This window comes from Chaetodon auriga, chromosome 18 (assembly GCF_051107435.1).
Source record: "Chaetodon auriga isolate fChaAug3 chromosome 18, fChaAug3.hap1, whole genome shotgun sequence".
Classification (NCBI taxonomy): domain Eukaryota; kingdom Metazoa; phylum Chordata; class Actinopteri; order Chaetodontiformes; family Chaetodontidae; genus Chaetodon; species Chaetodon auriga.
The window spans coordinates 20,781,919-20,926,097 of record NC_135091.1 but is presented as its reverse complement, the minus strand read 5'-3'; the positions used below and the strand labels follow the sequence as shown (position 1 = coordinate 20,926,097).

General features: G+C 40.8%; 1 protein-coding gene across 4 annotated transcripts; it reads right to left on the bottom strand.

The window, feature by feature from the left end:
* Positions 1-38,862: 38,862 nt before the first annotated feature.
* Positions 38,863-123,963, bottom strand: epha7 (eph receptor A7). Of its 4 annotated transcripts, none has more exons than XM_076755622.1 (17): positions 123,781-123,963; positions 122,190-122,254; positions 120,904-121,573; positions 102,957-103,112; positions 92,841-93,176; positions 60,819-60,943; positions 59,362-59,530; positions 55,892-56,036; positions 54,599-54,654; positions 52,030-52,155; positions 51,381-51,566; positions 50,969-51,030; positions 50,534-50,743; positions 49,610-49,759; positions 45,826-46,019; positions 45,033-45,188; positions 38,863-42,766 (listed from the first exon to the last, which is right to left on the bottom strand). In XM_076755622.1, the coding sequence occupies exons 1-17, from the start codon at positions 123,872-123,874 to the stop codon at positions 42,652-42,654; spliced, it is 3,015 nt and encodes a 1,004-aa protein (XP_076611737.1). In that variant the 5' UTR covers positions 123,875-123,963; the 3' UTR covers positions 38,863-42,651. The 4 variants fall into 4 exon arrangements, with proteins under 4 accessions (XP_076611737.1, XP_076611738.1, XP_076611739.1 ...); XM_076755623.1 differs by having other exon boundaries at positions 52,030-52,143; XM_076755624.1 differs by having other exon boundaries at positions 55,928-56,036.
* Between the last annotated feature and the right edge of the window lie 20,216 nt (positions 123,964-144,179).

Here is a 144,179-nt window from a genome sequence, read left to right as displayed (position 1 = left end):
AGCTCCCCATGCACTGCCACTCGCTGTACTTCTAGGCAGTGTAGGCAGCAGTCCAAGAGATGTCAGCGGAGCGGAGCCCGTCAAACATACTGTAAATGTAGGTGTAAACAATGGCAAGGCCAGATACAGTGGTCCACCGCTGCTGTGATTTTTTACTTGTATTTACACAAGCTAGGTCTGCTGAGCACAAAGTCCTGCTTTTTTCCACCTTTTACTCACTTTGTAGTACACAATTACACCAGGGAGCTGCCTGCTATAGCCACTGCTTTATAGTTTCCCTACTTTGCAGTTTTCACCGGAGCAGTTGGAGGCTTATTGCCTTGTCATAAGGGAGAGCTCTCTCACTTCCCAGATTGTGATCCTGGGGAACCAAACCAGCGATCGTTTGATCAGACAATACCTAAGCTCCGAGCTTCTGTTGTTTAAGGAAATTAAAATTGATGCATTATACAAGAATTTTCCTATAAGCTCTTTCTGGCTGACAAATATTACTCTAGCGCATGCAAATAACACTTGGGGAACACAGTCTGCCATTAGAGACTGTTCTAAGGTAAACTTTTCCAATCAGAGGCAGACAGGTGAAACAATGAGCTCTGCCAGCTGACAGAAACGTGGCACTGAGATGTTAGTGTGGCTGTCATAAACATTTTTGTGTATTAATTGCGTTTTTGTGATACACAAGTTAATTAAAACCATGCCGGATGAGGCTGTGGGGTCCACTCCCCTTTCCTCTCATTGTGTCACATTTAATTTCATTTCACCAAACATTTAAATAGGTGCTGCGCTTGTTGTCTTTGCAGCTTTGGATCACTGTCATTCTGCCAAACGAGCACAACAAATGTACTCTCCTCCCAGTCCCGTCCAGCCCAAGCTGTGTTTCACATCGACACAAACTCAATTATTGTCAGTAATTACAAGTATCTTGGGGTGTTTGAGTGGAGGCTGAATTACAAAAGCTGCAAAACATGGATTAAATTGCTTGAGCTCTTGATGGGAGGAGAGAGGGCCGTTAAACTGTCTCTCAGATTCAATTGGCCTAATTTCTCTAAAGCTAGTGATGTGGCCAGTAGTTTCAAGTTTATTGGAAGTGTCTTTGTGGTCAGTTTGAACAAATATGTCTTGGCCTCTTCACCCATGGGACAAAAGAAAAGCAAGTGTGGGTGAGATCAGCTGCCTGCTGAAGGCACATGTACATATAGGAATCCAAATGTCCACCCTTCGGTCTTACAGACTGAGCCTTCACAAACTAAAGTGCTGGGCGGTAGGCCAAGAGGCGATGAAATATGTTATATGACACAAGACTTCAAACGCCTCTCATTTCCATGGACATGAATGCGAGCTCTTGATCCTGTAGCCAATTTCAAATCATTTTTCTGAGCAGCTCTTTCTGTTATTGACAGTGACAATGAATGCAATACATGTGCAAGGTTTGTACTTGAAAGAGCCATGGCTCTGGTGAAGGCTATCTGGAAGTCAATTAAGTCATCAGCCATCTGAAGGCAGCAGCACTCATGTTGATACATCTGCAGCCTCCCATTTAAGAAATGCCGTGTCAGGGCGCAGTGCCATTTACACATGGCCACCCACTTTGCTTACCCTCATTAAATCACATACAAATGACACTACGCAGCTATGAAATAACCACACACACCTCTACACACATCCGACTGGTCGGCTATAACTCTGTTGTTTATATGGGAGATGATCAGTCCTGTGAGTTACTGCCCCCTCTCCCACTTTCTTTTCAGCAAAAGTGGTTTTGTGTTTTACTCTTGGAATGCATTACAGAGCGGACACTGCTGTTACATCAATTAAGACAGGATGGTAACGTCTCTGACATGACATCCAAACAACAACATCATTTCCAGGAGAAACATCTTTCCACTTGTTGTCATGCGTCACTGTGATTGACTGAGATGGAAGTATAATTATTAATCACCACAACATCTGATCTATATTCCATTTCACCCTGCCCTTTTGCACTTTAGACTGCTGCACATAGTACATAAACCAAAATATCTGCCGACCTTGGAGTCTTCAGGGTTGATATTCATTTTTTCAGTGACTCTGCAGAGAGGGAACTTTGTGCCTCTGGATCTTCTTTCTTTCTTTGAATGAACAGGACAAGACTATTTATTACTGATCTCATCACACTGTATCAGCTATCTTGGAGCTCACAGATGCTCAACAATGTGCCTTATGTTTGTCATTCATTCATATGAAGTTAACTCCTACGTGATCTACAGGACATCTTATCACAATTACCTTTCCACCTAACACAATCCATATAATAATATTATTAATAATAATAATAGTAATATATCATACATATCACATGACGACGTTAACAGTAAAATAAACAGTGTTGTGCGTGAGGGCTGGAGAGTCTTGATGAAGCCAAATTAACGGATTCATGATAATGTTTATATCCTCTCCTGTGTGAAGGCTGGACTTCACACCTGGAGATTTTAAAATCTTCAAACACACTGAAAGACTATGTAAATGAAGATAAAAGTGTTAGAATATACCTGTAGGTACAAACCAGGCTTTAAAGTGTAAGACTTTCATTGCATATTGGAATTTCACTTTCTGCAGAAATATTTGCTTATCTGAATATATCAGCTTAACAGCTTTTTATTGCTACGACTTCAAAAGACGATGGTGGAAATGTTTAAAAAGCTCTGTGTGGAAAACAGGTTACAATTAGGTCAGTGTGCTGAATTGCACAGATGTGAAATAAAAAACCCTGAGGGTGTGTTTTCTTTTGAGACTGCAGCACTGTACCACTTCTAAAACAGAGCCTGCTCTGTTCGGAAATTGGAATAGTTAATACAATAAAACAGGATAATAATGGTTTATAGTCTAACTCAAAGGGAAGATTTAACTCTTCTAATGGCCCCTTTTAGTTTGTGAACAAAGTTAATTTGATGGGAAAGAAAAAAAAAAAAGAACATGCTTCAAAAGATTTACTATAATGCACTTTCAGTCAAATATGAAATCAAGCAGAACAAAGAAGTGCTGCAATAAGTGTGCCCTTGAGTGTATCGTACTAGCATTACAAACCATTCATTCTGAGGTGGTCAGGGCGTGTCTGCCACATACTGTCAGCCGCCCCTGGCCTGTGAGGCTTATCATCACATCTGCCTGTCAAACCAAAACTTGCATAAATCACTTCCTCAGAGGCTAAAAGACCTCTGCCTCTTTTACAAGCTCCTGCTTCACTACTTCACAGCAGCTCCCCTTCTGCAGCAGGAAGCAACTTCTAGAAGAAGAGCCTTTTAATGTGAAAGACATGCAGGCTGTCCCAAGAGAGCACAGCTATCTGATTTAAATTCACCCCGCAGGGTTATTATTACATGTTAAGCAGCCCAGGAACTCTATACACACAGTATGCAGATATACAGTATGCCAGCACACATATTCATGTAGATACATATTGTACATATAATACATTGTTCTTCCTCGAAATCAAACTCAGACCGACTTTACTGGTAGAATCTTGTTAAGTTCAGCATCACCAAAGCAGTTTGTATATATGAAGTACTCTATATTAACTCAAAAAATCTGACTGACCTGACACTTATGATGGTCAGCTTTTTTTACTGAAACTATTTTAAAGAAATGTGAGAGTTGTTGAGTTCAACAAAATAATCTCAATGGTTAATCCAGCATGGGACTCAACTGCATGGTCTTTTTGAAGGATGTAGTTTGTTTTGCTGTTGAACGGTATTGTGTCATACTGAGAAGTGATATTTATTCTTCTCTCGTTAGCGACAATTAAAGAAAAATTGTATTTTGATGTAGCAGTCATTAATTCTGTAGATTGACTTACAGCAATGCACAGCTGTGTCCATCGCATCCTAAACTGGTGCCAATTCTTTGACCATTTTCCATGTATGTGGCTAGGTAGCTTGCTATCTATGAAGGAGGATGACGTCCAGATTGTCATTTCAGTCCACAAAGCTCTGATTGGTCGACTTTATCTCCAAATGGCAGAAATAGCTGTTCATAGTAGTTAGTGTCCTTAAATCCGTTTCAATTCATTTAATTCTATATTCTCAAATTTCACCTTTCTCAAACTGGCCCTGCTGCTGTGTCTGCCTGCAGTATCTCATGACTATCTTGCTTGCTGCAGAAGCACGTCCTACTGTACACAGATTCCAGAGGCAACAGCAATGCTGTGGACAAACCGCAGCAGTGGCAAGAGCTACACAGAGGCCTGACCCACTTTTAGAGCTGACTAGGAGTAAAATGTTTGCTCCTCAGCTGGGTAGGAAGGAGGGGTGCTGGACAAAGGAACAAACATCTTCTGTAGCTCACCAGTATCACCTCAGGTCAGAACCACATACACACACACACACACACACACACACACACACACACACACACACACATCTCAGCACAGCATGGAAAACGTCAGGATGTCAGGTAGTCTGACAGACACACCACCAGGCGAGACAGGGCGTTCTTTGAAAGGCCATCACTGTCATAGCCCTTCTCACCATTACTGAGCTAATCACTTAGCTTGTCCAGTGCCCAGCAGTCCCCTGTGCTGTTCATCACATTTACATGTTTTTCTTCTCTCCATCTTTTTTCTTCCCCTTTCTTTTCTTTACTCTTCTTTTCAGCTGGGCGTTAAAGAGCTTTGTCCACAAAATAAGAATTGTGATAATTAATGGCACAACATGTTTCTCATTTAAAATCTAATCTAAAAGAGGTGGACACAAATTATCCAGTCTAATTGAAAAGCTAAAAGCAATAAAACAGCTCTCCGCAACCTTAATGTGATTCTTGAATGGGTGGGGAATGAAGTAAGGGGCTTAGAGTTGGGTAATATCAATGGTGGTAATGTGGCTTCAGTAACCTTCCTCTTAGTGCTGCTTGCCTACACAGAGCTCCTAAATCACCATCTGTGGACGCATTGTCGGAGAGCAAAATTACAAGTAAGTATCGTGCTGTAGTGTACTGCAGTGTAGAATAATTATCAGTGTTTCTATAGTGATTTATAAAATGAGAAAACGTTACAGTTTTTGAAGAAAATTGATGTGCACTCACTGCTGAAAATTTGCATCTGAAATGTTTGAAATAACTGAAATGCTGAAAGTTGAAGTGGCAGTTGAAATACTAATACTGAAAAACAGCTGAACTAATTAAAGTTTCTGAATAACTGAATGAAGTTGTGAAGCCAAGAATGGAGCTGAAATTGTTGAAGTGTGGTTGACTTAGTGAGAAGTGTCACTTGAGAATGAGAGATGAAAGCAATGGTCAGTTTACTTGTAAGCGCTGAAAGCAGTTGAACTGTAAATTGAAGAGTAAGAGATAATTGCAGTTGAAGAGTAATAGTTGATAATGGAACTATCAGTTGACATACAAGCTCTGAAAGCAGTTGAATTATCTCTTCACAGTAAGTGATGAAAGCAGTTGAAATGTCTGTCCAAGAATAAGAAATTGAAGCAGCTGAATTGGCAGTTGAAAATTTGTTGAGAGTTGAAAATTAGTTGAGAGATTAAATCAGTTGAACTGTTAGTTAAAGAGTAAGAGATAAAAGCAGTTGAATTGTCAGTAAAACCGTGAAAGAAAAGCAGTTAGTTGAACAGTACGTACTGAAATCAGCTGAATTGTCAGTTTAAGGGTAATAGATAAAAGTAGTGGAACTGTAAATTGATGTGTAACCACCGAAAGAAGTTGAATTATCTGAAATAAAACCAATTTAAGTGGCAGCTTTGAGGAGTGAGAGATAGATAAAGAGATAAAAGCAGTTGAAATGTCAGGTTAAGAGTAAATGAGGAAAGCAGGTGAAATGTCAGTTTCTGTGGAACAGCTGAAAGCAGTTGTATTTACAGTTGAGGACTGAGACATAAAAGCAGTTGAAATGTCAGGTTAAGAATAATTGTGAGGAAAGCAGCTGAATTGTCAGTTGTGTACGTTTAAAAACTGGTTTGAACTTGCTGAATTGGAGGTTGAAAGCTAGCATGTGGACCTAGAGTTGGGATTACTTTGTCAAAAGACTATTTATGACAACTGAGCAAACTTTTGTGGCTGTTTTGTTAAACTAGTTTTATTGGCATTGCATTTTGTTTTGTAGATTTCTTTCTGTTCCTAAGGCTGTTGAGGCAAAGATGAGAGAAAAAAAACTCCTTAGTGATGATTGCCTTTGATTCTGGAGTGTCACCCAAAGCTAAATTAACACGAAAAAAGTTGTACTTGCTGGCTCTCAGGCTAAAGATTTTTGAAATCAGCTTTTCCAAAACAATGACTGGCGAAACAACATGTTAACAGAACATAACTGAGCATGGATTGTGGTTAAACTGATTTTTAATAGAATGTGGCTTTGTTTGAACAGAGCTTCAGGGTTTTTAATCATTGCCAAATCTCCAGGCATTCAAACAAGATTCTCATGAAAAAAAAAAAGAGAGAGAAGAAGGGGGCACATTTTGATCTCTTGGAGAGGCCTGGAAGCTGGGACACAAGAAGCTGACCCTCACCATTCTGCACCTCCATAATTCCATTGAGACCCAGTAAATGTGTCTCTCTCAGCCAGCCTGTTCTCAGACATGTTCAGAGAGTGGATAGAAAGAGAAATCTACAGGCTAATTATCCCTGACCTGGGAGGATTTGGAGGACCTGCCAGGCATCATCTGATTGGTCCTCTCACCGGTTGTCAAGACCAGGATTAGTGAGGATGGCGAGGGAGGTGGACAAACCCCTGCGGTGAGCCAGTCAGACCTCCACCCCATCCGACAAGAGCACCAATAGGCCTCTTTATCAGGGTGCAGATGGAAATGCCTGCAGAGAGGGCCGAGTGTGGTATGTGGCTACCTATTATGCTTGTCTTTTGTTGAGAGATGGCACTGGTGGGGAGAGTGAAGGGGGATTTCATCTTTTTCTAAGGCAGCCTTGCAAGCCTCAGAGTAAAGTGTGATCTAACTCCAGCTGAGTGTTTGATACAAGAGGCGTTCAAAGGTTCAAAATACTACCTGTGACTTATCTAGGCCACATCCAGTTTTGGGTCTGAATGGACCTGATAGCAACTGGGGCTGAGCCTGAGTAGACACAAAGAAGAAGGGATTCCGTTTTGAAAGGACTCATGTTGCATTTCAGAGCCCCAACTTGAATGTCTTTTCTTTTTTCTTTTTCTTTTTTTTTTAAAGATGGGAATCTAAAGCTCTCCACACCAATATGTAGATGAAGATGTCTTTAGAGTGCCTCAAAATTTTTAATTCTGAGAGGTTAAAGGTCATGATGTACTCCAAAACTGATACAGAAGCAGACAGTAGATGTGCACACAGCTCTGTTTATACTGCATTGGATGCCTGAAATGGTGGATGTTCGTATACGCATGTGCAAGTGGTAACTGCAGTCCATGTGGCCTGAAATTGTTGGCTGCACATGAAATTTATGTTAAACGGACTGTCACAGCCATCCAGACATGGATGGATATATACTTGTTAAGTACTCCTTTTGTTGATGTACATAACTGCTAAGTTTAAGTTTGTACTCGTGATACATCGTTGGAAAGTGAAGATTCTTGTGATTCAGTTAATGTAAACCACTTGAAGATACCATCATAACAGCAAGTACAAACAGTACGATAACAACAAACAAATGATTATAAAATTGAGGTAACTTGATTTTTGATCCATACATGTAGACCTATATGTGTTTACAAACTTTGAGGTTTACACGGACATTTGTGCTTACCCTTGAGGACAGATGACAAAATTTATGTTGCACAGAAGATTTCTACTATGAGGACATAGAAAGTATTATTTGTGCTTAAGGAGGCTGAGTCCTGGATAATAACTCTGGTACATTTGAGGGGCTAGACTAGAAATGTACTGTTTCTGGGACTACAAATTGATTTTGAGATTCATTCAAACTACACATGCTATTAAGGATAATTGCAGTCTATTACAACTTGTCTTGTTTTCAGTGGATTTGGGTGTCATTCCAAGTTACATCATTGCTAAAAAAAAATGTCCACAACTGTACATTTAAGTTTGTACTCACGCCATACATTGCCGCAAAGTAACATTCTTGTGAGTCAGTGGACGCAAACCGTTTCAAGATACGATCGCAACAGCAGGTACAATCAATGCCAACAACAAACAAAACTGCGGCAACTCACTGATGAAGTCTCATAGTAACTGATGAGTAAAAATGGTTTTGTTAAATTGGCAAAAGTCCAGACTACCCAATCCAGTAACATCTTATGTCCAAAACATTTTAATATCCATGAAAAGCTGTATTATCCTTATCAAATTAGCCGGAAGACATGTTAATCTTCCACATTTTCTCCACTATAACTCAAATAAGCATGCACACAGGGGATATGTTGGTCTCAAAATTCCCACTGCAGACAGACCTTTCTACTGACACCTCACTGAGTAGGATCTTCTGTGATGTTCACAGCCTACATTAGCAACTGTCACTGAGCCACTGAGTCCACATTGAAAACAAGCGCATGTCCCTCTTCTTACATGTAAATATCAAGCCAATTCTACCTGTTGGGCAGATGACTGGTCTTTGTATAGCCAGTGAAATTCAGACAACAAATAATAAAGTAGATGTCTTAAATATAAAGATATAAAGCGAAATTATGAGTATAGATTCCCTAAATATAAACATAGATGGCCGAAATATAAAAATAGGGATTTATTAAATGGCACACATATCATTAGAAAAACATAGCATATTCATTTTCTGTGGTATTGGTATCAATTTTGATTGAACTTGGATTCAGGAAAGGCCTCATGGTGTGGTCCCATTGTGTTCTCCAGCTAAAGACCCAGATATAGCTATCTGCATACATCTCTTAGCAAAAGATATTGAGGCGGAAATAAAAAAAAACCTTTCAATTTCAATGTGTTCAAATGTCTAGTGCTCAATGCCAGCACTTACAGTGATTCTGAGCATCACTTTTCAAAAGATATAAAGAACATGCATGTACTGCACATGGTGCAAGCACAGCTTTCAATTTGCTTTGGATAGGGGATAGGGATAGTGTAGCCTAAGTATGTATTATGCAGCAATTATAGATACAATTTAAAAATAATTATTGAAAATTACTATCAGATCAGCAGATATGTACTTGTAGTTGAAAGACTACAATATTAAAAAAAAAAAAAAAAAAAAGGGAAGAAAAAGAAAAAATAATCTAATTTGGCCTTCCCCACCCTGTGACCTTCCAAGCTTTTAACAGTCACTTATCAGAAGCTCTTGCTTTGGGGCCGAATGACACTTTGGTCATCTGGGTCTGTGCCTGGCAGGCCCATATTGTAATCCAACCATGATCTGAATGGGCAAGTTTCTTTGTTGTCGCCATATTCCTAGAGCTCAGAAATAATGGATCAAACTACAAAAATGCAGGCCAAATTTTGAAAAACTGGAATCTTGGTATAACATCTATTGTTGTCATCATGCTTCAAGTCTGTAGCTTTGAATTTAACATTTGTAATTTGAATTGAACAGTTGTTTACTTGCTGATTAAAGCTGGAGTTGAGAGTTTCCAGGTCCCTTTAGGTGAAATGAAAACATGCATTGTATTTATGCAAACCTGAGAAAATTATAAATAGACCTTTAGGGCTGTTTGGATCAGGTCAGCTGCTTAGCTTTTTTGAGAGCTTTGCCATGACCCTGCATAAGCATATACACATTGATATTGGCCAGTCTCCATTAATAGACGTCCCAGTCTACAGAGCTCCTCAGAGCCCCAGCAGGGTAATGAGCGAGGTCCTCAGAGTAGCAGGTTAATGTGTTTTTATTGCCGTGGTGAAGCTAATAGAGTTGTGATGACTACACACCTGCCACAGGCAGACATGGGGGAAAGGAAAAAACGCCACAGTGAAGTCTCCCACAAGGCTCAGGGCTGTCTATGGGCAAGAGTGCAGCTGACAGATAAAGCATTTGACAGTGACACATTGCTATGGGATGACAACAAAAATGACTAGAATTTTAAAACACACATTGTCTCTTCCCACTCCTCCCTCTCTCACCCTTCCATACTAAATTCTTTAAGTCGTTTCTGCTCTTGCTTGAATTTTATATAAATAAGTGGAGGAGAGGAAATTACATAGAGACACAGACGTTAAGGGTCTGTCTGCGTGAATTATTCCATCCTTATTTCCTCTCACAGACATAATATGGCTGATTTTCTTTTACGGATGACTACTTTTCACTCATCCACCCTCCATAAATTCTCCAATTATTGATCATTACATTACCCTAAAATGCTCTTCATTAAGGTTAGATCCTATTGTTAAAAATAATAAGAGCACTGGCAACAAAGTAATACCACAAAAGACCCACATTATGGCTTCATTCTATTCCAGACAGTCACAGTGAGGGTTAGGAAGGTTACTTTCACAGTGTCATCTGCTACACAACACTGAACACCTGCTTCAAATGACACTTAGCAATGGAATGGACTGGAGAAGAAAAGCTCCAGTGTAATCTCATTTCTTTCTGCTTCTGTTGGATCACTTTTGTTCCAAAATCCATATATGCGGTTAAAGCAACATTTAATTCTAATTTGCGGGCCTTATTGTGGAGCTTATTAACACACTCCACAACCACAATCAACCATTAGCCTATTTCAAGGTGGCACACTTACCATTTTTTCAATTAAATTACTAAGTAAGTGTGCTCATACTGTTAGTACAGGGCAAAAAAGCTATCTACCCAGACAGCAGCGACATACACACCTCCCAAAAAACAACAAATACACATATTCACTGTTATTATCATGCCTAGGTTACAAGAATAAATTCAGATATTTATGATGCATTGTTGGGTATGAAGACAGCTTTTCTGTAATGATCAGTGTGTAACCAGAATTTTAGAAAAGGCTAACAGCCTAATAATAATATTAATAATAATAATAAAAGTCTCAAGCCCAGGCCCCAAGTGGCACAGCAAGGTTTTCTCTGCACAACCTCACAAAATTGGTGGTACTGGAGCGCCTTGGTGACACCGGGACTACTGTAGCTGGTGAGTGTGCTAACCAACCTCGAATATGTAATGTAGCTGAGAGACTGTCCATTGTTGCAACCGGCCATTATTCTGAAGCCCCAACAGTCCAAAAAATGTCCCATTGGGCCGAAAGTGCATATGTCCAACAGCCCCTTATTCGGTTAACACCCAGTGCTCTGAAAATACACCCTCTCCTTTGATTTTTTTTTTTTCATTCACGCATTCCATGAAGACCTGCACTACTCTAATTGGCAAGTGTTCATTACTTGGCCTGGGTTAGGGTTCTATGGTTGTTTAGATGGATGGTCCCTGCTATGTTTGTATTTATTGTTATACAGAGACACACATGTAAAGAGCAAACAAGTAAACAACCAGGTGATGCAATACCAAATGCGCTGCATTCTGTTAGGCATTCCATGTTATATTCATAATTCCTTTTGACTGATGTTACTTAACATCATAACAGATTATGTAGTATTACAGCAGCTTTTAGAATGCATTATGCATGCCATGTAATTCAGTATGCATGTATCAATAATATATTCTCAATGTTTTTATTTATTTATTTATTTTACAAAGTGATGCAAAGTATTGCTTTTCTGAGTGTGTCCACTTGCCCTCTTCCTGCATTGTGTTCATAGTGAAGTCCTATGATTAGTCTAGTTTCTATCTAGTGGAGACAAAAGCACAGTAAACTTTACATGTTTAACAGAGTCAGAGAGGAGAAAATAATGCCAGGAAGTATTGTTAAAAAAATAAATAAAAAAATACATTGGCCTACAAGAGCAGCAGCGTTTTGGGTTAGACTTTTCCTTTACTCCAGCAGCGTGCAGGTGCCTGTGTAGAAGTTAGCTGTCAGATTAGTTCTAATTCTAATTCCGTTTCAGCCCTGCCAAATAAGCACTGTATGACAAATCACTCAACAGTTGCATGACAAGGTTAGTTTGACATAGTACCAAAGCAATGTGAGTTTTCAGTGAAAAAAGTTTCTCTTGCCAAAATGTAATCAGTTTGGAATTTATTTAATCCCCAATTCATAGGGCGAATAGTAATATGTCTTTTCCTTAATCATTGTGTCTCCAGCAGAGTTCAATAGCATGCTACATTCCTCCTCCTGACGTCTCAGCCTGTGTGCACAGAAAAGCCTTTCATTCCTTGTCACATCACTTTGACAACAGTGTAAAATACATGGAACATCTAAGCACAGCCCAGCAGTCCTACACAGTGTTGGTTCAGCCCCAACAATAATCCACCTCAGATCCTCCTAATTCTGTTAAAACAACAGATCAGGGCAGCCACGTCTGACGGGAAGATTTCAAAGGCTTATCTTCCACCTTTCCAGTGATACATATTCTTCTCTATTCTGGATTGTTTGATTATGTATGTCTGTGTGTGAGGACTCATGTATAGAGTCTGCAAGTTCTGCGTACATTCTGTTCAGTTTGCAGTGGTGATCCATAATGTTCTTGTTTTTATTTTGGCAATGTCTGTAAGCATAACTTTCTCTGAGGGACACTCTTCTTTGTTCAGTCATCGTGGCAGTTGCTGCTAACTCATGCAATGTTTTCTTTCAAAACCTTTTCTTGAGGATTTTGTGGAACAGAAATGATGTTGACAGTTTCTACATCGACCTGACAAACTGACATATTATCACTTTTGAAAGTTTTATGACTAATGTGTGTGCAAACAGTTTGTTTTTGACAGAGAGAAACATTAGCATTGTTTCTGGCCACCTAGCGAATGTAAGTTAAACTTTCACTTACCTTTTAAGTCTGTTTTGGTCTCCACCATCTCCTGAGAAGAATATCTGGTTCATGGGCTGCTAAATGCCCCACTAGCTTCACCAGCAAGTTGCTAACTTTGTCTGCTGTTTGGTGTTGGGAAGATGTCCAAAACAGCAAAGATGAGGGTTTTAAAACCAAAACAATTAGCTGGAAGGGGCTTCAAGCTCCATATAGCTGGGGGGAACTGCAGAGACGGTGATAGTTTTCTGTTGGTTGATTACTGAGTGATCCCTTTCGGACTGCACATGGTAATTTGATCTGTTGTTAATATTTGGCACAGGGCTTTCAGCCTCTTACCTGCGGCCATTTCCCTGTCATCTGTTCACCTGCTCAGCCAGTACTTTTCCACTCTCATTCTCCTGGATAGCCACGCCCACCTGTCCACTCATCTGGTCCTCACCTGGTCCTCATTCCCAATCAGCCCCGTATATAAACTGCTCTCCCACAATCACTCAGATTCTTTCTTTGCATCATACAAGACTCTCCAGTGTTCATTAATGGACCTGCCTGGCTTTGACTTTGCCTAATCTCCTGTTCTCCTTAGAATACCTCAGCCTTTTGTCTGTGACCACAAGTCTTGCTCTGCGTTTCCTGGATCTTTGGTTGCCTGTGATTGTCTGGTGTTGGCTTCATCAAACATTTAAAGAGATTTTTTTGTTGTTGCTGCGTATCTGTTTCTGTCAAATCTGAGATTAAAGTTGGTCCAAGCTATATCTGTGTTCTGGTGGTACTGCATTTGGGTCCTAAAGACCCCTTCTGCAAATATTAAATATATATGTTTTGATTAGTGATTCTCGCACCAGCTTTGTTTGTGAGGCCACAGATAAGAGATACTGAATGACTAGATGTGGGATTATTGTTTAGTACATCTTTTTCTTTCTAGAAATTGTTTCTTGTTTGTTCACAATGGAAAATGGTATGTGGGTTACCCAGTAGAACCTTGGCAATGTGTTGAGAGACATGATGCAATTGGGTTTTTACAATGCTAATTTTTAGAACTTTTAAGCCTCATAAATAAAAGTCCTGCATGGACAGAAAGGTGTGGTTTTTGTCACTTGGATGAACAGACCTTGTTAAGAACAAGAAATACAAAAGCTCTTATGAACAGCTGAGATGTCAATCTAAAATAATACCATAATAGGTTTTCCTTTGTCTGAACATGTTGCAGATTATCACAGTAAAGGTTAGAGGTCATGGTTGGCGTTTGGATTTTACACATTTCATACAGGAGGTAAATATAAGTAAAGCTTATTTTTCACTTTTTACCTAGCCTACCCTTCAGACGGATATTGCTAGATGTTGTAGATCAGTCGTGTTTTTTTTTTTTTTTGAATGAACAGTTACACCTATCTGTGCAGTTCATATTTTGAGTCAAAGCTCCTGGCTCATCTCATTTGGTGGAAGCCTTTCCATTGTCTGTACTCAGTCATGGAGGATCATGGATCTTCTCCGTGCTGTTTCTATCATGCCTTGCCTTCATAAGCTGCGCCTCAGTGCTGAATAGCATCCCATTGAACATACTGTGGTCAGACGGAAAAGCTGGCCATTTATCTGTTTGCCCTGAAATCCAGCACTGTTCAGAACCCCTCCTCTCCTCTGAAAGTGGGATTATTTTTCCTAAGGGACCGCTAAATCTCTAAACCCCAATTACTGTGCTACCATTTGATTTATGGGTTTATTTTTAATGACACATTAAAATGCAATTAGCATCTGTATCCAGAACAAACTGTGTGCATCCAATGAAGGACTTTCAAATAAAAAAATGACATGGATTCCCTTTCACTACATCAACAGACTCTTTGGCACACTAGTCTCACTAGTATTTCAGCACTTCTTTAGATGAAACAGCTCTTTTAATGGGAGTCTATTAAAGCCATATATTGACTTCTTTAACAGTACAGCAGAGTGGAGAAGTTCTTCAAATGAGAGTAAGTAGTAGTAGTTCAAACTGCAAGCTAAAAAAAAAAAATTCAAGTCTATTTACTCTGCTAACATCCCTCAATTTCTTTGTTTTTCTCTTGCCTTGTTTTCCTCAGTAACACACCCAAGTTGTAGTGGAGGAATTGTTACTAAATGACAGCTCACTGATTATTCAAAAACATATAGCATTATATTATGACCCAGTCAGACATGGATGTAGCAGCTTCTCCAACCACTGACCTCAGGAACTGTCAGTGGATTTAATACACCTGAAAACACTTTCAGTCAATACTGCGACTCACCTACACAGCACAGCAGAAGATAGCTTTAGACACGTCAAACAGGCAGAAATAGCAGCAAGATCAGCAGCTTGCATTCTTGCATGCTGATTGAGCTGGCAGTATTGTATTCTCATAAAAAATGGATTGGCTTTACACAGGCCGGCAGAAAGACTATCTTTGATGATCTTCCTCCTCTCTGGTTAAATTAGCAGTTTTATGGGCCTCTTGGTACTGCTTTCATATTCAGCTGGTTAACTAACTTAAACTGACTTGAGTCCCAAGCTTTCAGGGGCCAACTTGTGCCCTAGCTCAGTGGTTCCCAACCTGGGGTCCGGGGACCAGAGGTCACAGGGGGTGTGCACAACTTTATCTCCGCTGAGGTTGTGAGGTTACCAAAATTGCATTTGTGCACATTACATTTATAAAATCCCAATAACACACCCAATTGGATAAGAACAAAAACCTACAACTGCCATTTATTTTTGCAAATGAAAGTTTCTATTTAATCACTTTATTCTTTTAGTGCGTGTATGCAGGTAGGAGTTGGGGTTGGGGGGCCTGGCTTGTCTTGGACAGGGGGAAGGGGGGCTTCAAGGTAAAGAGGTTGGGAACCACTGCCCTAGCTAATTCCCTGTTAGCTGTTTACATCACCAAATATGGCAAAATCAAGGATTTCAGTGGTATACCATGTAACTATTGAAAAGAGTTTGTCGTCTGTGCTTCTCATCAAAACCTTGCTCTAGAGTGGTCACAGTGGTCAAAAACTCACATCTACATTTAAAATGGTGACATGTAAGACCATAATCAATTTATTTTGATGGAATTACGGCAATTAATGGATTCAGTTGCAGGCTGAAGTAAATCCATTCAATCTTCTTTTGTATCAAGACCAACTTCTGTCAAAATTGAAACATGATTTTGTGCTGTTGACCAATGGCAAATCATCAAGACAGTGCTTCCAAGAAAATGGAAATCCAAAATGGAGGGAGCCATGATAGCTTATCAACAGATCCACTGTTTGCAGACAGTTATGTGACAGGAGTAAAGAGTTCACAACAAATGAGAGAACAGAAGCTCGGAGGGCTATTGTGAGTTATAAGATATAATATATATATATTATAAGATATCCAGATCTACAGTGATAGTGAAAGGTAAAAATGAACGCAGAGTCTGTCCTTTGATCAAGGCATACAGAGCCATGTTCTCTCTCAGTCTTCTTTTCTACATGCTTCACTGTTCATCGATACTGGTCCCATCCATGACCTTAAGATGTTAACCTCCTACCAGTTGGTTGTTTATATCTGTGTAAAATATCTCCTGTCTAATATCAAAGCACCAAACTAAATTTTGTAGTTCTACATGGTAAAAGAAACATTTTAGTCTTTTGCTTTCTCAGAAAGAGTCCAAATAAAAATTCACCTAAGAATGATCTTGCTTCCAAAAGACCGTTCTACTTGCATGAGGACATTTTTACATCTTTCTGAATAGAAGTTACAGTTGTAATCACTGGTTTGCATTTTGTATGTCTAAATTACAGGGAAATACTGGATAGTATTGTTTGACCTCTCATTTACAGGCTGTGTTGAGGAATTGACTCACCAAAATGCCTTCATTGATTTGTTTCGCCCCTCTGAACTGCAGAGAACACATGTGGCCACATCGATATCAGGTGAACACATATCATGACACACAGTACCTACCATTAGAAAAGAAATTACTCTTGCAAAATAGTATTATGCATCACAACCGAAGTTTTGACTTGGTTTATAATTTTACTCATCTTTCGAGGACTAAATTGTGTGTGGTTAAACTCTTACTGAGCTGGATTAAACACTGGTAGCTCTAAAGTATGACAACTATCTGTGTATGTCTGAAATATTTTGTTCTGACATATTAACATTAATTTTAAAATACCTGCTTAAATTGTGCTTAAGTCTGATTTAGTAATACGACCACCTTCGCTTACTTTTCCATTTGAATCTCAACCAGATCAAGCAAGCAGATTCAATGATGTTCTGTTGTGGGAATGCTTGTTTTGTTTACCTGTAAGGACTGAAAAATGTTACAATAAAAACAATTTGCTAGGTCAAGCTCTCAACGAAGGAAACGTGCTCAGTAGTTTAACATGTTATTAGCTGGTTGATGGTAGCTAACACAGCGCTAGTTCTGTCGAGCCCTCTGTGTCATAGGCCAACTCAACGAAACACCAGTGATTGAGAGGGAGCCCACCTGATGATCCTGCAGACTAGCCTGCACTCATTCATTCGCAAACAAATTCATATTGAAAGCATGTCTTTTTATTTGGTAATAGTTTTGTTTGATAATAGTTTGTCATTTCAGAAGTACTATTTGTAAGGCTAGTGGAACCAGATTAACAGTGATGGTGGTTGGACAATTGAGTGGGCCATGGATGAACCTATCATATCAAAAAAAAAAAAAAAAGCTAAAAATAAAATCAATGATATATATGTACATTATACACAAAAAATATAGATATAAAAAAAAGTATGCCTGTCACTGGTACAACAGTGATGTCATCTCGGAATAGTCATACAGTATATGTCATTTTGGGAGTCACACCTATTCAGTCAATTAGGTATAAGGATGTGTTGCAGCTAGCAGGTGATGCTTGAGCAGCGAAGTGAGCCACCACCACATCAGTATTTATGTAATTTATGCATGCATCCCACAAGGCTGGTAGCTACCATGACTGAAGTGCACACTGAGGGATCAAACCCCCCCTCCCCAAAAAAAAGGTTGCAATGACAAAAACAGATTTCCTTCCTCCCTTGAAATTTGTGGTTTTAGGTTTTAGTGCAGTCTACCTTCACAGTTAAGCTCAGAAACTGCCTTTTTCCTTTTTCCACATATCAAATGATTTTTATGTAAATGGGAAAATTGCAGTGCTTATGTTAAACAAATCAGAACCAACAAGGAGAAATGACCTGCGTGAATGTGTGCACAGATCAAGAGGATCCTCCACTTGGCTGAGTTAGTGTGTGGTGACAGTTCGAATGAGTGGACTGACCCGCTGCAAGACAGCAGCGTCAGCGGAAATGACATGAATACAATTGATCTTGGCTCCGCTGTTGGAGCGACCTTGTATATAAAGTCTGACAAAGGGTCAACAGCTTCTTCCAGCGAGGGGCGTTTCTGCCCTCAGCTCCAGACGTTTAAAAAAAAAAAAAAAAGGAAATGCCACGTTAGATTGGAGATGACACAGCTTTCATTGCAGGATTTTCTTCTAAGAGGGATGCTCTTCATGCAAGTCCCAAATCCCCATGGGCTACCATTAAGCAATTAACACCGGTGGAACATATGGATGCTGCAGACTAACTTAATAACTTATGTAAATGTGCAAAATAAAATTTCAAGGATTAATTGCAGCCTGAACACGTGCCGTGAGAGATGTCACCATTATCCCATGTACAGATGGAGATCAGGATCTTTTCATCAAGCATGTCTGTTTACCACCTATTTTAAAAACTTGCCTTCTTTACATATTGGATCACAATTCAGCAAGTATGAGTAGAACTGATATTAATCTAGAGATAATATTATTAATAATAATGTCAATAATCATAATTAATTTCATTAGGATTTTATGTTAATAAAACTTAATTTTCAAAACAAGGTTACTAATTGCTTTACAAAACAAAAGGTAATAAAACAGGTAAAATAAGTACCAGTATGACAGATCACTAGATAGCATATTTAGGAAAATGGGAAGGAGAGGAGACTCTTCTTCCTGCCTTGACAATGACTCAGCAGGGGTTGAAATAACATCAATGAAAAACATGTAGTGGCCAACGGCGGGAAATTTTTCACAATTTCCAGATGCTATTTTGCTGTTATTCTGTCATTACAATATTTTTTTTTATGTGTTTTACTGAAATTATGTAGCTATTGCCAAGAAGGAAATGTTCATAATATGACCAAACCAGCATGCGGTTTTATAAAAGGCAGCCAGATTGATTGAAGCAAGGATAATGTTATGCTCCAACTCTCATTGCCTCTGCACTGAAGTACTGTGACAAAATGCCGGTGAATCTGGTTCCCTCCAGAAGAAGCATTGCTCTTCCATCAGACATGCTAGATGGAAAAAGTAAAAATGACTGTCTCTACAAATATGTGATCACCCCCTCTCCCCAATTTCATATTAGTGGAAAATGCCACTGTATAAGACATACCAAAGGTAGCGTATAAGGAGTGAACCTTGAGGCACTCCACAGCATAGATGTGGCTGATTTGGAGGCACCAGAACCTATAAGCTACTGCCTTTAAAAGAACAACTTGGCACCACATTGTTGCTTGGATATGCCTCTTTGCACATTAAAAGAATACAAACCCAGACTCCTACTAACACATAAGAGCGGTATTACTCTTTCATTAACACGAAATACCAGTAGACCATTCTAAATCTGTGTGACTCATACCCAGCCAGTCATCAGGATGGTCAGTTAAGATGTTATAGTTAAATGCATAATTGAAGTACATTGAGATTTCCCAGTCAGTATGTGAGAATTATTTGTTGGTCATTTTCATAAATGGAAATAAATATTGACATACTTTTACCTGATTTCTATGTTGTTTCTCTCCCATTGGCCTTTAACTGCAAAGCCATATGGGTAGTAATATTGTGAGTATTTGGTTAGAGACTCCTTCTATCAATCATACAAATTACCCCTCACCTTGCAATATTTATGATAATGCAGCCAATGACACAGTGTTAATTGCATCCATTCCTCACCTCTTCTGATGGTCTGTCATGCAGATCAGGAAGAAGCCAGTTTCCTCTTGCTGCTGCTCACTCTCAATCCATCATCATCTATCCTTTGTGTGTGATGAATGCTACATTTATGGGGCATTATTTCTGTTGTTTGTACCCCCTCTGCCATTCCACTTCAGCCGTTAACATGAAATTTGAATTCTGTTTGGTAAACAGATACAAACTGCAAATGTTGTGTTCAAATGTAACTATTTTTTAGCAGCCAGTTCTGTTTTAGGGGGGGAATGCAGTGCTGGCTGGAAAATCCTTATACTCATTATTTCATATGTATCTGCAACAATGCATATTATATATAGAGAGAGAGAGAAGAGAGAGAGAGAGAAGTGCAGATGCCTAAGTATCGTTACAATTAAGCTACTAAAGGCACTTTGGGAAGATTGAGATCATAAGTAGCCGTAACATATTTTCAGTCATGACCACTGATCATCTAGGACTCAGACCTCTGGGGTTTTGTGACATTTCAGAGCATTTTTAATTTCAAAGAAATTGCAAACTTTCTGAAACGTTTCTGAGTGGGAATACAACTGAAGCATTTTTCCACTTTGTTAAATTTGCAATTTGCCTAATTCTTGCCCTGGAGCATTGGTGTTGAAAGTAACACTTGAACATACTAACTTTCCATATCCTGTCTTTACACTGCACTACAGTACAGTATACAGTACAGTATAGAAACATGACACTACTTCCTGCATTAGCAGTGTTTCCTGAGTGGAGATTGTGACTGAAAAGTAGTTCATATGAAAGTAAAGCTCATGCAAGATGACTGAGAAACAAATGACAGATAACCTCGACCATTATTTAAATAAGAGAAAGTGGAAAACAAATTTCCCTTTTTCAACTTGCAAGGCTTTTGAGTTTTTCACAGGCATCAAAGCCTTATTCTCAAAGAGCACTGCAACACAGATGGCTGTGCACTTTTTGTGAGAGATAGCAGGTGGAAAAATCACTGTTTTTCTAATGGTCAGACTGAGGTGAAACTTGCTGGACGATGGCCACTAATATAGTTATTTCATGCTTTAAAATCACTCCACATTGGATATTGAAAGTATAAAACTGAAATGAATTATTGCCTCTCTTGCAGTAATGTTGACTGAGTCTTTATTGGCATAAGACAGAAGAGTGCAAAACTTCTGCTTACTGAGTCGACTCACTAAACATCAGCAGAACAGCACTTTAATCTTCAGCCAATCATTTTATCATGCATTTAGTTGACCTTTCCCATAAATCACAGCTGAGTGATCTGATCGAACTCTGCAGGATGTAGAAAAGTTTGCGATATTATGCAGAGTATCCTTTATGTGTTGGAAAGTGTCTCTTTGCTGGCTGCTGCACATTTTTTCTTCCATATATCCAATTTCCCTGCAGATGTGCACTGCAGCTGACAGCTGCGTCAGTGGCTTAAAGAGAATAAGCAATTGCAGGCAAGCATTTCTTGTTAACAATTACAGTTGAATAGTGATCCGAAGGTTAATTTGCTAATCAGTGAATCTGCAGTAATGATAGCTGCAATAAATTATGACAACGGGAGATATTTATCATTGAATCAAAAGAAAAGGATGTTTCCCAGCTGAAAGTTGATGGGATATCAAAGTGAATTCTTTGGAACTGACCATAAAACACGGAAAAGGATAGTGATAAACACAATATAAAAATAATAAATAAAATACCAAATTTTATTGTTTTTATCAATTATTTATTTGCCACATCGATATTGTGTTTTTCATTCATGTGTTTTTTTATTGTGAAGCATTTTGTCTGATCTAGAAAAGGGTTGAAAGAAAACACAGATTCCTAAAATGTTGCTTTGGATGCTGTCGAAAACATTAATAAAATGTGATAACTTGCCAATTCTTGTTGACATATACTCAATTAAAAACATTGATAGGTGATAGTGTCATGATTGGGTATGAGAGGGGCATCCTTGAAAGGCTTAGTTGATCACAGGCAGCTATGCTAGCAAGTTCAGACATTGAGATATACTGAAACACTTACATTAGCAACACACTGTCTCTTTGCAGGAGCAATAGGAGTTCACAATGGTGTGTGTGTGTGTGTGTGTGTGTGTGTGTGTGTGTGTGATGAATAATTATTTACACAAGAGCCACAGGAAGTCAAAATGGGAAAATTAAAAAAAAAAGAATTCACATTAACATAATGTATTAATGCATGACTTTCAAAGACAAACCACTCAGAACAGTGAAATATTCAGTTCATTCTTTCTCTCCGCATCCTCCATTAATAGATACAAACATATATACAATCGACAAACTCTTAGAAAATGCCTTGTGTCCTCTGAGAATTAAATGGGCTCGGGAACACTTCATAAAACCAATAATTTGCTAATTATATATATATAATACTCTTGATTAAATTATGCTTACTTTTTTCCAAATGTATCTAGCACAGTTAACATTCTCTTGAATGACTTTCTACGAGACTTCTACTGTTACTCACAATTACATGGCTACATTTCTGCCATAGGTAGGATTTTACTATAGCTCTTGTGAAATCACTTGGGTTCTATTGTAGCACTGAATTCAATCACTACAGTTCTATTGTAGCTCTCAATGACATCACTAGCGTTCTACAATACCTCTCAATTTCATCACTACAGTTCTGTGCCTCTATTCACATTACTAGTGTCAATAACTTTCACTGTCATCACTAGAGTTCTTTCGTCGCTAACAGTGACATCACTTGAGTTCTACTGTGACTTTTAATGACATCATTAGGGTTGTATTGTAGCTCTGTTGACCTCAATAGAGTTCTACTGTGGCTAATACTGACATCATTTCACTTCTACTGCAGCCTTGAATGATATCACTGGTTCTGCTGTACCTCTCAGTGACAAGACTGCAGTTCTATTCTCTATCGCTAATGTTCTACTGTAACTCATAGTGTAGTCAGCAGTGTTCTACTACAGATCTCATTAACATCACTGCTCTTCTATTGTAGCTCACAATTCCATCAGTAGAGTCCTACTGTAATTCCCAGTGAGATCTCTGGAGGTCTACCTCTCAATGTTGTCACGAGAGTTATTACATCACACATGTTCTACTGTAGCACTCAGTGATATCATTAAAGTACTTCTGTAGCTACCAATGTGATCACTAGTTGTAAAGTAGCTCGCAATTTCATAGTTCTACAATAGTTTTCAATAATATGAGTTCTACTGTAGCTCATAATGTAATCAATAGTGTTCTAAAGTAGCTCTCCATGGCATGACTAGACTTAAGACACTATGAGTGTTCTATCTACTGGAGTTCAAAATGACTACTGTCACTAGACGGTCACTATAGCTCTCAGTAGCATCACTGCAGTTCAAGTATTGTTCTCAGTGAGACTGCTGTTCTACTCTAGTTCACAATGACATCACTCCAATTCTACTATAGCTCTCAATGACATCACTGTAACTCCACTGATGTTCTCAGCGACACCACAAGTGTTCTGCTTTAGCTCACAGATCATCACTAGAGTTCTGCTTTATCTGACGATGTCATCACTAGTGCCTACCATCCCATGGAAATATTCCAGAATGAGAAGAGCCATCCTGCCCGTCCACCACCCTGACCTCCACACCCTTACTTCCCGCTTTGCTACATGAAAGATACACTAATTCTTGCATTTATATTGCACGTTGGCAGTAACTTGTCCAGAATTGTGCCATTTGAATAGAATTCCCAGAGAAACTGGACTGATATGCGCCACACACCAGATGAAATGCATGCATTTCCCCGAGCCAAATCAAACCAGGCTCTCTGTTTATCTGGCCTTACAACTGATGATGACCCTTTAGCACCACATACCACACTTTATGTGCAAACATACTCTGAAACCTCGTTTACATTCAATATACCACATCAAGGTCATTAGGAGACATGTAGGCTATACATCATAGCTGGTGACTGTGAGCACTTATTCAAAGAGGGAGCGAGGCACTCAAGAGCAGCTGGGTTTTCCAGCATGAGCCTACTCAGCTGCTCTTTTACTATACTGGCTCACCTCTGAGCAACAGCTCTGCTCTCAATGTCTCAAACAAACATTTGGTCTATCTGAAGGACATGGCAAAGTGAACACTTCTGCCCCAATGTGTGATCCAAATTTGGAGACTGGGGAGCGCTTTTTCCTTTTTTTCTACAGTCTTTTCCATTAGACCCATGGGGTGAACACCATGCTAGGATCAATACAGGCCCCATTATGGACCCCTATTGGGTCTGGCTTCTGAACATCGACCGCTCACCCCAGTCAGTGTAGAGACCCTACAGGCCTCACCAGCTGCTGTGGCACTCGTACATCCCGCTCCATCGAGCTGCAGCTCCTAAAGGTGCATCATATGCATTACTAACCTTTCATGCATTCTGGCTGAGCACTATTATTATTACAGTGATTACTGGATACTGTGCAAGGCGCATTTATCAGCTGTGTTTATCGAAATCAAGCTTCCTGTGAGAGGACAGCCAAGCAGCTGTTTGCCAGTAGGACCGGACTATTATACATTCAGTGTAAGAGTTGCAATGAATTGTGGCTGATTTCAGAGGCGTTTGAATGTTATCTGCAAATGTGTTTGTGCAAAATAAAGCAGGGAAGGGACAGATGTTAACAATTGCTGTTCGTTTTATGAAAATCTGCAAATGTGCACAGTCTAATCACTCCTAAAGGGATGGCATATCACACACGTTATATATCAGTTTGTAAGTAATCTCCAGGCAGCGCTTCCACTACAGTGGCTGCATAAATACTCATCTATTGTTTTGTTTGCCCGTCTCCACTCACCCAAGCCTTTGGGATCCTGCATCTATTCATTCGCCATGAATAATGTGGCACATCTCATGTCAGATGGAAAGATAATAGTGTCACAATGCTGGCCCCACATCTCCTGCTCAGCACAATTTACAATAGGCCATTCTGTGATTTCCCAGCCACTTCATGCCTCACATTGCTGCCCAGTGAAAGGGTTTGCAGAGAGGCACGTCCTGACCTTACACAGGCATACAACCACACAAATCACTCTTGTTGACCTCTGACTACTGGGATGCTACTGATCAGTCTTGATTGGACTCTGCTGACAAGATGCTAGATACAGCATTGCCTCAAGAGAGAATCACTGGCTGTTTAGAGCATATAATAGCAATGACTGCTTTTGATGAACCGCTTGTTCAAATTGTTATGCAATGAAAACAATGAAATGAATATGGCAGCAATCATCCTGGACTTTGCATTTGGTTCTCATTGTCTTTTTGAGTGTTTCATACATAATTTGGAACAACCTTGCGGCCATTGTTACCCTCAGGTCAAAGAAAAGGTGATCAGGACTTCCCAGCCCCTGGAGTCTTGAGCATCCAAAGATCAGTCTTGATCACATTTGACACTTGACTTGTCAAATCCTGCACCTTATATATAAGATGCATATATTTAATATAATAGTTTTGCCTTGGTACATCCACATCTATAAGGAGAAATTAATAATCTTTTCACTTCTCTCGTCAAAAGACAAAGATTTTCACTGTACCATACTGTTACTGTATCTTCAGGAGATTATTAGAATTGGTTGTAAGTACCAGCAACTTTGCAATTACTTCACCTGGTCTGAATTGTTCATGTATTTAGTATGTTGCAATTCATTATTACCTCTAAACTACTGCTGAGTACAAAAAATGTGACTTTCTGTCTGTTCCAGGCAGCCTAGCCTGTACCACAGAGACCCGACAGAGCTATTTGCAGATGAAGAGGGTTTTTACAAAGCTCATTCAGTCCACTTTAAGTTTGAATCAAACCAAACACACAGCACTTGTAATTAGAGTGAATATCAACACATAAACTATTCAGTCTTTCCAAATGTCACAGCGTTATTGCCATCCAAGTGAATCTGTTGAACTTTTCCAAAAATCACTCTGTGGTATTACAAAATTCAGTCAGTTTGATCACCAACCACGCTGTGGAGTTGAAGATAGGAGCGGTTGCTGCAGACTGATACTGTACACAGTATTTGGACCTACAGTGGTGATAATACAGCAAAGTATCACTATTTCAAACAGAAATCACACTAATCAAATCTTTCATTGCTTTTGTTTTTGCTGCTGTAACTGCATTTCATGTAGTTTACACGGCTACCTGCATGGGCACTGACTTACCTCTGGCCTAGGGGCAAAATAAATTGCCAGGCTCCCATGAACCCCCCATTTCTCCCAGTCTGTGTAGAATGGGTACAGTTTTGCTATGATGGGATACTATCTGGTCCCAGATTTGCTTTGTGGTAAATTTGCCACATATTAACATAAAACTAAACCAATGAGGATCTAGAACTCGATTTGCTAAGGGGAGCCTTGAGAAGGCACAGCATCAAGATTAGATAATAAAATGAAACCCATCTTAGTGCCCTCATCATGTTTGTTGATATTGTGCTTTAATGCTGCACATTCCAAATCAAATTTTCAATAAAATTAGTTCAAACCAGTTGACACAGAATAGGACAGGAGCTTGTGTGGGCCCTGGGGTTCTAACACATCCCCCACTCAGTTCTGTTCCTTCAACAACAACTTTTGCATATAAATATTTATTGCATTTTGCTCGTCTTATTTCTATTATTTGTGATAATTTGTGTTTAAATACAGATATAATGGCACCCTGTGTAAAGTAGCTGTGCCTGTATATATACAACCTGTTTTTATTTGTCATGCCTCATATTGAATCTCACATATGATTATAGTGTATATTGCATTCTTGATCGCTAATTTGCACTGCATGAAGTACAAACTGTATCTGCTGTTGTACTTCCTTTGGCTGCTGTGATGATTCATTTGCCCTGGATTGGATCAATAAAGTACATCTGACCTTATCTCATCTTATTTTGCCTTTTCTTATCTTAAATCATCCATTGTTTTTATCTTTATGAAAAGCTAATTTCAAATACCAAAATACTACTACTAATAAAAAACATAATAATAATCCACGCAGTTTATTAAAGTCTACATTATATCCATTTAAATACAATATTACATACTATGTTCTATTTCCGTGTTTTTTGTGGTATTTTTTTTTTTTATCTTATGTACATATGTACAGTATACACACACACACACACACACACACACACACACAAACACACACACGCAAGTTACTAGTACTGTGTGAGTGGGTGCATGTGTGTGTATATATACATATACATAAGATACCATTAAAAAAAAAAAAAAAAAACATTCAAAATATAGGTATAGAGTATGGGATATGTACTGGATAAGATGAGAGAAAGAAAAAATGAAATGAAACAATGAGGTAAAAATAGCATGACAATAACACAAACAAGATGCTAATCATGTAATTAAAACATGACAGGATAAAAACACTTTACTTATTTCCACTGTGGTGCTGGCTATAATTATTATTGAATCTACATACTGTAATAAGATTTCCATGTAGTACATTAGTTTATGTGGTACATTTTTTCTTTTTTTTTCTAATGAGTCTCTCCAGAGTTGGAAACAGAGCTGAACACTCTCAGCAAGAAGCAAACTAATGGCAGCAGCACCATCACTCATTCTGCTCCACTGTGTCTTTGAAGAAACCATTGTATCTGCCAAATCCATCAACCTTTCCTACAGAGGCATTTGCCAGCCTGTGAAACTGATCATCTACCTTGGGGATTGCGGACCATAGCGCAGGGAGCCATATTTTACTGGCTCCTTAAATACTTAATGCAGGAAGGTGCCACGGGCCCGGACAGAAAAAGGACCCCATGAATCCAAAGCGGCCTGGCCACTCTCAATCACACCAATGCATCCTGAGACAATCAATACAGACATTCACAGTATGGAACACATCTGACTGTAGCTGCAACACTTAGTTGAGATGAAATTTTGTCAAAAGGGCAAGAAACCGGAGCCACAGCTAAATTTTCAGCTTACTATATATGTGAATTATGAGTATATTGGACAATTCTGCACCTCATGATTTATGTCCATTACCAATGCTCACTGTCAATGTAGGAGGTAGTCTGTCCTTTATGTAGAGAGGTGGAAGATAACGGTAGCATCAGACGTTCATGCATGAGACAAGAGTTTGCATTGTGGTCTGTGAATTATCCATTCACCACCATTATATTGAGATTGCATTGGAAAGATGTTGCTGCATTTAAAAAAAAAAAAATGCTTTTTCAACCCTGAAAGAAGCACAAATGAAATTATATTCACCCCTTCTTTTATGGAGGTAGGGGTGGAGGAAGAAGGGATACACATCTTTTTCATAATACATAATACGGTTCTGTTTTAAGTAGAAAATAGCAACAGTAAATTATTATATTACATTTAGATAATAAATATAATATTACACAATACCACATTTCATTCACAGGGGCAAGTCAATGTGTTTTATATAAATATTAGCAAAAGAACATCCATGTATAAAATATCATTAACAGAAAATACACATAAAATAGCAATTAAAAAGAGAAAAGACAATATGAAAAGAAAATACAACATAGGTAGAGTTAGATAAAAACATGGTGGAAAAGCCCTGATTGTGTGTTTACCCCCTTTGGAACACCAAATAGAGAACCACAGAGAATGCACTAGGAATACCATGCAAGTTTAAATGCTGCTTCACGACTTTTAGTTTGGACTCGGGGTTGTACTAAAAGACACAAGTCTGGAGACCAAAGAGCCGTACTTGGTTTGTATTCTTTATGTATATCAGAGACATGTTCTGGGCTTCAATCATTCATAGACTTAAAGACTACTAGGAACACTTTAATATCTATTCTGTAACTAATTGTAAGCCAGTGTAAAGTTTCTAGAACTGGAGTAATGTGTTCCATTCTCTTGGCCCTGGATGAAACTCTAGCAGAGGCATTCTGAATGAACTGTGGCTGTTTAATGGTCTTTTGGGAAGACCTGTTAAGACTCCATTACAATAGTCCACCCTGCTGGAAAGAAAAACATGGATGAGCTTCCCCTGGTTGTTTTGGGACACAAATCTTTTGAGTCAGACTATATTTTTAAGGCCAAAAAAGGCTGTTCTAGTGATTGCTTTGAGGCTGGTGGAAGTGCAATCTATTCTATCTGTTCTATTACAACATGATTTTGAACTTGGTTGGTTTTTAGAACCTGAGAGATGAGCTGTTTACAAATACTAATTATCTTCTCCCTTTTCCAAACACAGTAATCTGTTTTGTCTTCATTTAATTAAAAATGTTGGTTGATCCAATTATTTATCTGCTCTAAACAATGACACACTAAGTCTGTTGGACTGAAGTCATCTGATGAGAGAGCTAGATATATCTGAGTATCGTCTGCATAACTATGTAATCTGTCTTGTTCTATCAAAACTGGCCCAAAGGCATCAAGTAGAGATTCAACAGAAGAGGTCTGAGAACTGATTCCTTGGGGATTGTCATAGACACACGATCAGACTCATACCTGCCAATGGTGACAAAGTAACAGTGTCAAATGCCACACTGAGATCTAGTAAAACCAAAACTGATGTTTTACCTGAACACTTGTGTTGTTTCAGTATTGTGGTGAGGTCAGAGGCCTGATTGTAATTTGTCAAAACAACCACTTGGGTTCAGCAAATTGTGCCGTTGATGAAAAACAGCTTTCTCAATTATCTTAGCACCAAAAGGAAGATTTGAGACATGTCTCTAGTTATTTAACAGACATATCCAGAGTTCTCTTTTTCAAGAGTGGCTTTTAGTGAGTTTGGAAAAGTGCCTGATAACAGTGACACATTACCTGTTGATCAGTTTTTACAAAATCATTAGACAGCAGTATTTCGAGATTCTGAGAGTATTTCAATAATTTAAGATGCTGAACAGTTGTTTTGTATCAATAGTGTTAAATTGTGATATAACAGTCAAATTATTTCTCAGGGGTCTTAGTGACGGGATAGTTTTAATGTTTCACTGACGGTGTAGCTTTGATGGTCAGTCTCATAGTTCAGTTTTTTTTTTTTCTTTAACTAAAAAAGCAAGTAAATCCATTACATCTCTCTGTAGAAAGAAGGTATTTGGTAAAAAGTAGCAAAAGGTGAAATGGTGAGCCTCCATGTATCACCAAAGGATCTGAATATCTGAGAGCCAAACTGGAGCCTCCACTAGCCTTGTTCAAGAGCACCGCTTTGCACAAAACATATATTGAAGCCAGACACTGTTTTTTTGACTTATCCTGGGGACACAGCGAGTACGAGCCAACATGTTAGTCAGCCGGTAAGTTTATTTTTGTTGTGTTTAAGTCTTTGACTGTGTCCACACAAATCTGCAGTGTGCTAGATAATGTTAGCCAACGATAGCCTGCCAAGTTACATGATGATTCATGTCAAATACTGACAGGAAATTTTATATGGTTTTGGATATTGACAAAGAAAGTTATGGCAAATGCTACTCAAAACGTTTTGTCTGATAGTGAAGCTGCTGATGAAGTTTGTGTGCTTGATGAGCTGAGTCAAAGCTGCAGGCAAGCAATGGAAGGGTGGGTGGAGATGGAGGCTCAGGACTCAGGATGGCTGCTTAGCCAAATAATGGTTGTAATCGAACCCCAACCACTGCAGTAAGGACACAGCCATAGTACATGGGGTACATGCTCTATCAGGTGAGCTATTGTAAATGCAGACAGTGCATCCCGCTGTTTGGAGACATAAAGGTCCATCCAGCTTCTGTGTGATGACTTCAGGTATTTATCTAATCCAAAGCTGAGAATCGTACCGGCCTAACAGTTGTGGGCAAGATGCAGAAAATCAGTACTGATGTTCCAGTAAAACTTATATCACTATAGGCTATTTTCCATGGAAAAGTGGCTTTGTGGCTTGAGAATTGTCTGGTATTACACACCAGAAGTATAAACACTGATCTTCACATACAGAACCTTTCAGTGGGTCGTCTAGCCTAGAGCTGCAACCTGTAAAACAGGACTGAAAAACAATTGATGGTTGCTTCACTGAAACCGATGGTGCTTAATTTACACAGCAAAATGCCTACAGTATTGATTCCTCATTTAGATTCAATAAAATGGTTCTCCAGGTATGATTTTCAGAGAAGATAAAAAAAAAACATGACTTCATCTTGAATAATAATATTCATTGTGTTTTTTCCCCAGAAAGGATTTCATACAGTATATGTGCTTGATCAGTATGGTGATTGCCAATTTCCTCTCAGAAGATTGTTTCTGATGATGTAATCACCGCTTATTATGTACTCAGTTATCTTAAAACCAGAGCTGCAGTTGAGATTCCCTTACAAATGTCACTCAGGCCTCTTAATTACCTCTGCCGTAACGGTTTATCCTGAATTGTGGATCAAAAGCAGCTTCAGAGGAATACAAGTAGGTTGTGTTGAAAATATTACGTTTACCCTCCTAATGATGAAACCAGAGAGAAGATTAAGCCGAAAGACCATGTTTGATTTTCAGATTATTTCTGCTTATTATTTTTGGCTGACACATACAGCCAGAGTATCTTTTTGCTCAAGATGACACGCAATATTAAAGGGAAAATAAAGGCAAAGTTCTGCTGTTTGCCAAATCAGAAAGCACCTAATCATCTTGAATACTGCACGCAGTGAATTTGAACAGTTCTGAAGGTCGATAGCTGGGCTGTGGAGAGTGAGGCAGTGATGTGTGGGAGTCGAGGGCCCTTACTGAAATAAATACAACACAATTAGAAAAGTGTTATGATAATGATGCATTTGTTTTTGTGTCAGCTTTGTTTTAGAAATTATTCAGTAAACATGAGCTTAAAGGGCTGACTCTAGCCTTAAATTTGCCTCTTTACATGCTACTTGTGTCAGGAGCCTTTTGACTTCTGCCTATTAAAATAAAATGAAAAGTTCAACAGTTGCAAGGGACTGAATGATGTATTCGCACAGGGCCATGCAAAGTTTTTTTTGTTGTTTTTTTGTGTTACTTTATGTTATAATCCTGGATTAAGTTTAACTTTTTATTTTGTTGGTTGAAGTAGAGCTAATTTTTGATATGATATAATGTGGTGTCATCTGTTGCTGTGTATCATATTATTCAATGTATGGAAAATCTGTAATTTAACTTGGGACTAAGGCTGTCAGGTAAATGTAGTGGAGTAAAAAGTAAAATTGTTTCCCTCTGAAAGTTAGTAGGGTAGAAGTATAAAGTAGCTGAAACTGGAAATACCCTGGTAAGTGTAGGACTGGAGTAAAAGTAGTGCTTCATTATGTTCCACCACTAGTCCACTATTCGGACTTGAGCTAGCTCTGTGTTGTAACATGATGATCAGGGCCATGCACATTAAAGGGTTAGATAAAACACCAAAATTACAATACCCCCCCCCCCCCCCCCCCCCCAAATTTTTTGGAGCGAGTGATATTACAGCTGCAGTTCCCATCAGAAAGGGCTTTCTCACAGCAAGATAAAGTGGTAAAAATATTCTAAACATAGTGTAGACAGTGTACACATAAACTGATATAGATTTTTTAGGTGGCTATATACATTTTTGTGTTGACCCCATCCACAGCAGCTCATCTTACATCCCAGTACTCCTGCCTTGGGGCGTGTCGACCGCCGTTTACTGTAGGTTATACACTGGCTAAGTACTTCTTACAACCCCACTTCAAAAAATTCAGACTCACCCTTTAAGTTGACATAGGGCCTTGCACACACCCTGTGTGCAGGATCAATGTCCTGCAGGCTGCACTGTCCGCAAACTCGGGGGCTCTGTTTTTGTACATTTTGTAACATACAAGAAAAACATAAGGCATTATATTTGCAACTTGGTCTGATTAACAACAACACTTTGGAATTCAACACTATCTACAACTTAATGAGAATGGATTGATGATTGATGCTTTCTTCCTACAGGCAAATCAATGGCTAAACTTTTGATGAAGCACCAACTCCTTTTTTAGGATAAAGGGCCCCTTTCCCTGGAAATGACCCCTAATTTTCATCAAGACAAGAGCAACAGATGAGGCGTGAAAAGTCTACTTTGTTGCATCTGTAAATACCACGTTATATTTCCCTAAAGGATACATCTGCACTGTGAAAAGCAAAGCCTTTGTTTTCTAAATGGGTCATGATCTGTTTTCCCAGTGGAGTCCAACAGGTAAACCATTAGTCAGGCCTGCACATTCCTCCTAATCAATTTACACAGTTTAAAACCATTCATCTCCATATCCTCCTTTGACTTCTATATTAGATGCAAAATGCCAGATACTGTAATAATAGTGAAGCAGGGCTCAGGATTATTGCAGAATTGGCAAATACAAATATTCCTTTCTCTGTTATCTTCCTCTGGCAGTCTGCCAGGTTCCGCTGTTGTTCTGTGGCAGTACATTGGCATATTGGAGAGATGTAGATGAAGACATTTTGTACTCTGATACATAAAGATCCAACATGTGATACATTACGGTGTGGTGATTAACTAGCAATTGCAATATAACCATATGAGGGTTAATTTGCCATCTAAATGTAAATAAGAGCATGGATTTTAAAGATAACATTTTGGGAAAAGGAGTTGTTTGCTGTTTTATTGAGCATCAGAGAAGACTGATAAAAAAAAATCTTATCTGTGTGTTCATTACAGAGGTAGTTTAGGGATTCATCCAAAATTCCTCTTGGCTACATGCTGGGGCTGCAGTGGCCATAGAGATACCACATGGGGACAACAAGAGCTGGGACTGGCCAGGTGAGGCTGCTTGTGTTATCTCCAACCAGTTCCTAATGCAGGGAGCCATTGCTGACAGTGACAACCCCTGCTCTCTGTCACAGTGGATGCAATACCTTAAATATGGCTGCTGCACTGAATATTCTTATATTTGATGATGGAGCAAGGTGAACCATCCCACCTGTAACACAAAGTCAATGAGATATCACAAATACAGTTACTGTCGGGGAATATAATCAAAACACGACACAGTCCAGTCGTGTACAGTGCATCTGTCTGGTTGCAGTGCTGCTATGAGTGGGTTAAATCCAACACTGGCATACAAATCAAACCTATCATAGGTGCTCATAACAGGACTTCCTTTAAGCCCTTCTATCAACCAGAAATCTGGGTTAATATCTCTTAATGTATTAGTATGGCTGATTTATTGGTCCAGCTCTATCAAGTGCTCAAAAGATTTTCCATGAGTCATTAAAATGCATATTGGAAAATTTCCTACTGAAGAATGAAGCATTTTTAGGGAAGGTAATGGGGGAAGATGGACCTCCTGGTTATCATGGCATACCACACTGTATTTCCAAGCACATGATGACAGTCTAAAAAGCAACATAACATTGTACATATTGTAATATTTAACATAAAAACACAAGCAAAATCCAGTATGAATTTAGTAGAATAGTTGAATGATGAATCCATGATTATTTTGGTAGTGGGTTAATTGTTAATTTGCTGCTCACAAGTTCACACTAGATGATTTTCCTTTTTTGTTGTACAGCATTGGGTTTTCCCATGACTCGATACAAATCCAAATGTAATGACACTGATGTTCAGGTAGTGTTATTAGCAGTGTAAGTAAGTTGCATGTTATGATACGTTCAGCCTGAAGGGTTACCACAAGGATTACCACAAAATCAAATCTTGCAGCAGATGAAAACAGTGTGGAACGATGAGGAGACTGTAATGTTCCTAAATTACTACATGAGATAAATATAGCTGATGTCATGTTTCCTTCATGTTTTCCACACGGTTTTCCTTTATTAGAGGTTTAACTGGAGGTCTTGCTCCGCACTCTGTGTCCTTTTCTTAACGGCTGCCTAATGGCTGGAGATTTCATGACGATCTTGATGAACAAGCTCCTAATATTTGCAGAACTGTAACATTCTAGTACTCTTTTGCAGATTTTCTGGAAATGTAGTTAAAATCTGAACAAAATTTTAATGCATTGATCAAATGGTCTCCCCACAAAGCTGTCGTGGGACATTCATCCATGCCACATGATTTTCAAGAGTCTGCTCAAGGCCATGGAATTGAACATCTGATGTTGCTTTTCTTTATCTGTGTATTAGTTGCCAGACTAGTTTTCACTAGAATCACTTTCTACCAAAAGAAATAGTCCCTTTGAAAACTGTTGAAAATCTGTTCTGTTGATAATCCAGCACAACACAGAGCCTGTTTCTGTAAAGAGATGTTGTTGATCATTATTGAAAGAGTTTTCTATGACATGAACAACTAAAATGAATTCCTAACAGTCACAAAGTGAGTTATGTTTGGTCACAGATTAAGTGTACCTTATTTAGCCAATGACTATTAAGCTGAGGCCTTAAGACAAAGGATACCACAGCACTATTTTCCGGCATGTTCAGACTCTCACTGCAGTACTCTGCAGATGATCCAACCGTTTAAGCAGGATCAGACTGTGCAGCTTAAGTTACTGGGAAGTGAGGAGTAGCCACAGAGAAACACAAAGAAGGAAGCCAAATTCATGTGAAAACCAAACTCGTGTTTCACAGAGAAAGTCTTGCAGGATGCTTGGAGACAGCATGTTGAGCCACTACTGGACTTACCAAAATAAATACTAAAACTGCTGAAAGATGTGATCAGGAGAAATCCATTCAAGCTCCTTCAAAGAAATGGAATTTCTGAAAGATTAAAGTACAAAACTGGGAAGTTTGGAGGACTGTTTGGAGAGTTCTGGCTGTCTTATCATGTATGCATGTACAAACAAGCATGTCCACACAGTCTCACAAGCACATACACACACAAACCTCAATGGCAGCTGCAGGCGTAGTCCAGGAGAAGATGAATAATAGAAAATACACCATATAACAAATAGGATTTATCTGTCAACAACCTTTTTTCTGTGGCATAGACAGGGTGAAACAAAGTTCATGAAACAATACAGACAATACAAACATGCTCTATATATTTTATGTTGAGGAATAAATAGGAGATGAAATTCATGTAGATCCATGACTGCTCTTCCTGCATGCCTGGTTCATCGTCCCAGCAGCCAGCCCAGTATTCCTACTAATTATGCCCATATTGGATGATTCTGCACCTCATGATTTACATCTAGTGCCAGTGTTCAGTGCCAGCGTAGGAAGTAGTGTGGTCTTTATATAGTAAGGCAGAAAGTATGGTGTGGAGGTCAGTGTGGTGCAAATGGGTGTGTAGTGTCAGACTTTCAGGCAGGAGATCAGAATTCATGTCCCATTACAGACCTAATTTCAGCCTTTTTTTGTAAACTACTGCCTTCCTCTTACCATAAACACGTGTTTTAGTTGCCTTACCCTAACCGTATCTTAAAGGTACCACGTGGAGTTTTTTTTCTCTTCAAACAAAGTTATGTTAACATTTAGTGCCACCAACATGTATTGGATGTATCCCTGAGATCTAACAGACTTGTTAAATACATTCCCTTCCTCAGAAAACATTTAAATCCTGTATTGTTTACATGTCTATTTTCATCTTCCTTGCCTTTTTTCTATGCTTTTTGTCCACACTGCTGCCAACTGTCAGTCAGTGCAATCATGTGAAATCAGGGGCAGGAATGTTCATTACCGTGCCCGCAATACAAATGCAATGGGGATTCATTCCTCCATAGGCCTACTACTGCTAAAAAAAAACTACACAAGGTACCTTTAATCATACTTTGCAATAAACATGATCTTTTACTTACCTTTATGACATTACAGCTGGCATGTGCAGATATTGTAAAACAGAGGAATTTAAAAAAGTTTCTTTTTATCCATTATCACCATACCTGCCTGGCAGCACGGCTGGAGTAGCACACCTGCAGTGCAGCGCTAACAGTGCTTGAGTCTGGAACTAGCTGCACCCTACAGCCTTGAGGAGCTGCATGGCCAAATGTGAAGGTGACCAAAAAATAAGTCAGTAAGTTGAGTCTGTAACTCTGAGACAGTTCATCAAATGCATTGCACATAGTTTGATTTCTAAGACTGAATACAATTCGCAAAAATCTAGAAACCCAAAATACAGTTGATGTCTGTTTTTCAGTGATTTCATTGTCTTTAGGTTTTGTTATCCATCTGAAGGCTGAGGGCACTGTTTAAATGGTGTTCTTTTCTTATTTTCTGGAGAGTGTTCCCTGTGTTGATTTTATACAGACATAAATATTCTACCGGGAAGTTTAATGTATGGATGTACTCCTTTAATTGGTACCACTTTCTAATACAACTCCCTTCAAAATATTTTATATGTTATAACTACTGACTTTAGTAATGGTTAATAAGTAATTTACAAAAATTTTACAGACAATTTGTAAATCATTACTTGGAGCAAACTTTGGGTTGCCAGGTTGTAAAAAATCCTCTAACTAATTTGACTATATGACCACTTAACTTACAGGTAAGAGCTATAGAAGATCAGTACCAAAATGTATTTTTTAATAAATTATTTTGTTGTTTGTTTCTTCCTTGATGATCAACATGATACTGATACATAGAAAGGATAAACACAGACCCAGATGTACCACAACCTGGGCCCTGCTCTCTAACTGTGGCTTAACTAATTCAGGCTAACATGCTGTAATCAGGATAACATGCTTGTTATTTCTTTTTCAGTTGCTTTGGGGTTTTGCCTGCCTGTAGAGGATTGAATTGTGCATGTTGGATGAAGTTATCTTGGATAAAGGCAACATGAGTAGAGAGTCATAACTATAATCAGCACTCATATGATTGCACTTACATGAGGTAGGCATGTTCCGAAGCTTCTCAGTATGCCTAGAGCAACAGACTCATTGACATAAATTACTTTTCATTTGTTTTCCAGGACTGTCACTGTTGTGATTGTGTTCCACAGTTTGCTCCACTATGTTTCCGATGATGTTGTATGTGCCGTTTGTAAGGTTTTCCCTTATGCACAGTTACTGAGTTATGAATTCAAGATAGGTGCTACTAGAAATTCTCATGTTTGACCTTCTGCATAATTGAGAGCTGTTACATCTTATAAATATTCTTTTTTTCAAGTGGCTTTGAAAAATGAAAATGTCCACACACATTTATCTTGCAGGATATATGCACACACACACACACACACACACACACACACACACACACGTATGTATATACATGTATACATGTATGTATACATACATACATACATACATACATGTATACATACATACATGTATACATACATGTGTATGTGTGTGCCTATGTATATATGTGCGTGTGTGTATACATACATATCTATGTATATATACTTATATTTACACATTCAAATTCTTCATAGAAATTCTTCAATCACGCATGCTGTATGTGGACTTCAAGATGGAAGTTTGACAACTATGCTTAAACTAAAACTAGACTAAAGTATTGGCAACTTTTTTCTCAATTTTTAATAATGCCTGAAGAAACACTCACATGAAGTGCTTGCCTCAACTAAAAGTCAACTAAAATGTAAAATGACTAAATATGACCAAAACTCACATGATCTACAGATTATGAATCTAAATTCTAGCTGACAAAAGGAACACCACCCAAGGTATGAAAAATCATAAAAACACCGCAAAGGAGGCTCAAAACTTCTTTAGAGATTGTATTATATTTCCAAAAATATATGTACAGTCTATTACAAAGGTTATAAAGCAAAAAGAATTGTCTATGTAACAAGAAATTGTCTAATTAAATGATTTTACAGTTCTGCTCTTGGGGAAAATACTTTTGACCAGTGAATATTTTCAATACTTTCATCACAGAAAAATAAATAATAAATTGACAATTTGTATTACTGTACAACAAACTAAAAGGCAAATCAAAACAACGTCAAAGTAAAGATGGAAATCCTATCAGCTGTCTTTGGTCCTAAATGAAAAATTATGTACAACTGAAATCTTGTGGGTGACAATAATTCATCTGCGAGATAGAAAAATATAGTGCATTTTCAATGTATTCAGAGCTCTCTACTGAGTAATATGTGTAAAAAACAATATAAATAAAATGTACAAGTTTTACAATTAGAACATATACAAAGATTCCCTCAAATCTCGGCTCTTTCTGACACAATCAACAGTGCTGCACTCTTTGGAATTATCCACCACCTCGCCAAAGCGGTGAAACTAATTTCCAACTGCTGAACCACAAGATGTGAAAAATAACTTCATACTCTATCTGCTATTCCTGATTCCTCTACATCCTACAGATTTCTGGGTTTTTTTGTCTTTTTTAAAACATTTTTTTTATTCTTTTTGTGTTTTGCTGAAACAGTCACAACAAAACAATTTTTTATTTGTCCAGATTTGAGCAACCTGAAGTTTAAAATGTGGATGAAACAAGCTGACACAGAGAGTAAAGTGACTTTTGTTGGTGAAGGTTACAGGTGAATTGGACAGTGAATTGATTGTTTCCTGGCCTTAATCTCAACTCGGCTCAAACTGCTGTTTCCCCAGCGCAGGAAAAAGGGGACAGAGGCATTCTACCCTGGGGTGTGAGAGGTCTCCGGGGGCCTGGTTTTAAAATCAGAGCAGGGAGTGGGGCTGAGAGAGTGCTGCCTGTGAACTGGGGAGTTTTGTGCTGACTGAATGAATTCATGCCGGTATTCAATTCAAAGGTCTGGCCAAGGCCCAATTGCTGAGCTCTGCTGTATGGATAAAGGGAGGGTGTGTGTGACATGGGGTCGGAGCTGGTCAGGGATAATTCCTGGTGTCTCCTCACAAAGGTGAGTCCCATAGTGAAAATGGATCTAAGTGTACATCCAGACTAAGCGGGATGATTCCGAAAACACAGTTTATGTCTGAAAATGACATGCATCCACCTTCAAGTAGCTAGACAACAGCTATATTTAATCTTCTTTTATCTTCTTGTTGGTGAACAAATTTGGCACAGACAGAGCCTGGATAGTACGCTGAGTCTCAACAAGTTAAACCTCCTTGTTTTCGGGATCATTCATACAGGGTTTAATAGAGCCAAAGTCAACAGTTGGTAGTCCTCGTTTACTTTTTCTGCTTCTGCCGTCAGTCAATGGAACAAGCAGCTCATCGATATCACCTGTTCACAAGGCAGACAGTCGTTCCTACACAACTGTGTCAATGAAATCTAGAAAAAATTAGTTGATGAATAAATTAACAGAAAATGTGCAATTGACTAACTGTTGAAGTCACTTCACTTCTCACATATGAATATTTGCTGATAATTAATTGAATATATCTGGATGAGATATTGGATGTGATGACAACTGGGCTTTCGGAAAATGTGATGGGCAGTTTTCACTATTTTTTGACATTTTATAGACTAACAGATTGAGAAAATAATTGGAAGTAACAGTAACCAGTATAAATATTGATCCGTGATGGGAACAACGTGTAATGTGTGATCCACTTTACGGCGTTCACTGAGTGATTACAGAGTTATACCCAAATGATACTTCATGCAGACCTTAAGGACACATGGATGTGTGAACTGTCTGCATACCCCCCAAAATTTATGAGTTCACACTATATGTGCAGGTGTATGTGCTGACAAACGTACATCTGTCTTTGCAGCTATGCGTGTCTGCTGTCCACATCCGATTTAGGACTGTAGCTACCCCTGTGGAGGTGACAGACTTTACTCAATAGTGTCTAGGTAGGCTTACATCTTCCTTGCTTCCCTGGCCTTTCAGATTTATCCACCCTGGAGACCGTTTTCTAAAGGCTCCATACTAGCTTAGTCTGGACAGAGGGCCAAAACGGAGGGAAAAAGATATGTTCTCAGATGAAGTTGGCTTAATGTGGAGCCCAAGACAATGGAGAGAATGAAGAAAGCTACCGATGGCTCTACTGCCTGTCAATGAGCTAAAGGTTGATTCTTGACGTGCTTATGCATTTTTTCATTTGAGATGGAAAAAGTTAAAAGAGATATCTGTAGCTTTGAAAATATAGCTTTATCTCTCAGGTAAAAGCGGCAATAAAGGAAGTTATAATGGTTTTCCCCTGTGAGCACCACTCCTCTTTACATGACAGCTGAATAACTGCATTTTTTAGCAAAGAATACCGCACTAAAACATACTCAACACAGAAACTCTCTCATTTTCTTGTATTTAAGGTGGAGACAGATGGCACCGAATGGGCTGATTGGCTTTTAGCACATCTTCTGCAAAGCCCCCTCGTTTCTGTTCTCCATGCAAAGCTGTATGGAAGAAAAGAGGAGCAATCTTAAGAGACACTTTAATGCATGTTCCATCACATCTACGCCTGTGAGGGATGAGCAGTAGAGACGCATGAATAAACAAGGGAGTTGCATGGCTGCCTACAGAGCTGGGATGGTGGGATTTAATAGCACGTTCTGCGTCTGACTCAGGATCCATCGTTTGGTCCTGCATTTTCAGACCCAAACCCTGAAGGGGCTTTTTGATTTCTGGGCGGCGTGTTTGTGTCAGAAGATGATGTCAGCACAACTAATTGACACCTTTGTAGTTTCGAATGGTGCCTCTTTCATATCTGCAGCCACTCAATTCAACATCTCCATGCCATTCCATCAAATGTTTAGCATGTTATAGTGGCAAAACACGACATGATTATTTCATTTGATGACTTGGCACACCAGTTTTCTGAGCATTTTCCAAACCCCTTTTAGATCAAAGAGGTACATTCCTTCCTTTTCCGGCAGTGACTGAATCTTTCCAAAGGGTTTGTCTCAGCGCAGCACACACATGCGATAAAACCTAGCACCTTAAAAATCTCAGGTGAGGACCATTTCTACCTGGTAATTATTGCTCTGTTTAGTCCATCTCTTCTTCACTGACTGTGTCACTCGTGACATTAAACCATGTTCGTGCACTTGCTTTCACCAGTTCAAGTTCCAGATAAAAACACATCACACTACAAGGAAAACAAAAAATGGGAGCTTGTCCTCACTAAACATGAACCGCATAAAGCATTGCCATTGAAGTGCCTAAAATAGTGGCAATACTTAATCAAACACATTTTAAGGCAGTATTATGTCTACACCTCTCTTGGATCCACCCTTAAAAATTGTATTTGCAGCTGAACAATGCACCAAAACAGACACTGTGTGCAACATTTTAGGCAAAATGATGGCAAAACAATTTGCGGTGGCTTGAATTTCAGTACAATCTTTCAACAGTGCTGCAACAATCTACTCACTAACCAAGTAACTGTTCTCCATTTCCTGTAGTGAACACAAGACAAGGGATATTGCTACTCTGATATAAAAGTCTGGTGATTTGAAGAACAATTCACCTCCTGCATCTACTCAGTGTTGCACTCTTCAGAAAAATCCTTAAAAAAATTTTGAAAGGTTGAAACCACATCAAATACCCACTCCTGTAGGCTGCAAACAAGCATGTGAGGATACCATTTTCACTTCAACAGCACATGAAGGAAAACATGAGTCACTGCAAACAGTTCAAACAGTCCAGCATGTGTCAGCACAAGAAGTACCTTTGAATCTGCACCTAAAAAGTTCCCTCCGCGTTTGGATAAAAGAGTTTACCCTGTTGTCAAGTCCAAATAGAAGAGAGAGAAAGAAAAAAACCTGCTGTTTGGGCCACAACGTGTCATTGAGGCAGACGGAAAGAAAATTAACAATTTAGAAAAAGAAACAAGTGAAACCACAGCAAGTAGACAGGTTGTTTTTTGTTCTTTTTAAAGGAAATCCATAGCCATGGTGTGCACCTAAATCATTCATTAAGTTAAAGAAAGCATTAAACTCCTTTCTTATGCGCCATTTGATATGTGGTTGAGTTCGTAAGCGCTTCTGAAAAAAACAAAAACAAACAAAAAAAAAAAGGAAATCGTCTCGTCCAGGTAGTTTCTTTTTTTGTTGCAGTTTTTTGCCCTTTTCCTCTCTTTAGTGCCCTTTGAAGAGGCGGACCACAATCCTTCACTGAGGAACAAAGGAATGATTTCACTCCAGACACAGCCGGAAGAGTCAGACATAACAGATGTCCGTTTACTTTGACGATTATCCCAGTTACGCCCCAGGCACTGTTCCAGATAAGTTCTGTTTTTGTTTTCGACCTGTCCGATGCGGCCAGTCGCAGTCCGTCACACCTGGACACCCGTGCCGTGGAGATGCAGCATCTGGGCTCTCATAGTCTGTATGCTGCTCATGATCTTTTTCTGATGGCCCACCAGCGTGATCCCCAAGCTCATCACGTCCCTGCAAGACAGGACAACACATCAATCAACGCACTGGACCACAGTAAGGGGCAAAACAAGTGAGATTTACAGCCTCAGCTTTTTCATTATTGTAAGTAAGGGGTAAAAAAAAAAAAGGCAACACCGCAGGCTTGTTTATGAATCTCAATAATAAATTGCAACATCAATTTCAAGGATAATGCAGCAAAAAAGTAAGATCTGATCTTGTTGTTTGTTGCTTGGCAAGTGTGTTTATTTTAACCATTGAGGATTTTATGGAGATGTGGAGACTGATGATGACATCTGATGGTCATTGGAAAGTCTGTGTAACAACTCAAGGGCAAGCTCATATTCCAATGCTTGCAACCAATAAGAATGCAGTAAACAGACTTCACACAAATTAATATACTTAAGATGGGAACACACATCATGGGAATGTTTGATATGGAATTGTGGGCGACACAAGTGACTGCTGACCACAGAACAACAAACAAACTTTATCCTGAGAGATTTTAAGTCAGCTGTAAAGCTAATGTGTACAGTAGCGCTCAACCAACTTTACTTGTAGGTGTTTGCTGCTCAGTTATTTTATGATATGAAAAAAAAAGGCAAAAAAATAATTGAGATAAAGGAATGGCTGCAAAATGAGCTGAGGAAGGTTTGGACATTCTGCAAAGCAAAGAGGAAGCAATTAGTACTGCTGTGGGCTTAACTTGCTCAGGTGTTTAAAGGGAGAATGTTGGTCCAGATCGAACTGGCCTACCTGAGTCTCTGACTGGGTCAGAAGTTTCGAGATTGAAGCTCAAACTAAAAAACTATCTGGAAAGATTTGTGTTCTTTTGGTGTTCTTGTAAGGTAATAGCAGTGAATTAAAGACTGGGCAAAAAAAAAGACAAAACAAAAAAAGCCAGGAGGTAGTGTGGGTAGGTTGCAGAATTACTGTACTTTAGGTAGTGTAGTACAACAGTCATGTCATTTTTATTTATTTATTTTTAACAAAAAAACAAAACAAAACAAAACAAAAAAACTGTTCTCATTACCCTATTCCAATAATTTTGCTATTCAATTTTCAGCTAAAATCAACAAAACACAACACTTTGTGTAGATGTTTACATTACAAGCCAACAAGGATTGGGAAGCATTATTTTCTGCTCAATGATAAAGTGTAGTAATATATCAGGGAAGACATAAAGGTCTATCTCAAATATAAATCTGTTTCAAATAAAGGCCTGGTTCTCTCTGCAGTTTGGGTAAGTAAAGGTCAAGGCCACCATCTGATGTAGAGTTTTGGAAAGTTCAGAGTTTTTGTAACTTACCATACATCAGGGGCCCTCATCAACATTTGTCCAAGGGACAGAATTTTTCGAAGTAGACAATGTGGGGGTCAGACTTTCAAATTAAAACAATATTATTGTTTAATATTTTTACTTTCTTCTAAAGAGTTTCTAAAATGAATGTTAATTTGATGAGCCTACATCAGTGTGAATAGAAAATGTGGAAAATCCATAATGATTACTAGGTACTAAACAAGACGCCTCGCAAAGGAGGCAGTCAGTGCTCAATACAAAACACACAGTTCAACTACCAATGAATAAGTGCTTATCTGAACTAAAAATTCCTCTTCAGGATCCCTGGAAGCAAACAGAAATGCCCAGTCTGAGACTCAATACAACAGTTGGCCAAAATAAATCCAAGTAACACCTCTTGTGTCTAACAGACAAGCTTAGTGATTCTCTGACAACTCCGGAGTTATCTCCTCTACTCCGGCCAGTGCGCTGCTGTCGGCTCCAGGGAATAGTTACCCTGGGAGCTAAGTGGTTTGATGGTGGGTCAACAGAATACAGACGACAGAGTTGGAGAGTAATCCAATTCTGTAGAATGGGTGAACTATGAATTACAGATTTTTTGGCTCATTTCCAAGTGTTTTGCAAGCTAATCGATCACTCTCAGGATGGACTGGGCTTCATCCACTGGCGAGTAGCGCTAGATGCACAAAATGTTCTGCATTTACTAAATATTCTGCGGGCCAGATGTGGCCCATGGACAGCCAGTTAATCAATAAGTCATGTGCTGGGTTCGGTTTGACTTGCCGTTCAGTCTGCATGTGGACAGATGTCTGGACTTTGAGAGGCCCTGCTCTACATGAACGTAAAATGCAACCAAGTAGATTTGTTTACACAGGTTTGGAGAGAAAGAAGTGAAGTGTAGGAGAGATCACAGTCTAAATGTTGCTGGTATTAATGTTCTCTACTGATGCTTAACCACTTGAGGGCTTTGTATCTACTTACTCGATTGACATCCTGGCCACAGATTCCAGAGAACTGTAGCCAGCTGCTGTGAAGTTGTCTCTGTATCGCTCCATCTTGATAGCTTCCAGCCACTCTCCCACTGAGCGGAAAGCAGTGAAGTCTGGTGTGCTCTGATCTAACAGTGGACTAATTGGTCTGCGGGATGAGCACAGAAAGATGTTTATGTCTTATGTGAAAGGGAAACGTTCTACTGAAAACACAATCAGGCAGGAGACGAGACAAAGTGACGACCAAAGGCATCCAGCGGTGCAGTAAATTGCGAGAAAGGGAAAAAAATAGTTGATTGGAGGGTTCAATCAATAAGAAATTCAAAAAATGATGCAGCACATCAGCTTTCTACTTCTGAAAAATATTTTTGTCAATATCATTTCAATCTGAATACATCCACCCCATACAGTCTCCATATAATAAAGTGCTTTTAACCAGTTATAACCTCTGAGTTTCAATCTCACCTCGGGAAAGTATGTTCTGACTGCAAATAGAATTCATCTGACAAACGTCAGAGTGAAGTCTGGAGTTCCCACTGCACTTTAAAGTACCAGGAACTCATTATAGAGATTGATTTAAAAGCCCTGCTATTGACCATAAAGCCAAGGAAGCTGCTTTGGGGTATCGATCCCGCGGGATTTATCTTTCATCTGTGAACTACAGAGGCTATATCATCCACTGGACACTTTGGATCATCCACTAATGTGGTAAAATAAAAGTTCAAATTCTTTATTGTATGAAACCACATTTTAAAACGATTAATTTGGGGGTTTTCTTTCCTCACCTTGTACATGTTCCCACTGGGGTTTTCAAGGTGTTAGGGTTGCGGATCATCTTATCAAGGATGCCAACTATCTGATCGAATTTGGGACGTTCGGCTCTGTCTTTCTGCCAGCAGTCTAGCATTAACTGATGCAGGCCTGGAGGACAGTCCATTGGAGCTGGAAGACGGTAGCCCTCCTCGATTGCTTTTATGACCTGGAGAATGCAAAACAGATGGAGTCAACAGTGTTGCATTGAGTAAAATCCTTACCCCAAACCCATTGGTATCAGCCCATAGTATCAACCTAACCCCAACCCATGACTCTAACCCTTTAGTATCAGCCTTTAGTGTCACCCTAACCCTAACCCTGATGAAATGAATTTACTACTCTTCATGCATGTTTCAGCCTTTAATCACCAAGTTTGTACACAGATGTGTCTGAGATTTTAGGATTAGATGATGCAAGTTGAGTTGCAGTAAATGGGATGTGGACTCAAAGCAGAATGACAAAAGTCGACGACAGTAGGTACACCGATGAGCTCTGAGCAGTAACTGTGGTGTGACGGGTTTCTCATTCCCCATCTACTACTCATCCTGCAAAAACTGTTGTATTATGTCCTCTTTAGCTCTAGAGAACCTTTGTCAAGAATGAAAAAAAATTACCATGCAATACCACCCAAGCATTTCAGTGTGAGAGCTTTAGCAGAAAGCCTGTGTTGGAAGTGTGGGGTCCAGCAATTTGGGAATGTGACCCAAGGAGTAAAAGTCAAGATATGCTGCATCAACCTCAAACATTCTTTTTTAAAAGCTATCTTTCACAAGTCAACACTGAACTGTTGGAGAGCCCTTTAAGAAAACTAAATCATGTTGTCCTTCTTTTCTGTCACCTATGACAACAATTAATTCACCGGAAATCTAGGGATGCAGTAGACAGCTTTACAGTGGAATCCAGAATGGTAAGCACAAGTGGTCACACATTTGGAAAAGTGTCCCAAGTTTATCCTAACCATTTAGACCACTTAGTTGGAAGAGAATGTGAATGTAAACGGACCCCAAGTGTCCCCTACAACAATTAATTGCACAGGGTAAACAGTAGGCATTTCAGTAGCTCTGCAAGATCTAGCTGATGATGGAGTACACTGCCATCTTAACTTTAAGGATTGCTTTAATTTTCACTTTCAAATAAATGGTTAAGATAATATGTTTGAATTGTGGACTTAAAGCCTGATTGTTGGCTTGGGTTCCTGTCCTATGTGCTCTATTGTAAATCTTTGCCTAACTTGTCACCATGTCCCAACATCTCAGCAGTGAAACAAAATGTTATATTAATTAATTGATGATAATGCCAAAGCAAAGGGTGTGAGATCTAGAATGTAATACTGCAAATAAATGAACTTTCCTTTGATGGTCATGTTAAATATGTCATTACCAAAATAAGACATTATTTCTATTTACTGATGCTGAAAAGGTTATGCATGCTTTTATTTTATTTTCTTTCTGCAGAGTCTTTAAACCTCATGCACTGTCACTCCACATCGTGCATGCAGTTTAGCACAGAGTTCATTAAAAGTCAGTGTTCTGAGAACAATAGGTGCAGGGCCCACTTTGATTTGAGCCCATAGCTCCCATTCCTTTATTGTATGGATAAAGAGCTGTGTATGTTTCTGCACATGTTCATCAGCAATTCCTGTCAGGACTGCTCAGACAAGAATGAGTCATGGAGGGAAGAGGTGTCAAAACACTGAAACTGTTGGGAAAAATGCAAATAATGTTCTCCCTCCATCCCTGGAGATACTTGCTGACATCTTGACAAAGCGCAAAAATTTCTGACATTGATGTCTGTCAAGTAGCAGAGCATCAAAACATTACATACGCCACTGTAATGCCCAGCCATCTTGTTTAGCATTTCTAACATGTGATTGTTCAATCAGCAGGCCTCTGCTTTGCAGCGCCAGAGAATCTTAATCATGTTTAGCCCCAGGGGGCCTAAACCCCGGGTGCCATATAGGAACTGTAAGGCCAGAGCTCACTTGCTTTGTGCCATCAATCAAAATGTGGCAAGTGTCCGGCAATAAGGAGCCGCTTCAAGTGGTCTGGCGCAGTTGGACTCCCTCAGTGGGAGTTGACAGGAAAGCAGACAACAGCACTCAGTGAACTGCAGGTGAGTCAATCATTTTAACAATTTGCGACATTTAAAAATAAAAAGAAAGACAAATGTTCACAAAAAATGTGAAAAATGTGTTCTTTGCAGAAGAAAGCAGTGGGCAATGTCAAGAGTCAGCTCTTCCAAACTACTTGATGGTAAAGCAGGATTGGTGTAACAATGATAATCTTGATTATGAATCATGTTTACCCAATCTGAGTTTTATCCTTCTGCATCTAAAGATACATTTAATTACAGCTCCTATGCATGAGAACTCCCAAATCTCCAAAATGACCTTCCAGCTCCAGAGCATTAACTTTGATGACATCAGCTGTCAGGTGAGAGAAAATTGTGGATTTGAAAACAGTGTGACTATTCATGTTGTGTGGATTTTGCCGTTTTTTTGAGTTTTGAAAAAAAAGAAAAAAAAAGAAAAAAGAAGATGACAATCAAAGCAGCAGAAGCCAAGATATCCTGACTTCTAGACAAAAACATGGTGATAGCTTTGAAATCACTGCATCCTACATTTCCCATAATACAACAAATAGCAATCGCTGACTGATTGATGCCCATATCTTTCAAACACCAGACCTCCACAGTTTTTAACGCAGGCTTTGTGCTAAAAATGTGTAGTTTCGCAGTCCAAGCTAAGATAACCCTGATGACATCAAAATGACGTCATCAGGGTTATTTTCTTGAGTGCCCCTTTAAAATCAGAGCATATCTTAACATCCTTGACTTCTATGTCAAAAACAAAATGAGTGCAATGCAACGTTCAAAATATGCATGAGTTGCTTGCTGTGTAATTGGTTCAACACTGCTGCTCACAATGGCTTACATTACCATAAGTCATTATAAATGTTTAAAGACATTTGAATCAAAAGTATTCTGCATGACAAGTGCTTTCCACTGCTGTTATTTATATGAATACCAGCATCAAATCCATGTTCTCAGGATTTCATTTTTATGCTTGTCCCATTTCAAGACTGTTTCTCCTTCAAATGGATTCAAATGGCATGATTATAGCACGACTTCTTGAACTAATTAAGCCCAAGGTTACTGTTCCTGCTCAGCTGCTCTCATGAGGGTCCTGCTAGAAAGCCTCAAAGAAGAACCACAAACTGAGATTTTTGTCTGTCATTTTCTATGCTTTAGTGGGAAGAGTTCATTAGGGATAATTAGAGATGAATCTGGGGAAAATCTTTCAATCTCATAATTCATGCCACCTTTTACATGGTAGTTACTAGGATCAGACTAGAAGTAATACGTATTCTCAACTGTAGTTATTTGTGAATGATAAATGGTTTGGTAATGAAATTTTACTTTTTCATTACAACTTTCATTACAACTTATCAGAGTCCAGGTCAACTGTTAGCAGGCAGCAAAGTGAAGATGTCAATTTGAAGTCTTTACGTTAACTCAACCCTAACACTAGCCCTGCCTTTAAACAGACATGTACTATATGTTTCACAATGATTCCCAAATCACTCCCCAAGGTCTTGGATGAGAAATTGCACATGCAACGATCTATTAAATCTTCAGTAAAACTGAAATATGAATGATGCCTTTTTACAAGTCATTATGATCCTTGGTTATAACACAGTCCACCAACAAGCTTATTGTTATAGTAACTTCATGACTTTATATCAGATAGTAACTCACATCTTGATTGGACATATCCCAGTAAGGTCGCTCCCCATAAGACATGACCTCCCACATGACAATGCCATAACTCCACACGTCACTTGCAGATGTGAATTTACGATACTGTATGGCTTCTGGTGCGGTCCATCGGACGGGTATTTTGCCACCCTGTTCAATAAAATGCAAGACAGTGGCTGGAGTTAAGATCAAACTCATTATATTGTGCATCTTCACAAGACATCAATTAAGACATCAATTAGCAAAAAAACAACTTCCCCCACCCAAAAAAAAAAAAAAAAAAAAAACATGAGCAAAAATACTGGCACCACTTTCAAACAAGGCACCCTTTGTGGATTTAAACAAGCTTGTTTAATATGCCATTGGCAGGTTTTGCTGCAGTGCTGCAAAGCTTTTACATCAAAGTTCAGTTATTAACAGCTTATTTACTTCTACAACAACAGACTTTATGGATTAACAGAAGTAGGAAACTCATGACTGTATGAATAACTGAAAGACAATCGTTTCAACTATTTTTACATTATCTTCATCAGAAGTGTATTGACATATTGCTCTGTCGTGTTGTATAACATCATATTTGGCTTCATATTGTATTTATTTCTTTGATTCATCAATTGCAAATTTGTAGCAGAGATTTAAGAGATTTACCAACCTAGCAACCCAAAACTCGTGCTTATTAATGGCTTATAACTGCTCTATAAAGTATTAGTATATGATTAACCACAAATAAAGCATTAGCGACAACTGATGCAACCTTTATAAAGGGGGTGCCTTGTCAGAGAGCTATACTGCATATTAAAAATGGTGCAGGCTACTTGTGCGTGCACCCATATTTCTGTTCTATTTTCAGGCTCTGGCTGGGACTTGATTAGAGAATTCAGACAGGGATCTGGGTAAAGAGAGCAAGCGCTTTAATTGACTCACAGTTGTTGTGTAGACAGCCTCAGGATCGTCGTCTATCACCCTTGACAGGCCGAAGTCAGACACTTTACATACGAGATTGCTGTTGACAAGAATGTTTCGTGCAGCCAGATCTCGATGGACGTATCCCATATCAGAGAGATATCTCATGCCTGCCGCGATGCCCCGCAGCATCCCCACCAACTGGATGACTGTGAACTGACCATCGTGTTTCTGCACGGCACAGAGAAACACAGGCAGGTCAGCCATCTTTACTGACCATGAGGGAAATGTAGGTCACAGCACTGCAGCAGCTCTAGCACAAGATTTATGATATTTATGTGATGCACAGATCCTGCTGCAGACTGCCTGCTGTCTGGGACACTTTCCAGCCAATGCAAAGAAAAGTTAGGAAAGATGCTGCTTTTGAACCTCCTGTGCTCCGAAGGTGATACTCACCCTGAGGAAAGCATCTAATGAGCCGTTCTCCATGTACTCAATGACAATCATCACCGGTTTTCCTGGAGACAAAAAGAAAAGGATGGACAAAAAGAAGGTGATTAATTGAAACCTGAATTTTGTTTACTTACATAATGCTTCACGGTAAACTATGTCGAAAACTGCTTCCAAGTTATTTTTAGCTATGTGTTTCATTGGCTTTTAATTAAAAGTTACCATCTGTTCCTTTTATTACAGTGTCTAAATGAGAAAATGTTAAACAGGCAGTGTGGCTAATTTAATCAGATATAATGTCACTCTAACTACAGGACTTTTACCTTTTAAAGCTAAATATACTGTGATGAAATGGATTTTTAACCTGCCTCGTGACATTCACAGTTTATACTTCCAGTTCACCTTCAAGTGTGATTACCTCTCGTCACGACCCCCTCCAGATGAACCACATTAGGATGGTCGAACTGTCCCATAATGCTAGCTTCACACAGGAAGTCCCGCCTCTGCTTCTCCGTGTAGCCCACTTTTAATGTCTTGATGGCGACCGACACGTCCCTCTTTCCAGGCAGTTTGAGCCGGCCGCTGCACACCTCCCCAAACTCTCCTGTGTGGGATGAGAACATTCATTAGTGAGGGGTGGGTTTACACAAAAAAAAAAAAAAATCAAGCACTTCACAATGACAAATTTATTAGTGTATTTTGAGACAAAGCAGCTGTGCAGTGGTGGAATACAAATTGTGAGTGTGACATCTTGTTATACTCAGGGGAGTGTAACCAAGACCTATAATAAGACATGCTGGAGATGCATAGATACTGTCATTGACCGCCTCTGTAAAACCCATGTGGCAGCAATTTTTCAGCTGTGGGAATCTCTGTGACTGCTTCTACCAGACGAAGCTCACACATTAATTGCAATGAACTTTTTCCCCTCTTTGCAATTGCACTATCAATATACAATGCATAAAGCTGTGTCCCTATTCAAGGTGTAAATATTTGGCTGTCAGTGTGATATATGAGAGCACACTCTAACTAAACAGCAAGAGCTAAGAGACAGAGGATGGGCTCACCTGCTCCAATAACCCGCTCAATTTTAATGCAGGAGGCATCCAGCTCCTTGGCAAATTGATGGACAGCCCTGTTTGGGTCCTCGTAGGTTTCAGGGTCAATGTAGGTTTTGGTGCCTGGAAATTTAACTGTAGAAAGGTAAGAGGATTACTGTTATGATTAAATATGCACACTGCGCACCAGCCGGCGCTTGACAGGCAAACGATTACTAAGACCAGTGATTCAGAGGGAAGTGCTGAACAGTCAGAGGCCGGTGTCAAAGGGTTTTCACACAGAGAAATTCCTCACAAATGGGAGGCAAAGATTTGAGTAACCCACGCGTGGTGCTTTTATGAGGCTGACAGTTACCTTTCCCCTGCCTGCGTCTGAGGCTATCTCACTGAAGAATATCCGTCTCTTGTTGGTTCACACACTTCTCTTGCTTGGTGGTTTTATATCAGTCTAGGGATGGTGGGGGGAGGGGGTCCCCTAAATTTTAAAAATCTAACAGCAGTTAGATGAGCAGTTTATGACATGAAATGGTGAAGATAATAATTTGAATATTGCAAGTAGTTAAAAACCTACGTGTGAAATTTTACTTCATGTTGAAATCTTAATTCAGCTTTAGGATAGGACAGGTGTTTGATCATTTCTGCTCAGGCTTGATTGCTGTCTGAACTCTGCTGTTTCAGCTTTAGATTATCTTAGGTTTCTGATTTTTTGCTCCAAAAGTGACCAAATGAATGTGAACAACTTGAACTAAGCTGATTTTTCTATCTGAATTTATGAACCTTAGAAATATACAGTATATAGTCAAACCACACTAATTCACATAGATGGTTTTCAAATTAAAATGTTTAATTTATTTATTTATAATTTATTTAATTCTGAAGTTATTACTGAAAGGTCTGAAAGTTGCTCACAAAGTTCAATTTCTCACTTTTTTTCGACACCCAGTTTTTTTTGGTTGAAGGCAGTCCCTCTGGTATTTAGCAGTTTTGTTGTTCATGCACTTTTCAAACATGCATTATGATTAATAAACAACAATGTCCAATATTCTTAGAAAGAAAATTGAACATCAATCTAAGGTAAGGTAAAAACGAAAGCGCTCTTTCAGTGCAGATATAAACACGTTTTCTATCATTTCATTTCATATCAAGGCAGGAAACTAAGTCTTTTGTTCAACTGATTTTTTGGGATTTTCTTAAAAATAAAGTCCAAGCAATTTCAAGTAAGACTTATCCTGGAAGAGTTCATGAATATCCATGAAGTGAGAGTGGAGGCAGTTTGTAGAAAATAAGGAAAACAAACAAGGTTAGAGAAAGGACAGAGATGGGGTAGGGGGTTACTATTTTGCCCAGTGCTCCAAATAATCAGCAAATTACAATATTATGCAGTATTAAGTGAACAGTCCATTCATGGGGCGATTACACTGCGCATTTTAAATTCCACTGATAACAATATAACCTGTCAACTTTAAAATTTAATGCGATAGTACAGCCATAATACACTGGATAAATGCTGGACCCAAACAACAGAATAGTGAGCTCATCCAGCTGGAGAAACACTTATTCTCTGCATGGAGGGAAGGCATAGCGGCCAATCCAACAGTGTAAATACAACAAATGCATTGTGCTCCAGCGAGGGGACGCCGGCAGCTGAGATTTCCCTCCACTTGCTCCCATAATTGCTTCGTCCATCCGAGATGTCAGTGGATCTGATAGGAGATGTCTTATCACGACTTCCTCGCTGCGACATGGCAGACAAATTGGGTCTACATGTTGAATTCTCGCGCTATCTAGCCTCTGTCGCCCTGGCAGCCTTTCGTCATTTGATATTGCACGGCAGATCCTTCCATTAAAGCCGACACTAGCCTTGTTTGTGTTTTTTCCCCACTTTTCTTTTTTCTGCGTCAGCGGGTGGGTCCTGTGAGCTGCTGAGGTGGATCTGTCAGATACTTAGCAGCAGCCAACCTGTGCTCACCACCACTGTCTCTGCTTTAGTCCTACACTTTGTGGCACCTCTGACCCTTTGTTTCCAAATCAGCAGTTTGCCTACAGCGCGGATCATTACGGCTCCACTAGGGGAAGCCGTCTGCTGCTGTGTCTCCAGGGGCATCATTAGGGGTGGTGTATCAGTGTTATATATATATATATATATATATAAACAACCCTCGTACTGATAGAAGGAGCCCCAGAATCAGCCTCTACGACTGAACAAACTGTGTGCACACCAAAAACTCTGATGCTCTCTAGAACCTTCTGAGCTTTTACATTTTTAAAGAACACTCCTTCCTCATGGGTCAGCCTCTTCTCCTTCCCTAGCAGCTGCCAGATTCATGCATTTGTAGCATCCTAACTTCTTCATCTCCACGCACTGAGTCGAGCCAATCAGCAGCAGATGTTAGGCTGATTGTTTCCGGCATTGACTCATAGCAAATGAACTGGGATCAAACAGTTATGGCTGTGGGTGCTAATGGGTTTTAAGGCAGCCTTCCTATTCAGCACAGTGATTGAGATGTGTCTATCTGTGTGTGTGTGTACATATATACTATATGTGTGTGCATTTGGGCTGATGAATGCAGGCACTCACACTGGAAGTAGAGCTCCTCGTCTCCCTCCTGATCGGCTTTGCTGTACCCGCAGTGCCTGCACGGGGAGAGGAAGAGAGTGGCAGAATCAACTGATTGTGCGAAAGAAATAAATTCCCTAAAGTACAAGAATTTTAATGCCGCAACTAATGCCGTGCATGACAAATCTCTTAAGAAACCCAGCTGAGCAGCGGGAGCTGTGAACCCAGCAGTCTATAGCCTGGGAATGTATCTAATCATGTAACATATCAGATAATACATGCACTGCAAAGGACTGTTCAACATGTCTTGTAATATTAATTTGTAATATTAACGTGTTGAAGGTTCCCTCAAGCAGGTGATTTGCTGCACAAAGTTGGTCTTTGAGCACAAACTGAAAAAAGGGATGAAGTGGGAAAGTGAAATAAGCCACAAGTGATGGACATGCACTTACTGTTAGGACGTTACACGTGTGCAGCTTGTCTCCAGCGTTCATGCGGCATACTTCAAATCTTAAAACACTGCTTTTACTTACAAGCCAACAGCACTGTCACTACGTCTTACCACTTTTTTTTTTTTTTCTTTTTTTTTTTTTTGCAATGGCTGGCTATTTTGGCCTCAGGAAAAAGCTAGTCAGTGGATCTTCAGTTAACATGTGATGACACGACACATGACAGCAACGCTATCAAACAGTACATTATCACAATTTGAAATCATTTGTATTTTTTGCCTGCACATCCACAGGCTTTGAACACATCATGGTTCTCTGTAAATAACTGAGCAGATGAGAGTTTTTCTGGCTAAAAAAATCTAAATAATAATTTAAATCTAAATTAAGAGGTAATTGGCATTGTAAGTATTAAAATAGTGCCAGGAAAGTCTGTATGGTAAAGCACCATTAAAGCAAGCTCTGATGGAATGGCATCCATGCAGATGAAACCACAGATGAGGAATATGAGGGGATGATGATAATGACAATGGGAAGGGCTCTTTGCAGTGGTGGAAAAAAAAAAAAAAATGTATGCCATACTTCATCCCGCCCTCAGGATCTCTCTCACACACACATACAGGAATGCAGAGCCAAAGCTTTCTCACTCTGGGGTACTTGTCTCATAATGGCTCTGCAGAAATAGCTTAAAAATTTTGTTGGGGCTGGGAAAAAAAAAAAAAAAAAAAAAAAAAAGAAGAAGATGCATCACAACCCATTAGCACAGCATGCCACGAGATGATGGGTGCACGTGTGTGTGCGTGTGACAACTCCACAGACGTGGAGGCCTGTGAGTGACAGAAAGACTAATTGACAAGCGCAGACTCACAGGAGCGGAGAGTCAATGGGGCCCGCGAGAGCGTACCTTCTCCCGATGATGAAGCCGAACACCATGAACACCAGGATGATGGTCCCCGCCACAGCCACAACCGCGATGATGATGACGGGGTTCTGCTCGCTGGAGACAATCGCAGCTGATGAGACGGACACACACATAAACACACACGGACAGACATTCAGAAACACAGAAATGCTCAGTGTGAAGTTCAGCACATCAAAGACTACAATCTGCGGGACATAATTGAGCCCAATGAGAGGCGTGGAGATTGATAACCCCCCTCCTCTCCTTCCCTCTGAGAGAGTGGAGGAGGGACGCTTCTATTTTTGAGCTGTCCTTATACACACGGCTCTACTGTTTCAGAAAGTGGGCTTAATAGTCCCAGACGGCAATGGCGATGCCCTTCATCTCCAACAAAGACACATTCAGGTTGGATTGTTTCCCATTCAGAACTCTCACAGTGCTCGAACTGTTTGCATTGACAAACTGCCGATTGCTCCGAAGAATGTCTCGCCGTAGCGTCGTATAAAGTCAACGCGAGTGGTGTACGAGGGGGAAAATTCATGCATTTTAAATCAGTGGATCTGCACTGTATAAATGAAAGAGAATGATTTTTTTTTTTGTGGCCTGTCTGAGGAGGAGGGGCTGAAAAATAAAGCTGCATCAGCTGTTTCTCTATCAAGCTTCAGTATCTCACCAATTGTCTATTTTGGGAGGACTTAAGAGTACTCAACTGTCAAATTACACACTTGTCAGGAGGCTAGTGGTTCACTGTGCTGGTGGAGAACACTTTGACCAGACTGCAACCTTCTAACCTTGTTACAGGACGCACTCTGCATGTGGTATGAGTAATTAATGTGACCTCTTTTGCAGTAGTGTCGGATATAAGATGTGTGGAGTGTGTTTGGGTGGGAAGGTTCGATGCTGTGGGTTTTCACAAATTAGATGAGAGCTTTAATCTTACAAATACACAAAGAATGAAAAAAATACAAATAATAAAAAATAACAGCTATAATTTACATGTACACTAATTAACAGAATATGTGATTTGTGTAATTTCTGCACAACAGAAGACTAAAAATGACAATTTGTGGTTTTAGGGGGAGTTACATGCTGGAACTATTTTTTGGCGAACAAAAGCCGGGCGCACTGACTGTGTGCAGCTTCCCAGAGTCCCGAGCTGTGTCCAAAATCACTCCCTTGCTTGCTCATTCACCACGTTATAATAGATACTAAATAGTTGAATGTTTAGTGGTCGGTAAATTGAGATCTTGAACACTTAGAAATCATACTTACTTTGCTTCATCACTGGCACCTTTATTATTTCAATTGTGGGAATTTTTGACATTAAATTCACATCCTGTCAAATTAAATGGTGGAGAGTAAATATAATGCACTGTATAGTAAATATGGAGTGATCTCAGACAAAGCCTTGGTGTTACAGTGAGGTTGCCAGGTTTGGTAACATTGTGCCTGCAGGCCAAAAACAACACATTGTAACTCCCTCTAAAGCCATATATTGCTGTTTTTGCATTTCTGATTATGGACATATTTAAGAAACAAGATAAAGCATGTTAATGAATCAGCTTTAGAGTTGTTGGTATGCCTAGCTTTCACTGTGGAGAGAGCCAAGCTAGCTGATTCCCCCTGCTTAAAGTCTTCATGTGAAGCTAAGCTAACCATGTCCTGTCTATAACACACAGGCATGAGGTCGATTAGAATGTTCTCATCTCACTCCGGGAAAGAAAGCTAGTAAGCGTATTCCCCAAAGTGTTGATATTCCTTTGATGTAGCATGTGCCATGTTCTTACCACAATATTTCATAAGGGCAGTCTTTTTAGAGAGCTAAGCCACCAGGGTCAGTGAGGATAGTTTTGGCTTCATTTATAGAAGTCTGAAAGGCGAGAATCATTTTGCCTAAGCTCATGTGTGCCCATGCTTAGAAGATCTTATAATGACATCATGATCCATAACATGAGCACCTCACAGCAGCATCCCTCACCAAAACTCCAAGTAACACAATGTGACACTTAGGGCAAAGCTGATACACCTGATTAGATTTAAATGAGTTTATCCTCATGACGCTACAGCAGCTTGTCCTTGTGCTTAGTGATTTTTCCCATGACGTGTTGTCAGCATAAAGTCAAAGTAATTTCTGTTTGCTTTGCTCGAAAGTAAATCATTTCCCCGAGCTCTTACTGCAGAAGCTGGAAACATTAACAAGTTGTGCATAAATTAGGAGTTGAAAGCCTGTGTGCTAATACAGTGTGCTGCTGTGGTCGAACTCTCTCTGTTAGGTGCTTGCTATTGATGAATTTGGAGAGATACTAATGCCCTCTGTGGTCTTTTCATTCAAAGAGGTGAAACATTACCAAATGAAAAGCATCAGGAGAGACTGTCTGGTAATGATACATCACTTCTTTACATCTGTAAACTAGAATACCACCAGTTCATCAGAGCTTTCGCATTTTTCCGCTTTGCACAGATTTCACTTGAAGCTGACTTTTGCTTTTAGGATATTGTATGCAAAATAATGTATTAGCAAAAGCTAATACAGGAAGTTTCTAGAAATTGCCTACGCTGTTTCCTTTTCTGTGTTCAGTCGTCTTCTACTTCCATTTATACTACATGTTCCGCTTATACATTTAAGTTTAGCTGCCTGCAAAATATGAAAACATTACTTAATATAGCATCATGTTTGAAAGATGTACCACAAAAAAAGACGAAAACAAAAAGGTCTAACCTGAGCCTAAATAAAAGATGCTTAATCGTGGGATGTAAGGTTTTGACTCATGTTGCATGATTTTTATTTCGATATTGGAAGCTGAAGTCCAGATGAATATACGGGTGTTCTCAAGTGACATAATAATTAGCATTACAGTTGTGTATGAAATGGGAAATGGGTCCATATGAGTATAGTTTATAGGTTTTTCATGAAAAACAAAACAAAACATTTTTTTGTTTATTTGATAGTGCAGCTAAAGAGAGACCACCAGGTGAGTTTCCAGGGCCCTAACTCCAACTCGTCAACCATTTACTGTCAAGTCCTTCAGGTGCCAGGCTTAAATAGCTGGTTATGTGGTATAAATAACACACGTGGAACATCAAGTTTTATCCTGCATCGCACAACAATTCTCGTGGAAAAACTGATGAAAACTTATTGAGGACAAACCACACTGAACTGTAAACTATCTTCAAATATTACTGCACACACTCCTGTGCTGTTTGGATCTGCACAGAGCCTATTTTTTTTGTTCATACCTGAATAATGTATTCCATTACTGCATACATTTGGATGCTGTTTGTACCTGCACAGAGCCTATTTTGTGTTCATACCTGAGTAATATATTGATTTTAGTTTACATCCCTTAACATTACATAAAACATATAATGCACAGCTAAAGCAGTAGTCATTGAAAAAGTGTGTGTTCTTGCATCGGTCGCCTGTATATAAAGCCTACCTGTGGCCTCTTCCTTGGTGGTTATCTCTAATCTGGGGCCGTAGGTGCCGTATCCTGCCTCTGTGAAGGCCCTGATCTGGAACACGTAGGCCGTGCTGGGCTTCAGGTTGTTCACTGTGGCTGATGTGGACTTGGACCTCACCGTGGAGTAGATCCGGTCCTTCTGATCCTGTACAAGGAATAAATCATCTTTTATTCAAAAGACTGACCTTTTCACCATTTGGGGGAAAAAAAATGAATATCCAGCTGCTGTGAAAGTCTGAGTCCCATTGAAGTTCATTATCTTAACGCCTGCTTTGAAAATACTGCAGATATAATTCAGAGGGTGTAATTACCTGCCCTTTGCAAATGGAATGAACGTGATTTAAAAATGTCTAATTCAAAAAGATACACAGTGTGGAAATTTAAGATGAAATCATTCAAATTTAGTAGTCATTTTAACATTTAGTTATATATATATATATATATAATGTTGAAAAAAATGGAAATGGAACTGATTTGTCGGGGAAATCAGTATGTCTGTAAAGACTATAAACTCTGCTGTTAATCTGATTATAAAATGTGCTTCATGCTGAAAGCACCTTATAAGATATTGAACTACAGTACAGCAAATTCCAACCCCTTCAATGTTTTATTTTGTCCAGCCTTTATTTGAATACTAGCTTTCATTCAAGAATTAAAGAATGAAAATCATTTCATCAATTATGCTTTATACTGCACACATTCTATGGAACGTGGTTATGTTAGCATTAGGCAGCCTGCAACACTGAAAACATGAACACCTATGAAAAGTTCTCCATCAAGGAATCCATTTGGATGCACAGGCTGCATGCATTGTGTACTTTGTTGTTGATCTGTAAATGTTTTGCTTGGCAAAAGCCCAAATGGAATGCCAGGGTCTGTTAGGGGTGTAGTTGTTGTTTCCAATTTTCCACTTTTACAGCTGGGCAGACCACAGCCGCAGTACGTGACATAGGAGACTGATTCGCCCGTGTTTGCGAGCGGCTGTGGCCAGCAGGACTGGCATCAGAGCTCTGCTACCCTGCCTTTGATTTGCTGGGTTAAATTCGCTCCATTAAACCTCGCTGTAAAAAGCTGATGTGTTCAGACTTGAAACACAGTGAAGCAGCGGTATAATCTATGTGGAAGGGGAAAGGAGATAACAGTAACAGATTGCTAATTCTGGCAGTGCAGCAGCCATGGATTGTGTGTGTGCTAACATGTGCGTGGGGGCGGCTGTGAAGGACTACAGCCTGATTAAAATCTTATGAGCATCTCATTCATTATTGCAATTATGAGACAAAGAAGGTACTTGCAGAATCTTGTGAATTCCTCTCACAGCAGCATGCAGATAGAATACAAAATGAAGAGCTGACAAAAGTGAATGTGATGTGAGAGATGGAGGGGAAGCGCTTTCAGAAAGAGACAAGGGCACAAACACATCCACAGCAACTCACTTTTTCATAGTATTTGATTTCATATTCAGTGATGACGCCGTTGGGTTGGTGCGGCTCCTGCCAGGAGAGCTGGATGCTGCGCTGCTGTACTTTCTCCTTGATGACCTCGCTGACCTGGGACGGAGCTGTTTAGACAAGAACATGTCAATAAGCAGAGGGCAAACCCTCACTGCACGCACACGCATACAGCAGCCACTAATCAGGCGCTCCAACACTCAGCGGCCCTCGCAAGCCGCCGAATATTCACGGGGATGCTTCTAAATGTTTACACCTCATGATCGAAATTTCAATTACAGTGCAAACGGCGGAAGATAGCATTACCCCCAGCCAGTGGAAAACTGCAACATGTAGATTATGAATGACAATTCAGTTCAATTAATTCCAACATTTCCAGCGGAACAAGCAGACACTTAGTCTCCCTGATGACAGAAGTATTCAGAAAGCTCTTAGAGGCAGAGGGGTGTACCTGTAACCTTCTGAACACCAGTCTTATGCACACCAATTATCTATGGCTCTTTGCATGACTCATTATAAGTGTCTGGCTGCCTGGATTAAGTGCTACAACATTTAGATTTGCTAAACAGTGCATATGCACACTCGGTTATATTTTCAGTTGTCAGTACCTAAAGGTACGTGATGGTACTGAACTTAACAACCTTGTTCAGATGCTTAAGCCTGAGTCTGTGCCGTGTAATGTTTCAGCATACGCTCTATCATTTAACTACTGCGAGTGCTGTGGCTGCAAAAACACCTTCTTTAGCTACTGTACTACTACTGTTACCCCTGCTATCATTGATGTAGCACCAACTACAGCTACTGCTCATGTACTGCACTGTGAATCTATGTGAAAGAGCTGACCTGTGTAGATGTGCAGCAGAGCACAGAACATTAATTACCATCAGATCCTGACCAAAGCGACGGTTACTGTACCACGTGTGCAAATGTGCACAATAATTCTGTCAATGTAAAGATGGAGTTATGGTTCGAGCCGCCGTGTGATGCTGCAGGTGTTCAATAAACTCAAAGGGAAGACTCTGACACGCAGTGCTGACAACAAACAGAAAAACAGTTTCGACAAAATCCCAGATATATTCAGTGCTGCTGTGTTCACTGTTGCTGGTGACATGAACTCAAATGAGATGCAGGAAGTTTTCTGTGAGTGCTACACATCCCATGTGTTCTGGAGTCAGTTTAACTCTAAATATTGAGGGGAACAAATCAGCTTCCTTCCAGTTCTTTGGGGGAATCTGATGTCGTGTCAATCACAAATACTGAGAGGGACAAATTTCCATGTTTCATCATTTGTGGGGAGATACTACATCTACTTTTATAATTACAAATAAAATTACAAATGTAATTTAAGGAGAAGACAAAGGTACTTGTCTCCACGGCTGAAGCTGTATATCAACAGATTTTTTGGATATAACCACAACATTAACATATCTCCACCTTATTCCATTGATATGGAGAACCTGTTAGCAAGCAGTTGCCTATGTACACATCCTCCTGACACACAGCAACATTGGTATTCTTTCAGATTCCTGCGTCTGCCCACCTGACAAAGATAAATATTCACCTTTTGTTTTTTCTTGTCTCCAACCAAATCCTGAGAATCCTGTTTACCAGAGAGTTTCTAACTTTGTCAGGTGTTTGTGGCTGGGCAGGTAGCACACGGCGGATTCAGTGAAAACAGCTCCTGCTTTTGCTGCAGAGCAGTAAGACTGAGCCAAAATGGGACAGTTGAGGGCCCTACACAAAGCAAATTCTACATGTAGAACTGACAGAATTAGAGATATTTCTCTGAGTTTTTTACTTCAACCGACCCAATAAACTGTTTCACAATAAACCATCATTTCATCCTGAATCAGTAAGTGTTGCTTTGATGTCATATTTTCTAAAAATGTGAAAACTATATCTAATGCAAACCAGCTCTGAGTACAGTCAGCGGCCTGTTTTTACGACTGCGCTAACATACTTTTTCATTTAAACAAATGTAATTTTTAGGACTTAGAGGCAGAGGGAGAAGTTGGAGGATTTTATGGAGTGTTTAATACCTCTACTAATTTTGCAGCTGTGCCTTTTGCTTCTGTATAACTTCCATTACCTTTACATCACTGTCATCATCATCTTGATTATAATCACCATCATTTTTACAGCACTTTTCGTTAAGACGCTAGTGAGGAAAAAAAAGAGGGCAATCTTTTTGGGCGACTAAACCTTATCCCAGGGAGATGATACTTTCAAACAATAAACTTACTGCACTCTGAACAGCACAGCAATCCTTTCTGTCAACACAGTGTGAAATCTTGATGACTCATGCTGCTCTTGGGGCAAAACATATTAATTAACATGTCTTAGCAAGTTTGAAAAGCCGTCCTGGGGACGATGCAAACTCTGAGGTAAAAGCCACTTGTCGGGAGCCGTACTTTGATTTCTGTTTCCTGGGTCTTTCATGGATTAAAAGTGCTTTGAAATGAAATGAAAGCTGATGAATGATAAATTCACACCAAAGAAAATGTGAATTCTTCAAAGACACAGAATCTTCTGTGTTGACGTGAATTTACTTGATTGCCTCATTTGGAGCAATTTACAAATGACGAACAGAACAATAAGCTTACATTTCTCTATTGGCATACCATCTGGCGGTGTTTTATATTCCAAAATCTGCAGATTGTACAGTCCTAACCAGTCAAGGGACAGAGATATCCTTTATCTTTTGATACTGACCAGCAAGAGACAAAGCCCCTCACCCTGGACTAGCAGAAGCTGCTGAAGTGCTGAAGTGTCGGTGCCATGTTCAGTGACCCAGAGGGAGTGGACCTCTGTAGCCTTAATGCAGCCTGACCCCGGATTGTTTTAAGATGACCTGCCACTAATGACTCCGGCTGGATTAAAACCTCATTAGGCCTCATCGGCATTCCTGACAGTAATGCTCACGACAGCAGACACCCAAGACCTTGTCAAAAACCTGCTGTTGTGACATGTCCCCTCATAATCCACCCAAAACACAGGAACAATGTATCCTTTCTCAGCACAGTCAGCCGGTCAAAGGGACGATTGAGTTTTCACTCTCGAGTCACAACAAGCAGTTAGTGCAGCTTAACTTCATCCAATTTGGCTGCTTTCTCTGCCCCCATCCAGACGGCGTCCTTGAAATATGGACCTCTCTCTTTCCGATCCTAAATCTGGTTCGGGTTTATGGGCACTAAATGGTGCTTCTTGTCTGTGTTTACTGCTTTAATCTGACATTTGCTTTCATCCCCTGCTGATGGATTTTTCCACCCTGCATGTGCATAGAGGAACTACTTCAGGATATACGTATATTTACACTGTTATGAGCTCTTGGACTTTGGCAAATGGATATTTAGTTTCATACTGGCCCAGTGGTCTGTTTCTAAGCTTTTGACCTGAAGTGGGGGAGAGTGTTTATCTTTTATAATTCTTAAAGCTGGGGTTGGTAACGTTGGAGAAACCAGAAAGAGTAAGCTAGATTTTGAAAGTATCCAACTGAAAAATCCCTCCTCCTCCCTTCATGCCTCCCTCCAAAGCTACTCCCTCAAAACACATGAACTCACAGCGGCCAGCTTCTCATGAAAGAGCGTTGGGGAGAGGAGTAGTGATGAGAGGACATGTTCTTTTAATAAATACATAAACAACCAACGCTATTAAATGCCACAGTCATATAAAAAACAAGAAAACTAGCCTTCGTGAACGTACCCTTCAATCTTTCAGTCTGAATCAGCAACCCAGCCTGGGTCATAGTGCTCACCACTGTGCATGTGTACTCTGTGCCACAGGGTTAGCTGCTGACACACACGTCATGCTAGCATGTTAGCATTGGGAGATTTGGCTGCATTTCTCTACCAGCCTTGTGTGACGAGCTCACTATAGCTTTACCAACAAATCCGCCTTGCTTTGTGGGAGACTGCAGTCACGGGCAGAGTGCATGCTGCAACAGCCACAGATAGTGGATTATTTTTGTTTGTCACAGCATTTGATTATTGACCGATTATGGTTATTGATTGCTGTCGGGCTGTGTATTATACAGCATATATATCTTTTGCTGTCTGGGTGAGATGGTCTGGGATTTTTACTTTGCTTTTCTACTTTTCTTCTGAAAATCAATTAATAAGAAAGAAAAGGACCCACATGCTGTTTTTCAGAAAGAAGTACACAAACAAACACATTGATCACCCCAACTCTGCTGGTGAGACAATCCAAATCCAACTTTATGCTTTCATCTGTATTGCTTCCTATCATAGCCAAACACACTGTAGTCTGGTTCCTATTGCCAAGCAGTATGTTTATTCTTTTTATTTTCTGCTTTCAACACTGGCCTTTTACTTGCTCAAATACAAGTCTCAAATGTCACACATATGCATCTGAGTTTGTTATGCTTGTGCTAATTGAAAAAATGAGGAAGTAATCATTTCTAAGAAACCACATTCTTGTCAGAGATACATGGCTTTCGAGCGGCAGCAGAGATATTGCCTGAGCCACAGAGGCAGGGTGCAGCATGAGGAGCTACTTTCCCACACAGCTTCTTCCCCCTCCAGAGTGTGACGCAGGCTCAGGCACCAGATCTGCCCCATTTACCCCCCTTTAGCCCACGGCTGTAGTAGCAATGACTCAGCCCGACCGCGCCCCATCTTCCACTCCTTTACTCCACCACGGGTGACACAGAGCCGGGGCCCTGTGTTTCCACAGAGATCATGAGATCAGTGAGCAGTATTAGCAGACCCAGCATTCCACAGGTTACAAGGTGATCATTGTCACAACGTTATTTTCACAATGTAAAAGTGGTAATTTTTCATTTCTCAGGGCTGTGAATGAAGACCAGAGTTCAGCGTTAATTCTACGAAAAACCTACTCCTCTGCCTCCCCCGCAGATCAGTCAGGCAGCACTGTGTGACAGCCATTAATGACTGACTTGATATCATGGAGACCAGAAGAAGTCAGGCACTCTCAGACTTTTAACATACCTGTAGGGCTTAGCATGGCGGAAAATTGTATAATTGTTATGCCGCTCTTAAAGAGACTTTTCAGGAAGGCATTTGTGCATTCATTTTGCAATATTAGAAAATGTGTTAGTGACCCTGAACACCTTCTCCTGTAAAGATAACTGATCCAGAAGCCAGTCTCCAACGTGCTCTGCATTTGAATATCTTATGAATACATTAGACAGTGTGTTTTAATATCCTCTTCTTTCACTCAGCCTGCTGATTTCAACTCGGAGGCGAAAAGCCGAGCGGAGGTAGTTCATTACATAAGCGTCTTTCTCTGCCTCCGTGCTCGCCTCATGGACCGTACCAATGCTATAAACACATATATTAATTACTGCTGTTTTCAGCATGAGCTTGCGTATCTTAATGCTTATGGCACCATTTTTGTTGAAGGTTTTTAATTTGAACAGGACACTACAATGTCTCCTTGAGAAAATAATTTCAAAAAATGTCAAGCACACTACTGACGCTATGCGCCGGATAAAAACTAATTTTGACACATTAATAAACGTCCTTTTATCATCTTAAGGATGTAGAGTTTTCTTTCGTTTTTTCCTCAAGAATCTATGGTAACATATTTAAAATCCTGGCTCTGCTCTCCATTAGATCAAGTATTTCACACATTGACAGCGATTGATGCATTTAACATGCCGTATTGGTCTATTCAGCTTCCCCTTTCATCACTGCCGAGCCGAATATTTACAGTTCAGGGAAGCCTGCTTGTTAGACAGAAGCCTTTTTAACACATCATCTCCAGCAGCCTGTGAAACAAAAGCGCGGCGACAGTTTGGTCCCGGTCTGGGCTGACACTAACGAGGGATGACATAATCAAGATTACTTCGACTTGATGTTGTGACTCCCATAACAGAGCAGAAAGTGACTGCTGTTAAATGTTGGCATCTTGGGAGCAATGGATGTTTAAGTAATGGTTTTTGCGTAATCCCCTAAAGGTGGTGATTGTTGCGGACAGAAATAGTTCTATTTGAGGAGATTGCAAGTCAAGAGGTTAAAAGTGAATTCCAGCAATTAAGTAGGACACTTCCATAAAGTTAGAAGATTTACAAGAGACAGATTTAAAAAAGAATGGTCAAAATTGGACCAGTAGAGGCTGAGATTTAGGCCCTGGTATGAAGGAAGCTCCAAACTGCTGGATCCACCATTTCCCAGAATGCAACCATTTGCATCATTTTGTGAATCTGGGCTTTACAAAGACTTGACAAAGCTCCACAGCCACAGAAGACTAGTAAAACTGACTTTTAGGAGTAAAATTGGTGGGATTCCTCTTTAAGGTCAAGGCAGGGCAGTTTGGTTAACTTTTGCTCATGGTTAAATGAAAAACCACTTTAGCTGAAAATAAAGACTTCACTCAGCCTCAGAAAAATTGCTTGCATGAGTTGAGAATTGTACGTGGGTCGCTGGCTACCAAGGCAAATGTATCGGAGCAGTCAGCCCCCCCTCTGACCTCCACACACTCACTTTCCACCACTCTGTTTCAGTGTCAAACTGCTGCCTGCTCCCAGTCGTCTCCTCTCCATGTAATCCTCTCCTGGTCGGGAACGTTTGTCTCTCCCTGCACGGGATATGCAATTTGCATTTTGAGAAAGTGCGATCATTTCACCAAATTTCATGTGACCCCAGCTGCTTTTTACGGTTGGAAAGCCTGTGTATGTTTGCGTGTGGGCGTTTGCTTGCCTGTGTGAACCCAGTTAAAACGTGCGTGTGTGTGGGTGGATGTTATCTGCCCCAAGCTACTCCTCACCTGACTGTGGAGCTGGCTGGACTGAAGCTAGCTTGCAGCTTTGCTCTAAAAGCACCTTCATCCACACAGTGGGTAACATACCTAAAGCATTCTTGAATTAAAAGCAGAACCCCCTTCAGTAACCGTGTGCATTCGGAGCACGCTCAGTGAGTCAATGATGGAGGACAATAACAGACCCGGGCTCTGATGAATGTGGAGGGAACTGTCAGAATTGGCGTGACAAGTTTCTTGCTTTTGGGCTCCAGAGGCAGTGTCTTGCCGGTGGCATTGAGACTGCACGGCATTGTGTTTCACCAGCCGCTGCCATGCCGTGCCATGTCAACTCTGCTTAGACCCAACCAGGGTCAAAAAGGGACAGTAAGTGAGACAGTCAGTAGCACTTTTCATTTTGTGAGCTGATCATAAGAATTTCAAGGCCTTGTCCAAAGACATCATATCTTAGTCTTCAAATTACTATGTTTAATGCTTAAAGTGTTACTATAATGACAAATTATTACATGAGTATGTTTAGCTTCTTTAAGCTCACCATTTTAGTTTTCCGGCCCACATACTCTGCTCTCATCAAGCTCTTTCCACGGGCAGCAGGCAGCTGCTTTCAGAGGCAAAAGGTCAGAGACCAATAATTTAACTGTGCCCCCTCATGTCTGAAACCAAACCTACACTCTTATAGGTATCTACATTATCCAGTCTGATCAACTAAATTACTTTACAAGCTCTCCATTATGAGGATCATGTGGATCTTGGCCAGACATAGTTACACCTGCAGCGTGTCCTCCCATCAAAGGCTAACGGTATCATTTTGGAACACTTGGATTTTGAGCCTGATGATTCCTATTCACTGTGAACACTTCAGGTAGAGTTGCATGAAATATCCTTGAACCAAGAGTATTTGAAAATAGAGTTTTAAAGAGCCTGGCAGAGGACGGAGTGTTCGCTGCATAACAATGCCGGTCGAGGCAGGGACACCTTTAGTGACCATGCGGGGAGGTCAAAGGCGGCTCCGTTTGAAAGCAATTAGCTAGGCCTGATTTGAAGGAGACCTAGGCTGGGTCTTTCATGTTCTATAGGACTGACAGCTCCAGAGGTGGTGGGATGATTATTAATACATATCTGATGCTTTCACCACTGACAGCTCAACACAGCCATCAAAATTCCCCTCATTATTTCCTAGTTCAAGGACCCCACTATCATATATTCACATCAATTCTCTGGATCAACAGAGAGGTATCAAATCCAATTCTCTTTGCCTCAGAGCTTTTTTTCCTTAAGTGTAACCATCAGCAGAGAGGTCTGATAGCGATGTGCTTATCAAATGATGGTGGGATGTGTTTGGCCATAAAGGAAGCGCATTAGATGTCAATGAGAATTTCTTCAGCTAATAGAATCCCTCCTTGAATTCTCCCTGTGCTCAAGCAGGTAAATGTTTTTTGGTGTGTGATTCGCTGAGTGCATCACCAACACCTAACAGCTTAAGTATAGCCCTGTGCGCTACTGTGAAGCCAGGAATCAGAATCACAGTGGAAGGTCAGTGGGGGAAATTGCATTCATGCTACACTGACATGCACACACAAGGCGCACTGTGCTTGATTGCCCCTCCAATGCCTCCTGACAGGGAGTTCATTTTAACCCGCAGTGGTGCTCCATGGCATGCTTCTCGTATAATATCAAAATGCCATTCAGTGGTGTTACAGATGCAGAAATCACTGGTCAGCTTTGTTACATAATTGTTAAGCCAGCAGGGACCCCGCTTATTGAAGAAGCACTCAGCTTTCTTGTGTCAGTGTCCAAATTAGGGAGCAGGGCTGGCAGCCTATCATCAGCGCCTCTTTGCACACTCCCTGATTTCTTCAAGTCAGCTAGAATGGGGTCTGCAATCGCCATATTTATTTTCCCCCATGTAGAGCAAGAATAGAGACATCTCGGCTCCATCGTACCATCACCAAAATTTGCATAATCATATACTAGAAATGGTGAAATGATGGGCCTGTTCACAATGGGCACCAAAATCCACCTTGGGCTGATCCTTTCGCAAATGGACAGGTTTACTAGAGTGCACCTAAAACACACCGACAGGACACAAGGCTGACAGTTTAGAGATTTTCACAGAAAGCTCTGTGAGATAATAGTGGGTGAAATATCAACACAGGTGATTTAGAGATCAGGCTATAAGCATGTGTATCAAATTTTCTTTGTGATTCACTTGACAAACTGTTAATAGAGAGAATTAACATCTGGGAATACATTCAAGGAAAAGTAAAGCGTTCTTGAATAATTTGCAACATTGGCCATGATTTCTATAACCTGAGATATTAAAAGGATGAGGACAGCACAGCGAGTTCTCTAAAATGGGGTTCTCTGGAGGCAAGGACAGAATATACTTCTAGATACAGAAATGAACGAGGAATTTTGATGCACAACGGCTGATGCAGAATCAGATACAGAACCCTCCCACTTTGTCTGGAAGGGCTAATCTAATCAGACTCATTCAGATCCAAAGGCTCAATCCAAATTCTGCAGCGGACAGGGACATATGTGACCACATATAGTAAAGCCAGTGTGATACTCTTCTAGAGCTTGCTGCTAATTGCAAATGTATGCATGATTCTTTCACAGTTTCCCAGAGATAACATCAAATATGAGCAGCGGAGTGGAAATCTGATCATGAGCAGTCAGTTGAGACATATTTCAATAATGCCAGGTGTGAACTGTAATTTCCTCCTGTGTCTCGCAGAAATCACGTCATATTTTTAGAAGGTCATAATGATTAACTGGACAGATGGGAAACAGCAATATGACTCAAAGGACAATGACATGGAACATAAACTAAATGTGTATTACAGCTTGACTGTGCCAAAACTGTGTCGTTACCACACACATAAAACTGAGCCTCTTGATTTAAAACCCTTAACTGTTCACATAAGGAACTCAGGGACCAGTTGTGTATAATGAATGTCCCAGAATACCAAATAAGAACATTTGTTGACTTATTCTGGCAATCATAATTATAATGACAATATGCAGCAGGCCAGCATGTGTGTGCTGGATGTAATGTGATGTGAGGTGGCATGGTGAGACGGAGCTAAACGCTTTGAGATGCAGGCTTGTTTCAGGGAGGTCGCAGGAAATAAATGACAGGGTCAAAACCAGAGGAAAAGCTCTGAGAGTTTGTAAATAAACCTTGGTTTTGTTCGCAGACTGTTTTCCATCTGAACCCACTTAATCAGAGTAAATCCCCGAGAACTGCCTGGCTGCATGATGTACAGCCTGATATCCTCATTCTTAATTGCTGAATCTCCTGAAATCTGCAGAATTCATTGGCCAGAAAGCACAATGAAGTCATAAAAATACGCCATGCTTGTCTATATACTTTTTTTTTTGGTGAGCTGTGCCATAATGATGCTATCTAACTCCAGCTCAGCACATGGACTGTCAGAGAGAATACGCTGTGAAACAAACAGGCACAGGCCAGATGAGAAATGAAAGCACTGGTACTTGTTATAATGTACACGCTTGGCTTTGCTTATCCACTGTCTTGCTGACCTTTCTGCTACAAGCAGCTGCAAGGCATGTCTTTTCAAATACATGACCAGGCTAAGCAGAGATATGCTTTTGCATACACAGTGGCTTTATCATTTATCTTAATAAAACAAAGACTGTGGAGTGAAAAGGCACAGGGCCGATTAGGGCGAGAGCCGGCACAGTGACTGTGAATATTTACAGGAGCTGCTAAGCAGCCAAACGGCTTTCTACCTCTTTGCTTCCCTTAAATGTCAAAGCGCAGCCTGAAGGCCCTGTGCTCCAATCTGAAACCCTGATTGGACATCTGAGCTCTACGGGGATTGATAAGTGAGATAATTCACAGAATGCACTGTGCTGTGGACTGATGGCGTACACCGGGTCAGAATCCTGAGGCACTGCCATTATTTTGAGGTTTCAACCCCTATAGTCACACTTATCTGTGATTTCACACAGAGGCAGCTGCTCTCATTCCCTTATCAATGAATAAATCTAATGTTTGGCATCTGGCATGAGAAATATTAAAATTTCAAATTAAGCCAACCTCCACCATTTTGCAGAATGTGGGGACATATGATCGCTGTGGGCTGGCATCATAAACACTCATTTATTAGAAAAATACCTCTGTCATCAGGAAGATGATCATATTAATCAGCGCTCATATGCTCTTTAATCACAGTTTTGGACAGCCTCCATCTCAGGAAATCATATCCACGGCCCCTCCAGCCGCCTCTGTAATTTTGTACGGAGCAGTCTAGTCCAACACACTACTGATTGCCAACAGATCTAGGCCAGGCCTGCAGCTCTCCAAGACATCATTCAGTTAAATCAGATCAGAGCCCGAGACAAGGCTGACAAGCACTGAAACTGACCCCACTCATACTGCTGTGGACAGTAAGGTGCAGAATGTACTCCCCCGGTGCTGTAGTCGGGTTGCTGAGCACCTTGAATCAGTCAACAAGTTCAGTGCTCTGCCAGATGGAAGTGACAGCCACAAATTCTAAGTTTGGTTACTTCAGCACTGGGCCAGTGTTTTGATCTTTCATTTTGCAAGAACACAGAAAACAATCTGCCACACAGCAAGTGGGACAAATATGAAAGAGTGCAAACACACCTCGTTCTAGGGGGCTCACCTTCATCTCCAAAGTGAAAGTAAACCAGTCAGATACAAAAACAACAACCAAAAAAAAAAAACCTGTTAACCTGTTAAAATCTTCAACCCCACTGACAGCTCAGAACATGCTGTGTGGTCAAGCAGGTCAAGCCTACAAACCAGTATTTCAGATTCTGCTGGGGATCCCAAATTTTCCAAAATGTCATGAGTCAAAATAATGTCTGATGGAATGGTGCAACCAAGGCTGGATTACTAACCAGAAACAGTGGCTCCAAACGCCTCGTTTCCACTCTGTGTGTCAGCAGGTTTGTGCTAATCTGATAAATTAGATTTGTTTACATGTGTTTCCAAAGCACAGTACCAACTGTGATGATAAGAACCATACATTATCTGGGGTCACGTTCTTGTACAAAGACCAAAATATACTGCAGTTGTTTTAAAACCATGTTTTAAGATCTTTATTTGTAGGTGATACTGTATCAAAATAGTGCATAATGCTTAATAAACTGCAACATAAGTGGCATGAAAGTGAAGGGATTAAGCAGCATTTCAGCATAAGTGAAGCCTCTCAGCCTTGACAAAATAGAGAATGCTATATATGGCAGATATGATACTGTCAAATAGTGTGGAATAAGATTATTTTAATAGCCTTAAAGATAGCTGAGTCGATTTTAAATGATGGAAAATTAGGAGAAAGGAGAATGTCTAATGAAGCAGTGACTCCTGATGCCCTCATGATTCTGACGTCCCTATTTGAATATACCTCCTGCTGGAAGGTATTAATGCTTAGGTCACATCCGCACACAGGCATACACTCCAAGACATGCCTGCTTCAAGGCTCCGCCGAGCAGCACCTAATTCTGCCTGGGAAAATGAAAACTGGATGGTGATAATGACTTGACACAGGAAGTATAGAACTCATCTGACTGCGCACTCCGTACGAGTTAGCAGACTGCATCTGCAGAAAATGGAGCAGTGCATAGTTGGAGTAAATGCACCTGGTGATAAGGGATAAGAGTGGAACGCCCAGCCGACTCAGCAGCAGCAGCCCTGTAATCAAGGGGACGACCTGATGCTGGCAGCCGCGCTCGTGATGAGTAACCCCCGGGCCAGACACTCCAGACAGGCCTCCAGCCAGACAGCATGTGGGAGAAAAAAAAAAAAAAAGATTGCACAAAAGCCTACATACTGGCTGACTGTAGTTTTGGGGATTGGCTTTTTTGTGTCTGTCATCAGCAGTGAGCTCTTCTATCACTCATCTGTCTGCTATGAGCTCGCTTGATGTCTTCTTTATGCGCAGACAAAAAGCAAATGACAGGATGTGAAGGGAACCAGACGGCAGCGCACAAACGCTTATGACTGGGTGTGTCGTTCCACATAAACACACAGCAAGCGTATTCGTCCTGGAGGAACACTTCACAGTGACGATGGCTCATGCGTATCGCTGCATAGAAAGTGTCGATCCTTTAAACGACTGACCTCCTGAGCCACATCTTTTCTTCTTTATGTTCGGTTAACTTATGGCAGCGGCAAACTGATTATGATTAATGACGGCTAAGCACAGAAGGAGACGAGCAGTGACTCTGTCTCTGTAGGGTTTATGGATATCATGGGATAAAAAAAAAAACCATCATGCTTTTGAAACGATTTCAGACTTTGCCACAACTCAGTGCTTGTAACAATCTGTTTATATCAAATTCATAACTATGATTTATTATCAACTGTCATGTAAAAGCTGTTTGCAGAGTTAAAAAGCAGCAGAGTCTAACAGGAGCTGATTATTCCCAGACTCGGGACAACGCAGTCTGCCCTCTAAGCCTGCGAACAGTTTTCAACCGAAACTGCGCTGAGTGATCGGCTGCTTGTAGACAAAGCCAGCTCTCAGGTTGCCCAGCTGAACTCGGCACAGACCAGCCCCCAGCTCCCTCTGCCCTACAAAGCCACATCCACTGTCCTTTGTCCCACCTACGCACCCCTCCGGTCAACATGGCTTCCAGGGTGAGTGACTGGCCATAATCGCCGGGCACAGAGTCAGATTCACTGCATGGAGAGACGCCTGGTAATGCTGTAACACCTGCTAGATAAACAAGAGGGCTCCCACAAATGCAGAGCCCAAATCCTCTTTCCCATTCTTTTCTGAGAGGGAGAGGATCATAATGATGCCAGGGTTTAGGAATAACAAATATAACCTTTGACAGAGGACAGGCAGAGAGGAGGGCGCGCTGAGCTGGGAGATGCTGCCGTTTGCCACTGTTTAAGTTAAAGGTACAATCTGCCCTAAAGCACGTGCAATGCAGTAAAAACAGCTTTCAGAAAAGTTTTTGCGATACTTCATTAATAACTGAGTAAAGCGGGCAACTGTCCCCAAGAGCCCCAAATGCCCAGTCAGTTGTTATTTATTTATGCAACCTTTTTTTTTTTTAAATAACTTGGAAATACATTGAGGCAGAGGACTCATTTACAATATAGTCAACTAAAAAAGAGGAAATTTTCACCACTAACATATACTATCAACTAAGACAGGTCATTATTTTGTTTGTCGAAAACCAGGTATCTCATTCATTTGACAAAACACGTCTAGTCATATTCCGACATAAAACTAGTCAAATGTGCATAAAAGCGCTCCAAAACGTTTCACAGATCTAACACGGTTTCTCTTAACAGCTGACATTTTACACCAGTGTTCAACAGCCACACGAGGAAGAATCCAATCACAGAAGTGACAGAGGTACCACTTTCTCCAACCACAGACGCAGACTGGAATCCCTTGCAGCCACCACACTATTTCAGTCAGGGTCGTGACTTCTTACTTCTTCTCCCACTGTTGCTCTTTTCCACCTGTGCATAAAACCCACAGCTGACAGCAACAAGTTCACACCGCCTCTCAGTGGGCTGTCAAAAAGTCCGCGAAATGTTGGAAGTCAATTACTCATGGCAGGTTGAGGAAAACCTCCCAAAAATGCATTACAATATTCATCGTAGAATACACTGAGTGTTGGACATCACGGCTTGGTGATACAGGAGCCTACAAGCTTGTGTTTAAATTCAGAAATCTCAGCAGAACGGTTTGTTTAAAAAACACCTGCAGCTTCTCTGATTGTTTCAGCTGTTTTCTCTGAAAACCGTGCATTCATGGCAGTTTGTGTGAGTGCTGTGTGAACAAAGCTTCATTCTTCAACAGCCTGTGCCATGGCTCACTATCATTATAATGATGTCATTATTGCGAGATAATTAGCCTTGAAAATGTATCTTGGGAAACAATCTCATAGCTTGTACTTTCTCCATCGAGCAAAGTGTCTTTGTTTTGCTGCCAACTGTATATTGGACTTGATAATGACTCTTTTCTTCTTTGGCTGGTTACAGAAATTTACCTCACAATATCCACCGTGATAACTTTGCCTTAGTGCGGGTAATACGAATAACAGACACTCTAATGAGATGTCAGAGATCATCAGTGAAGCTGGGGAGAAAATAGCAGCGATATTGAGAAGGGCTTCAAAACGCTACTATGAAGAGAGCAGCATAATACGCCCGGTGCGCTCAAGGTGGCACCTCGTGGCATTAAGCAATCCAGAAAGGTAGTTTATGTAACAGCTCTATTAGCTGTATAATGTTTTCTCATTTTGCCTGTTTCATGGCTTTGTGGTGAGCTTATGGAGAGCTGCTTAAAACGACAGAAGCAGGGAGCAGTCATATAAAACTGCGGGCTGAGCAGACGAATCGCTCTCCCTGCTGGGTAAGAAAGAAGCCTGTGGAAAGAACTGTACCTCCTTGAAGTCCACAGGCTGATTAAAGTTTGGAGATTGGCCAGACAAAAAGAAAAAGGCTCAATCTGTACTTAACTACGTTTTTCGCTTCTGCTCGGAATCATATTTCTGTTTTCTTCGAGAGGGGAAAGGAAGCAGGTACAGCACAAAGAGAAACTGTGAAAGTGGTTCTTAAGAGAGGAAAAAAAAAAAAAAAAAAGGGATTTGTTAATCTTTCCCCACTGAAAATACCATAGTCTGGTCAAATATATTCTCAGCCTCCACATGGAAACAATCAGCAGTCAATGCCTTGAACACACTGTGTTGTCTCTCTGCCTAACACAACTGCCATTAGTCACACAGGGACAATTAAAAAAGCTGCCCCCGCCCGTCCTTTGTGAATCTGTCTGAATCGCCTTAATCCTTCACTATTAAACTCAAGAATAGTTGGTGGGACCATTCATATCTATATAGACGGCTGCTCTGTGCTGCAGCGCAGAGCTGTGTAGATTCAGCCTCAGAAAGCAGCAGCAGGGGGTCGGGGGAGCTGGCTGTTTGTGATGCAGATTCCCCACTAGAAGGGGACCACCAGTGGTGTGGAGCACAAACACGCACATACACACTCATACAGTAAGTTGGTTTGCCAGTAGATCAGGCTGAGCCTGGCCTTGTAGTAGAAATTACATATCAGCCAGTCAGTATTGTCCCCTGGTGATGTGATGGAAGGAGGTTTAGGATTTTACTCTGCAGTCTGCAGAGGTGTCAAACGGTCTCAGCTGGCTTTAACAAGCTGATGAAAGAGTTCAGTTCATATCGATGCTAATTATTACTCTGTATCAAACCTCAATAATTTTTTGGCACAGACTCATGTCTGCAGTATCAAGCATTGTTGTCAAGCACAGAAAATTGACAAATGTCTGGTCAGATCTGGTTTCTAATCTTATTTTTTTTTAATCAAGTAATAATAATACCAATAATAATAGCCAATTTTGGACAACTTCATTTTGGCAAAATCCTTGTGTAGATGCATGTCGCATTTGAGAAGCTTTTCTTGTTAAATGAAGTAAGTAAAAGTATGAAAGCTCAGGTGTTAGATTGGCAATAATATCAAAATCATTCAAATACTACTTAACCATTCAGTGTTAAGGCCTGGTCACACCAGAAAGTGCAACAGCAAAGTCCATCCATGCGAAATAGGTGATGCTAGAAGCTTTCTGACATAGTGACCACTAACAGAGCAAGTTATTGAGCTACCTCCAACATGAGCCAGCCAGAATGCTAGCACGAATCAATGACAATAGCTCTTCGACAAAGAAAGAAAAAGAAAAAAAAGAAAGAAACAGAAAAACAGCATACGACATGAATGAAACACTACTTGGATTACTTAAAAAATTGACCTGGAAAGTATTAAATACTGAAAAACACTGACTACTGGCCAAAAGTATGAGCTACAAGCAAAAAAAAATATAGTGTGTATTGGTAGAAGCATGCAAAACCCTATATTTGTCCAATCATCAAACACAAAGATATGTACGTATCCGGTATGCACATATACAATGTAGCATCAACTAGGCTGATTATTGCTGTTTTTATGACCTAATTTAACTGGTCCCATTATAATTCAATCAAAGATTAAGCCCCAAAAATACTGTGGTAGGCACAGTATTTCGCTGTCATCTGACAAAAGTAGAAATCTGTGAAAAGTTTTCATGTGATACTTCTGAGTCTGAGTTAACATGGACCAAGTCTCTTCCAGACAGTTTCTCTCCTAACAAAGTCCCAACAAGATAACAGCACCATGTGAAATTGGACCAAAGCAGCTTAAAGTTGCGTACCAAAGTGAGCGACAGAGGGCTCGCAAATTGAGAGATGAAGCCCGACATCCTGATTAAGGCCGGCAAGGTGTCACATCATTGTCAGCGTTTGTGTATTGGCTGCAGGATTTGCCATTACTGTAATTGGTGATTTCTGTTTAATAGGCGACGAGGGAGACGAGGCTTAAGACTTAGTGGGAGGGCTCGGGTGAGAGTTTGCTTTCAGGGTGCTGAGCCTCTCCCAAAACCCATCCCAATTACCCGGGGAACAATGACAAACAGCGGCTTTTGCCTCTTTGTGTCAGACGTCCGGTGTGTTTACTTAGCGTATCTCCAATCCACTGTCACCAGTTAATTGGAGAGTGGTGAGTTATTTCTAATGCAAATGCCAGGCATGTTCACACATTTTAAAGCGAGCAACCTTCAGTTAGCATGAGGTGACAAAATAACAAAAAAAAGCATGGTGGCAGTCTGGCGGAGAAGCCTTTCCCATCCTGTATCACACCATGCTTTCAGTGTGTGTGGGGCACTGACTTAATGCACCCGTCTGCAGCAGCTGACAGATGCTGCACACTTTGGACTTCCAGACTGAATTCATCTTGTGTTATCAACTGTGATTTAATTTCAGCCAGAAAACTGAGGATGTTATCAGTAATATGTCAGATTAACAAGCCCATACAGCTGAAATACATCCAGTCAGTGCATTAAGTCACTGAATCTAACAAGCTAGATGTAATTTAATTTTGCATAGTAGACAAAATCAAATAACGTCATGACATTAATAAGTGATTATCTCTTTTCCTGAGAACTAGAGGAGTGTTTTTACAAAAAGCCAAACCTGCTAAAACCAGGGTATCTGCAGGCCTTTAATTTTGTCTCTCATCTTGATGTCTACTGCCAAAGTATACTGGTCTTAACACATTGTGACATACTTTTTGGCAGCACTCGGCGGCGAGTCACCAGTGTGATAGGGAGATGATTTGGGAGGAATTTACAAATTTAATTAGCTCGGTCTCTAAGGATACAAGCTCTTCCAACTTTCATTTAGATGTAATCTTTCTTTGGAGAATACATTTCAGCACACAGCTCTCACAGAAGAATAGCTCGTCTCAGTGTCAGTACTTCACAACATGCCGCACACGCTGGTTGCTTAGTTCCAGAGAGCGTTATGACAGCAAAACAATAAAAATAACACCCACCTACCAAAATACAGCACATATTGGGGTGCAACTGAATTTTTGGGTTTTGGTTTAGTGCTTTGTTTTGGTAAAACAGAAGACTACAACTACCAATGCAGTGGATGATTCCTGACACCTGCAGCTCGTTAATATGATGCACATGTGAAAGAGCATTATAGGGGAGTTCAGATGATACTGTGGCAAAAGGTTTAAGCATGTTTGACAGTTTGTGTTTCCAGAGACATGTTAACAGTCTCCAGTGTTGCGATTAGTAACAGAGAAAGCAAAATGCTTCCAGATGACAGATTAACAACACACAATAATTGTTCCACTGCCAAAGCTGTAGAATTTACTGTATGTATTAGCGTTGCAATGATTAACAGTCATCCAGTTCCAGTCATCTAAAGTAAAACTTCAACACCAGACTTCAAAAATGTCAAAAAAAAAAAAAAAAATGGAGGATTTTGCACCAACATTCAATTACACAGAAAGAAATCCATCATAATACCCTTATACTGCATTCACATGGATTCAGGCAGATCGTGGACAGCGAACGAGATATCATTTTAGTGGATGGGAGCATGATGGTAAAATTAGGTGAGGGCCACAGAGAATACTGGCAATGGCAACAGTAGACAACACTGCTGCCCAAAGTTAAAACATCTGAATTTGCTGCTGTCCTCCGGCGGAATTTACAATCGGATGTTGGTTAGCTGCCTTTCATAAGGACACAACATGGCCAATCTGGACAAGAAGAAGCTAATAATTACCAGAACTTCATAATTCATCTCATAATACATCTAAGAATGAGTAATTCTTTGTAAATAATGCAGCATCACCATAGCAACGTGTCATCATACGTGTTTCATTTTGCCGTCCCGACATTCCGTCAGACTGTTTGTTTGTTTCTTCTGTGCTGTCCAGAAGGTGTTGTCCATCTGGCGTCGACTGTCTGCCTGAATCCATGTGAATGCCGCACTTATCTCACACACAGTGCAGCATAATAGTACTGTGTGAGGTGGTAACAAAGCATTCTGGGAAATGTAGGAAGTCTGACTCAGGTAAAAGAAGACTGAAGAAAAACAGAGTGTATCAAATGACTCACAAAAAAACTCAGAACTTCAGAAACCGCAGAGATGTGAAATTGGAAATGTCCAAGGATATTTTCTTTTCCTAAGTAATAAATGAAAATGTTCTTTTCCTCCACACCTACCTGCTTATGAGCTGTTTTTCTCGGAAGCCCACTGATCTATTTCCAGCTAAAATGTGCTGTACTCTTGCATTTTGTCAACAATCTCTGAAATCACAAGGTTAAATGGCCAATCATTTCCTCCCAGCAGGACTCACGGTGCTTCAGTCAGACCCAAACTTTAATTCTTTGTCCCAGCTGTCCAGGGCTGCAGTAGAACGAGTGCAGAGGACAGACGGGTGAAGGAGATCATCTGATACAAAGGGACTGGGAGACTTTGCAAAAGCTCTTGGCCGTGTTACCTTGTCACAGCACCCCTCATGCCCTCACTAACTTCCTCCAGCCCAGATGTGAAGCCCATCTGCTCCACAGCCAATACCAACGTCCTTTTGGATCCTCCGCTGCCATAATCTTTTTACTGTTGTTTTATACCAAATAATTAAAAGCAGCCTACCAGATGGCTGTCATACACTCCCTCAGCTTTGATAACGAAAAGGTTTTGGTACGATGCTAGTTTAAAGCAGCAGAAATATAGCTAAGGAAGCTAGCAGGTGTGCACGACTTGGTCGGGCCCTGAAAGAATTCGAGGCGACAGCTTTCAAGGGTCAAAGGGTTGTCCGTAATTGCCAGCGGCCTGTTTGAGTGGAGACAAATGGACTCTGAATTTTTTTCCCCTTCCTTTCTCCAAAGCCAAAGTGGTCTACCACAAACTCATTATGATTTCCAAGTGTGATGATCTGAATAAAAGGGGAGGGGGGGGTGAGGCAGGGGGTTGAAGACATAATTAGTTTTCCTCACTGCAGGAGACAGTATGCTGATGAGACAATGAAAGACAGAAAAAAGCCGAGCTGTCAATCTCCCCCGATTCTTTCATCTCACAAAGCACCAGTGAGTAATGCTCACAGACCCCAAAAAAAATCCCCACACACCCTGCAACCGCAGTACACGACTGTGTTACGCAATGCAAACCTCTGCCAATTCTACACCCATAAAACCATTTCATAGACCTCGGGAAGGAAAAAAAACAAACGCTTTGAAAGAGGATGTTTTCTAGCAAACACAATCCACGTCATGCCAGAAAGTGCTAGAAGTGAACGAGTGTTAAACACCATAAATCCATTTTAAATATAACTTCTAAAGTCAAGAATGCTTTGAAAGCCAGCTCACCAGCACATCAATCAATTTAGTGCAATTTACAGCACTTAGAGGAGTGACCTTTAAAAGCAGTTTTTAAGTGACCATATGACCAATCACATGCACAATGCTTTGTGCAGGAGTAGCCAATCAGATACAAAGATGTAACCTCCGTCTGCCCCATTGCTCATTCTTCCATTTTCTCTGATACATATATTATTCTTTAAAACCCAATATGATCTAAATTACTAGAATTAATCTTATTTGTATGAAATCTTTAAAACATCCGGTCGCAAATGACACAATATATTGTACAGTCATTCAAAAATGTGTAGAAGAAGTAAGGCTGGATTTTCAATTGAGAAAAATGGGCACAGGTGGCCCAAAGGCCTGGGATCACTATGTGTCACTCAGCTTTGATACTCCTGAGAAAAATGTCTGTACTGGGGTGCACCAGATAGTCGTGAGTTCAGACGTAGCCTAGTTTGAATGTAATTTCTAATTTCGGATGGAGGTTCCATGCTACTAACATTTTAAGGGTCGCACCAACTGAAATAGTTTAAACATTACACGTAACCCTTAGTAGATGTAAAGTGTTTGCATGGCGAATTGTTTTGAAAGGTGGGATAACTTCGAGGATGAGGAGGAGCAAATTATACAGGTTTTGCATCAGCAACATGTTCTCCATGATAGAACACAAACTACCCCTGTAACAGTGCACTCACTAACATCAAGACGATAAGCAAAGCTGTTACCTTGACTAAATTTGACATTAGACATTATAATGTTGGCTAGCAAATATCTAATGTTATTTGCTTGTTTGCTTTCATGGAGGCAGGCTCAGGCTGATGTGGCCTGTGATGTTTTCCTGTGTGTGATAGATGAAATGTTCTCTCTCTGGCAAACATGTGAACACACTCTGGGCTCCAAACAATCCCTCTGCACCACCAGACAAAATACCACCGCCTACAGGAAACAACGATCAAAGTTTAGCTATAGACTGGGGATTGCTGCTGTGTGTGTGTGTGTTTTGTCCAGTAGGGGGAATTCGCTGCTACTGGGCACCTACGGCATGCAACCTCGCTTGGCTTTTATTACCCTTGGAAGTCCTTTTAACTCCTTCGGCAGGAAATGAAACACTCGAATGCCTCTATTGCAAAGTGCCGGAGCCATTTGCAGCCAGGGCTGTGACATTCCTGAGCATGTGTTCCATATAAAGAGAGGCTCTGGGAGTCACAGGTGCATGCTGACAGGGTGTGTGTGGTATGTGTGTGTGTGTGTGTGTGTGTGTGTGTGTGTGTGTGTGTGTGTGTGCCCGTTTGATTGAATGTATATGAGAGTGGAGAGGGAGTGCAAGTGAGTGAGTAGATAAAGAGAGAGAAGGAAAGAAAGTATTTTGGTGTTTACTGAGGCCTTACAGTCACCCGTGGGCAGTAAACAGAGAGCGGCTGCATTCCAGAGCCAAAGCCAGCTGCCTTCACTGACCAGTCAACGCTTGAAAACACACAGGGCAACTTTCAATGTGGACGCTGAAGTTCACTTTTCAGTTTAGAACTTTTCAGGTAGGAACAGACGGATGTTGACTGCTGCTTTTCTTGTCATTTATTGTTGGCTGTAGCACTGCAACTAATCCGTGTTTTCATGAATTAAAACAACTGACCTGTTGATTACCTTCCTGATTACTTGATTAACAAACGGTGAAAAGAGTCAATAACGTGATCAGTCAGCCCGTGGTCTTCAAACGGCTTCTTTTGTGTGGCCAACAGTGCAAGATGGTCAATTTACAATCATATAAACTAGAGAACAGCAGCATATCAACACATTCGCAGGGCTTAAGCCAGTGACCAGCCAGTGTACCTACATTCCTGTTATATTATCTAATTTGAAGTTTAATGCTACATACTGCTTTCAGGTACACAGCAATTATCTATCCAAAATTTACTAACACTAACTAGTTAACATAGTTGACATCAGCCATCATAAACTAGAAATGAAACTTTGATACGAGCAGTTTAAAATATCAGCATTTGGCCGATACAAAAAGGACTTTATTGCTCAACACTGACTACTTCATGGTGCTGCAAAATATGTATATTCTCATTGCAGCTTTTTTGTTCTCAGGTCACACTGTTATTTGTCCCACACTTCATCCACCGCACCAGACTGACTACCTTAATTAGTGGCACTCACTGAGAGACATTAATAAGTGTCCAACAAACCTGAGATGGAATATATTAGAGTTCCATTTTTGTCGACAGTGACATTTCTCATCAACTACCCCTCAGGTCTGTAATTTCACTGAGCGAATACTCTCTGCTCATGATCTGTCACCCTGTGATGGTGGCAAGGAGAGGGCTCAGGCACTGGTGCCTTAATCTGCTTATGTTCTCTTACAGACAGAAACAGAAACAGGTATGTGTCTGAAAGGCTCAGTGGTTCACAAGCAATGATGTAGCGAGGTTCTTCACTTAGTGAAAAAACGCCACCATCAATCAATAACATCAGAGAATTTGGTAAAATCTCTGTATGTAAGGGGGAAGGCCAAAAACCAACCTTGAATGCCCGTGTTCTTCCATCCCTCAGGCGACAATGCATTAAAAACCGGCATAAATGCATAACATTTATTACTACATGAGTTCAGGAACACTTGCAAAACAAAAACAAAAAAAAAAAAAACTGTGCTGCATCTACAATGCAAGTAACACTCTGCCATGCAAAGTGAAGCCATTTGTTAACAACATCCAGATAACCCACTGACTTCTCTGAGATGGACTGACACAAAGAGGAAAAGTGTTCTGTGGGCTGACGAGTCCACATTTCAAATTCTTCTTGGAAATCATGGACATCATGTCCTCTGGGCTGAAGAGGAAAAGGTTCACTCGGATTGTTACCAGGGCAGAGTTCAAAAGCCAGCGTTCAAGTCATGTTAAAAGGTACATACAGGTTTTGGAGCGAAATGTGCTGCTATCCAGGTGATGTCTTTTTCTGGGATGTCTCGACTTAGTTCAGAAAGACAATGTCAAGCCACATTCTGCAGCATGGCTTCGTAGAAAAAGAGTGTGAGTACTAGACGAACTGTTGAACAACTGAAGCCGTACATGAAGAAAGAATGGCAAGGACTTGCACCTTCAAAAGTACCAGAGTGGTAAACATGCCCTGTCCCAACCTTCTTGGACATGTTGCAGGCATCAAATTCAGAATGAGTGTACATCTACAAAAAACAATCGAGTCTATCAGTTTGAACATTAATACATTGTCTTTATACTGTATTCAGTTGGATATGAGTAGAAAAGGCTTTGCAAATCATTGGATTCTGTTTTGTTTTGTTGTTTATATTTAGCACAGCATTCAAATTTTTATGGAATCAGGGTTGTAAGTACATTGGTCGGTTCATCCAAATTATATACAGAAAAAACACATTTTATGAAAAGGTTTTATTTGTCTTGAAATATGAATGCAATTTGTTTGCGCTGCTCACTGATATGAAAAATCCCATCTAAAAAAATGAATATTTTTCCAGAAACGGTGTCCCCGTTAATGCACAGGTCTGCTGTCAGTCGTTTACAAGTGGACTATTTTTTCAGTAGGAAGTAGTTCCAGTATATACCAGGGTTGAATACTGGGAGATGAAATCCTGGTATTTCTTTTTTTTTTGTCAGAATTTCCAGGAAACAGCAACAAATTTAGAGCTAAAGGCTAAATTCTGACATTTAAATGCCATCCATCTATTATAACAGACAGTGGTAATTTTAAGAGGAACTGATGTTCACTTAAAATGTATTACCACATATTATAATGACTAATCTATGGTCAATATTCCACGGTTGTGTGTTCCGCCTAGCATCCTGAATGAAATGCCTGTGTTTCCACAGAGGAGTTTATGTTGCTTCCTTGTAAAAACAGATATGTGATCGAGGGATTGTAATAATCTGAGCCTCGGTGACACTTCGATCATCTCATCCAGGGCGACTTGCAGCGTCAGAGTGGATGAACAGCTCATGTCTTGCTTTAAGACACTTTAACAGACTGCTCCGTGAGGTGAACTTGCAACCTTTACCTCAGCGAACTGTCACTCTAACCACTCGGCCAGCCTGTCGCCAACATGTAAACATGCAGCGGAGTCTAGTCAAACATTTCAGTGTCTGAGCTTCCTGCTTTATGCCTGCGGAGAAATCCTTATTTGTTTACAGAAGGGTTTATGATATCGCAAAATACACACACAAATTTAATATCCCCGAAGCGATAAGTGCAAAAAAATGCTCTGGGAAACTTGTTCAGTGGCCAACTTCTGCAGAAAATGAGTTGTCAAATGTCTCGGCTGATAAATGAGAGCGGCTGACGTCTGTGAGAGAAAAAGCAGTGATTCCAGAAAGGTGAGGGTCTGACTGAAAAGCTGAGTTGCTATGTGGAAGGTAAACAGCAGATTGAATGCCAGAAAAAACGTTGCCTCAATCTTTTCTGCTGCCTTGCAGAGGTCTGAATAATTAAAACCGTGTCTGTGTCTGCTCCGGGGGAACACAGCCTATAGGATGAAGCGGAATGTGAATCAGCGCTCCCTTTTCAACTTTCACATATTCCCAGCTGAGCCCAAAACATCAGAATGCTGCAACTTTTCAGACAGTTTAAAGAATGAGATAATATCGCTCTCTGCAAATGTTCCAAATTAAAAACACTGCATCCAAACACAAACAAACAAGCTTGGCGACAGAGTTTCTGTGGAAATAAACAAAAATAACCCACAGAAAATAAGGAAGGGTCAGAGAAAATTAATAAAGAAATACCAGAGTTACAATTATAATAATGAGAGCAAAACTACCAGAGAAGAAGCAAATCTTTCGAGGTACGACAAAGTGAAATTGAACAAAATTACATGGATTTCTCTGATTCTTTGATGTGATTTCAGTGTCAGTTTTAACTCTTCCTCTCCTCTAAACATTATATTTAAGTGAGTATTTTGGTTTCCCAAGCAGTAAAACCACCTGATATTCAGCTGCTGGAACAAAGGAACAAAGAGCGAAAGATATTTCTGTACATGTTAGTGTCTGAACGGCATGTCTTCAATCTCAGGACAATTTTTGCTGATGTCTTGGTTTTCTTTTGGTCCACACACTACATGCTGACTCCCCTTTTCTCTGATTCAATGGGGTATTTTGTTGCATGTTGCAGGCTCCAGTGCGGAGCTGCAGCAGACATCTACATCTCTGCAATCCCCATGAAGCTCTTGAAGAATTCAACATTTTACTGTTCAGATGTGAAAAGACATTTTTACAGATGTTTGTTTTGTGATTAATTCTTTTGAACTCGACTGGCTTCGCCTTCCCCCAAAGGCCAGAAACACATGTGGTTCTGTTTATACGACATCGTAACATCCTCGTATGTACAGAGCGACATGTGGACACATAGACAAAATTTATGTCACGCCAACCCTTACATACCTAGTAGCTATGGGGACACAGAAGGTTTCAAAAAATAACAGCTAAAAATAACTGGATCTGGTCTGGGAGCCTTACCACAGTTATGGCAAGGGTTTGACCAGCACGCTCAATACTGGCCTTTTATTACATTGAGCCAGCTGAAAGCAGAAATATCAACTTTGCAAACAAGCTTCTTCTGAATGCTGTTTCCTGAGCTTAACCTGTCTGTGGCTCTGTTTACTATTTGTAGCGGTGGATTGGCACACATTTGGTGCTCTACTAAGTATTTATGACAGCAGGATGGTGTGTGGGGGTTTGAGTCAAAATAAACTGTGTTCACGGACAGAACATTTTAGACAACAATGACAGAGGAAGACGATCTCTAAAGCTTTGGATACACACATCATACTTGTTAGTGGGATACATTCATTGTTGATTTGGGTCTTTCATACAATTTGTTGATAAGAAGAACGTTACAGATGCTTAATATCAACACAAAATAGCTACCTGCTGCTTTATCTCTTTAAAGCTGTAGCCTGCTGGTGAAGGTCTATTCTTGACTACCACCCTGCATGGATGTGTCTGCCTGTGTCCTTTCCAAGGCAGTGGAACAGCCCGTTGCTCTGACAGGCTTCTTGCACCGAGAGAAAAGACCGTCCAATGGCTGCAATAGGGACCAAGTGAAGGGGAAAGAGGCAACGCCAGCTTCTATGAGGGAGGGCTCATTCAAGCACGGCAGATTCGGGGGGATTTAGGGAGCTCGTCTGCCAGCAATAAAAGGCTGAAACAGGATACTTGGTGAGATTAATTACCTAGATAGGCCACGATAATGCCATTTAAATGGGAAAGTAATTAAAGTGCACCTTCCATGAAAATTATTCATTGCTGACGGATTGGGTGACAGACAAATCAGGAGGCATTTACAGAAAAGCTACAGGTTAAGTGCTCCGAGCTGCTGCTCTGAGACCACCACAGTTTTATTGCAGCTGTTGGATCTTACTGCTTTGCCCAGCTCTCATCAAATTACTGCGAGCATGTGGAGCAGGGGGGGTGGTGAAAAGAATGGGCTCCCAGGTAACGTAAAACGTGGGACAAATGCTACAAAGGAGGATCTGCTTAACTAGAAAATTACACTGGCTGGCACTGGTCAGTGGGGACTGCTCAGAATCAATCAATCCTTCTGTTTAAGGCCACCATGGCAGGTTAGAACACAAAAAAGGATAAATCAATGCCTTTATTGTTCCCCAAGTGTTACTTTCACAAATGCCCTGAACAATATCCATTTAGTGATGATAAAGGGTCAATAAAGTGGCTATATAGATTACCACTGAGGAGCTGGGATATCAATTTGCAACCATGAACATTTCATATTTTAATTATCATTTGATCTCTTTTGTAGAGGTAAATAATAATCAAATCATGCGGCTCTGTGATATTCCTCTCTGAACTCCACACACTAAACTGCTGGAGGACAGTCAAGCAGACTTTGACTGAAGCAGCCAAACAAAACGAGAATATTTGCTTCTCACGCAATGCAAGGGCACAGAGGCTTTGCAGATCAAAGTCAAATGCTTAGCTTACATTCTTATGTGCCTCGATGCTTTTTTTTTCTCCTTTTGCATTGCGATACTGTACTAACGGGAATAGCCTGTTGTTCTCTTTGAATGTTTAAGTACATTTGTACATGAGGGGGACTATAACATCATAATACATTCACACAGAGATGCACAACAAATGAAGCTATGGATGGCTAAAAATAAACACATAACGGTTTGCTGATTTTCAAATTCCTCAGATGTAAAAGTCAAACCTGTATGTTGCACAAAGCCTGATTTAAAATTCAATATTATAACTATCTTGACATGTATTTTTGGAATGACGGCCATGGAATTCTTGGCATTCAGAAGCAATCTAGTCTAAAACTCCTTTCAGACATTCAACTTGTATGTAACTGTGATGGCAATTTATGTTTTGCTATCATGTCTAAACAGGCACCAGAGTAATTTAGCAGAAAAGTCACAATGGCAACCTTACAATGTGTGCGGTACCATGTTGGTAGGGGTGGCTGGATGATGGTGGTGCATGCATTTTTTTGGTGGAGCAGTTGCTATGAGTGTCTAACATTGCCATGGATGGGTTTACACTGGAGTTAGTTGAATGACAGTGTGTCTCAAACAGATGCTAAAGGATACCTCTGGGAATGACAAAAAGCCAACAACAGATAGATACAGGCAGCTACGTTACATATTCCATGTGTCAACAGGGCTTTGCACAAAGGCAGATGTAAAATTTGAAACAATGTCTTCATCTTATCAAATATTTTGGAATGACGGTCATGGCATTCTTGGCATTCTGAGGCATTTCTAGTCAAACTCACCACAGTCCAAACAATGCATCTGTCTAAGTCACACCCCCTGTTTTCTGCTCTGACTCACCAATGGAGCCCCTGAATACTTTAGAGCACAGCTCAACTATTGTAAAAGTTGCTATCTGAGTGTAACAGGCTTTTGTGCTGCTGGCTAATACAAGCAGTCAACATTAAAATCAATTTCCACAGGTTCTTCCTTTCACTCATTATATTGTTTATACCTCTTGCTGATCGCACCTAAACCCCATTTGGATGGTCTCAAGCTGAATGTGTACACACAGCACACACACACAAACACACACATGCACACAGGTCCTGTAGCCTTTCCCATAACTAATTTCAAATCCTATTTCTGTGCCCTTCTCCACAGTGATTTTTCTGGCTCAGAGATGTGAACATCCGCTTGAATAAATATTAATGGTTATTCTATGAGCATTGCCCACTCACAAGTGTGCTGGAAGAACAAAATGCCTTGTTTACAAGTGCGCTTGAGGAAAACTAAGGCGCGGAGGGCCTCGGAGGGCCTCCAAGGGCGGCTCTGTGGCGCTGTAGACCCACAATGGAGTGCTGATTGAAACACACTCTTAACTTCCAGAGTAAAGCGATGGCAAAGATGGCAAAAATCCTCAACATGACAAATTTCTATTCAACGGCTGCAAGAACAGAGCTGGAGAAATCAAGCTTAAGAACTTGCAGCCTCTACTTAAACTCATTTAAGACAGAGCTGAGAGGTAATTAGGTTTCTGGGAACAATAAGCACTCAGCACCTTGTGTAGCTCCAGCCTCACTCCAGACATTTCCTTTGGTGTAATTAGGGGAGGTGTCTGTCCCACTCATGATTACCTAACCCAATACAAAAACTTAACCAATAAGTGCGTCTGAATTCAACACTGATTTGTCTGTATGCGTGATCAATCAGTGTGCCACTAGCTAATGAGTCATAGGCAAGCATCTTTGTCCGACACAACCTGTCAGTATGCTAACGCTTAGCACTCATGCCAGTCAGTTTTTTCTAAAGATCTCCGGGAGGCTCATTCCTTTATTTATATAGTATCTATCTGGCAATGAAAATGCTATGTCCATGGTGTTTAAAAGTATGCTTGGTGGGTGTGATAAAGGCTAAAATATTCGTTCCCCATCCTGATGAATACACTTTTTATGTTGTCACTGAAGTTCCATATTTAGGTGACATGATGGCATCAAGAGTAATCTCCATGACAACTGAACAAACTCCATTTCAAGTCTGTGGGATGCAGTTTAAAAGCTCCAGAAAATGCTCATAAGTGGACCTTGAGTCATTATTTCTTCAAATCCAATTAAGTAGGCAATTACAAATTATGGTTTGGAGTACTTAATGTCAGTGTGGTATAATCCTGCACAATAGATAGAAATGGATTATAATCCATATTTCATTAAACAACCATAATAAAGCCGTTGAGCTATTTTTCTGTGTATTTGATGTGTTCTTTTCAATGCTATCTTCTGTTATTTCAGTCTTATTGTATTCTGTCCCAGGTCTGTCCTACCTATTGAACAGATGGAGTAGGATGCTTTGCCTTGAAGAGCTGTTGAAGGAATGTGATTAGTCTGGGTTTCAAAGAGGGATTTTTGTAGTGCGTCATGGTCTAAACAGTGTTTCAGTGACCAGTCCATCTCAATAAACACTTGGGTTGTATTTGTATGTTTTTTGAAACTGAAGTTTGGCACAAAATATTAGATATCGGAACTTAATGGAATTGGTAAACAAAATTATCAGTGACTTGATCCACCCTGGCCAAAAACACCAACTTCACTGTACTTGAAATGGTGCCACTTACTTTGGATCATAAACATCACCCCATCTGGGCCAAGCGCTCCACTCTGTTTCACAATAGCTAATGGCTGAATATTCCATTGGGTTAACTGAGTAATTGTCTGTTGTCAAAATGCCACATCTAATTATGACCGACTCTAAAAGAGCAATGTGTTAATTGTTTTTTTCTGGCTTTTTCCTGCAGGTTGTCCTCTTCCCGCCATCCTTGTGTCCTTGGCCTGGCAAGCCCTCTGCACATTCCAGCACGTGTCACTGTCACAAACTCAGCATCGCGGAATACATCATCTGCAACATTACATCCCGCACACACCTATACAACTTCATGCCTCTTTCCTTCTTCCCGTCTCTCTCACAGATCCATATATCTAGCAAACTGAGATATTTACTGTGTAATCATATCTGTTTTTTGGGGGTTAGGGTTAGCAAACAACAGCATCTAGAGAAGTATGTTTTGAAAAATGAAAGGGTCAGCAGCTTCACAACAAATGATGACATGAATCTGAATGACTAAACCAATATGATGTTAAAGCAGCAATAAATGACTGGCCATCACATCGCAGACAGAAGGTGTAGTTAGCCAGAGACAGCGGTTATATATCCAGCAGCAGCTTCAGTGCTCTCTTTACAGCCTTCTTTTTAATCACCATAGTCAGAACACTCTTTTGGGCCAACTGTGTTTCATGGATGCTCAAGCATGAAAGAGGAATCTTGTTGGGTGGATCCATAGAAATAATGAATAAAAAAGGCTTTAGAGTTTGTCACGACAAAAAACAGCATTTTAATTATGGTAGATTCCCTTGAGACTAAGCTGCAAATACAGTACTGGCTCTTTAGGTACCACTGGGAGTCTGCATCATCGCTAAGCTAATAATGTTTGCCACTGTAGTGCTGATATACACATTAAATTAATCTGGGTAATATGCATACTGGATATATTATGGATCATATCAAACTATGGTCATTAATGCTAATGGAGAATCATTACCATAGTTTGCATACGAGAGGTTTTTAAAATTAAACTGCCACTCCGCATGTTCCTAATACTCTCTTCAGCTGAACTGTGCACAGACTGACGTGAGACAAACATCTTCAAGCTTCAGTTTGAAAGTAAATGGTTAAAAATTTGGGAAAAGTCATTATTCACTTTCTTTCTGAGAGTCAGACAAGAAGATCAATACAAACCTCATGTCTGTGGATTAAATGCATGCAAGTACAGCACTGAAGACACGGTTAGCCTTGCTTGGCAGCTAGCACTTCTAAAGATCACTACTTAGCACACTGTACCATGTATGAATAATCAATTTTCATTTAGTTATGTAAAAATAATAATTTTCTCTTCTCACACCCTGTAATAATTTCTTGCCAAAAAAAAAAATGTATCGTCTTCGGCTAATGTTATAGCACCAGTTGTCAGACACTGTCAGTTAAGTCAAATTGTCATTTTTTTAATTTATGTCTGTGTGTGGATTTAACTAATGAGATACAGTGCATTAATTATGGTTGTGGTTCTGACGTGGGATCTTGTGGACACAACATGCTTGATGTTGAAGCAGTTAAGCCATGAGAACATCACTGCTAGGCAACAGCAACATGTCGGCATCTAGAAGCCACTGAGGCTAACAATTTAGCAAGCATGAAGGCAGAATTACTGAGGTGTCGGTAGGTGCATTTTTGAACACTGAAAATAGCTAGGCAAGCTATTTCCTCCTGCTTCCAATCTTTATGCTAAGCTAGGCTAATCACCTCTTGGCATCAGCTCATTGGGTGATCATTGATATTGAGCTTCTCATCTAACATCCAAGAGAAAAAAAGGAAGCATATTTCCCAATCCCAAAACTATTAAATTAAGTTAAAAAAAACTTTTCCTTCAATAGCAATTCAACCAAAAAGCCCTTTACCCCACAGAAAAACATTACACATCATATCTCCAAATGTAGATCAACATTATCAATAAACTGATGTAAGAGTCCTTACCTGCTTGACCAGTAGCAATGCTAACTGCCGCAAACAGCCTCTGTGTACGGCTCAGGTCTGACACCCCGTTGACAGCCTCCACCTCAAAAGTGTAGTTGGCATGGGCGAGCAGGTCCATGATGGTCACGTAAGAGTCCACTAATCCCGACTGTGCAGGAGAATATCCCACATTCGGCCCACATGGAACACACTCCTCAGGTTCCCAGCTGCAACGCCGGCATACAACCCTGTAGGTGACGTCATTGCGGCCACCCGTGTCAGCTGGCGGGCTCCACTCCAGACTAACGGTGGTCTGGTTGATGTTGTAGACCAGGTTCTGTGGCGCTGAGGGAGGTCCTGTCAGAGGTGGACACGGAGGAAGCCAGAATTAAACAACGAGGTGCCAAGGAAAGTGACAGCCAAGAGTGTGTATTGACTCGATCTGTGGTTTCACTGTTCTCTGAGAAAAGAAAAAAAAAACACTATGGACATGCTCCAGCCCTAGAGCCAAACACTCACACTCAATTGTAATAAGAGAGATCCAGCAAAAAAGAAAAGGTACACTGAAAGGAAGTCAGCTTTGGCAGGCACCAAGGTCAGTCTTAGAAGACTGTGAAATCAAGCAGTGGAGCCCAGAGTTTCAAAGGGAGAATAATTTCATAGTCAGAGATCATGCAACACACTTCTTATGTTGCTGTTTTTATGAATTATCATTACCGGTACAGTGCACCTATCTAACCCACTCACTTCCATTTCCCCCATCCTCCATCACCATACTTCATGCTGTAAAATGAAACTGATTATGAGATTTTACAATGGAAAGAGTTTTTCAGTTTAACATCAAGTCCGCTTAATTTGTGTAATTATGACACTGAAAAACATTTCAGAACTCACAATCATGATGACTAAAATTGACAAAAAAAAGTGTCCAACTGATCGAACTCAAAAAAGGTGTGTTAGCTCACTAGCATCCCTGCTTGCATTAGCATTCATCCTGACTACATTTAGCTGCTAGCAGTACAGCAAAGGGTAATGATTTGGGAGGGTGGCAAATTAGGGATCTGATTTTAAACTGCTTTACCTATAAAAAAAAAAAGGGGGGGGGGGGAATATTAGTTGACTTTAGTTTCTTAAGTTTCTAACTTAAATTCTCAACGTCGAAACGGCTATCAAGGCAGCAAACTATTTCCTGTCCACACATTCAGTGGACACAGCACAAATATGACATCATATAAACTTTCATTTTGGCTTGTATTTTATGCCACCTGATAATCACTTTCCTGCAAGATCTGTTTTGGCCTCCAGCCACTCCCAAAATAACTATCTGCTGTTTGGTGTTGAGCAGATCAAGTACAGTGGCTCCAAAGATGCTAAAGATACTGAAATGTGCTAAAAACATTTTGACAATTGTCTTTATGTTTCTGGCCATGACTGACCGATTTCACCCCTTTAACATGTGGTAATCTAATCCATTACTAATGTTAAAATAATGATGCAGCGTTTAGGAAGCCTGCCTGTTCATATGTTGATTTTGAAAGAACTTTTTTTACAATGTACTCATGCATGCAAACATGGCTGGTGATTCATCCAGATGGACTAAGGGCTTTGTTTACATAACGATTGTTAACAGCATTAAATTTGCAGCTGCTATGAAAATGACTGAGACCTGGCTACATGGTAATGGGATAAACGCTTAGCAGGGAATCAGAAGCCACAGCCAGCCACTCTCTAAGTTCTCCTGTTCTCCAAAGATATACAACTATACCAGCTGGAGACAGTGGCTTTACTGGGTTTCCATGGAAAGGTATATCATGTAGACAGCAGGACACTTAAAGTTGATGTCCTCTAAAAAAAGACTCAAAGACTGCCTCACCCACAGAATTTATGAACAACATTTAAACCTGGATTATCACCGCCCTGTAACTGCCATATACAATTTCACTTGACATACAATAACAAGTAGCTCCCTGTCATCAAAAGTGCGCAGGACCACAGACCATTTGCTAGTAAATGTTCACGTAATGGCAAAGAGATTAGCTGATCTCGTAAAACAATGAATAACAAATTGCTGCTTTCATCTTTCAAATTCCAGGCTGTTGGCTTTTATGGCCCAGATGTTGATATAAATAAACTCCCCCTAACGCAGTAAAGATTATATGACTTGTATTCTTTGTTTATGAATACTTTAAGAACGTCTTCATTTTGTTCTCCGGGAGGTTTAAACTGTTCTGTTTTCTCAGGAAATACTCTTTGAGGGAATCTTGAAGAGGGACTTCTCAACTCATTAAATTTGTCACATTAGCTAACAAAATAGGTCATGCATATGCATCGAGCCAAAACTGCTATCACAATATTCAGGCTCATTAATACAGTACTTAGTTGTTTTTCCCTGTTCCACCCATTAGAACCGAGGGCTCAACAGAGACATCCATATTCATGATTATCGGGTAAGATAAGAGACAGACTGTGGACTGGGAAGATGAAAGAGACACCTGTGGCAGGTGAAGTGGAGACGAGTGACTGCTGATAGCGCCACTCGACTTCAGCCTTGGCACTGACACTCGACCCGCACTCTCAATCTTCTTTGCCAACAAAGGGAAGGTGTGCTTCAGCTCATACGCACTGAGACACCCAAATGCACACACGCACACACACACACCTCACACCTCCCGGCCTGAACCTCCGGGATCTTTTATTCCAGCATTTCCATGGCCACGGTAAGCAATGATAACATCTCATTTTGCTCGTGCCACTCTCATTTGGGTCTCAGGTGCCACAGATCAAAGCGGTGATTTCTCGGCAACAAGAGGCGAGAGGAAATTAGATTAGACTGGCCCTGGATCTGTGTGACCTTTGTCTTTTGTCCTGTTTTTTCAGATTCGCTACCCTGCAAGCTTTGCCTTTCTTTCTCAAGAGACCTCAGTATGCTTCAAACAAAGTGCTTGTCGGATCATCAAACAACTACAGTCTGAAACTCCCTGCCTGGTAGCAGACTTTGGGCTGGGTTTGACAAGTTTTGTAACTTTTTGTAACAGACAATCCAATGTGTGCAGAGCTGTGAAAGCAGGGAGGGTTTGAACTTCTCCCTCAAGCTCTCTTTATCATGTCACGTTTCAATGCCACATGTGCAATGCCATGAATTCTTTTGAGAAGAGACTGTCTGAAAGTGTACGATTTGTCACATCAAGACTACAAAGACATGCAAAAGACACAGAGTTCTTGGAGAGTTCTCGGAGAGAGATACAGTAAAAGCAGTGGGAGAAGGCTACGGAGCCTTTCGCCCAGTCTCCCAGTGTGGCCACATATAAAAGGTATACTCTTTTTCCTTTTAGACGTGGTGACACATCATATATGTAACCCAGTTTGTTTGAACCATACTGAACCTGTCTTGTCTTTCTTCTTCTTGTGCCTTGGCGTCACTTTGTCTCACCGATTATGCTCTGTCTGGACTCAGGAATATGAAACTCTTCTGCCCCCACTTCACCTACAGCACAGATTTGCGCCACAGCCTGAGCCCTCCGCTGTCTGTCTGCTCATCCTTATAGCTCAAGGGCTTGTCGCTCTCCCTCTTCTTTTTACTCTTTTTTTCTGTCTCTCACTCCCCCACTCTGTCTTATCTTTTCGTGTTCTCTCCTCTCACCCCTCCTCCCAGTCAAGTTTCATTTCACGGATTAGCCTGCCAGAGCCCCCACAGCCTGAAATGTCTCAATCACTTGCTAGCTTCCCTCCAGCACCGCCACTGTGACCGAGCATGGGTAAGCGTGTGTGTGTGTGAGGGTATTTTTGTTGCTGTGCATAAATATGGAATATGTGCATGCACAGTTTATGTTTCCTGCTACATCATTTGCATGCTAACATGAAACAGATTTTATAGCAGAACCTGTGATTTTGTGGAATAAACAAAGAACTCCCATGGGTGTAAGTGGTGAGAAAACACCCTTCAGCCACACAGAACTCTCCACTAAATCTAATATACCATATAGAAAACATAGCAAGTAACTGGTCGTTTTTAGGTCATGTTTGTAAGTCCATCTCCACTCTGTACAGAGTTGTAAGACCTGAGTAAATCCAAGCTTAGGAGAGAAGAATCCGGTGCTTATCGGCCTTGAGAGGTGCTCGGGGCTGCCTTAACCCTCCATAGCCTATTAGCTGACTGTGCTCTAATTGGGGAGATGTGGGGAGAGGGGCGGCAGGGGTGAGTGGTATTCAAATCACCCATGAGGTAATCCTCACTCTACAAATGTGTGTTGTGACCCTGTGACCTAGCCTCTAATGATGTGGCTACAGCAGAAGCCGTATGAGAGAAGCCATGCAGAAGAGAAGAGTTCGAATAAGAGTTTTTCTGCTGACGGGCCTCCCACTGCTACCTCAGTACCACACTGAATTCAATATTTTGTCATGTCTTGTTATGTCTTTGAAACAATGAGTCTTAAAACAATTGGTGAAGCCATTGTGAGTGGTCAAATTGAGCATGATGTCTCTATACAAACTATTATATGTCCTTATATGTGGGGGGTAATTGTGAATTCTTGTTGTGAGTGAACTGCCTGCAGTCCCTATTTGCATGGCCACTTCTAATCAAAATGTAGACAAAAACATGCAGCAATTTACATGTGCATGACCAAGATGGGGACAAAGTGGCTTTATGTTATGATTTCAATTATTTCATCCTAGTAAATAATAGCATGGCTTCAGATTTGGTCTTTGGTTTTGTGCTTTCCCAGCATACATGTTGATTTTAAAGGACTGTTTTGGTTTATTACAACTTGGGCCTTGTTTACAACTGGGGTTTTGTACTTTAGAATTTCTATTGATTATGTCAACATTGTACTTGCTAAAGCAAAGGATAATCAGGTATATGTAATGGATGAATGGGTGAATCACCGGCTGGGCAAAGCAATCAACTGTGCAGAGGCCACACACCCTTAGGGTCCCCAAACGCTCCTGATCACTTGAGCAGCAAGTACTTTGTGGTAATTTGAAAAATTGAAAATTTGTTAGGTTCACTAAAGCAAAATATAAACTGAAATGGAGAGGGCATTCTTTCTGCATTCATACCTATATCATACTTACTACTATAACCTATACCATACTTCCTGCATTTTATCTACATATTCTTGAGGTTCTGCCTTATGTCCAAATTTAGATGTAGCATCTTGAAGATTTTAATTGATAAAATGCTTTTTATAGTGTATATTCTTACATTATTCGCTTTCAATCAAATTATAACCAAAAAGGGGCGCCAACACCACATTTATGCTCAAGGGCCTCCTTGTTGGTTCATTCATCCCTGGCCAAAGTAAATAATTGCTGAAATCTGGGAGCATGGAGACATTGTTACAACAGGGGAAGAGACTGGAGCAGGCACAGGATCAGACAGGTTGTAAACATGGCAACAGCTTAGCCAAATTATCTAAAACTGAAAGTGTCCGAGCTTCAGTCTAACAGTACAATGGGAAAAAAAGCAGTATAACATGTTAAGATATTGATCTTTGCCCTAGTTCTGATATCCAGTAGAAGCACTAGCCCCAACATTCTGCCAGCCTGTCACAGTCCCCTAGCAACTCCAGGCAGAGTGGACCCTCTGACGGACATCAACTTGTTGAGGTGGCACATTTTTAAGGGGGGCGGCTGGGACTGGGAGGAGGAGACGACTGCTCACAACTGCCCTTTTCAGCCCCTAGCTTGCACCAGAACTACTCGCAGCTGTTGCATGATTGATGCCCACTCCCAAACCTGTCAACAACTCCAGTCTGTGCCTTGCCTCTGGAGAAAATGCCTTCCCGTGGCCATCCACATGTATCTCATTTTCTCACAACTTTGCATATGAATGTCATGGACAAACATTCAACAAACAAAAGCATTTCTTCCTCCCGCCCCCTCTCAGCACATACCACATGGGAAACAATGTATTTGGAGCTATGTTTTTGGAACTTCTTCCCTCATCTTTATTCAGCGTGGATTTTGCTTTTCATGTCCCCACATTACATCTTCATCTCATTTTCTCTCAAATCCTCATAGACACATTCTTAATCTCTGTGTGCCAGAGATCCATCTCACTGTTTTGCTAAGGCCTACGATATGGTAGCTTTACAAACTCCTATTAGAAAAAATCTGTCAATCAAGCTATTTGTTCAGGCAGTGCAAATTCATTTTCAATTACTATTCACTCCTGGTCTGGATAAGGCTTGAAAAAAGGAAATCACAGTGACTATTGGTCACACTGACTTAATCCAGCGATGAATGAGGAAATGCACGTACAGAAAGCTGTGCAAAAATTGTGCTGGGTGACTGAGGAGGAGGGTGAGGCTATTCATACACGTTAAAAATACATATTTACATATAATGGTATGGGGTCATCAAGTGTAGACCCGAAGTTAATGAAAATGAATAATGGAAAGTGTGCATTAGGCAACTTCAGTAATTACTGTGCTACTTGGCCAAGGTGATTACCCAGAAGGGAACAGCCAGAGGACACTGCAAAGAAGTGGGAACTTTCTCCTGTTCTTACCACTGCATGAGTCCTGCCCTTGATCAGAGGGAGATGTTAGAGTAAAGCGTTAATATCCGATTAGGATGGTTGGAGAAGTGAGTAGTGGACCTGTCTTTTAGAACAAGATCTGTAAGGTTGCTACATGGAGAGATTTGTGGTTTGTAGCCATTGGCCAGCCTCAAATTTACTTAGCTTGAGTTATGTCCTTGTTTGTGTTGGACAGTGATGGGAATAAACCAGTGCGCCATCACGTCATCAAGCACCGAAGTCGTGCCCCCTTTGGGGGAAAGATACGTGCTTTCACATAACATGAGAAACGACTGTGAGTCAAGATTAGCTGAATATTTTGTGATTGGCCTGTTGTGCCAAGAAAACCAAAAAAAATGTCAAAAAGCTGTTATGTAGGAAGTTGATTTGATCAAATATGTATAGATGTCCAGATACACCATGTCTGTGTGGTGTCAGTGATCCACTTGGACAGGGGAAGATTGAAGGGCCATGACGGCTGACCAATCAACCTTAATTTATCAGGCTGTGGGCAAAAATTTGCTTTAGGCCTCTACTGACCCCCAACCAGCACCAGCAGTGAATCAAAATGTTTTTCAAAGATGCATGACTTGTTGTCACACAATAGTTTGCTTTTTTAAGAACTGTGTAGCTTCTTCATTTCTGTTGAACACTATCCTGTGGTACAAAAGTGTCCATCAACATTACTAAAATGTGATTTTGGTCTCAACATATCCAAACTATAAAACTCATTTTAAGAATAAGGACACATTTCCAGAGTAGACACCACAATATGCTGAAAACATTACTGGAATAAGGATATAGATGGAAGCCTATATACTTGTCTCCTAAGCCGGAAGGTAAATTCTATTACTTTTCTTTAGAACCCACGGTAACCACTTTAGCATTGGGACAAACGAAATATGGCTGACTCTATGGAGAGTTCACTAGCTAATGTACTGAGGGAGCACTCTGAGACAAGCCCAAACGCTGACAACATTTATTCCAAACTTTCCAAGCATGGAGAATAAAAACAGCCAGCCTAATGCAAAATAGAGGCCTGATATTTCAATGCTAAATAATGCTTGTGGGAAACTGTAGCTCATTAAAGCCAGAGTAGCTTAAGTGTTTTAGAAGCATTTTTTGTTATATTTGTGGAAATTCTTGTTACATTCTGACAGCAATAAATAAATCAAATGCTCTGACAAAAAAAGAAAAAAGAAAAAGATATGGTATCTGTGGCTGTTGCAGACTCGTAATAAACCTTCCCAGACAGGCCTGCATGCATGTCTGCCTGCTCGCACTCATGCCCATGCACTCATTGCATGTCTTCCACAAAGCCAGGCAGATGTATTGCTTAAACTATCGCGAGCTACGCATGAAGGGAGTGGATAGAATTTTTCAGTGGTGTACTTTCAAAATCTAGCTTCTCTGAAAAATCTCTATCCGAAAAACCTCTGCACGTGCTCTGTATTACTTTGTACTCATACCATTCATCATTGGAAAGCTAAGATTCTCATGATTTGATTGATTCAAACCCTTTCAAAATACAATCACAATAACAGCTATACAATCAACAGCAACAACAAATAAACACTTACCAAATTGATGCAACTGACTAATGAAGTCTTACAGTAATCCACATAACACTAACAAAAACACTCTGGTTACATCAGCAAAGGTCCAGATGATCCAATCCAGTAACATATTTAGTCCAAAACACTATAATAACCCACCAAAAGCGGCTTTATCTTTTCAAATTAGCTGGCCACATTCTAATCTTCCGCATTTTCCCCATTATAACTCCAGTAAGTATGTACATGTAAGTGACATGTTGGTCTCAGAAGGGCTGCAGTCTGACCTTTCTACTGACACCTCACTTGACCAATTAGGATCTTCTATGTCATGTCCACAGCTGACAATAGCCAGCAAGAGTCCACATTGAAAGGAAGGGCCTCGTTCAATCGCGCAGGTGACCAGTTCTTCTTATGGCCAGTGAAATTCCAAAAACAAAGATATGCGGCTTCAGTGGGTAATTTAGGGAAACAGGGGTATTACAGGGGGTTGAAATGATAAATTTAGTACCATATCATACCATCAGAAAAAAAGTGAAATATTAATTGTGTTACATCTCAAAACAGATGAAAGCCATGCATGTTCAAGAACAGCTTTACTTTGGATATGTCTCGGATGTCTTGAATAGGCATTTCAAGCTAATTATACAGGAATGGGAAGCGGTATGTCTGTTTCTTCTTCTTTCTATACTCACTTTTTAATTAAAATATTTGTTCCCGGATAACATATTTTGACTTATGTAAGTAGAAACATACTTTTTCTAGAAAAATGAAATGAAAGGTTTGAAGGAAAGGTGCAGCTTAAACACACCTGTGCACTGACGATATGTAGAAAAATGCAAACAATTCGGGTAGGCAGAAACAGAGATGTTGTTCAACAAGCTGCTTTACAGACACCCAGAAACGACAAAGAATCATTTTTCATTTGATTTTTACAACATTAAATCCAAACTGCTATCTGTATAATCATCTCTTTGATTCTTTGATTTAATGCATAGATAAGCCAATGCAGCACTAAAACATTCTACTATTTGCATAATATCTTACCAGCAGTCTCTCTCTGTCCCTCTCTCTCTCTCTCTCTCTCACACACACACATACACACACACACACACACACACACACACACGCACACACACACACACACACACATATTAGAGATTCTGACTTGGCCTACTTTGGGTGTTCAGGGGAAAAGCAGCACTGCTCAGGGTGTGAACCAGGCATGCTGATTTTCCCGCATATGCATGTCTGTTTTTGTTGTTTTTAATCAACAGAAAATGGTACAAAATAAATAACCACAAAATGTATGTTAATTTATCCACTCTGCTCCTGAAGAGTTATGTCAATAAAAAAAAAAAGAATGAAAGAGTTGTGTATCTAGCAGCCAAAAGCCTGTGGGCCTTTCCAGGAGTCTTGTGATACATTATCAGTAAAATGAAGGCACACAGATAAGGTGCAGAGATTACGTTAAGGGGTGCTGTTTACCTCCAGAGATAAATTAGAGTGCTAACATTGCCCCGCTGGGGTGTGCCACTCCCCGCACACAGTAGCTAAAATCAATGGGAAAAAAAAAAAAACACAAAAAAAACATCCAGCAGCACCTTGAAATAACCACATTTGAGAATGGATTTGGAAGCAAATCAGCTCCACCTTTCAGTCTGAATTCCCCAGCCTGTGTAAATAAGCCATCAATGGCTGTCACAGAACTATTACACTGGCCAGGACAAATGAAGACGCAGGGTGCTGCCTGGACTGCCGCTGCTGACTGTAATTGCAATCTTTCAGACGGGAAATGGCAAATTGCTCCTCTCATCATTAGCAACCAGCTAAGACAGAAAACAGACATGTAAGCCTGCAAACATAATTATAATGACATACTGGGAGGCAGAGGAACTGCTATGGAACACATCTGGGGCTTTCATGAGACCACTGCAGACTGGCTGAGCAGGTCTGGCATAAGCTGCGCAATGTGTTTTTTCCCTCACATGTGTGGCTGTTTAAATTCAGATCCCGGCAAGTGATCTGTGCCGTGTTTACCTAGCAACGGCATGGCAGACTTACTTGTACAGGCCACAGACGGAGGGTCAGAGAGCGCTCGGTAGTAGCCGTCCTCGCAGTCGCAGCGCCAGGAGCCCTCACGGTCGTTGAAGCTGTGTGCCGGACAGCGAGAGCACTGAAGGTCCTGGGAGGAAGACTTGTAGAAACCACGACCGCATGCTGAAGGAGGAAGAAAACAACAGAATGAGGCCAAGGCAAAGAGAGGACAAACACACAATAAAAAGTTAAAAAAAACTCTATTTGCACAGACAGTGTCATGCGGGGATCTCACATGATTTATCAGTTAGCCATAAATCTCTGCATTATGAAGTCAAGTGGAATACAGTACTCATTTTCACAATTTGTCATACTCAATTTTTGGGGACAAAAAAAGAAAAAGATGGCCGAATAGGGCAGTGTTGACCCCTTAAAATGACTACATGTCTGCTTGAAGCCCCTTTTCACTGATGTCACATGTCTATGAGTTGTGAACAACTTTCAAATCTACTCAGATTGATTCATTTGAATAACTGAATAACCTTTTGACACTATTTTGTTTAGGCAAAATTCCTGTCTGGCCACATGAATAGCATTGAAATCTTATGCATTGTGAGGTTTGGTATATTTTGTTATTTGCAAAGATGGAATTTCATGGAAAAACATGTTTATCTTTTTCAAACTTACTACCTGAAAATGGATCATTTTTCTGTACTGAACAAAACTCCTCGTACTGGTGGTGGTCCACAGCTCATTTTTACCCCTGGGCCCCCAGTGGGTAAATAGGTATGGTATAAAAGAAAATCCAAATGATACCCATCCTTCACTAAAAACTCAATAGATACCTGAAATTCTCACAGCATTTTTTTATTTAGTAAACCCCAGATAAGCCAGGTTCACACGGGATTATATTCGCTGATGATCTCAGCAGCCATTACGAATCACTGAATGTCTCCAGGTGATATTAGTCCTGTGCAAACACGGTCTGAAAGAGTCTTCGCTTCACACCTGAAGTCCCATCATGAAGAGGGCATGACAGAACAAACCATTGTGTTCACATCTTGCAGCAGCCAGTATTTGAATGAGCTTGCCCCCCTGGGCTTCATCACGCAGGCTGAGCCATGAAACAGCATCGCACACCTCATGTTGAAGCATTAGCCCAGGGATAAACTACAACCTCTCACTTTGAAAAGAAAATAACAAGGCTATTTTTATTCTGGTGAATCCTCAGGTCAGTAAAGAGGTCTGGCTTGTTTATAACAAGTCCTCTCTCTGAGACGAAACATTTTTCAGTAGAGCAGAGATAAGCGTACATATCAAGCACAAGCACATGGATCATTTCAACATTGTACCTTTGACCAAGACAGTAAACAAACCTCAGACTGATAGGACTTCTCAAGAAATACCCACCACTGCCTGTGAGGTGAGACAGCAATTTAAGAATTACTCTCAAACCCAAATCATTCTCTCACCCGCCCACCATTTTTTAAAAGTTACATAATGATTGTCATTTCCCAAAAAAGCTATGAAAGCAAGTAATGACAAAGGCAGAACTTAAATGGCAAACAAAACGCTGTGATTCATAGCAACCTCACTGTGAATCACATGCATTTGTCACATTAATGTTTAAATACCAGTAAGGAGTAAAATGTCTATTCTGAGTAGGGATGTATACCGTGGACCGGTACTTTTCGGTACCGGTCCGTAATTGGGTCGGTACCAGGGTACCGTTAAGATTCTTGCCTAACGGTACTCTTATCGGTCCTTTTTTTTTTTTTTTTTTTTTTTTTTTTTTAACTTTATTTTGGAGATTTTTATCTGCGTCTACCCAGCCGTCGCGTAATTACGTCACTGCCGCCGTCTACAGGTGATGAGCTCAGGCTGAGCCATCATGTCGGTGAGGGTCAAGCGCTCAAAAGTTTGGGCGTACTTTGTCAAAGTTAATGATAACGTGGCTCGATGCAGTCTCTGTGAGAGAGAGGTTGCGTCCAAGGGGGGCAACACTAGCAATATGACCAAACACTTGGAGCGCGCTCATAACATGAAGCTAAAGCAGTGCGGCGTGTTCGATTGCTATAAGAAAGCTAGTCACGTTAGCAGCCCGACGACGGCTAACGCTAAAGACTGCATCACCGTGGCAGCGCCAGCGGCACCCGGCTTCGTTTCTGCGACGTCAAGTCACAGTAAGTTTGCAGATGTATGGATGGATGCGGGCATGCATGCGTGCGAGCGAGCATGCATGCGTGTGTGTATGTGTGTGCGCATGTGTCAATATATACTGTATGTATGCCTTGTACAGGCTCCAGTATATTACCATGTATGGCTCTGTCTGTTTACAGTCTGGTTTGAACAAGATGTTGTTCTGACACTGTTCTGTGAAGCTTTATTATTACCTTGTGGTAATTAAAAAAAAGGTTGAATCTTTTAACATCTTGTAACGTCTTTATTTTTTACACAAAATTACATGTTGTAGTATCGATAAGAGTATCGATAAGTATCGGTACCGATAAGGAGTATCGGGATCGGTATCGGTATCGATAAAATCCTAACGATATACATCCCTAATTCTGAGCCTGGCTATTTTCGCCTCCAAGTGGACTAATCCACAGTGACCGGCTGTGTGTGCCAAACAGAGCTAAGCCTGGTGAAAAACTGCACTCTACGTATGCCACATGATTTCTTAAACAATCTGCAAGATATCCATACTTCTGTGAATAGCTCTGCATACAGACTCTCGAATTACAACAAAAATGCATTTTTCATGGGCCAGTGGGGGAAATCAGCTATGATTTTCATACAGGGCACCCCCCCATTACAGATCTCAGTTCTGCTGGTTTTTATGTCCTTTTTCCAGGGGAATATATTGGCCACCACCTCCTGTGACAGCTCCAGAATAAGAAGGATAGAGGCATCTGAGTTTTCTTGTTCTAACACTTCCAGCGTGGCTTGAAGAGGAGGCTCAGGGTATCCCTATTCCAGCTACAATGAATTCCCTGTCATTCTCCATTTATTGCACTGCCACAGCCTCAAAACAAGACTTTTTTCAAAAGGAAAGAATACATGATTTAATCTCTAATCTTTCTTTACCTTTTCAAGCCAGTAATTGAAAACAGACCCATGAGCAGGCTGTGAGCAGTGGGTCTTGAATGCTGACCAGGCAAAATGTACACTCTACAAAGTGCTTACTCATCATATTTAGCTGCATTTTACTGTATATACAGGTCTGATGAAGGATAGCATTTGACAAACAGCAAAGGAGGCCATGTCTAGTATCTCATATGCAGTGTAAACACTCCCCCATGGATGTTGATAATGACACTGAAGGGCTTTCTCCAGCAGGTTAAAGATTGGCAAGAAAGACTGTCTAAGACCACGCTTTCTCCCACCATGCCGGGCTGTTTAAACATTCTGATAAGCCAGCGTGTCTGTTTGCCTTTGGGTTTCTGAGAGCTCATCTGCTGGGTGGCCGGTGTGCAGAGGGGCAAAGCCCGGCAGGGACTGAGGCTATCTCCCATCGCGACCACCACTCCAGCAAACAAGAGGATCCACAGCCCAGATTAAGATGAGCACAAGGCTGAGAAGAGGGGGGGGCTTTTGAAAGTACATCCAGCTTTACTGGAAAACTCCAACTCGTTACAACATATTTCGGTTGGTTAGGGTTCAGCATTTTCACCCTTTATGACTAATTATGTAATTATAATAGTAATGATTTAATTCTAATACCCCACTGAGGGTACCGGCTGATATTCTGTACTCATCCAACATGCTCTTTTTTACCCAGTTGTAAAAACTATAAATCTACTTGTGTCAAAGTAAGATTAAAGTAACGCAGGGCTGTAGCTACACATCAGCTCTTCATAAAGAGTGACCTGCTGAACAACACAGCTCTCCACATTTTTTCTTTAACTCTCAGTTGGTAAAGTTTTGTTAACACAATATAAAGTAGTTCCTCATTTTCTGAGCAGTTGAGACCTATTATTGCATAAATTCACATCAAAATGCATTTCTTGTGAAGCACTTGCAGGAAACGGCTTGGTATCAGCAGTAGCTTTATACATCAATGTTACCTCATGGCAGCAAATGGACAGAAAACTATTTAGTGTGACCAATTCCTAATCCGCTTAAAATGGTCAGTATCGGCATCCATGCTAATGAAACTGTCGCCTTGTTTACAACCTGTCGCGTTACTTCCTGGGTTTCTTGCCCCAGTGGACTTCACTGCCATGGTGTTGTAATGATCCTCGATATAAAAAATTACTTTGATGAGCTCAGGGTTTCAGGAAAGACAGAAATGATGGCCCAAACTACACAAATAAGACCCATGTTTTAATAAACACCACTTACTCAAGCCGACAAGCTCAACAGTTCTTTTTCTAGCTTTTTTTCAGCAAAAAGTCCACGTGTTTATCAGTGCGTCTGACTGGGTTTGGCACCTGGAAATGTTTACAGAAGCAACAAGGCGGCAAATGAGGCCTCAAAAATCGAATGCCTGCATGACACAGGCAAGTAAGTGTTTCTGCAGCTCTCCCCACCACTGGCAGTGCATTGAGTGACAAGTACAAACACAGCCGTCCCGGCCCGGCATTCCTGCCCCAGCAGCAGCAGTACAGTGCACACTGACTCGCTGCTGGCGAGTTTCCGTTCCTGGCACCAGATGCTGAAGAGAAACTCTTCTTCTGAGATGCCGAGTTTGGATGATAGTGAGTGAGAGCTTCTTTGTCAACTGTCCCTGCAGCAACACTTTGCTTCTGAGTGGAAATATCTACAAAGCAATTACACCACGCCTGTTCATCAAGTAGCTTCTCAACTGACAAAGTGACTGACACCTTACTGGGAAACAGTGACACACAAACATGTTAAAACATCATACGAAACCGCAGACTCTTCACTACTCGCACTGACTTTGGCAAGAGGATTTACAGTCCAACGTATAATTACATTAGTGAGGGTGAAGTGTATGAGGGTGATTCGTTGAAAAAAAGCGCCATTTATGTAAGTCTGGCCTGTTTCTGGCACAGATAAAGGCCGACTAATGGTTTGCGCTTGTAGACACGGGCCTGTTAAAAAAGCTCAGCGGCAGACACAACAGTCGGCTTATTTACGACACTGAGAAATTAGTTAGTCCTTAGAGAAGCGGGTTGAGGTTAAACAGAGAGAAAAAAAAATACAAGTCTTACATTCCAGCCAGCTCCTCGGCAGGCTACAGAGCCAGCATCTGTAATTTCCCTTCCAGTGGTCAAGCACTTTCATTCAGTGATGTGTGTGGGGACAAGCTGCAGTCAGCAATTTTCCACAGAGAGAGGAAGAGGAGCCTGAGAAAGGAGAGGTCCTCAGAGTGGTGGGATAAAGATAATCAAACGCTCCTGCGACTATAGTGTCTCAATCACGGCGCACACTGGCCCGGAGAATAAAACAAAGTCTCCTTATCTTATGCAGACACACATACACAAAAAAAAGGGAGAAAACGGACTTCTGTATTTTTGTAAGATCTCGGTTTATTTCTTTTTCGTCTGAGCTGAGCTTCTTAACATTCTTGAATTACATCCAATTTCTCTCACGCACTGGCAGTGTCATGACACTCTGGGTGAGGGACAGCAAGGGGGGTGGGAGAGGGCCAGTGACTCCTTATGCGACAGCCTGACATATCCCTTCCTGGCCAAAATAGAAAAGAATCATTTCCCTTGTCTGGGGGGTGATGCCATGGCACTTGGTGTGTTTTTTCTCCTCAGTTAATCTTGTGCCTTTGCTGACAGATCGAATTCCAAATTTGCCCTTTTTGTTTTCTGCATAGTTTACTATGTTCTGGGGCTGGTTGGTAAAGTGCCGACCTAGATGCATCCATGGCACCAAGAATCAAACTGGACTGTAATGTAATGTATCAGTCATGACCATGAATGCCTGGTCAGATCTGAGACCCCAGCAGAGGTACAGATCACCATTTTGTGGATCTGCGTGGCTCTGTGGATGCAGAAAGTATATTTTGAGGTTTATGGAAAAAGTATCTAATAAATTGTTGTTTTTTTTATTCCTTCCTTCCCAGCTTCCTTTCAAACCACAAATCCAATCAGGATTGCTATTCTTATTACAACCAAAAGCCACAATGTGATACCATTTTAATATTGTGCCTTTGCTGACAGATGGAATTCCAAATTTGCCCTTTCTCATTTCTGTGTAGTTTTCTAGTTCATGAACTCGGACTGGGTTTTGAATCTCTATACTTTTAAAGGTATCAAATGAAATGTGTGCATAGGATCAACTATCCAGAGGAATCTGCCCAAACGGGCCAGAAATGCTCATCAGATTTATCATCAGAATCTGACTAGGTCTGGTTTGGTTTATACTTCATTCGCTGTCTGCAATGGTGGATGTGTGTACAGTTATATAGTCACATATTTTGAGCAGAATGCAAATATCCACAAAGACATGGATGTGGACCCTAGTGGACCCTTGTAGCTCTGCAGATGCAGTTGCGGAAAGATACACAATTTGAACTGCAGGTCTTACAAAGGAAGGTATCAAAAAAGCATTATTTTGCTGTTGGTACTGAGACTCAAGAACTGTATTGGTGCTGGTACCAAAAAAATTGTAACAATAGTCTCTCTTGCAGAAACTGGAAGCTGAGCTTCCTTGCAGCCCACAAATCCAATCAGGGTTACAATCCATATTACTACTGAGCACGGAGGACTCTAGCTGGTCCAAGCAGGGCAGCTGAGATATTGAGTTTCTCCCCATCTGCCTCAACATTGCAGCGGATGGTTCTCAAAGTGAGCTGCAGTTTGAGAATGTGGAAGATTCCCTCTGTTTTTTTGCAGACTACCAGGGCCAGAGTGAGAATGACTGGTGTGGGCCTTTCTGTCTCCATGGTCCTAGCCTGATGATTCCTGTCAGGGCTGGGCCTACCCCTTTCTCCGGCTGCCCTCCCGTCCGGCCTGATTATGTGTTAAATCCGCCTGTGTGTCGGGATGGATGTGGAAAGAATGCGCGCTGAAGGGAGCCGAGCGGGGCTGCGGAGACCCGGAGAGAGCAGCCTGGAGATAGCACCCCATTAGAGTGATAAAAGAGGCAGAGGGAGGAGAGCAGCCGACAGGACCAACATGCAGGCCCTGCCGCTGATGAATGCCAGGTGGAACGGGTCAAGCGTGATAAAGGAAACAGTTTATTTTCTTATTTAAAAAAACAGCATTTCTCTCTGTAAAACGTTCACCACTGCCATTCCATTAGGGAAATGTCTTTATAAATATCATCTTTAAACACAGGGCTGGTATGATGGGGGGCCTGTCGCCCCTAGTTCAGGAGAGTATGTTTCCTCCGAGTGTTTTTGAGTTTGTCTGCATGACTCTGACATCCAGTGCTGAGCTGGCTTCTCTGCATACCTCTGAGCAGGGCTGAGTCTATTGAAATGTTCCTCTATCTATACTTTTTTCTATATTTCGATGCAGAGGGATTACAGAATTTTGGCATTTGAATGCCTAACTTTGTTACACAAACATGTTATTCTAGCTGAGCAATTTCCATTTGCTGAGAGGGCCATGGGATGTTGTCAAAAGCTGTGGACAAAAGCTGCTTGGTGAACCTTGACTTCAGAATATTTTATCCCAGATGTATTTCTACAAATCTTTTTTCTTTTTTTTTTTTCATAATTCAACAAAAGAAGTCAAACTTCTCAGATGCGAGGCTGGATTACCAACCATGCAGAGCACGGAACTGCCCCAGGCCCTCAGAACTGCCGGGGACCCTAAAGCTCCAGCTTTACTGTATGTCAGCTAGCTAATTTGGAAACATGCACCACTAAATGGCAATAGTGACAGGGGTCTTCAGAGCCTGACTCGACAAGGGTCCTGTGTCAAAATCTAGTGTCAAACTCTACGTTTTATTTGTAAAATATATAGTTCTGTGAGAATATGCTGTATATTCCGAAATGAATGTGTTTAATCACATTTTCACACATTAAACTGCAGCCAGGTAGTTTTTTTTCTAATGTGGGTATGCTAGACACATTGCCTCGAGAGTGAGGGGAATGAGGGTTAAGAGGGGCCCGGCAGCAGATTTTTTTTTTGCTCCTTGGCAGGTTGATCTGCCAACACTCAAATATTAAATGTTGTCTGAACTCAAGCGGCCTCACAAGAAATTTGCCTAAATAAAACAGAACCTACATTTGGTGAAATTTAGACTTCAAATGAGGAACTGCCTGATTAAAGAGTAAGTAAACAAGAGTAAACCTGAATTGAATCTGACCAGAACTTCAATGCCAGCTTTTGCTATTTGACAAGTTTCCCATATCCTGTGCGCACGCATATTCCAGTTGGTGCCAAAAGAAATGTTCCTGATGCCCTATGCTACCTGTGAAAAAACAAAGGACTTCTCTCCCTCAAACTCGTCTGATTGCTTCTATTACACTGCAATCCGTTCTTAATACTGCCATAAACACTCTCTGTCAGCTATTTCAAAATACCCTGTGTCTAGCTGGATGTTCAGACAACCATGAAATGCTATTTAAAAACCCAACTCCTGCTTTATGTTTTTTGGTTTCACTTTCAGGGCATACGATTAGGACCATGACCGTGCGTTCCGACTATAGAGAAGGATGTCAATAGCTCACACAGAGCCTATTTCTTATGCATTAATGTAGCCTGGGGCTTATGTGTATTGCTCTGATTAGATGTGACTTATGTTCTTTGCCTCAATAAATAGTAGGCCTTGGTGTGGACATTCATCAGGCTCTGTTTACTGGCATTTTATGCATACTGAACTATGGCTGCATCTCTTTTATGGACCAAAGCCTGTGGTGTTTTCCTCTGCAAAGTAAGAGGCAGTACATCTTGTGAGTAATTTCAGAGCAACACAGGCAGGCAGACCTGGGAAAAAAATCCTAGCTGAATGTATTTCTTCTACTTGAAAAGCCAAAGGACAGCTCAATTGATCTCATCTTGTGGGTGATGTGTGGACTTTTGTAGCTGCAAAGGTTTTAGAGGAATCAAGTGTGCCTCGAAGGATGATATGAGTTATTTATTAAGCTTACTGCAGTGCTTGCAAACATTTTGTTTATAGCTTCGCATCATCTAAATTGTATTTTAAGTACTCCGATATTATGCTTAAGAATTTTTCTAGTTTATGTTTCTACTCTTTTTTAACACTCAGGCACGTTTTGTTTTTTAGTCTGATCACAGGAGCAACAAAGGAAGCAGCAGGTGTTTGTCGATTTCTTCCTTTTCCTCCGAGCACGTTGCACTGCTCTAAATCTTTTTTTTCTTTCAATAAAGAAAAAAGATGCTCAGCAGCTGGGTTTTTTGCCGGCAGACATGTTAATCTCCCACCTATGAGAGGCGAGGCGCCTATCCAGCTCTGGGAAACAGTGGCAGATCACACAAAGAAAAGGAAAAGAACTAAGACCGTGCTGAAAATCTCTTCATGGGACGGAGATAGAGTTTCAAAGTCAAACCCCTTCCAAACAAGCTCATTTAGAACACCAACACCTTCCGTGGGCAGGGAAGGCTACAATACAGGACATGGCTACAATAAGGTCAAAAAAGAAGTCAGATTAAAAGGAGCCACTGAAACACAAGTTTAAACGGTTAAAGAATCTGATATTGGGCTGGATCCTCCCTTCACCCCACACATACTTGGAATGGCTCTGTCTGGCTGCTGCTGCACTCCACACATACAGACAACCGACCCATTCATCCGAGGTACCTGTGCTTAGCGGGAGATAAGTAGCTTTCCATGAGAAACAAAGAGAAGATTAGCATTCCCTTACACTGTGTTGGAGGGCATGCAGCTTTGCCCTCTAAGCAGAGAAAACCCAAAGGAAGTGGCTGCTCCGTTGTTCACAGCAAAGATCAAAGCCAGACGCTGATTAAGTTATACTAAACTTTGAGCTAATGCTCCTGCTATGGTGCTACAGCCAGTCCACCAAGTTTGATGTAAAAGTGGGACAATTTGGAATTAAACAGCAAACTAATGAACACTTTATCAGGTCTAAATCAAGATTACCATCTCTTGTGGTAATCTATATTTATATCAATTTACATAATGAATTTGTATTTGTTGCAGATTTGCCTCACTATGAAGCAGGTAACTTTTGCCTTTTAGACATGAGACTTTAGACATAAAGATTTTCCAGAAGAACCACAACCAGAACTTAGTACCAGTGATGTTTTTATGTACGAATGCTCTTTGCATTACTAATGACATTCACCTTCCTTTTATTGGGACAGAGGCAGAAATCTCAGAAACAGACACAGATCTAAATGAAAGAGTGATTTGTTAACCAGAAAAAAATACAATAATGCCAATCTTATCTAATCTCGTGTGTGTTTGTGTGTGTGTTGGTTTGTTTGTTCACTCAGTAAAACATAAAGGAGGAAATAATATGATGTCAGTAAAGAAAACCGCCTCAGCTTCATTACAGTTGCTGCTGACAGCAAACATTACAAACAACAAACTTCAACACCTGTTTGCTCTTCCAACTCTCCTGCTGATTTATTCCATGGATCTGGAGGTGATAAATGTAAGGACATTTTAAGATTAAACCCATTACATCAGTAAATTTATAGCCTCTCACTCCGCTTGAGCAGCAGCTGTATCTCAAGTCTGTGTGCAGTCCTCCTAAGAGGTCTCTGCTTCTTTAAGCTATCATGTGGAGTGAGCTTTTTGAAATGGATTCTCAGTGACATGGAAAATGTCCCTACCTAATCGTCTTTTGTTTAGTTCATTTAACCCACATGGAAATAGAAGAGAGGGCCCTTAAGGCCAGCCAGGCGGCTACCTTTAATGGATGAGGTGGTCAGCTCTAAAAAGGGTGCTGTACTAAAAGACAGCGCAGACGAGGGGAGGACTCTGCATTCTGGGAATGAAAGCACAGGGTCCAAAGGTCTGGCCGATCCAAAGCCCCCTGCAGCCCAAGCGAAATCGGCACTGAAAATGTCCCCAGTCAGCAACTGAGCATTATCTCTGAATTGTGCCAATGCCTACCAACCCTCCCGACCTAGCCCCAGCCCATCCCAATCCACCAGCAACCCCTCCCACCACGCCGGTCCCAGAGCTGTGACAGAAAGCAATGGAACAATGTGAAACTAGCCTCTGGTCACTGCTGTGGCCAGGCCCCCGTGGCCTCCCCTGACACAAAGACACTGGCTCAGCCTCAGATGCCCACAAGTGCTTGTGCAAATCTGGATCGCTATTAGATAGTCAGGAAATCCAAACTCATGAGTTCAGTTGTTTTCATGTACCCCCAGTCATCTCAAGCTATGCAAATATTGTAGATAGGTGCAGAGAATGAGTCATTTTCATTGTGTTCTGGGAACTTATAATGGGCATTTTTGGCTTTTTTTCTGACATTTTATTGACAATTATTTAAACGGTCCACAAAATCACTGGCAGATGATTAGATAATATTCATAATCATTAGATGAACTCTAAAGTTTTTTTATCCCCACTCTGGTTATGCAAACATTGGATACCTCCTGTTTTGCCAAGCTGTCTTCATTTCAACGTAACTCTCTGGAGGAAATAGAATTTCCTGCACCAGAACCACCCTCAGCACATTTTAAGTTCTGCTTCCTCCGCTCTGGATGTAAGTGGGAAAAGGTGTGAAGTTATGTAATAAGTTATTGATTCTCCTCTTCAAGTAAGATTGAAGTACAGAGCCGATGGTCTGAAGCATCCCAGAGGAGCAGCTCCACTGACAACACGGTCCTCCCTGCTGCCTCTTCAGGTGGCGAGACCCCGGGCCCAGTCACATATCACTTTCACCCTCAAGCCACAGCGACACAACACGGAACACCAAAGACATTGTCTTCTGACATGGAGTTCGCCTGTCTGCTCACATCCTGCTCAAGCAGTCAGCAGGCAAGCAATTACAAAAAAGACATCTGTGCCACAGTTTGGATAGCTAAAAAGGGCAAAAGCTTAGAATTGCAAGCGGTATGGAAGCGGGGATCGATGGAGATGTCTGAACCTGTTAGTGCAAGTGGAGATGAGGGCCATTGCACTGCAGGGAGGGCTCTTTTGTCATGCAGGGAGAGGGGGCCGGAGAGGTGACTCTTCTGGCGATCAGGGGTCAACTGCTGTGGTCATCCATCTTCCTTCTTGACAGTGTCCTGTCAGCCAGGGCGCTCATGTTACTAAACATAACAGGCAGGCCTCCATTGTGGCGCTGCGCTGGTCTGCAGCCATGTGTAAATGAAGTTAATATTCACTGACCTCATGCATGGCCAAATGTGGACCCCGGTGTCACCTTGGAAATAACGCTATCTGACGCAGAGTCGTGGAGGTCTCCCTTTTAGGGGGTTAACAAAGTCTCCTACTAGTATGGCTGACCATATGCCTTTGTTTGTGTGAGAATGAGGGCTGTTTACTTGGATTCTGCCTATTCATGTGATGCAACACAGGGTCTAAAATTTGGACTGGCAGGTCAAATTCCAAGACCTGGATACTGATAAGTCATCACTCCTTTATTTTTTCTTGTCAACTTGAAATAGCATGATATAGCTGCTTTGTGCAATTTGCATCTAGAATCACATCCCTTCATTCATCATTCAGTCAAACCAGAATGCACACATTGAGCGCATACTCCTGGAATCAGCAACGATTACTCTACCCAGAAATATCACCATCTCTGCTGTGCACCAGGGATAAACCACAACAATAATCTGCTTTGTAGTCATGTAAGAAACGTGTTCAGATCTGGCAACAAAAATCAGCAATTTTAAGATCAACAGTATTTCAGTTGATTATTGTTTGACAGGACTAAGTGATGGGGAATCGTATATCCTTGTATCACTCTCCTCTATCCATTCATAGACAGATGTTTGAAAAAACTAAGTTGGTCTGAAAGTAATATATGACATGCCTATCTATGTAGTGACTATGCCATAAGCCTATGTATAAAGGGAATATAAACAGCCTAGGGTTCAAGAGTTAGGAGTAACGAACCATAAGGTTACTAGAATTCGGAAAATATCCCATGGGATTTGTTTTTGTTGCTCCTGATAATCTAGTGTTTTCTGAACGAGGTTTGTGCTCCTACAACAGTTGAGAGCACTGAGCTTTTCCATCAGCTGTTTGATATTCATGTATGCATGAGGCAGTGGCTGTAGCTTATCAGCAGAGGTGAGAGACAAACCCATTACCAGTGACCAGACACTGGAGGCCTAACGTCCTTCTTTAAAATCAGCTCTCTGTGCTGAGATCATGTGTTTTAGATCCATCTTTACCGCACGGTTACACCTATCAATGTGGAACTCAGTTGGAGCAAATAATTGCCTTTGTTTCAGCATAACTGGTGCTGCCCATATGTATGTAACTTAGAGACAAATATTTACCAAATAAATAGACGTTGTGAATGGGCCTTCCGCTGAAATTTTTTTTTGTGTGTAAAATGAGGTATTTGTATTTAATTTGACGTGTTGACAGGGCAGCCGGATTCCACAGAAAGCGCTGCTGGCACCAGCTCAAGCAAGTGTATCCCTGGGAAACAACTTCTTCTTGCTTTTACTTCTGATTTGGAAGTGTATATTTAAATGGGGACACTGTATATGGAAGGAAAATAAATATTCTTCATTGCAGCTTGCCAAAACACGATTTCAAACACTTCGCCTTCTCTTCAGAACTAAATGTAACTGTGGTTTAGTCTCTACTAACGAGCAGGAATTAGAGCTAAAGAACTGTACAGGAATACAGTCATTCTGGCCATGAAGAGTCTACGTCTGTTCTCAGTAGAGCGCTTTCAACTGAAATCTAACACCCTATTCATTGTCTTTTTTTGTGATTTGAACAACCATTGTTCTCTCTGCTGCAAGAACTATGAAATACAGTAGCTCTTAGAATGTGCTGAACATCAAAATCAGAGATATGTAATACATTATAAAAATGACTGTAAGTTGGTACACTAATAATCCTGGGAATCCAACAAAAATTCAAATATGTCTTTAGAACTGAAAACAGTTGTTTAAACAACTGATGACATGTCCAGCAGAACATTAATCTACAATCATTTTAATCTTTAATTATTCGTTGAATTAATTCTTAAGCAAAAATGGACTGAGCACCTCGGCGGTCAAATAGTTCCAGCACATGCCGCTTGGCATAACACAGAGACAAACAGCAAAGCCTCACATTTGAGAAGCTGGAAACAGAAAATATCTGTCATTTTATGACATGACTAATCTAAACACTTTAGCTTCTCCAAATCTCATGTCTCAAAGTCCTCCCATAAGTGATCAATTTTAGGACACTGCCAGCAGAGAACACCACATCTGTGAGTCTGACTGCTACCTGCCAGGCCAAGACAACAAGGAGGAAAAGCCCTGGGCTGTGGAAGAATGCTACTATTCACAGGAAGTAGACACTGACAGTGACAGGACGAGCTCCCATCCATCAACAATTTATTTCAATCTTGAGTGATTTAGGTCCATTTAGGTCTCCTGTGGATTTGGCGCACACCTATCATTTGCATAATTAAGCTGTATTGTGTGCGTTGTAAAAGACAGCCATTTGGTGTATTAAATTCGCACCTTATCAATCAGAGGAGCATCAAGATGTATGAGGACCTCCTGACTCATGACTTCCTGGCTTCATTTGAAATGCTAAGTGCAGTTTTTCTCCAGGCCTGGAGCTGGGCAGGGCTGCAAGGGGCTGCCTGGTGGCCTCCATACACGTTAGCTGTCGTGGTCAGACCCCAACTGCTCAGCCGCTTCCCTCAGGGGCTCAATCATCAATCAGTCTCCAACTAACTTCTGTCCAACTCCCTGACAGTCAAGATGGATGGCGCCAGCGTCTACAGGATGTTGCATCCTCTCATTAATTCTCTTGTTAGCATGCGAGATACGACCTGATTTATCCGTTTTCCACCAGATAGAGGCCTGTAACTTTTTTGGTCGAGGGTCAACAATCGTTTCTCAGGCAGTGGTTACTTAGTACCACAATGATGTGATGTGTCAAAATCGGACAACATACATTCCCGCGATTGAGCGAAACAAAGACGCCAATGTCCTCCCACAAGGGCCCTCTCTCTGTCTAAACGACTCTGTGGCTCCATTGCAACCAGTAGCCAGCGCTAAACAAGACCAGCGGATGAATGGACGCTATTTTCACAACACGCACTTCTTCGCAAAATGAAGCCCGCGCAGGCTGCGGGGACACTTCAACTGGCCTTTTTCAACACCCATTACACTGAGACTACTGAACGCAGCGGGCGGAGAAGAAGAGTGACATTTACTGCCACAGATTGCCACACAAAGAGTTAAAGAGAGACAGAGGGAGGGGGGGGCGTAGGGTGAAAGACAAGGGGTCCCTCTTTGCTGACGGTGATGAATGAGTGGATCACAACACATTTCGGAGGAGGCCTTTGCATCCACAGAGGGGGCTTCTCAAATGACATAACTGACAGCTCGACTCGCTTAACTCCACCTGCGCCCGCCCTGCGGCTGAATATTTTACTAGCCGGCCATGTTATAATCATAGCAGACTGCAGATACTAAAATAGGCCAGTTAAGGACTGTCTTAAGGCATCAGCATGCTTCAGAACAAGTGCCTGTCAGATCAGTCACTGGCATGTGAAATGCTGTGGCCCCACACCCCACACATTTCATGTTGGGAGATATAATTTACAGAAAAAAAAATGTTTGAATTGTTGGATGAAAATGTGCTTTTTTGGTGGCTATTCAAAAATGCCAAAATCCTGGCTATGTCACTGATCGCTAAAGGACTCAGATGTCTCCATACAAAGCTCATGCTGGACCGTCCATCAGCATCTAAAACCACCTTTCCACTGGTAGAAGCAGGACGTTTGCAGCAACTTCCCTAAATTCCAAAAACAGACAATCTGACAATTCTAACCATTTTCTGTAGCGATTGGCCAGGTGCAACGAGGTAGGGTTTCAACTTATGTCTCAAGCTTCCTTTTTTTATTTTTCATACAACTATTTCCATCACTCTCCGTGTGTACAAATGACACAATAAGACACAAGTGAGACACAAGGAGAGACTTCAAGGAGAGACTCTTCAAAAGTGTACACTAGCCATTTGTGCAATTCTTTGCATCTCCCCCTCTCTATGAAGGCAGGCTCTCACCCCATCTCACAGTCTGGCCATTAAAACAGGTATAAACACTTTTGCCTTTAAACATGTTCAGACCACACTTCATACAATGTAGTTCGTTTGAGGCATGCGGAACCTTTTATACTAAAGGTGCAGCATCGCCACAAGGCACCATTATAAAGATGTACTCTTACACCACTAAGACAAGCTAGTCTGAGGTACAAATGCCAGGATTTCACATTTTTAACAGTCACAGCCACTTGGACTTATTGCTCTGCTGTTCAGCTGATAGAAATACTTTGAATAGCTTTTAGATTGTGCTGGGGGAAACTACTGAATGGACAATTTAATGTCAGTGGAGCTGCTGGAAGAAGTGCTGATGGTGCACCGTGATTCTCATTTTATTTAGATTAACTACCCCTTAATACAAAGGCTTCTCATGCCTCAGTGGAGATAAAGCTCATAAAGGTGCAGTGTCAAGACTGGAATTTGATCCACATACACATTAAGGAGCCTTCTTCTTCAGACTTTAAACAACCTGAGGGTAGGTTCGCTGCGCTGCTGCCTATATCTAGGTAGTTGTTTGAGTTGACACATGAACAGATTAATTAATAGAGATATGCAACAGTCTTCTGTTCTGAGAGCTTTGCACCAAGACATAATAAGAAAACATTGTAAAATTACTTTGACAAGCCAGCCAGAGCTATTGGTTGTTATGCTGCATCGCCCTCCCCGTGGAAATAAATTGTGGGCTTTCTTTCCACCAAAGGGCACAACTGGATCTTACATCTACGCATATTAAAACAACAAGAACAATAAAACAGAGCTCTGTGGGGTTGAATCAGCAATAGACGCTAACATTAGAAACACAGCCCGACTTGTGTTGCTCTAAATTACATGGCCTAATATATTTCATTAACACACCTCACTCAGTGGGGTCCCTAATGGATGACAGCATGGCATAAAAGCGTGTCTGCCAGGGACACTAATTTGTTCTTAGATGCATTCCATTCAATTATTAACATTACTGGCTGCTGCTCCTCATAAGCTGCTTAGATTGAGGTTGCCCACTTTGTTTGAAAAAAAAAAAAAAAAAGCCGGGCTGACAAGGCAGGCCACTTAAGTTCTGTGACCTAAGTCACCCCCTTTTAATCCATAGTGATTTTTATCTTTCAAGTCAGGTGGCCACTGAAAACAGCCCTCTGAGCGTTTAGTGACAGAAAGCATGTTACTGTTAATTGCAGCAGCACGATCCGGCACCACAACAATGTAAAACTGAGCCACGGCGAGGCTGTATTTGCCCTTCCTGTTAGGCTCCTTCATAAATATCCCGAGGCCTAAATGCCACAGTACGACGGCTATTTGTTTTCCCTCTCTGTCAGGGTCATTTGGCCGGGGCAGAAAGATACTGAAAGACTGGCTGGACTTCCTCTAAACCTGTGTATTCTGCTAGTGATTGTCTTGGCTCGCTGCCAGTAAGACAGAGAGGAGTATTCGAGCTGAGTAGTTAAACTCTAGTTATTATTTAATCCTAGTGTCAACAGAATCATGGCTATAAATTAAGAGCCTCATAATCAATTAACACGGATTCCAATTATTACACTGGGGATGTTTGGCCTCAGTACTTTATCCATCTTTACTGCTGTCAAATCAGCTCCTTTAATCCCATTTGCCAACACAGCTATTCAGCCAGCAATGCCTAAATTGTCATTTACCTGCTTTGCATTAATCAAATCACAAACACTCCCCAGTTTATTGCTTTTTTTTTTTTTTGGCACACCTTTAGTTGTGTGAAATCCAGGATGCCCCTGACTGATTTCTAAAAGTTAATTGAACAAGTAAAAAAAAAACTCTGGGAATGCTAATGAGCCAATTAAATGACTACTAAATATATGTTTCACTCCGATCATAACAAAGAAAAGGAACAGGCACTCACGTTCACATGCATCTCCTTTCTGATGAAATCCAGCTTTGCATATACATTTCCCAATGGGCACCAGCCATTCCCCTTCAGCGCTGCAGTGCATCTTGGGAGAGTTGTCGGCCTCCTCCTCGGCATCGCTCACGCACATGCCCTCGACCTCCACCAGCGAGGAGAACTCTGATCCTGTCACGGTGTCTGGGAACGTGGCCAGGTTCTCAATGATAGACCAACACTTCTTGTAATAAACTTTGACAGAGACCAGGGCGATACACGCCCCTACATCCTGGAAGGCCAGGTAGAAGCCACGCCTGGACAGGGGGCCAATTATGCGTACTTCTGTATTCAGTTTCATCTTCCTCTCGCCCAGGTCGCCCTGGGTGAAGCTTTCATCTGCGGCGATCGTGTCAATTTTCACGTACTGGTTCTCCCTTAAGCTCCTGCCCACCTCGGAATCTGTTTCCTGGTAATACAAGTTGAACGTCTCCTTGCATGTGCCCACCACACCGGGTAGGCTGTTACAATCCCTCAAGGTGAACTTCAGTTCCACAAAAATTCTCTGGGCATTGCCCTTCTCTATCCAGTTAGTCCGAAGCCAGTTATTCTGATTGGGCTCCATGACTTGGCAAACCTGGTATGTGCGAATGGGTGTATAGTTCTCATCCAAGCCGCTGATCTCTTCCCACTGAAAGAAGACGACATACATTTGCAAATGAATACATCCATTAGAGAACGTCACCATGCTGAATTTAGATGTGAAAGCCATCAAACTGAAATACACGTCTAATGATTGGCAATCAAACTGGAGGTGATTACTCTGTAATGAATATGACAAAGGTATATGAAATATAGTCGGTTTAGACAGTATTCATTAAGATAAACTGCAGTGAATGAAAGGAGATTAGCAGTTGCATTTTTTTTATCGCACAAACACATCTTTAAAGAATGATTGCGCTCAGTTTATCTGCTTCTGCTCACATTATTTATTGAAAAAGTTTCCCCCAGCCTGCTTTTAATCAGACTAGCAGGTTGGAAGTGGTTTGCTTAAGGCCTTTGTGCTCAGAATGTCAAAAGCTCCGAGAGTTTAGCAGCAGAAACAACCCCTTGCATCCTTTATTTTTTATTCTGGGAAGACTTTTGTGAGCGGGGAATTTTAGACTACCCAGCCTTATTTATGTTTTATGCTTCCGTTACATATTATTATTCCTATCACAGATGTGGGACATCAGAGAAAGCTCGGGGAAAAATATAGATATGGAGTACATCCTTGTGCCAGCGATGCAGAGATTCTGCAGACTTACCCCATTGGGAGGATAGGAGATCCACTCCAGTTCCGTCTGCTGTGCCTTGGAGTCCAGTAGAATCACTAGTGACAGGAAACCAAGACGCAGGTGGTTAAATCTCACCGGGGCACCGGGGCTGGGTATTACTGATAGGCCACACATCGATATCTATTGCGCATATAACCGTGACCTAATTTCTAGCAGTAGCTAAAGCAAAAACATTCAATAAGAATACACACTGCAGCGGACAGGTCCTCGTGTCTGCGGGGAACTTTCTGGGAAACAAATGAAGACATTGACAGTGTGCAGAAAGAAGAATTAAATAATCTAGAAACAGAGACACGTGAGAATGTGCCGAGAGTCATTACGCATAGGGTTTAAGAACCTTAAGTGAATTAAATGTGGGCTTATTTTACGCATCACTTTGTTAAAACTCAATTTTGAAGTGGAAGTTGTTGCGTTAAGGTCAAAGCAGCGGCTGCTTCCATTCCGACGCACACACAGTACATGTGCTTCAACTCGGGATTATTTTCTGATCGAAACGGCCCCTAAACTACAGTGGACCCGTTTGACAGGCGGCTTGTTTGCAGGTTTAATCTGAGAAGGAGATTTGTCAACCCACCAGCCTGTTTCATGTTCAGGAAGCGTGCGAGAGCGCAAAGCGGCACCGCGGCGGCTTTCAGAAAAATGAAGTTGTTTTAATCATATTTAATGTCAGCGGACAGCTCCGCCGTGAAAGGGGCAGCAGCCAGGACGCACCGTTGTACAGAAACATTCTCCAGTTATATTTTACAGCAGTCTGATATGGAGCTCTGCGAAATTAAACGCCGAGGATTTATCATTCATATAAGACACCGGGCTACCTCCAGAACGCGCTCGGCTATTTCACTGTAGTTTCTGTGGCTAAAATTCAGTACCTGCCCTGTGATTTTCTGTTTTTACGCATAACATAATGTGATTCACCGAAACGGAATCCGTTCAATTAAAAGTGCCAAATTTGAGCCCTTTGGAGTTATTTAAATCCCCTCTTATTTTGGCGTTTTATAGCCTTGATTCTTGCCAACTTGGGCGTCTGAAGCAGATTACGGCACCGCATCAATCTACTGTATTCTCCTTCTAAGAAACAAGACTAGACAGAGGCCACTTTGGAGGAAATAACCTTCCGAAGCTGCGTCCAGATAGACTGCTCACTCACTTCCAGCGAGGCGAGCGTGCTGGGACGATCGATCCGCTGATATTACCTAGTTTATCGTGACAGATTGTTAATCTTTAACGAGCAGGCTAGTTATGATGACAGCGCATCGGCGCTGGAGTGAAATAAAAAACAGGAGCCCCGATCTGATCCGTGCTCCACGGCGTTTAACTGCCGTGCGTAAAAACACCGAGAGGTCGCTCGCAAACAGCCCGGGAGCACAGCGCTGTCATCCCCGTACACCGGCCTCATCTGACCGCGCTGGCAACGGAAAACATCCACCTTTTGAGTGGGATTTGAAGAGGAAATAGAGAGAATGGAGGAAGACGTCAGATGGATTTAGACACATGTCTAGAAATTCTGGAGGACACCTTCCAAATGCGATGGGATGGAAGACTCCAAACTTTAAGAACTTACCTTCCTTCGCATTCTGTGCTTCCCCGCTGTCTACATAACAGCATAAATGAAGGCAAAATGTAATCCACAGACACGGGATGGACCTGGAGAGCATGGTGCAGCCGCGGATTTCAATCTAGACCGTAACTCGCTTTGCCACCGTCTCGCGTGCTTCCCATTGACGACACTAAAGCGTTTCTATGTACAACAATCCGCTGGTCCCCACTCAAATAGCGTCGGCTACCGCTGGGAGGAGACTGTGGCTCCGGCGATGTCAGTCAGGTGGACAGGCGGAGGCATTGTCCAACCGGAACGCCGGGAAGGCAACGTCACGAAAAGCGAGGGCCAATAGGCGCGTGGAAGTGGACGGGTTTTTGGAGGGGATGCACGGCGGAGGAAATGCTGCCACAACTTGGTTCAGATATTTTTGGTTTTCGTCAGGAAAAGGACAAGAGATTCTCCAGAACAATTGGTGGCTCGAAACAAACACACACACACACACACACACACACACGCACACGCACTATGCTAAGAGGACTCTGGGTCCACAGTGTGAAAAGTTTCTTAAACTTTGTTAAACGCTCATCTGCTCATTGTCAGTTTTGCCAACCTCAGTTCTATTTATCTCTTTTCACCACATTCACCCAAACACACTCTCCCCACCTATCCAGCAGTTAAAGCTGTGTATGTTTCTTGACGGGACAAACTTTGTGTCGCAAACCTCACGGCCTCCTGCATCGGGAGGGGTGAATTTCAGTTTTGAATTATATTAAATACAGACTTGAGGCTCACTTTCTTCCTGGGAGATAAATAGAGCGGCCGACTATGTTGGTGGCCTGGAGGAGGAGGAGGAGGAGGAGGTGGTGGGTGCTGTTGGCAGGGGCCAACCTGTCACAGAGGCAAAGTAGGCAGCTGTCGATGAGGGCCTCCGCTTGCACAAGGCTATTTAATCTAAGCTTTTCAGATTTTTGTTATAAAGACTTAATATATATATATAAATAGTGCCTTTTTCTGTAAAAATGTTTAAATCATCAGTGGTTACAAACTAAATAACAAAACCCTGTGACTGACAGCACTCCAAAGCAACAGACCCACATTCAACTGAAAATGAACTAAAACTCCCGTCTAGTTCCTGACAGACTTTGCCTTGTAACTGGCACACTCTGTAAACCTAAGCTCTGCTCTTTAAAACAGGGATTGTTGTAGTAAACCACATAGTCTCATAATCATTGTGTGACTTTAGGATGCCTGTGATACTGCTCATCTATTTGATACAGTGTGATGGCTAAACAGCCAGCGGGTAGTACAATAAACACTGGATAAAGCCTGTATTTGGTGTGTGACATTGTCTGGATTGTGGTGGGGAAGTATTCACTGTGCTTTACTTAAATTGCCAGTACATTAACGTACAAATACTTTATGTCAAGTAAAAAGTGTGGTATTCAAAATTAGATCATTAACATAGATGTGTCAATAGGGTCCGACCCCTCCAAAGGGTCACCAGATAAATCCGAAGGGCCAAGAGACGATGAATTTGTAGGAAAGAAGAAAAAACTCGACTTTAATTTTCCCTCTAATTTCTGCTGTGACTTAGCGTAGTTTCCACTTAACCGATGGATGTTAACAGAGTATGAGTGTGTGTATGAGGAGACTGACACCCTAAACAGTCATCTCTCCAAAGACTACAATAAGCCGTTAGTTACCCCACAGTAATCAGCCACCCGGTAGGTGTAGCTTCTTCAACAGCGGTACAAAAGAGGTGGAGGAAAAAATCAAAAAGTTGGGCTACACTACAATTTCTACAACATACAACACCATCTATCCTTAGATCCTGGATTCCGATGAGGGAAAACACACACACACACACACACACACACACACACACACACTGAAAAGTCAGGAGTTGCAACAGAGGAGGGATCCCTCCTTGAGGATTGGAGAAGGTGCAATAGGTGTCACACGTATGAGCCGACAAACTTGAAATACAATGTGGAGAAACAGAATGACAGTATAAGAAAATAAAGCACAAAGATATGATTGGGATTAGTCAGTTAAAGAGCTTGAGACGCGCCGTAAAATCCTTTCCAGTCAGCTCCTGGATTCGAATTCACAGTGTCTCTTATGTTTGAGCCAAATCTAGTATTTGAAGGCAAGACATTCAATGGTGCCTTTAATCTGCGGAAGGTCACTTTAAGGAAGGGATGGTTCCACTGAGATGGACCACTGACACGACACGACCTGATTCATTATGGCTCTGCTGCTTGAGAGATTTCACCATAAAGAACCGTCGGGGGTCTTAAATAACAAACAAAGATTAAAAAAAAAAGAAAAAAAACACAATTAAAAAGTCTAAAGTTAATTTCCCACTTTCTTGGATGACTTGGCATATCACTTAAAAATTAAAGCATAAAACAGAGCTCATTATCCCTTTATACATACAGCATTTGTTGCAGGTCACTAATTAATCTCCATTACCTCCCAACAAGCGAAACAGCTGTAATTATGGCCAACAAATATTGATTAATAAACTGTGTACATAAAAATGGACAGAAGCAGACAAGGACTCACTTCAAGGTTTATTTACCTCTGCTTTTTCTGTTTTTGTTTGTTTGTTTGGCCTGTTTATTATGCAAATTGCAGCTAATCCTTTTTGCCCTTGATACACAGTGGAGTCCTGCACGGAAGTGTATAACTAATGATTGTTGAATTAATCTGGATTAATGTTACCTTTGTCATAAACTGTCTGTATGACACCATCACTGCACTAGTCTCTGTGAGAGACAGGGTTCGGTTAAACTGCACACACACACACATGCACACACTCATTTTAGGTTTTCAGTCAACAATATTTGAATATTCATTAGTGTGTGTTCTTCTGTCTCAGTTGGGTTTACCTCCTCTGTGACAGCACAGGAAGATTTCTTCCTCTTCGGAGCGTGTTTCTCAAAAGTCAAGGACACGATGAAGGCCAGCAAACATCTTAGTGGCTCCACATGCTTTAAAGATCATTCCGGTTTATTACAATGCAGGTCTTATTTTTTATTGTTTTGACAATCTTTTCTATCAAAGGAGCTGAGAATGAGTACATGTTCCATAATTACAAACAAGGTACATGCTGTGGTTTTCTTTTCTTATTCTTATTCTGGTTTTCTTTAGAATCGGTATCTTTAAAGACAACATTTTGTTTGTATGACCTGGCTATAGTCCTGCACTGAACCAAAAGAGCAACATTACTACCACAAAATCTGATGAGTCAAGAAACATGAGCAGTCAGACAATCAGGCATTTGTGAGCAAAGCAACACTTTATCCAGATGATCTAAACTGCTGTATTACCTGGACTACAAATGAGCGCACCTGAAATGTTGCATTAATCCCTTGTTGCGCAGGAAAACTGTGTGTGCGCGACTTCTGCAGGCGTCGTGGGTCAAAGTTGAACAGGTCAAACAGAGTGTAACCTGTGATGGATTTTCATAACGTACAGTCTGAGTAACAGTGTAACTGTTCGACTTCATTTTTAAAGTGTTTGTCTTTCCCTCTTCATTACTCTCGCTTCCATTGTGAGAGGTGCAGGCTCCACTTCCTCTCTGGAATATATATTTTAAAAGTTAAAGACAAAATGAAGTCCAGCAGGCAGCTTAGCGCTCGTGCATGTATCCATGCGGTTTGACATTTTGTCAGTCTCTTAACACCCTGACTATCGTACCAGCAGCTGGAACAGCTTGACTAATGTGAGATATCTCACTGAATTGGAAGCTGTCTGTTTCACCTCATTGTACCTAACCTAAACATGCTCACTGTTGCCATGGCGTCCACTAATTAAAGCTTTCCTGTTATCCTCATATGGAAGTGACACTAAGCATTAGAGGTATTATGTTGAGCGCTGACAGTAATGAAGCTGCCACCATCTTGCCTTGTTGTTGCCAAACTGATTGGCTAACAGAGAGAAGCATAAGTGTCAAAAGGTCACTGGCAGGCGGGAGAGCTGTGAAACTTTGTGTGTCAGCGTGCACAAGCTTTCTGCCAGCCGAGCCTATTGCAGTTAATTTTGGTTCAATAGCAGCTCAGTCATAACAGGCAACAATGACGAGGGAGTGGCTGGAAGAAGATGCAGCTGTCGCAACAAGAAGCGCAGCGCTGAAGTGTTTGTGCAAACTGTGGACTGACACACACCTAATGGACCCAGCTGTGTCGATATCAGCAGCAAGAGACGCAGCTTCAATTCTGACCATCTGTTCATGGATGTGACCCTCCCAGTCTTGAGATATCGATACATTTTTATCAGTTTTACAATCAAAAATGTAAAATTAAGTCTAAACATACATTTCCCCACAACCATGTTTTTTTGTTTTTTTTTTTGGTTTGTTTGACTCATCAGTGCTTTTCAGTACAACTTAGACCCACCCAGGAGATTAAAAAAACAATACAAAAAAAAGTCTACTGTATAAGCTCATTTTGTAAAAATGATGAAACACAAACATACAAGTGTTTGTCTCAATTTCCCGCATTAAGTCTTTAACCAGCAGCGATGTGTTTGAGGTTCAGTAAAGCCAGGACCACGCAGCGATGTGTTTGAGGTTCAGTAAAGCCAGGACCACGCATCACTGGGCTGCCACCTGCATGTGTGTATGCAGTTTGAGCAACAACACATGATAACCTGGTCAGTTACTATTTAGTCATGCAGCAGGCAGGGTCATTTTACTGCAAACTAGAGACATTCAGATCAGCACAGGACACAAACAGGAAAAAGAACACGCGCTCTATCAGACAATAGTCTGTCAGTCAAGTGTGGCAGCATTCAGATTTCAGCTGAGATTAGTTTACATCAAATCTGTTTCAAGTCTCGGGAGGCTGAATGAATAGGAAGCAGAAGCTGCTTGGAAAATGAGAAAAATACATTGAAACACCACTATTACTGTTTGCTCTGTAACATATTAAAGGCCAACTGGGCTGTCAGGACTAGAACTACTGAGATCATGAGTCCAAATTCCCCAAAATACCAAATCAAAAGTCTTTAGATTTTTTAAATTCTTTAAATTCTCAAAGTTTTATTTTTTCAGCTTCTGTTCAACTATGGTTGATATCGATGATCTTCTTTATTTCCCAACATGAAGGTCTAAATGCTTCAAAAACCTTTTCCTCACCACTAGGAATATAATTCTTGTAGATAAATACTGAACAGTTTCAAGGTTTTGTTGGCCTAAGAGGAATTAAAATGAAATCCACAGACTCCCAGGTTGCTAAATAAAAAAAACACTGACATGCTGGGGACTTTAGCTTTGTTTTCCCTGCTTCCAAAAAGAAGTGACACTGAATAAAAGGTATAAAATGCATTACATGCTTTAGCAAATATCATATTTAGTCACATTCTGAACAGGACTGGAGCTACCTTTGGGGACACTGAGCTCATGTCGGGTATATTCTCTGAAAATCTGCTCATTTTAATGACCTGAGGAGCAGGTTATACTCTAATCCTGCATGTTGATTTTATTTTGTGGCTTTTTAAGGATGGATTCTACCTATTTTACACCCAATAGCTCTAAAAAGAGGCAAAATAAAAAATGTAATTATGATGCAAATGATTTCATAATGAGAATTCTATTATCTGCCTGAAAAAGGGCTTTGAACCAGCATTTAGCCCATCATGTTCTGAGAATTAATTGTCGGAAAATGATGAGCATGGAAGTTCATTTTTGAAAGTGGTACTTAGACCAAAAAAAATCTGAATATTAAGGTACATTTACAACTTGTTCTGGAGGAAATTCTTCTCATGTTCTTTGTTGCTGGATCAAAATTGCAAATGATGACACAAACTCCATCAAACTCAATGCCAGTGTTTCGTCAAACTACAGAAAAGAGGCTCAAACAGTCAAATGAATACATCTTTTTTGGTCACTTGTCAGACATTCTTGAGTGGTGGGATGGGGCGTGTTGGACCCATGACCTCAGTATTTCTAAAGTAGCTCTGTGAACACTGTATCAGAGTGTCCCCCTCCCCCTGAACCAGTGCTGTGGGTCACCTGTCTGAAGGTCACAAAGCAAAGCAAACAAAGCCACCATAAAATATTTCACCATCTCTGCTGTTAGTGGGAAGCTTTGGTGCCCTGTGACGGTCTTTTAATTCTCAAAAGAAAGCATAAGCATATACTGAATATGAAGTAAAAGCACACACAGACATTTACAGTTTGTATTCCATTCCAGGGAAATCTGTTAAACATTCATCCAGTGTCCTCATCAGCAGGCAGCACTTAACTCCTCTCCCAGTGTTTCCTCCCTGCAGGCTCGAATTACACTTCTTAGACAGTCCCACAGACTGCTGAGATGTGTAAAGAAGTTGGAAATACTTATGTACACAATCTTGTTCCCATGCTCCTCTCAGGCTGTGTCGGTAAGTAGCGAACAAGCCGTCCACAGCCGGCGGGGCTGTGCGCAGGCTGATCCTGGCATCCAGCAGGCAGGGTGGGGGCAGTCTGAAGTCTGCCTGTCAGGCCCTGGAGGAAAACACCACCCAGAGCTTTAATAGCGGCCATGAGAAGCAGCCCAGAGGCCCCGTCAAATGGCGGTTTGGTTGTGCAAGCAGGCAATTTGCTTCTTTTTATAGATTGGTAATATGGAATGGCTGTCCCAGAGGAAATCTCAAGTGTTGAAAACTCAACTGGTATTGTTGTGGGGCAGCTCAAAGCCATTTGCACCTGACACCGTTTTGTTGATATAATCACATTACTGCTGGAGTCTGTCTGCGACTTGCACTGAAGTTTTAAAATGCAAAGCACCAGAGAAAGAGTAATCATTCCACACAAAATTTCCCCTGTGTTTAAACTCACATGTGCCTTGGGTCGCAATTATGAAAATTGGTTCATCAGGAGACAAGGAAGTACAGCAGAAATCCACATTTCTTTGTGATCCAATTAGGAGATTCAAAGAGAGAAGTATGCCGTCGTATTGTTTAAGCACATTTCTGTCTGGGATGTTGCTCTACTTTTTAGTTATGTAGGCACGGCAGAGGAGCGGCGTGTTACGTCTCAGTTAATGGGTCACAGGATGTGCGATATTGCAACTTCAGAGCGAACAAGATTTTATAAGTTTTTTGTGTTTTTTGCCACAGTACAGAAAAAAGATTTTTTTTTTTTGGAGGCAGAATGGAAAATGAGACACAAACAGGACTAATGGAGCCTCAAATGACTCAAACATTCTCCCTATTCACAAAACACAACTGCGGTAATCGATGTATCCACATTAAAGACAACCAGATGTAAAGACAATCCTTTTAATTCCGGTTTGATATTTCCATGCAAATGAAAATTAATTAAAGCGCTAATTAATCGGCCTTGTTCACACAAGGCGCCGCCTTTATAGCCCAGTTTCAAATTATGCCTGGATCACGGCTCTTCATTCACTTTAAACTAATACAACGGCTTTACACAAAAATCATTTTCGGTTAGTGAAATGTCACAATGCTGCAGTGTGCTGCTCTGCTGACTGCTTCATTTCCTGCGGCACCGCTCTTGTTAGTGCCATTGTGGGATTGTTGAAATCATTGTTGACAAATGAAGATAGCCAGACGTCTACACTTATGGGAAACATGTGGTCAGTTTCACTTGGCATCATCCGTGCTCGGGGACACGACTGGCTCCTCCACTGTCGTCGTGTTGTTTGTTTATTCAGGAGTGATTAAAATGGCTTCCCCTCGTTTGCCCAGAATCCCACAGTGGCGACGTCTGAAAACCTCCCGCTGAAACGTGAGAAGCTGAAGGAGCCAGTTTTAAGTTTGAATGCAAGATTGTCGGTGATGGTACATCAGCTACATGAAGGCAGGTTTCTGTGTAATTATTCGCCCCAGCAGACAGAAACCTACAAAACACAATGTACAAATAATAATCCACACATAAGCTATTTAAACACAGTTTTACAAATACACATCGCAACATGAAGTCATAATAAAATATTGCACACAGATTTTAACTTGAGCTTCACAGATCTGATCATTTTCGCTTTGGAAAACGTCCTATTTATACAATGGTCGAAAAATATTTGTGATATTCTTTTGGCTTTGGTTACAGATTGGTTATTTTGGAGTTCCATAACGCTGGAGATGTCAAGGCCCAACTGGAAACACAGTTTAGTTGCACAGCTGCTCATTCAGCCGTAAATCTCTTTTTATGAAGTGAAATAGGATTAACAAGGCTCCACGGGGCTCGTATCGCCCTGCTCAGGTGCTGCGCACATCAGACTGTTAGGTATACTGTATATCACCCGGATCCAAATGTAGCAACAGTGTCCAGTTACTTAACTATCTGCTATAAATGAACCTCTTGGTGAGAGTTCAGCATTCGAGGTACAGGGGGAAGCAGTCAGTTGGGGTTTCCATGGCTTGAAAGAGAAGAAGGTGGCCCCCTTGAATCTGAAGGATGCTCCGCAGAAAGGTGTTTTATTTCAGTGTTTCTCCAGCTGCCTCTGCTGCAATGCTGACAGCATCCAGTTTAGGCGATGTTTGGCCTGCGTCTCCCCCGGGCAGTCTGTCCAACGGCTGTCCTCCACCCAGACACAGCCTTCAGCCACGCTGCCTGTCTGGCACTCAAGACCCCTGAGAAATAAATGTCCTCTTTTTTTCTTTTCTTTTCTTTTTTTTTTTTTTTACAATTGCTCTTTAATCAGCTGCCCGCACAATGGGCTGAGCGTTTTAACATGCAGCTGAAGCTGTGGTAGGTATGGGAAAATTCAATTCTGTGTCCAGCTCTGCTATCCAATGTCTGATTTCTGCTGCATTTTGCCACTGGAGGAAAAGTTATATTTAGTGCTTTTCTCTGTTTTCCAACAATATCCAACAGGCAAAGGCCATTTTCAAATGACTTTATTGTCGTGAAACACACATAATTTGCATACCTAATTTCATGCAAATATATGAATGTCCCTGGAAACACCAAAAACATGCAGTAAAGTCACCCACAGCACGGACATTCACGAATGTTGCTGAGAGGCACACAAAAGTCAGATTATAACCTTGAACTTAAAAATCCTTTTCTCTGCCCGTCACCTGGACTTTCTGCTGACCAAGTATCAAGACCAAACTCCTAGAATGATGATAATCTTTTCTTTATTTCCTCCTGTGAGTGATTTCAGTGTAATGAAGGTTTACTTTAAAACATATGCTTAGAAATGCTTGTTCATGTTACTTATTGCCCTTTGCAATGAACTGAACATCTTGAGCCGTGGCGCAGACAACCTAAATCAGCTTAAGTCTCGGATGATCTAAATTCAGGGAATAAGCACTGTAAGTCAAGTCCTCCCACAAACAAAGCTGGAAGCAAGATTATAATCTTCAATATTTCCATTCTGTTATTAGCTATACCATGTCCTGCAAGTTCACTCAGGACAATGCATTATATTTAAACATGTGATAGACACAGCGAATCAGCAGTGTTTGTCTTCTTCCAATCCAAATAGTATATAACCAGTATCTTACGCATGGAGGTTCCTTTTTGACATTTGGGAACACTATATGTAGCAAAATAACCAGCTGATCTGCTTTCTATCTTAACCAAACCTCCAAGGTCCTTGCAGAGTTAATGGTGTCATAACTTGACCCAAGTGTGGAACTTTGGTCGCATAAAAATAGGAGTTTTCATAGTTGATGGACGTGTAACACATCTGACTTTTGTGTGGGAGGTGCATTACAGTTAACTTTTCATTTTATTTTCTGTAACCTCAGTCGCTCTCCAACCCGTACATACTGTAGATTCCATTTGCAGACACTTCAGAAAGAAAAAAAAATAATAACACCGGATGTTAAAAAGCATCACTGAGTGTAATCCTAGGTTTTGCAGATTCTACAGCACACTAACAGGTGGGGTTTATTCTAAAGTAATGTAGCTGTAGCACATTCTGAGCAGTGTCTTCCTGTGGTCTGTCTGCACCACTGCAAATCACAGCAATTCAAAAATGAGCTATTTAATGCATCAGTTTGTCTTTGTTTCACCTCTCACAGACTGGGGCCTGACAGAACATGTCAAACTAAATGAGTATGCTGTGCAAATATTGATCATTTTCACCAAATTTTGTTGAGCGAGGGTGAAGTAATGGCTATGCAATCCACCACTGCCTTCAGCAAAACTCTGCAAAGTGAGTCATTTTATTTGTGAATTTACTTTTGTGGACTCTGATGAAATGAAGATTATTGTTATTATTACATGACATTTTATTATTTCTTTAAGCGTAGTCTTACTGTACTACTAAATATTACAATGGAATTAAATTTGATGAGGGGACATAGTGATTTGTTTAGGACTCACAAACAGATTTGTTCTTGAGTTACTCATACGATTGATTTAAGAGGATTTGTGGCATTCATCAATTTTCTTTCACTTAAAATTCTCTCACAGGTAAGGTATGAAACCTGCACACATACAGAACAGAGCAGGCGGCCTTACAGGGCAAGTCGGGAGCGTAGAGCAAACCCTGTGACCAGGTGGTATTCATCATGTTGAAACAAGTGATACACAACAAGTTTGTCCAGTTAAGAGACTTTGGTGTATTTGACTTGGAACACTCGCATGAGCAAACCTCAAATAAATAAGTTAGAGAGATTTAGGATAAGAATGCAAAAATATTCTTGCGTGATGCCCAATGATGTTGTCACACCTCTAAATTATAATCACACATAGCCATCAAATAGAAAAATGACTGTAATTCATATTCCATTCCACCCCTTTTTGTGCAAAGTTGCAGATCAAGATGGATACTGGCGACTGGCTACTAGGTGTGTCATAAATGAAAAAAATAATAGTTTATACTAAACTACTTCAGCCCTGCAATCTTTTCTCATACATTTGACTGCTGCGTGAGGAACTTAGCCCTAAAACAATGTTTTCATTGTCTGAGAGTCAGAGAGAACGTGCAGAATCCTCAGCAGGTTTCAGTCAGGCCCACAGCTTTCCAGCAGCGAGGCGGCAGCCTTGGGAGAAACCCGCTATCATTAGAACATCAATCGCCACTCGCCTTTCTTAAACTCCTTCCTCATCACCACTCGCATCAGCTGCAGTACATCAGCACTGACTGAGGCGGAATATGGAAGCAGGTAGTCATCCTTTAACACCGGCTCCAACCTATGCGTATATATTAATGAGACGCCACTGGCTAGCTCCAAACTTTTTGGCTCATCTCTGTCATTAAAACACCCGTGTGCACTTTTGACTCCAGACTCAGTTCTTTTTGCCCTTTAGGGAAACAAAAGGGATTATGTAAGATTTATAGGGATCGGCCCACATCTAGCCCTGGCCCCTCTGTTCCTTTTTATCTTCTGATTGAGATAATTATTGGTTGGAGGAGGGAGCGTGGAGGAATGCTGAGTGGATCGTGGCTTTGAAGCAGGATGGACAGCAGTCATATACAGCTCTGCCTGAACAGGGAGCGCAGAGCATCAGCCACTTTTAAATTCTACCTCCTCTACACTCATTTTGAACCTCTGTTTCACTCAGTTTATCTGCTTACATGGTAGGCTGTGTCTTTTGCATTTTTGTCTAGCTTGTTTAATCTATTCTAACATGCAGATGCTATCTAATCATTTCTGTTTTACATCTGAGACTGAGATAAGGTGAATGATCAGTCTAAGGTCTATGTGTTAAATACAGAGCTGGAGTCAGGATGTGATTAGCCTAGCTTAGCATAAAGGCTGAAAAAAACCTGTCAGTTTCAGTCCAGAGTTTAAGAAAATCACCTGCTAGATCACTGATTAGCATGGTGTATCTTGTTTGTTTGATTTGTGCAAAGACAGAAATATAAAATTGACAGTAGATGATTCCAGGGAGAGTTACTTGGTCTAGTTGGGTGAAAAATAGTGTGTGTGTACATCCAGCAAAGGGCAGCATCTCCAGCTACTGCTCAGTTTGCCAGATATGGTTAGTGAGCGCAGGTGTTGGTTTTTGCTGGCTGTACAGGCACGATGGAACCAAACCTGACCACCCCACTGCCATTACTCATGTTCACTTAGGAAAAGATTCAGCAGGTAAATCCCTCGAAAATGTCAAATAGCCTGAGTCTGAAGTGACCTTTAGAGGCGTTGGTAGGCATTTGTTTTTTCACTTTAGACAGACAGGTTAGGTGCTTGTCCAAGCCTACAGTCTTTGTGCTAAGCTAGGCTAATCATGCCTGACTCCAGCTGTCTACTTAACACACTGACCTGAGTATGATATCCATCTTCTCATCTCACTCTCAGAAAGAAAGCAAACTGGTTTATTTCCCTAAATGCCAAATTACTCCTTTAAAATTAATTTATTAATATACTATTTTTCGAGTCGACATCTTAATTTAACATGCCAATTTTGGCTTTCCCCATTAACATGCTAACTAATTTTACATCTGATGTTACCATCTGAAAACTAATGTTATCAGATGGGAACATAGATGCATATGTTCTGTCCCTGCTTGTAATTTAGATTAACTGGTACCCTTCACTTTTCTTTTGAATAAACAAAGTTATATCTTGTCTTATTTTTATCTTTTTCCTTGAATACATCGCAGAGGGAAATATTCGACTTTCACTCCACTTCATTTATGTGACATCTATAATTACTGATTACTCTGCAAATCAAGATTTAATAACACATACTGTTTGATCATCTAATAAAATCTGATGCATGCTGTAGATGAAACTTCCAGTTTCTTCCAGTATATGAAATAGCTAAAATTTGGGAATAGATTCCTTTTTCTTTTTTTTTTTTTGCTGTGTTTTTATTATACTTAACAAATGTTCATGAGTTCTAGTGTATTTTTTGTCCTTCAGCATCTTGTTTTCTTAAATGTGCTCATCTCTCATGAGAATGAAGAACTACTGCACTTATACAGTATTTCCTCCTTTGACTCATTTTACTGGGTACTCTTTCTTAGTGAACTGATCACTTTGTAATACCGTGACAGTTCTGCAGAAACTCCTTTGATAGATATGTGAGAAGCACCCTTAAGCTTCTTTCACAATTATAGCTTGGATTGACCACACTGACCTTTAAGCTTTAGCGAACGCTCCACTGAAAACAAATATCAAGTACTAACAGTAAATCGTTTTTATTAAAATGTAGAGGATGCAGTTGTAGTGTTGTAATTTAGCCCTCGCCTATGTTTACATTGGAATTAATATGCTGGTGGCATACTTAGACTCAGAGAGGTCACTGTTGCGTGCCCACTTCCCAGAGCGACTGAATTAGCATGTGGAAATATGCCACTTGTTAACTTGTGTGACTCTGGGTTTCGCGTGACTGTCAGAACCACAGAAGCAAGACTTTGTTTGTTGTTCTGTAATGTAGATAAAGAAAGGGGGAGGAAGAGGGGGCTGGAGCGAGGAAGGAGTTGAGATGTTCACACAGTCTGAAAGGTACAATAAAGAGTACTGAAGTGAAGTTTGTCTGTGTAGTTTCAAAAATGTAAAAATGTGTGAGGTGTTGTTAGAAAATGGAGCGTCTTTGACATTATGACACCTCAGTAGACGGAGTATTCAGATTTTACAGACACACAAAGAACTGTGGGACTTTTTCCTCCTTTGTATTTAACATTGTTTTAAAAGCAAATCTTTTCATGTTAAAAGGCTTTTATACTGAACCCAAAAGACTTTTCCTCCATGTCTTTCTATGACTGTCATGTCACATATGCTTGAGGCTCACTGGAATTAACAGCTTTACATGTTTTACTTTATTTGCATACAACTGACAGCAACAGATTGTGGAGAGAGAAAATGAACACTGTGTGGGTGAGACACAAACCTCAATGGTCCTTTGAAAAACACATTTCAACTAGAGACTTAAGAAGCAGCCAAGACAAGAATCCAAAAGATGGAAAAGTTTAATAAGCAACCAAAGCACAAATGAAGGGCTGAAGGGAGATTAAACAGAGATACAGGTAGGTGGGAAAAAAATATATGAGAAGGGAGAGAGTGGACCTTTTATACAGTCAATAAAATGATACAGAGGTAAAGATGAACAAATTAGTACCTAAAATGAGTTAAATATTCATTTTGAAATCCTAAAAGAACTTACATAAAAGCAGAGAAAGGAGAGAAGAAACTTTTTGATTAATAAAAAAGTTGTAAAGTAGAACCATAAAACCTTTGCAACCCTATTTTTAATGTGTTTGATAGAAGGTGGGGATTGAAGCCACACGTTTGTGATTATGTGAAATCTGTCTGTGTTGCTGCTAAGCCAAGAAAGACTGTTCATCTCCCAGGGTCTGCAGCTGGGTCACCCACTCCCCCAGCCAACATGTTTTATTACTTTCCTATAGCAAATCCATATGGATTCACACCTTTCAATCCATGACAGCTCGCTGTCACCAAACATATCCAGTGTGAAATAGTGTGAAGCCCATAACCTTTCTTGTTTCGTGCATAAATCCCCCCACTATGCCAATAAGCATTTCCAAGACGAGCCAGTAATGGGTTTATTAAAGGTTGTTATGGGATGTCGAGAAGGAAGAGACAGTCACAAACACCAGTGGAACAAGGAAAAATATTCTACAGAGACTTTGGTTCCAGACATATGCTTTATGAAATTCATTTGTTGAACATCACATCACTTCGTCCAGCACGACTATGTGGCTACTTAAATTAGATGTCGAATACCTTGTTACCACATCATAAACATTCTATTCATATGAGAGGGAAAGATAAAAACCCCAACTAAGGCAAGAATGAACCTGCTCAGTAGGCAGCAGCAGCAAGATTCCCTGGTGTAATATAATGTGTTCCAGCTGAACCCTTAAACTGAACATAATACCTGCTCTTACCTACTGTATGTAGTAAACTTTAATGACTGCGCTGATATTTCCACACTAATGTGGAGAAATCTGAAGGCTCATCTTTTGACTGTTCTATGCATTTCTGTCTACAGTTAAAAGGCCATTTCCATCACTGGAAAAATCAAAAAATAAGCTTTAGAGTGGATGCATTTTTTTTGTGATTGACTATCTTTCAGAGACATTGCTGAGAGCTTCCACATTTCAGCTACATTAGATGCCCGTCAGCGGTGTGTGTTAGAACTAAAAGGCTTCAGTGATTTGAATGAGACCACTGTGATGGCACATGCAAACTTTCACCTGCAGCAAAACCAAAACAAACTGCAAGGTCATCCAGTAATTGTGCAATGCAATGCAGCACCATCCAGCAACACACTGTGTTGGTCTTTGTAGAAGTATTGTATTTAAGCCTTTCTAAATTGTATTTTACCGTCTCACCAGTACCTGGGAATGCAGCCTTGAGCTGGTTTCTAGAAGTGATATATGCTTTGACCTGTAACACTCTCTAAGATGGTTTTTCTGGAGCTAAGGAGCCACAACAACAAAATGAGGAATTAGCATTTCTGCCATAAACATAAATATTAGTCAAATAGACCAACAACAACTCTTATGTTTAAATGGATGTTGCAAAGGAGATTTGCAGAGGTAAATGGTAAATGGACTGTATTTATATAGCTACTTTCTAGTCTGACGACCACTCAAAGCACTTTTACAACACAAGCCTGCATTCACCCATTTACACACACATTCATGCAATGGTGGCTAGGTCACTTGTTCATTACGAGCATGAAAACACTCACACTATGATGCACAGCATCAGGAGCAATTTGGGTTTCACTATCTTGCCCAAGGATACTTCAACGGATCGAACCACCGACCTTCTGATAGGACCACCACTCTACTTCCTGAGCCAGCCAGGAGGTGGGAAGAGAGAATGAACATGTACCTCCAAATACTGATGATCTGCAGATTCAATCAAGTTTATGCTCTGATCCTTCCTGATTCCTGGCAAAGTTTATGCAGTGCAAAACGGCTGATAGACCACAGGCGTTCGGCCTGTCCTATTTAGCTTAAGCTTTTCATTCTAGCACGACATGTATGCAGTTAACAATGACATCAGTGGCAGATTTATCATTCCAAACTGTAGTCTTTTTTGAAACAATGGGTCCTTAATTTCAGATAGAGCTAAACAAAAGCAGGAATTTCATTTTCGACTCTGACTTCCATTCTGCTACTTAATATATCCGGCAGATTTTATCATGTGTCTAATTAAAGTTAGCTGTGAGAGTTGGTAAGCTACTTAGCCAGGTAATATTTGCAGCTTATTTTAGAGCAGACAAACACACTGACAAACTTTCATTCTCATGTTCTGAGAAGGGGCTTAATGAATTCTCAACCGTTGACCTTGGCTAGCAGGTAATGAGTGTCACTGGTGGTGGTGGTCGGTGGCTTTGACTGAGGGCCCCAAAATAGTACAAGCTGGCCCCTGGTTTTACCCTCAACAACCCATTTTGAAAAGCTTTCAGAACCCTCATTCGTTAGTGTTTACAGTTGGTCAGAGAGTTTGCCTCTGTCTACACTACATGACAATAACCTGAGTCTGTTCTACTGACATCAGACATACATAGTTCTGTCTTACTTCAAAGAATGACTTGAGGGGACCAGACAATGGGGAATGAAAAGATAGAAGCAATAAAAAAGTGACAGCATGATTTGTGACTAAGAGGATAAATACGAACATGCAGACGACAGACACAGAATGAGATAAAGATACCGATCAGTTTATGATCCAAAAGATGCTCAGAAAGCTTGACCGGAGTCAAGATTGACAAGACAGGGCACCACACATGAATTTACAATAATTGGAAAAGCCATACTTCATACAATGTTATCAGATAATTAAATCTCTAAACAATTGAGCTCCACATCTTCTGACATGCCGGATTCGACATGTGAAATCGAAACTGCCACTCTGACCCGCAAACAGGCAAGAAGAGATACTTCATTTCCAGACATATCACAACATCAGAGGATTATCGAGAACAAGGGAAGCACTTATTCCTCATTTCAAGAGCTTTGCTTAATAATAGCCACCATATAACAAAGGAAGTGTGAAAAATGCGCTTTATGGGTTGGAGCTGTTGTAAAGTTATATTTGCCGTTAAATTGAAATCCTGTTCCCTTGACATTATAGATAAGGCATCTGAAATCATAATAAGTCACTTTAACAGCTCATCAGTTTTACAGTAGCCACTGGCATGTGTGCTGCTCGACACTTTCGTGGCTTGAGGGATAATGTTCGACCTGTCGAAACTGCTGAAACGTGAGTGACATCCTGTGACAGCTATTAAAACACATAGGCTCCTAAGCATTTCTCTCCACACAGGTTTATGAAGATGAGGGGGGAGAAAATGCATTGCTTTTCTGAAAATGCTCCCTCTTTTCCCCTTGGTGGTTTTGCACAATAATTGTTTTTCCACTCCCTTGGGCTAGTCATCAGTGTAGCTGCCACATCACCACATGATATTCATGATAATACCATTAGTCTCTCCGCTGCAGCGTCTCAGAGTCCAAAACTTTTCTGCACAAAGTGATACAGTGGATACATTGTTTTTAAATGTGCTGATTGCCTCCTTGGTTTCTCGTCAGGGCTTGGTGATCTTTCTAGATTTGCAGCTTTTTTTTTCTGTATCTGATGACTTAAGGCTACAGTGGAGTGAGCTTGGATTCAAGTCGTGCACAGGCATGCTGATCACAATACTGCTGCTCCTCCTCCTCCCTCCGTGGCGAAGTCATGTTTTCAAAATATATGTATGCAGGTCACATCCATCCAACATGGCTGTCACTGGTCAAACAGAGCTGCCTGCTGTGCCTCGTATATACAGTAGAGACACTGTTTCCCTGCTATAGTTTTTTGCAAACACAATGCATTGCCTCCACAAATACGACTAATTGAGGTAGTACTGGAAGCACTGCTGTGGTCCATTAACACTGCAGCACAAATGTCAGCACTGACCGCTGCTGGAGGGCACATTTTACTCAGTAATACAAAATTCAGATAGCTTTTTGTAGAGACTTTTGTTGACTGTGTTGTCTGCTCATTAAATGTATTTGGATATTCCCTTTCACTTAAAATATGTTAATCTTTATTTTTTTGTTTTAATAAAAGAATGTTTTCCCATCCTGCCAATTGAGACACAATATCTAATATGTCCAGTTTGGGAAACATCATTCATATTTTAAAATCATTCTATAATAATATTATGATATGATTTTTAGCTGACAGAAATACACTGACATGAACACTTTGTAAGAGTTAAATTTGGGGGAAATGTGTATAATGCACAGGACATCCAATAGTTGTATTTATGGAATGGTGCAGCCATAAAACAATGCTGAGTCTTGGGTTTGGACATTTTGCTCAATGTGAATGGCGTATAACTTCAATAATTTTTCAAATCTTAAAAAAAAAAAAAAAGAGAAAAGCGTATGTTATAGCCTTAAATTTACAGTTTGAGAGGTATGTTTTTGAGTTGAAAGTCATTGGTTTGATCCCAGGAGCTGCAGGAAAAATCTGTGTGAGGAAAGTGAAAAAGCTTGACTTACCCTCATTACCACCACCAAGGAGTCCTTGAGTAAGGGCCTTAACCTCCACCTGGTCCAGAGGAGCTACTCAGTGATGAAAAGGTCAGACTAGAACTGTGCTGGGGAGCTTCCACATGTGAATAAGTGGAACTGTGTCAGTGTGATGAGGGCAAATGAAATAAAAACCAAACCATGATTATTATATATTATCATATGGGATGTGTTTGAAATGGGGAATGCCCTACCATGATGTAGCTTCATGGTTAGTACTGTTACATCACAGCATGAGGATCCTGGGTTTGAATCCAGGACCTATTGATTAAAATGAAAACTCTCTATATTCTCCCCATACCTCCAGGTGTTCTGGTTTACTCCAACAGTCAAAATGTATTCAAGTTAATCTGTGTGCAGGCCAAATTTTCATCCAAATTATAGAAATCAAATATTGAGCAAATTTTAACTGAATTTCCAGAGAATCTGTAAAGAAAACAATAATTAATGTGTGTTTTCATTCACTAGTGTTATGTCATTATTAGAAGTTGGGTGCATTGGTTATTTCACAGCTTGAATTAGATGACATCATTAAAAGAGCACCAATCAAACCTCAAAAGATCGAAAACATGTGGAAAACCTAATGGAAATATGGTATTTAAGTTTGTTTCTTAAATTGAGGAACATCCAGTCCAGACAGATCTGATGCTCCTGGCACTATTGTTTGTCTCTCCACTGGAGTACAAGTTTCAATGGAGCTTTGCATTTTGTTTATACCTATACAACAGCGTTTCCAGCTCAGCCAAGTTCCAGTTTTTCAAATTTTTCTCATGTACGAATTCAATATGCAAAATAAGGGGAAGGAAACAAAATGTGAGCGGGAGCACTAACAAGTGCAAGTGAGTGTAAATGAGTTACTTTAACCTGTTAATTTCATTTCATTTAATTCTGGTGTCATGAATGCTTTCATCAGTATTTCCCTGAAACCAAATCTGTTTTTGCCTTCTTTTTCTTTTCTCCTTGTCCTGACTGTTGTTATCAGTTATCATCTTTCAAACCCTAATAAATGTTTCTTTCAGCATTCTTTCCTTTCATGACCTGTCAAAAAGACTCAAACATGAAAGTGCGAGCTGTGGGAGTGGGAGTGTTTTTGTGAGTTCCACCCACAGAATTTATACACATAGTTGAGTTTTTATCCCATGTCTATTCCCACTTGTATTTCATTACAACTTATAATCAATTGTTTAGAATACCACATGTCCCATGCTGACATCTGTCACATACAATCATTTACCTTTTTGATGTCCTGTAATGCTAAGCTGTTCAGACATCCCATCAGATTCCTGTCAACTTTATTTTTACCTGCAGTTTGTCATCACAAGAATTATAGCACACATGGAAATGGACACTGTTGCTTTCCTACTTTCCTTTTGGATCTATTCGCAGGTCAGGCTTTCCTGGCAAATACCAAAACTCTGCTCAACTGTAAATGTTGAAACATGAATACAGGCACTTACATTATTTGCAAGCCATGAACTTGAAGAGGGCAGAGGCCATTGTCACCATAAAGAGTGCTTGTGGATGACCCGGTGGCTCAGTGTCTGGCCTGTAATTATAATGTCTCAACCACAAATTCAGCTTCCGACCTTTGTTGCTCTATTTCCCCAATTTCCTTTACATCTCCTTTCCTTTACAAAGCACAAATGTCATGAAAATGATCTTTGAAAGGGCACTGTTCCAGAGGTGCTTGCAGGTCATGAAAGGAAGGAAAGGAAGAGAAATTTTAGCCAAAACACGGATGGCAATGTCTGCTCATTGTTTAGTAGGTCTGTCCATCCAAGACTTTGCTCAAAAGCAAGAAATCTCAACAGTTACAGGCCAGATTGCTCTGAAACATGATATAGGTTTTAATGGTCCCCAGAGGACGATTCTCAAAGATGTTGGTGACCCAACTCCTGACCTTTTCCCAGCATCATGATCAGGCTAAAATTTCAAAGTCTACTACATAGATCGAAATGATGTTATTGAGCACATTCATGCTCCCCAGAGAATGAACCCAGAAGGATTTAC

What these genes read in the sequence shown, in the direction of transcription:
- epha7 (XM_076755622.1), bottom strand. Translation starts at nt 123,874, where the DNA reads ATGCTCTCCAGGTCCATCCCGTGTCTGTGGATTACATTTTGCCTTCAT. An exon ending in GAAAGGAGATGCATGTGAAC is followed by an intron (nt 103,113 to 120,903) that starts GTGAGTGCCTGT and finishes TTCCTCCTTCAG; the next exon opens with CATGCGGTCGTGGTTTCTAC. An exon ending in CCAGTGGGAACATGTACAAG is followed by an intron (nt 45,189 to 45,825) that starts GTGAGGAAAGAA and finishes CTCATCCCGCAG; the next exon opens with ACCAATTAGTCCACTGTTAG.